General features: G+C 45.5%; 1 protein-coding gene across 1 annotated transcript; it reads left to right on the top strand.

The window, feature by feature from the left end:
- Positions 1-85,971: 85,971 nt before the first annotated feature.
- On the top strand, positions 85,972-87,104 carry LOC147989943 (uncharacterized). Its single transcript, XM_087536632.1, has 2 exons — positions 85,972-86,384; positions 86,684-87,104. The coding sequence occupies exons 1-2, from the start codon at positions 85,972-85,974 to the stop codon at positions 87,102-87,104; spliced, it is 834 nt and encodes a 277-aa protein (XP_087392758.1).
- The last annotated feature ends 57,075 nt before the right edge of the window (positions 87,105-144,179 follow it).

Genomic DNA, 144,179 nt, shown 5'->3' on the forward strand with positions numbered 1-144,179 from the left:
AGGAGCCGGCCGAGTGCCCTGATCATCACTCGCCGGAGGACGAGGCGGTGGAGGAGGCGGAGTGCCCTGACTCGCCGGAGGAGGAGGCGGTGGAGGAGGCGGAGTGCCTGACTCGCCGGAGGAGGAGGAGGAGGCTTCTAGTTTGGAAGGTTGATGAGCTCCTTCCGCCATAGGCATGGAGTCTTCAGAGCAGAACCCAGCCAAGTCTCCCCTTCACCGGTAGGGTGGTCAAGCTGGAGGGCCTCAAATCCCTCCATTATTTCATCCACCATCACCCTAGCATATCCTTCTGGAATCGTTCGGCAGTGAAAAGTTGTGCCGGGTTCAGTAGGAAAAACAGAGCCAATAGCCGCCTTGACCTTCATATTAATCCATTGTGTCATAAGGTGGCAATTTTGAGACTCCGTGATAGCATCCACGGGATAGCTGGCATGAGCCATCAAGACATGGTCCGGCTGAAGAAGCTCGGTGGAAGCCACGCTGCTTCTCCGCTGAGATGGAGGGGTAGCTTTGGGGGAAGCTTCGGCAATTCGTTTGCTGCGATTTGCTTCTCGTTCCTCTATCGCTTGTACCCTAGCGTGCAGCGCCTGCAGTTGGGTCTGCTCCACTTTCTTCCTCCTCTTGTGGCATTTGTAACTGCCTGCGTCCGGAAACCCAGCCTTCCACAGAATGGAGCCTGGCGTGCCTCGTGTCCGTCCAGGGTGCTCAGGATTCCCGAGGGCCATTGTGAGCTCGTCGTTCTCTCTGTCTGGGAGGAAGGTCCCTTGATGCGCTACTTCGATATAGTGCTTAAGCCTCTTGACTGGTATTTCCATTTTCTCACCGTCCAAATGCACTTCCCTGATACAGGGTCCAAGGTTCCGCCAGCCCCGAAGAACCAAGTCCGGCAATGGTCTGGCCAGTTAATTGTCTCTTGTTCGATCCCTTTATCAACCAGATCATTCTCAATCTTGGCCCACTTAGGCCGGGCTGCGAGGTAGCCACCTGACCCCATGCGATGGAGATGCTTCTTCTTCGCAGCATTTTTCTTGTTTGTCACCGACATCTTCTTACTCTTTTCCGATGTCTTCTGGGCCACAAATGTGGGCCAGTGATCTCAGATCTTCTCATATTTGCCCTTGAATTCTAGTGTCTCTTTATTTTCGACAAACTTATTCAGCTCTTTCTTCCACCTCCTGAATAGTTTTGCCATCCTCTTAAGAGCAAAAGACTTGATTAATTGCTCTTTAACTGGCTTCTCTGGATCATCCTCTGGCGGTAGGGTGAAGTTTGACTTCAGCTCAGTCCAAAGATCATTTTTCTGCATATCATTGACATAAGATACCTCAGGGTCTTCTGTAGCCGTCTTTAACCATTGCTGGATGCTGATCGGGATCTTGTCCCTAACCAAAATCCCGCACTGAGCAACAAATGCGCTCTTTGTCCGGAGGGGTTCAATCGGTTGGCCGTCGGGCGCGATTGCTATGATCTCAAACTTTTCATCCGAGCTCAACTTTCTCTTCGGGCCTCGTTTCTTTACCAAAGTTGTGCTCGATCCGGAGGGCTAGAAAAAAGAACAAAGACTTAATTAATATGTGTACATACCAAAACAATGAATGCATCAATTAGCTAGTCAGGAGAAGCTTAACTAATATATATACCTGGCCGGACTCGGTTCGGTCACCGGAAACGTTATCACGGTCTCCTTCTTGCACCGGCATTGTGTCACCGGAGCCGTCCTCGCGGTCTCCTTCTTGCACCGGCATTAGGTCACCGGAGCCATCATAATCATAGCCAACTGCTTCCAGACCATCGGTGTCGTTGAGAAACAACGAGCAGATGGCATCACTTCCTCGTGTGATTATGTCCCCCAACAACTCTTCTTGTACATCGTCTCGGGCGGTGTCCATAGTTTGTTCAAATATTTACAACATGGCAATTATTATTCAAACATGACAGATGGATATATTAGTAGCAAACGTAGAACTAATATTAATTAGTGGCCTCGATGCTACTTCTCTAGGGTTTGGGGTGGCCTCGATGCTGCTTCTCTAGGGTTTGGGGTGGCCTCGACAACGCTTCAAGGATAAAAAAAGAAGAGGAAGAAGAAAAAAAGAGGAGAAGAAAGAATAGAGGAGTAAGAACTCCTCTATTCTTTCTTCTCCTCTTTTTTTTCTTCTTCTTCCTCTTTTTTTATCGGGAACAAGGGTTGTCGAGGGTCACCGAGCAGTAGAGGAAACCCTAAATAGCAAGTATCGTGGGTGTGAGATACACGTGGCCGTCGATGTCGGACACTACATCCACGTCCCACAAGTGACGTGGGCGTCGAAGCCCGTGTCACTTGTGGGATGTGGATGTAGTGTCCGACACCGACGGCCACCTGTATCTCACATCGACGATACTTGCTATTTAGGGTTTCCTCTAGCGCTCGGCGACCCTAACCCTCGACGACCCTCGTTCCCGATAAAAAAAAGAGGAAGAAGAAGAAAAAAAAGAGAAGAAGAAATTTTTATTTTTTTTCCAGATTTTTTGTTTTGTTTTTTGCATTATTTATTTTCTTTTGTTTTTTGCTTTATTTTTTTATTTCTTTTTGCTTTTAGGTCAGCAAAATTATAAACTTTCTGTTAGTGCCATTAGTTTTAGAAAAATTATAAACTTTCTGTTAGTGCCATTAGTTTTCAAATTTGAATAGTTAAAATTTGAATTCTTTGAAATTTGTGAGAATCACAAGTTTTCGATTAACTTTACTAAAAAAATGAACATAGATGCACCTATAGAGAAAATTCGACCTAAATTCATAGTTTTCAAATGAACTCTGAAAAAGTTGGCATAGCATACTCGTGTGTTACAAAGTTGGCATGGTATCATCATAATAGTTGCGGGAGCAAGTCTTCACTTTTTCTTCGCTTGTTTCACTTGCTTATTGCGCTGTAACCATGGATAATCTTCATTGTTTATCAGGATGCTTGGGTCAACCTTGACATTGAAGGGAGGAATTTCATGAAACTTTTCATAATCTTCAGACATGTCTGTCTTGCCCTCCACTCCCAGGATATCCCTTTTTCCTGAAAGAAATATGTGGCGCTTTGGCTCATCGTATGATGTATTCGCTTCCTTATCTTTTCTTTTTCTCGGTTTGGTAGACATGTCCTTCACATAGATAACCTGTGCCACATCATTGGCTAGGACGAACGGTTCGTCAGTGTACCCAAGATTTTTCAGATCCACTGTTGTCATTCCATACTGTGGGTCTACCTGTACCCCGCCGCCTGACAGATTGACCCATTTGCACTTAAACAAAGGGACCTTAAAATCATGTCCGTAGTCAAGTTCCCATATGTCCACTATGTAACCATAATATGTGTCCTTTCCACTCTCGGTTGCTGCATCAAAGCGGACACAGCTGTTTTGGTTGGTGCTCTATTGATCTTGGGCGATCGTGTAAAATGTATTCCCATTTATCTCGTATCCTTTGTAAGTCAATACAGTCAAAGATGGTCCCCTGGACAATAAGTACAGCTCATCACAAACAGTGTTGTCACCTCTAAGACGTGTTTCCAACCAACTGCTGAAAGTCCTGATGTGGTCACATGTAATCCAGTCGTCGCACTGCTCCAGATGTTTGGAGCGCAGACTGTTCTTGTGTTCATCGACATACGGGGTCACCAAGGTAGAGTTCTGTAGAACTGTGTAGTGTGCTTGAGACAAAGAATATCCGTCCCTACATATTATTGAGTCACTTCCAAGAGTGCCTTTTCCTGTCAGTCTCCCCTCATACCGCGATTTAGGGAGACCTATCTTCTTAAGGCCGGGAATGAAGTCAACACAAAACCCGATAACATCCTATGTTTGATGGCCCATGGAGATGCTTCCTTCTGGCCTAGCGCGGTTACAAACATATTTCTTTAGGACTCCCATGAACCTCTCAAAGGGGAACATATTGTGTAGAAATACGGGCCGCAGGATGAAAATCTCGTCGACTTGATGAACTAGGACGTGCGTCATGATATTGAAGAAGGATGGTGGGAACACCAGCTCGAAACTGACAAGACATTGCGCCACATCACTCCTTAGCCTTGGTATGATTTCTGGATCGATCACCTTCTGAGAGATTGCATTGAGGAATGCACATAGCTTCACAATGGCTAATCGGACGTTTTCCAGTAGAAGCCCCCTCAATGCAACCGGAAGTAGTTGCGTCATAATCACGCAGCAGTCATGAGACTTTAGGTTCTGAAACTTTTTCTCTGGCATATTTTTTATTCCCTTTATATTCGACGAGAAGCCAGTCGTGACGTTCATATTGAGCAGGCATTCAAAGAAGATTTCTTTCTCTTCTTTCGTAAGAGCGTAGCTGGTAGGACCTTTATACTGCTTCGAAGGCATGCCGTCTTTTTCGTGCAAATGTTGCAGGTCCTCCCGTGCCTCAGGTGTATCTTTTGTCTTCCCATACACGCCCAAGAAGCCTAGCAGGTTCACGCAAAGGTTCTTCGTCACGTGCATCACGTCGATTGAAGAGCGGACCTCTAGGTCTTTCTAGTAGGGTAGGTCCCAAAAAATAGATTTCTTCTTCCACATGGGTGCGTGTCCCTCAGCGTCATTCGGAACAGCTAGTCCGCCAGGACCCTTTCCAAAGATTACGTGTAAATCATTGACCATAGAAAGTACGTAATCACCGGTACGCATGGCGGGCTTCTTCCGGTGATCTGCCTCGCCTTTGAAATGCTTGCCTTTCTTTCGACATTGATGGTTGGTTGGAAGAAATCGACGATGGACCAGGTACACATTCTTCCTGCAGTTGTCCAGGTATATACTTTCAGTGTCATCTAAACAGTGCGTGCATGCATGGTATCCTTTGTTTGTCTGTCATGAAAGGTTACTGATAGCGGACCAATCGTTGATGGTCACGAACAGCAACGCCTTTAGGTTAAATTCCTCCTGTCTGTGCTCATCCCACGTACGTACACCGTTTCCATTCCACAGCTATAAAAGTTCTTCAACTAATGGCCTTAGGTACACATCAATGTCATTGCCGGGTTGCTTAGGGCCTTGGATGAGAACTGGCATCATAATGAACTTCCGCTTCATGCACATCCAAGGAGGAAGGTTATACATACATAGAGTCACGGGCCAGGTGCTGTGATTGCTGCTCTGCTCCCCGAAAGGATTAATGCCATCCGTGCTTAAAGCAAACCATACATTCCTTGGGTCCTTTGCAAACTCATCCCAGTACTTTCTCTCATTTTTTCTCCACTGCGACCCGTCAGCGGGTGCTCTCAACTTCCCGTCTTTCTTCCGGTCCTCACTGTGCCATCGCATCAACTTGGCATGCTCTTCGTTTCTGAACAGACATTTCAACCATGGTATTATAGGAGCATACCACATCACCTTCGCAGGAACCCTCTTCCTGGGGGGCTCGCCGTCAACATCACCAGGGTCATCTCGTCTGAGCTTATACCGCAATGCACCGCATATCGGGCATGCGTTCAGATCCTTGTATGCACCGCGGTAGAGGATGCAGTCATTAGGGCATGCATGTATCTTCTCCACCTCCAATACTAGAGGGCATACGACCTTCTTTGCTGCGTATGTACTGTCGGGCAATTCGTTATCCTTTGGAAGCTTCTTCAATATTTTCAGTAGCTTCTCAAATCATTTGTCAGCCACAGCATTCTCTGCCTTCCACTGCAGCAATTCCACTACGGTACCGAGCTTTGTGTTGCCATCTTTGCAATTGGGGTACAACCCTTTTTTGTGATCCTCTAACATGCGATCGAACTTCAGCTTCTCCTTTTGACTTTCGCATTGCGTCCTTGCATCGACAATGACCCGGCGGAGATCATCATCATCGGGCACATTGTCTGGTTCCTCTTGATCTTCAGCAGCTTCACCCGTTGCAGCATCATTGGGCACATCGTATGGTTCCTCTTGATCTTCACCAGCTCTCCCCGTTGCAGCATCACCATATTCAGGGGGGACATAGTTGTCATCGTACTCTTCTTCTTCGCCGTCTTCCATCATAACCCCTATTTCTCCGTGCCTCGTCCAAACATTATAGTGTGGCATGAAACCCTTGTAAAGCAGGTGGGAGTGAAGGATTTTCCGGTTAGAGTAAGACCTCGTATTCCCACATTCAGTGCATGGAAAACACATAAAACCATTCTGCTTGTTTGCCTTAGCCACATCGAGAAACTCATGCACGCCCTTAATGTACTCAGAGGTGTGTCTGTCACCGTACGTCCATTGCCGGTTCATCTGCGCGCATTATATATAATTAAGTGTCCAAATTAATAGAAGTTCATCATGACATTAAAACCAAAGTACATACATAGTTCTCATCTAACAACATATAGCTCTCCAGACCATCTAATTAATTAAACTATACATTGAAACTATGTAAAACATTTCAATGCGAAAACAAATGCGATCATAATCGCAGCCAAGGTAACAATTGATCCAATGACATAATGTTACCAAGCCTCGGTATGAATGGCATATTTTCTAATCTTTCTAATCTTCAAGCGCATTGCATCCATCTTGATCTTGTGATCATCGACGACATCCGCAACATGCAACTCCAATATCATCTTCTCCTCTTCAATTTTTTTATTTTTTCCTTCAAGAAATTATTTTCTTCTTCAACTAAATTTAACCTCTCGACAATAGGGTCGGTTGGAATTTCCGATTCACATACATCCTACATAAATAAAATCTATGTCACGTTGGTCGGCATAATTTTCATAAACAATAAATGAACCAATAGTTATAAAGATAATATATATACCACATCCGAATCATAGATAGGACGAGGGCCGACGGGGGCGGATACCAAAACCATCGCACTATATAAGATGCAATAATAAAAGTAATAAAATAATACAAGTATCTATGTAAACATACAAGTAAGAATATTTTTCCTTTCAGAAAGAAGATAAGAACAAGAGGCTCACCACGATGGTGCCGGCGATGAGCTCGGCGCGGGTGATCGACGGCGGTGAGACGGGTACGGGGCGTGACGGACCGCTAAACCTAGACAAATATTGAGGAAAATGGAGCTTGGAGGTCGAGCTTGGACAGGAGAAAGCTTAAGTAGTGTGGCTCGGGCATTCCATCGAACACCTTGTGTGCATAGGAGGTGAGCTAGAGCACCACCAAGCCCTCTCCCCCTCGGCCAGAAAATAACAGAGCAGTGTGCTCTGCTCTTACGCGAGGGGGTATATATAGGCACCTCATTGGTCCCGGTTGGTGTCATGAACCAGGACTAAAGGGGAGCCTTTGGTCCCGGTTCAAGCCACCAAACGGGACCAATGGTGGTGGGCCCGGCGCAAGGCCCACTGATCCCGGTTCGTCCCACCAACTGGGACCAAAAGGTCCAGATGAACCGGGACCAATGGCCAACGTGGCCCGGCCGGCCCCCTGGGCTCACAAACCGGGTCCAATGCCCCCATTGGTCCCAGTTCTGGACTGAACCGGGACTAATGGGCTGACCCGGCCTGGACCGTTGCCCCCCTTTTCTACTAGTGCACACACTATCTCCTCACCTTGCCTCGTTGTCGAAGATGCATGTGTGATATGTTTGCATAAGACACACACTTTTTCTCTACTTTTATCGTGTGTTGTCCATGTCTCTTTCACACACGCACACACACTTTTTTCACTCTCTCTCTCTCTCTTGTTAGGGACTCTGTCACGTCCATAAGCATATGGATGTTTTGAAAAGTCAAACCTCATAAACTTTTGACCAGGTATATGTGGAGAAAAACATTTACATCTGGAACGATCATTAGATTCATCACAACATGTACTTACTTCATACTATCATTTATCTTTTGTATTGTAGATATAAGTAATTCCTTTGTAAACTTGGTCAAAGTTTCAAAAGTTTGACTTAAAAAAATGTTGGAACTACATTATCGGACGGAGGGAGTAGCTCTTTCTCTCTCTCTCTCTCTCTGCTATCTCTCACGGGCCTCCCCTCTCACTCGAACTCTCTATACCGACGGATTATACGCTCACTGTGTCAGCGTATAGCTCCATATATTGTTTAGTTGACCGTTCAACCAATCCACATGCTGCCTTGTCAGCTCGTGTTCTGTATCTTCGTGTGCTGGCCCATGTGGCAGTGGGTGAAAATAAGTAAACTAGAGGCCCATCTGACACTCGGTGAAGTAAACAAAGTTGAAACCACTCGGGGTAGCACCCCGCACGCTAGTAAATTGAGGGCGCATTGAGGACAAACTTCTTGCGCGCGAAGGACGCACTAGCGCACAATTCACCACTGCACGGCGGCATGCACAGAAGGACGCACTCGCGCACACCCAGCACACAACATACACCAGCACACGTGTACACATCTAGGAGTAGAAGGCCGTGGAAAAATCTGGTGTGATGGCCGCTACCGGAGACGTCCACCTGAAAGCACAAGTGCTCCCTAGGTGGTTTTGATAATTGATGACAACATATCTCTTGTTGGACTAACATTCCGATCTAGCATGTTTCAGATAAGTTCAACAATGGAGTGGCATGGACTAAAGGTTGTGGGAACTCCTTCAAGATGCTAAGGACAAGGGATTGGCTAAAGCTTCAAGCTCAAGACTCTTCATTTTATATTTTAGTGATCCAAGATAACATCGAGTCTTTAGGAAAAGCCAATACTATCAAGGAGGGATGAGGTGTTGCTTAATGAGCCTCTTGCTTCATGTGCTTAATGATATGCTCCAAAACCCTCAACTACTTTCCCATATCCACACATGACCTAAACCCTAAGCCAAACTCGGTCCTACCGATTCTTCCTATCCGGCGCCACCGAGTTTCACTTGTCATAATCCACTGCCAAACCCTAATCAGTTCAGTCTCACCAATAGGATCTCAGTCTCACCGAGATGGGCTTGCAAACTCTCTGTTACCCATTGCAATATTCTTGGTCCCACCGAGATATGCAATCGGTCCCACCGAGTTTGCTTGACCAAATCTCAGTTTCACCTATTACCCAAATCGGTCTCACCGAGTTTGAGTAATCGGTCAAACCGAGTTTTGGATTTACCCTAACCCTAGCACATCGGTCCCACCGAATTGGTCCAGTCGGTCCCACCGAAATCACTAACGGTCACTAGGTTTACATTTTCGGTCCGACCGAGTTTATTGATTCGGTCCCACCGAGATTGGAAAACTGTGTAACGGTTGGATTTTGTGTGGAGGCTATATATACCCCTCCACCTTCTTCTCATTCGAAGAGAGAGCCATCAGAACACACACATCATTCCAACTCATAAGTTCTGAGAGAGAACCACCTACTCATGTGTTGAGACCAAGACATTCCATTCCTACCATATGAATCTTGATCTCTAGCCTTCCCAAGTTGCTTTCCACTCAAATCTTCTTTCCACCAAATCCAAATCCTATGAGAGAGAGTTGAGTGTTGGGGAGACTATCATTTGAAGCACAAGAGCAAGGAGTTCATTACCTACACACCATTTGTTACTTCTTGGAGAGTGGTGTCTCCTAGATTGGCTAGGTGTCACTTGGGAGCCTCCGACAAGATTGTGGAGTTGAACCAAGGAGTTTGTAAGGGCAAGGAGATCTCCTACTTCGTGAAGATCTACCGCTAGTGAGGCAAGTCCTGTGTGGGCGTTGGCCATGGTGGGATAGACAAGGTTGCTTCTTCGTGGACCCTTTGTGGGTGGTTGCTTCTTCGTGGACCCTTCATGGGTGGAGCCCTTTGTGGACTCGCGCAACCGTTACCCTTGGGTGGAGCCCTGTGTGGACTCACGCAACCGTTACCCTTCGTGGGTTGAAGTCTCCATCAACGTGGATGTAGGATAGCACCACCTATCCGAACCACGGGAAAAACATCAGTGTCTCCAATTGCGTTTGAATTCTCCAAACCCTTCCCTTTACATTCTTGCAAGTTGCATGCTTTACTTTCCGCTGCCTATATACTCTTTGCATGCTTGCTTGATATGTATTGTGTGTGTTGAAATTGTGCCTAAACTCCACTTAAACCTAAAAAGCTTAAAAATTGCAACTTTAGCACTAAGTGTCTAATCACCCCCCTCTAGACACATCTACTTCTAGATCCTACACCACCCCCAATCTTGGTGTTTCGTGCAATGCACGGGCATCTATGCACGGGAAATTATGTCGAATAGGGCTAGTTGTAAGTAGGCTAGCTCTACAACCATGATGATAGTGACTGCAGACGGTGAGGCTGACTATGGTATGCCGAACACGGCACCTATACTCAGGTGTCATCTCCGGCGTAGGGTCTTGTCACTTCACTATGAGGAGCAGCACGTAATAATTTGACCAACGGGTAGTACAGTGCTAGTACTCCTACTACTACATTGGTAGTACTACTACTAGTACTAGTAGCACCACTGTCTGGATTTAGGAGTACTATCACGTCCACCGGCACCGAGGAACGTCTCCAGGTAGTATTGCTTGAGGCCGCTAGGGTGAGGGGCTGCTTGGACGACAGCTTCGTCTCCTTGTTCGACGAGGTTCTTGTCGGTTTCCTCGACAAGTTCACCATCGTCAAGAAGCTTGCGGACGACTTTGACATAAGCCTCCAGCCGACGCGCCCAGGCTCTGCGATGCCCGCCACCCTCAACAGCCACTATGGTAACAACCTCTTCGACGCACTGGTGGCCCTGCGACTACCCGCCGTCACGCCGGAGAATGTCCACCTCGAGGTCGCGCTCGCCGCGTAGCGCCTGGCGGAGCAAGACACCATCGACATAATCACCCGCGTCTACGCGCAAATCATCCACAAGGACTACTACATGCAAGAGGAGGATGATAGGACACTAGCCTTCTTGGAGCACAGGGCAACCTTGGACGGCACTGTTCAGAAGCACGTTGAGCTTGCCGCCAACGCCGCTGCTCCTCACACGTCGGTTGGTGACCCGGCGCACTAGGGCGTGAGCATGTCGTTGAACGTTGATGGATTCGTATGTATTTTTATCTTTCTGTCAAATCCATGTAGTAGTATATGATACTACAGTAATTATCTTACCTTTCGCATCAACTTCATAATTTTCATACGTACTCCATGCATGAACGGCGCCAGAACCAAACTTCTCATTACTCTAGGCAAAATCGTTATTTTCTATCTATCGGTCGCTCCATGGAGCAGAACCAAATTTTACAAGTTACGAGTTCAAAAGGAAAAGCCTGCCATGTTCGTGTCGCACCCCCACACGATTGGTCCGGCACGCCGCTCAAGCGGGAATGCGTGCGGTGTTGCATTTTCACTTACAAGTGGGACCGCAGTTGAGCAAACCGACTATCGGCAAACCCTCACCCCGCCCACCCCGCGATGGCTGAGAAAACATGAGGGAGAAGAGATGGCTGTAGCATGGACTCCAAGATAATTGGTGTCAGATGGGACTCGTGTGGGTGGCGTGTGCCGTACTGCTAGATATGAATGCTACTGAGTTATGGCCCATGCCACCCCACAATATCGAGGTACGTAGAACAAATTTCCTGCAGTCCGTGCTCAGCCCTCCTCTAACTCTCTTCTCAGCCAGCCAGCGGACGCGCGGAGCCCATCATCTGTTTGCTCACATGCGGCCCCACATGTTAGTGAAAATGCAAGAGGACCCACTAAACCTGCACATCTTTCACCTCGACGTGCTGGTGATGAAAAACAAATCCAATAAAGATCTTCGGTGGCCACTTGTGGAGTTACTCAAGAGTAGTAAGATTCTATTTACAGTTTAACCCAAGATGCACATCTCGTGGCTTCAACTACCACTCTATTTTCTTTCATGACACGACCTGGATGCTGGATGTCCCATGTGTCGTCAAAAGGAGGAAGAACCCGACCAAATCTTCGGTTCTGCTCTCGGATTAGACTAGTTGTGCTCACTTAAAAATTTTATTGTGTACTCCCTCCGTTCCAAAATACCTGACTTCCATTTGTCCAAAAATGGATGTACCTATATACTAAGACATGTCTAGATACATATATATTTTGACAAATAGAAGGCATGTATTGTGCAATGGAGGGAGTAGAATGGATACAAGTTTTTGTATTGGGAAGAAGAGTACATCCATATATTGATAGAGTGCAATTTAGTAGATGTTCTATCACTTTTAGCTAGCACAGACGCAAGATCGAGCCTCCGCTGATCAACAATTAATGCATCAAGAAGGCACTAATCCAACTTATAGGAGTAGTAAAATGTATTCTTGTGGTTCTTGTTTTCTTTGGTCTTGCTTTTCTAGTCAAAATTATCATTGGAGTTCGTGCAAAACAGAGGTGCGTTGCGTTTGGGGTCGTGCATTGGAGTTGGCCTTACAAGTGGGACCGCAGTTAAGGAAACCGACTATCGGCAAACCCCCACCTCGCCCGCCACGCGATGGCTGAAGTTAGAGAAACGACGAGGTTGAAGAGATTGCTCTAGCATGGACTCCAAGAAATAATATGGTGTCAGATGGATGTCGTGGTGGTGGCGTGTGCTGTACTCCTGTACCTGAATGCTTGTTCTGGCCCATGCCACCCTACTACTCCCTACTACGTACTCCTAATATATAGTACTAGTATCGAGGATTCGAGGTGCTGGTTACGTGCAGCGAACACATTAACATATGGCTACAGTAAAAACACCCGCCCGACGCGCGAAGCATGTGAAGCTAGTACAAATAGTGTACTACTATTGTTGATTGGCCTCGTCCGATAACCTATTGCAATGCACGTACAATTATGTATTCGTAAAATATTTTTTTGCCTCGTCACACCACTCACTCAGAGAAGCGACTCGAAAGCCATTCATAAATTTAGTAAGTTTATCACACGCATATCATTTTATTACATACAACAGGTCATCAACCCACATCGACAACGAGGATACATTATAAATACTAAAGTTTTCACCACACAACAAATAACAAGCAATGAAATGAAGTTCAACTCAACCATTCCTCGGCGTTGGAAATGCATGCTTTGAACTACAAGTGATTCAGGGATGGGCTATCGATTGTCAATCTGGAAACCAATGCAGGACTGATCATCCAGGCTGAAGCGGCCTACTATATCCCTACCAGGGTAGGGAACCACACAAATGTCCGAGGTATAGACACAGTTGCTTCTCATAAATGTGTCAACAGCAGTTGGATCGCCTTTCACCATCATCGAATAGTTTTGTCCAAGGAAGAGCGAGTTTTCTCCAAGACTATCAATTCTGTACCATGGAGAAGGAGTTGGCGCTAGCACACTAGTATCCATCCCGAATACCATGCAACGGGTTTTGGAATAGGTCCGGAGAGTGCGACCATGGGAGACACGTGCTTCCTTAGCAGTAACATCATCAGTGGGTTGTATACACACAAGAAGAGGTGATCCATCGGAATTAGTTGCCAGGAGCCACAAAGTATATGGGCGCTGCTCGTCCTCATGCTCGTCATCTCCCCCTTGGTTATAAAATTTTACAACTATAGGTGGTGGGATGTTCACGGGACCTTGGAAACACAAGAAGAAGGTTAATTAGTAAAGGGAAGCTTGCTAACCCACATGCATGTGGATGAAACAATTATAATTACGGTGGAAGACAAACGTACCAAAACTATGAGGATGTCATGCAAAAGCACTGCCACGAGTGGTGGCAGCAAACACAAGGCGCTCGTATTGAATTGCATCACAGTACTCATCCGTGTACAGAAACTGACTTTTGAGCAATATCCATCGAGTGAAACCATCAAGGAAGGCAACAAGCTTGTCGAAGATAGCAACAACATCATAATGTTGTAATTCCAAGAGCGGTTGGGAACTCGACAAATTGCTATCTTCCGTAGAATACAGTCACCATGATCGTATTTGAACGTGCGTACATTACCGGTGTGCTCAACCTCTGGGCAGTGTGCTGAGATTTTTGGAAGTGGAACCCGGTGACGAGTGTACACATTCAAGAGTTCCCACTCGCAGTTGGACCCAATGTAAACAACCCAATCTCCATTTGCGCCCGCCCAAGCCTTGCCCTCAAGCGATGGCATCTTAACATCATACGTATCATTATCAAGTGGCATCAACTTGCACAGGGCGAGGCCTCCGTCATGCCGGCGCCAGTCATCATCAGGGTCACGGCGAAGAAGATAGGGGAGATCAAACCGCTCCTTGAATCTTGGGTTCTTTGTAATGATGTTATTAGTTGAGTCGAGAAAGGGCTTGAACGAACCTGCCATGCTAGCCGAGGTGATGACGTCGCACGGATCAATGAGTTCCTCCACCACGTCATATTTCAGATCGGGGCAAGAATAACGGGGTCGTTTCCGGCCTGTTCCCTCCATGGAGAAGACGATCGAACAATGGAAGAAGAAAGGGTGAAGGGCTGAAGGAAAATGGAGGACGGAGAGGAAGAGCGTGCGACAGCAGTTCCAAATCGAGAGGGAAAGGCGAAGAGTCGGTGGACGGTTGCGATTTTTCCACGGTTCACGAAGAGCCGCCCGTCCTACACGTCCGTTCGGAAATACTCCTACTACTCGTCGTCGTCTCACTGATATGTTGGAACAGGACCACATGTCAACGAAACATGGTGTGTAATTTCTCGTGCAAAATGCGATCTGGCCGCGTTGGCCCGAGGTGCCGCATTAGTTATCGACCTTTATTTTTTTAATGGCATGCCGATCAGTTTTGAAGCACGACTAACTGGTACTGTACGCAGAGAAAATATAAACTACTCTACCACTACTCCACCTCCAGTACTAGTAGTATAAAAAAGATATATAGGCTGGAGCTTGAGCGCTTTCTTGCTAAGGGCTGCCCACTTGCTTCTCACACTACCACCCTCTCTCCAGATCTAAAAAGGACGGCCCCTCTCTCCCTCCTCACCAGTGGTCATAGATCCGTTGGGGAAGAAAAGGACGTGCAGCGTTGACGCACTCGTCGTCGGCGAGCAAGGTCATGCACTGACGACAAGGCCGTCCTCTCAGACCAAGCGCCCGCGCGGGATGGCCTCCGTCCCCAAGCTCACTGCCGTAGTGTGTGCGGAGGACAACGACCACGAGCGAAGCCACTTCCCGCCGACCCTCAGGTATGCTACCTCTTTTCGAACCATAACATTGTTCTATTGCCCCATCTGCCACGTCGTTGCATGTGGATCTTTTTCCACTCCACCATCTTCCCAATTTGCTATCCTCTGCTCTGCTGGCCACGCAGACGAAAACCATAATTTGCACTACTAAAGGAAACCCTACTTCATGTAGACAAATCCATGTCTGGGTTGAATAAGGAAAGGAAGGGAGACTGTACTGTCCAAGAGAGTAGGCATCGAACCCGCATCTAGGTTGAAAAGGGGAAAATCAGTAGCTAAGGAACGAGTATCATGTCTCTTGGTTGAAGAAGGGTAGAAAGGCATGACAACGCAATAGAGAATGACTAGGTCGATCGGTTTGTTGTCCTCGCATAGGAAAAAGGTGGCTAAAGAGAGAAAAAATGGGACGTAATCCACATACGCTGCCTGGATATTTGTTGCTCTGGGCAACCATACCTCCCTCACCACTCTGTGTCCGTGGAGGTACATCGTACTAGTGCGCCCACTGTCTGAATGGGCCTCCCATGCTCTTATAGCCACTTTTTTTTGTTGTTAGTATAACGCTAGCAGTCAGGTCAAGCAATGCTACTACTAAAGTGATGCCACATTTAACTAATGCCGCTCTCAGTCTAATGCCACCGATAAATTTTAGCAACGCCAGAAGTCTAAGGCATTCTAATGCTGTTGCATAGCCAGTATACCAACGATGAAACTTGTTACTACCTTCAGATTTTTGCACTGTTAATGCTTATAGATTACATACCTCACTTTCATGAGATAAGTTAATGTTTTTGTACAGTGTCACCAAAATGCCAAGGTGCTGATGTCATTTTATTTTGGTTAAACTGCACAGACAATTATGAAGACAAGAGGAAAGGTCAAGAGTGGGCACCTCCTTTTCCGGCTGTTTTCTTGATTCGTTCGATCAAGTTTTTATGTTTGATCGATTATCAAGATTGGGAGAGCAATTTTTAAGGTCCCCCCCAAGTTCGAAATGATATTTACCTTGGAGGTACATGGTTTGCAATTTTTTTATACTGTCACTAGTTAATAATGCTAGTTACCTTCAGACTTTTGTATTTGGTTTAATGCTCATGCAGAGCTAGTATACCAATGCTGAAACTTGTTACCTTTACATTTTTTATTGTTAATTCTTATAGAAACCTTCCAGTGCTAGAGTTTATTGAAATCTATTCAGTAAAACCATTGTACTGTACCCTGTAATAAACTAACTATTCTACTGTTGCACTAGCCACTGGATTAGTGTATATTTGTAGTATTCGAATGGTGTTGCATTAGCGTATGGACATAAATAAAGTGTGGCAAGCTTTCGCAGATATGTGCTCAAGAAAACTACTACCTGTTTTTCTAAATACTAGACGTTTGGGTACTTTAAATTGAACCGCGAAAACGTCTTATATTAAGGAACAAAGGGTGTAGAGTTCACTAAAATTATCCCGGTAAAGCTAGTCACACCTTTGTTAAAATTAATGTTCATTATGTTATCGGAGGAGGTCTGTATGTTTGTCTCTAATGCCTGTCGACTACATACCTGACATCAGATGTAATGTTAAGTCATTTCCTTTTGTACAGTGTCACCGAATTGTCAAGGCGGTCATGGCATTTTGTTTTAGTAGAACTGCACAAAATTTGTTTAAAAGAAGAGGAAAGGTTAGGGATGGCTCAGTTTTTCAGAAAAAACTATGTATGCCTTCCTGACATCAGCCGATGTTGCTTTATTTATTCCTTCAAACAGGTGGTTAGAAACAGTCTTGCTACCTTTTCCCATTATGAAATTGGAATGCTTATATTTGTGAGTCTATGCTTCAACTAGTGCCACTTTTAGAGTAATCACACTTTCAATATCTATGCAAACAGGGATGCTCGATTTTAGTGGAACTGCACAAAAATTCCAACTGTTCAACATCAGGAGCATGTCTTTTTCCAAACCTTTATATCCAATTGGTGGCACTATGAGCTGTTCATTACGAAGGTACATGGTTTGCTACTATCTTGCTACTCTTTTTGTACTGTCATTAGATAGTAATACTAGTGGTTTGCATGTGAATTTATTGGCAGGGTGGACCTACATTGGAGGTGCAGGACAGGATTCAATGATTGGATGCTCAATTTCGGTTGTATTGATTTCACCTCTTCCATCACTGCGAACATGGATATCCTTCGTCTGATGAAGAATAGGCGCTATATTTCTGTTCTGAACCAGCAAATCAATTCAGTATGAAATTGTCCAGGGAAAAACATAATTGTATCAGATTGTCCAGTGCAGAACATGACAGATGCTAAGCGGAAGAGACATGTTTAAACCGAAAATACAAGGTGTGGTATATGTTTACTAGCTGCTTGATATTTGTGCAGACAGAGATGTCTGCCCATTGCTATTTGGTAAACAAACAAAGTGTCCGCAATTTTGGTTGAACTACACAAGAGAATAGTATAGTCACTGCATGCAGTGCCATTTGAAAATAGACACAGAAAGATTGGATAGTCACTTCATGGAATGCAGAAAAGTAGTACTGTATTATTTATTGGCCAACACTAGGTGCTTCATTGCTTTGGTCTGATTATACAATGGGCATCATTTTGCCTAAGTTAAAGTTTGTATTCCGAAAATAGTCTCGTGGTGTGATCGAGAGAAGACCAAATCATATTGCAATGGATGTTCCTCCATCATGTGTGGTTCATTCTCATGGTTCCAGCTGTTGGTGAAACCACTTACGTTTGCAAGAGGAATTGTAGACTTCACAAACAAATTTGTCTTTCAGTCTATACTGACTGTTGGCCAAGAGAAGCATCCATGTTAGTAGGAAGAACAGATGTTTTTTCTAGATCTCTGCTTTTGGAGCTACATATTTGTATATGATCTGTTATTGTATATCTTACTATTTTTGTATATAAACTTGGTCAAAGTTTGTAAATCTTGACTTTGACCAAAGCTAATATGCGAACTAAATAAAAACGGAGGAGTACCTCCTTTCCAGTTTGCAGGGCTTAATTCAAACCTCTCACCAACCAAGGTACTCCCTCCGTCTGAGATTTATTAGTCCCGTGAGCAAAGCAGCAAGACCAAGGCATGGCAATAATTAACGGCATGCAGAAGTTTAAGCCTAATTAATTCCAGCGATTTAAGTGGATGCATGTGTGCCCTTGGCTGCGACTCGTTGCCTGCTGCTTCGCGTACTGCCTGCGAGCGATTCTGAGTGCCTGCATGCAGTCAGCCATAATTAAGGCAGCTAACTGATGCGAGAAAAGATACGCTTTAAATCCATGGAATCATTATTGACAAGGAGGGAGATGATTCGAGTGCACTCGTTTGACCGCCATGTCGGCATGCGACCCAGACGGGACGGGACGGCACAGTCATAATTTCAGTTTCTCTAGTTTTCCATGGCAAGCTGGCACGCTAAGCCATTATGCATTGAATTCCGATGACCGTCGTGCTACCTTCCGCCTATAAGTACTGTTTCCCGGCCTTCTCAGGTGCCACCGTGACCCAACTCGCCATATCCTCATAAGCCCCCACCGGCCCGACGTTGCTCTCCACGTCCTCCATGCCCCCGCCCGTCTGCGATAGGCGACGCCGGAGGCGGTCACCGCCGGAACTAGTGTTCGGGTTTTCAGCGGAAGGCAGACGGAGGGAGGAGGCATTCTATCTGTCTTTAGATGGCAATGCGGAGATCGAGGAGTTGTTGGAGCGCGACCGCATGACGGAGGAGCAGAACTTGTTGGAGCGCGACCGCCTGGCAGAGGAGCGGCGTATCGCCGATTTGCGCCGCCAGCGGTACATGGAGCAGCAGCGCACCGACGCTCTCAGTCGCGAGCAGAGTGCCCGCAGCTGGGCCTACTACGTGGAGGCCGGCTCCCGGCAAATAGCCCTGGAGGCTGTCGGGCACGCACGCGTTTGCCACGCTGATTTTTACTACCAGCTCGTCAAGTGGGTTTCCCACTTGGAAGCCGAAGATTCGGTGGACCACGCCGGCATGGAAAGGGACAACGCGCGTGAGCAACGCGCCCTATTGCACCACTGGCAAGTCCGAAGCGAGGCGGAGGACGCCAGTGCCGGCGTTTAGCATGGACAGCAGATCGCGGCCGGCATCGTCTAGTTAGCTAAGAGTAAGTTAGTACTTTTACGCTACTAGAGTGTTAGTGGGAGTAGATAGTTAACTTGGCTATGATGGTTGTCAACGTGGAAGTTAAGTACTCTATATGTGGATCAGACCTGTTACTTTTGTCTGAATGTTGAACTTTCCGTTTGAACCTATGGAATGGGCTGTTATTTTTTTAAATGGGTTGTGTGGGAGTCCTGGATTAGGGGGTCTCTGGACAGCCGGACTATATCCATTGGCCGGACTGTTAGACTATGAAGATACAAGATTGAAGACTTCGTCTCGTGTCCGGATGGGACTCTACTTGGCGTGGAAGGCAAGCTAGGCAATACGGATATGTACATCTCCTCCTTTGTAATCGACCTTGTGTAACTGTAGCGACCCGACCCGAATGGGTCAAGTCTCTGTGCTTAAGTGTCATCCCTGGATCGGTATGCTGACACACACAGTACTCGAGGATTTATAACAGAGGTAAATCACATGTATAAAGTAACGTAAATACTATTACCTCAATCCATATAGCGGAAGCAACAAGGTTGTGGATTCCCATCAACACCAACGGCAAAGTTGAGTGTAGAAATCGTAACCCTAACGTCTCACTTACTCGTCGTAAGATAATCCTTTAACATGAGACGTTGCAGCACGAAACGGGTCAGTACATTGAATGTACTGGCAAATTCACACCATAGAGAATGATGAATAAAGACTATCACTACATGCATATTTGGCTGGTGGAAAAGCTCTATGGTTATAAGGTTTTTGCGTAAAGCCAATTTTTCCCTACTGCAAAGGAATAAATTTTATTTAACTATCATGGTGGTTGTTGAACATTGAGAATGGTTGACAGCATTCTCAATCCCAATTAAGTAACATCATTAAAACCCAACAATATTCATTTAAAGTAACATGATGAGATCAACAGGATAATCCAAGAACTAGATACTCAAGATGTCCATAACCGGGGACACGGCTAATCATGATTAGTTTATACACTCTGCAGAGGTTTGCGCACTTTTCCCCACAAGACTCGATCACCTCCATTTGGTTTCTCGCACTACATGGTGTTTGAGAAGACAGATGACCGAGACATAGTCTTTCAGAAGCGCTAGCACCTTACGATCGGGTAGACCGTACCACCTACATCCCCTACATCTGCTAGTCTACCAATGTAAGAGTTCGCACAAGTTAGTCAACTATGCCAGAGCCCATAATGGCATGTGGCTGCACACGGAAGTTTCTAGTATGAATAATCTCATGATCCCTTTGAGCCTGGGTGGCGGTCCAAAGAAAACAGGCAAGTCCTGGAAACCCCAGGTGCCTCAATGCACCCAGATGTGTGTTAGGTTGCCACCTTAGATAAACCATTAATTAACAATCTCACATCTGTCATGGATATCACTCACCCAATCCACGTCTACTAGCATAGCATGGCATAATACGCAAACGTAGAAGTAACTCCCAAAGGTTTGATAATAAACAGGTAATAGGTACTACCTCATCTACTTCCCATCCCACAATTTAATTATATCCTAATCATGCAATGTGTGAGGATTTGATCTAATGCAATAAAACTGGGTTGTAGAATAAGGTATGATCAAAGTGTGAACTTGCCTGCAATGTTGATGAAGATGATTCGCACTCAAAACTCTTGATAGTTCTACTCGTCACACTCCGGTCAATCTATCGTAAGCAAGCAATAGTAACCACACATAAGCAATCACTCAAAAGATCAGAAAGAACGAAGAAGACGATTCGGAAAACGTCAAAACCAAGCAAATAGCTATTGCAACATAAAACAATTTCTAACAGTACCAAAATTATGTGAATTTGGCCTTATTAGAATGTTTAGGTCAAGAGCTTCGATTTGCAAAAAGAATCAACTCAAACGGAGTTACGGATAAAAAGATATGATCAAAAGAAGTTTGAATTCAAATCTGATATAATTCAAATTTTAAAATTTTCAAAAACATGTTTGGGTTGGATTACTGGATAGAGGACATCATAACGAAGAAGTGGGCGTTGGTTTCGTTGGATTTGGACTAACGAGTAAAAAGTTATGGCTATTTGAAAAATCAAGGCCAAGTTGTTTTACGGAAGAAAAAAAATAGATACAAGCTAGGGTCTAATGTATAAATACGTAGACTAATTGATAATCTAATTATTTTATCGTATTAGTCTGAAAAAAATAAACTACGAAAGTATAAGAAAAAAAACAAAGAGATATACCTTTATAAGGCAGACAAAAGATGACTTTGGAAAGAAGAGAAAATTTCTAGAAGTCGCGCCGGAGAGTAGAAATATATATTTCTTAAATGAATCTAGTCAAACCAAAATATTGATTTAACCCGAATCGGATGATTTTTGGAGGCTCTATGGGTCTATATTTATTGGTGGAAAAGAGGTTTAGAGGTCAAAGGCTAGGCAATGTGGGACTAAACGTAGACGAAAATATACGAAGAAGAGAAGAAAAGAGACGGATGGGCCTAAAGGCCTTCGGCCGGCCGCAGCATGCGCGGTGCAGTTTTTTTTTGGAAAATTCGGCCTAAGAAAAAAAAACTGAAAAGACTAGCTGGGCCTGGCCCATATAGGATAAAGAAAAAAATTAGGGCGCCCGCTGGTACTTTGATGTGCACGTGGGCGATAGTTAGCTTCAGGCGCGCGTGCAGTTTTTAAAAAAAAAACAGAATGAGATAGACTAAAAAACGAAAATAAAAATAAAACTTTATATAGGCATATTATATATCAAAATTTTCAGAAAAATATTTTCTACAAGTTGAGCATTTTTATAATGCGAAATAAAATCCACACTAATTTAGATAATTCAAAGAGTGCTACTGGTCTAAAAAATCCAATAAAAATCATTTTAAAAATACCAAAATGATTTCAAATTAATTTTTCTCCAATTTTCTGTTGTAGAGAATCATGTTACCCTAATTTCCATATGTTTTATTTTTGGAGAAAAATAATTTGAATAAAACTCAAATAAATCCAAATTGAAAACATTAATTCCAAAAGGACTTGAAATTGATCCTTTGAAACTCCCAACTCATATTTCATAATTTGAAGAAGTCATTTTATCTTCTCTCGTGAAAATCATTGAGTTGCATGAAGTTTATGAATTGAAATATTTCCAAATGAAATTCAATTATTTTCAAATACCCTTTCATTTAATTTTTTAAATGGAAGAAGTCATATCATCTTCGCTCAAGGGTTTTGTATTTGAAAATAATTTGAATTCATGGAGATCAGAAAGCAAATATGAAACTTTGGGAAAGTCCTTTTATTCCCTCTCATTTAACTTTCAAAAAGTTTCGAATTCACTCACTTTCAGACAATCAATCAAACAATCAATCAAATCTATCTATTTATTATAACATTCCAAAATTTAGAATTTTGGGATGTTACAAACCTACCACCCTTAAAATGAATCTCGTCCTCGAGATTCGGAGAGGCTAGAAAGAAATAGGTTAGGGTTGGGGTCTCCTAAAAAATCCATCAATCGTCTCCGGGGTCTGGGGTGCTACCACCCTTAGAAGCATGGTTACAGCTCCATCGAAACTCATATACTTCATCCATATTGTTAATAGTGTCGGTCTTCTCAAATCCTCGGAAAATTCCTTCTCTGGCTCTTCCGGTAGTGGCATAACCTTTTCCTCAATTCTTCTGTCATTTCCTCTTGGTAAGGTTATTCCGAGATTGGGTCTTCTTAGCTGATGGGTCGGGCGCCAAAACTAAACAACTATCGATATCTCATGGTGGTCAACAATTTATGGTTTCTCCTGGAGGAAATGGGTCTGGGTTGATCCTCACCGTATAACCTACGGTTGGCAAAATGCTGCCATGTACAAGGGAAAAATTCTTATACCATTCTAAGGTTTAACAAGGTTTAATATCGTCGTCTCTCTACTATAGGCAAGTCACTCAGATTTACCATCCCATATAGCAAGGCGAATAATAAGAGTAAGTCGGTATGGTGATCAATCCATCCCGCACCCAAATCATTACCTTGTATACGGTTTAGCGAATCTCGCAATGTAACACTCGGTCATCCTCACAAGCATTGCAGAATTTCTCTCGTCGACGAACCAAGTTCGGAATAATCCATTGATTCTGCAAGCCAGACAAACATCTATCGTTCCTTCACAACTCTCAGGTTTTGCATAAACTCCTATAAAATCGTCTGTCGAGAAAGGTATATCCACTTCCAGGGTTTTTCCTTCAGGAAGAATGTGCTTGCTTCTTGGCAGGTCCTGGGGCCTGTGGGTTATGGCCCATCTCATCACTTGTAGTCCTTGAACTTATCATTGGGCAACTGGTCATTATTCCAACTTCCAACTTCCTAGTATTCTTAAATCCATCCAATTGTACTATCTTCCTTCCTTCTATTGGCACCAAACTAGGACATGATTACTTGGACTCATCATGGAGTTTCCATTGATCCATATTTCTGACATCATACCTCCTTTATATCCAATAGTAATTCATCTCTTCATCCTCGTGGGATATCCCTCATACCGAGATAAAAACTTATACTTATGAAGTCCATATTCCACTTCATGGAACATCATTATCCTTTCCGCGGTCAAGTATCCTTACAAGGGAATATTGGCCATCTCTGCATGGCACTTCTTCAACTGGGAAACGTGAAACACATCTTGAACTCCTGACAGTCCTTCGGGTAACTCAAACTTGTAGGCCACTTCTCTCATACGCTCCAAAACTCGGTATGGTCCTACAAATCTCGGGGCTAACTTTTACCTTAACTCCAATTCGTTTAACTCCTCGCAGAGGGAACACATGAAGACATGCTCTGTCTCCAATTTCATAGCCTACCTCCTTGAGTTTTTGAGTCTACATAACTCTTCTGCCTGGACTGAGCTACCTTCAGTCTATCTCGAATCAACTTAACATTCTCTTCTGACTCCTTTGATCACCTTTGGTCCAAACAACTGACGGTCTCCAACTTCATCCCACATACTCTTGGGGCATCACACATATCGAGACAAAACTCGTATTCATTTTTGTCCGAAATCCACTCAGTGGAGTATCCTTATCTTTTCCAGGGGTCAATGGTTCTTACAGGGTACTACCACCCTTAAAATGCACAAACCTTCCATAGACCATATTTTTCTTATCCTCAAAAATGGTCAAGATCCTTCTTCATAGAGTAACAACTCATAAAATCCATATCAGTACCAACGATGCTACTTTATTCATTCTCAAATGATTTCAATCTCTCGCTTCTCCATTACATGTCTCAACTCAACACCTCAATATAAAAGAAAATGTTCTCACTTCTACTACTCCATTTGTTTTGTTGCAAACTCAACTATCTAGCGCAAGTTTCCTTCTCCTTGGGGCATTCTCTGGCAAAGTGCCCTGCTCCATTACAACTAAAACATATTACTTCTGACAAGTATCGAGGTTTCCTTTTTGGGCAACTGTTGAGGTAGTGCCCTGACTCCTTGCACCTGTAACAGGTGATATGACTCAGGTCCTTCCTGGAATCCAATCGGTTTCTCTTCCTCGACTTTTCCATTCCAATCAGGGCTTCTATTTCCTGTGGGTCATACTCTATTTCCTCCATCGGGAATTCTACTAGATCCCCATTCATACAATTTTGGGATATGTGTCCTTCTTCTCCACATGAATAGCAAGACTTGGTGCAGGGTTTAATTGGTTCTTCTTTGGGTGTGTCCTCCACCTCTTCTTTCATCACAGTTTCTTCTAAAATTCCCATAAGGGCTCCTTTCATTGCTTCTTTCTTCTGTTGGATGGTTCTTTGTACCAAGGGGTAAATGTGACACTGAGCAGGGTAGTGGGTAGTCTCTTGACACAAGAAACAAGTAATTTGCCTAGTTGGGCATTCTTCAACTGGGTGACTTCCTTCACAATTAGGGCATTCATCCTTGTGTTCTTTATGGGTGCGTCCGATTTCTCCACAAATCTTGCATGCACCATGTTTCTTCATATCCTTTCCATAAGGTTTCAACTTCTGGGACACAAACCGAGACTTTGGCAAAGTCAACTTAAATTCTTTCCAAGTGGTTACTCCTTGCCATCCATTCATGGTTTGGTACATCCTCCACCAAGTAGCAGCACCTCTTTGAAAGCACAGAAGAGCATGCTGGGTCATATCATGTCCAACTATAGGGTTATTCTCCATGTGATCCTCCATGTTCTGAATCCATCGATCTGTCTCCAACTAACCCATCGGTCCCAAAAATACAAGCTCATCTCCATTCATCCGCTATTGGGTCCATGTGGGTTTGGGGTAAGATAAGAGAGAGGGAGAGGGATACACAATACAAACAAAAGTTTTTAAAAGACAGATTTTATTTGTGGCCGTCGGGAAAAACATCAAACAAATGATAGCTCACAAACGTCGCATCTAACGTAGGTATATAACAGGGGTTTGGTCTTCTAAAGGTCAATAAATCTTCAACGTCTCCAAATTCTTCAAACCTTGTTCATGCCTCCAATGGCTTCTTCTGATCATGCTTGTCTTCTCAAGTTCTTTTGCCAGATCATCTCTGTTGATGTGAAATCTCTCGTGACATCCTTTAATATTCTGGAGTTGTATTTCAAACTTCTAGGTTTCAACATCCTTCACATGAACCATGGTCATACTGTCCTTAAGTTATTGAGAATTCTCCGGTATCTCGAGGTTGTAGCTCCTCCAGCTTGGCTACTCTCATCTTCAGGATCCTGAGTTCCTCATGAAATACTTCCTTGTCTAATACGACTTCCTGGAGCTCCATTTTAAACTTCTTGATGTACTACTCCAGATCCTGGTGATACACCAGCTAAGGTTAAAACTGCATCCTTAACTCAGCATGGTGACAATAGCATCAGCGGGCGATGACATCACGGATAACCGTGTTTCTACTCTTGTCATTCCCATGAGCTATCATTCCCTAGTTGATATCTCCTGCCTTAGGGTTTTCCTTGTCCTTGAGTTCTTAACTCTACATGCTCCGGTCTTTCTCCAACACACCTTGATCTCGGGCATTAACAACTTCCATAGTCTGCCAAGTTCCATAAGGGTAGCCTTCCTAGGTCATACAAATCTGAGAATTCTTCAGAGCCTTCAAATTCTACTTGTCTTCGGTCTTCAACCGTTGTAGTTTCCATTATTCAGATGCACGGAAAATACTCCTCATTCCGAGGTGGTCTTAGTTGCCTGATATCTTGTACTTCTTGGAGTGGTCTCATCAGTGGAATCTTCGAGTGGTCAAAAGGGGAAAGGGGTATGGCCTCACTAAAAAGAATTTTTGAATAAGCTCAGAAGAGAAGAGAGGTAAAAGATCTTTTTGAAAGGGAAAGTTGTAGAGAAAAATCTTTGCTATGGGCTTGCCGGTTTCTAGGGTCATGTCCTACATTCAACATGTGCTCTGATACCATCTTGTAGCGACCCGACCCGAATGGGTCAAGTCTCTGTGCTTAAGTGTCATCCCTGGATCGGTATGCTGACACACACAGTACTCGAGGATTTATAACAGAGGTAAATCACATGTATAAAGTAACGTAAATACTATTACCTCAATCCATATAGCGGAAGCAACAAGGTTGTGGATTCCCATCAACACCAACGGCAAAGTTGAGTGTAGAAATCGTAACCCTAACGTCTCACTTACTCGTCGTAAGATAATCCTTTAACATGAGACGTTGCAGCACGAAACGGGTCAGTACATTGAATGTACTGGCAAATTCACACCATAGAGAATGATGAATAAAGACTATCACTACATGCATATTTGGCTGGTGGAAAAGCTCTATGGTTATAAGGTTTTTGCGTAAAGCCAATTTTTCCCTACTGCAAAGGAATAAATTTTATTTAACTATCATGGTGGTTGTTGAACATTGAGAATGGTTGACAGCATTCTCAATCCCAATTAAGTAACATCATTAAAACCCAACAATATTCATTTAAAGTAACATGATGAGATCAACAGGATAATCCAAGAACTAGATACTCAAGATGTCCATAACCGGGGACACGGCTAATCATGATTAGTTTATACACTCTGCAGAGGTTTGCGCACTTTTCCCCACAAGACTCGATCACCTCCGTTTGGTTTCTCGCACTACATGGTGTTTGAGAAGACGGATGACCGAGACATAGTCTTTCAGAAGCGCTAGCACCTTACGATCGGGTAGACCGTACCACCTACATCCCCTACATCTGCTAGTCTACCAATGTAAGAGTTCGCACAAGTTAGTCAACTATGCCAGAGCCCATAATGGCATGTGGCTGCACACGGAAGTTTCTAGTATGAATAATCTCATGATCCCTTTGAGCCTGGGTGGCGGTCCAAAGAAAACAGGCAAGTCCTGGAAACCCCAGGTGCCTCAATGCACCCAGATGTGTGTTAGGTTGCCACCTTAGATAAACCATTAATTAACAATCTCACATCTGTCATGGATATCACTCACCCAATCCACGTCTACTAGCATAGCATGGCATAATACGCAAACGTAGAAGTAACTCCCAAAGGTTTGATAATAAACAGGTAATAGGTACTACCTCATCTACTTCCCATCCCACAATTTAATTATATCCTAATCATGCAATGTGTGAGGATTTGATCTAATGCAATAAAACTGGGTTGTAGAATAAGGTATGATCAAAGTGTGAACTTGCCTGCAATGTTGATGAAGATGATTCGCACTCAAAACTCTTGATAGTTCTACTCGTCACACTCCGGTCAATCTATCGTAAGCAAGCAATAGTAACCACACATAAGCAATCACTCAAAAGATCAGAAAGAACGAAGAAGACGATTCGGAAAACGTCAAAACCAAGCAAATAGCTATTGCAACATAAAACAATTTCTAACAGTACCAAAATTATGTGAATTTGGCCTTATTAGAATGTTTAGGTCAAGAGCTTCGATTTGCAAAAAGAATCAACTCAAACGGAGTTACGGATAAAAAGATATGATCAAAAGAAGTTTGAATTCAAATCTGATATAATTCAAATTTTAAAATTTTCAAAAACATGTTTGGGTTGGATTACTGGATAGAGGACATCATAACGAAGAAGTGGGCGTTGGTTTCGTTGGATTTGGACTAACGAGTAAAAAGTTATGGCTATTTGAAAAATCAAGGCCAAGTTGTTTTACGGAAGAAAAAAAATAGATACAAGCTAGGGTCTAATGTATAAATACGTAGACTAATTGATAATCTAATTATTTTATCGTATTAGTCTGAAAAAAATAAACTACGAAAGTATAAGAAAAAAACAAAGAGATATACCTTTATAAGGCAGACAAAAGATGACTTTGGAAAGAAGAGAAAATTTCTAGAAGTCGCGCCGGAGAGTAGAAATATATATTTCTTAAATGAATCTAGTCAAACCAAAATATTGATTTAACCCGAATCGGATGATTTTTGGAGGCTCTATGGGTCTATATTTATTGGTGGAAAAGAGGTTTAGAGGTCAAAGGCTAGGCAATGTGGGACTAAACGTAGACGAAAATATACGAAGAAGAGAAGAAAAGAGACGGATGGGCCTAAAGGCCTTCGGCCGGCCGCAGCATGCGCGGTGCAGTTTTTTTTTGGAAAATTCGGCCTAAGAAAAAAAAACTGAAAAGACTAGCTGGGCCTGGCCCATATAGGATAAAGAAAAAAATTAGGGCGCCCGCTGGTACTTTGATGTGCACGTGGGCGATAGTTAGCTTCAGGCGCGCGTGCAGTTTTTTAAAAAAAAACAGAATGAGATAGACTAAAAAACGAAAATAAAAATAAAACTTTATATAGGCATATTATATATCAAAATTTTCAGAAAAATATTTTCTACAAGTTGAGCATTTTTATAATGCGAAATAAAATCCACACTAATTTAGATAATTCAAAGAGTGCTACTGGTCTAAAAAATCCAATAAAAATCATTTTAAAAATACCAAAATGATTTCAAATTAATTTTTGTCCAATTTTCTGTTGTAGAGAATCATGTTACCCTAATTTCCATATATTTTATTTTTGGAGAAAAATAATTTGAATAAAACTCAAATAAATCCAAATTGAAAAAATTAATTCCAACAGGACTTGAAATTGATCCTTTGAAACTCCCAACTCATATTTCATAATTTGAAGAAGTCATTTTATCTTCTCTCGTGAAAATCATTGAGTTGCATGAAGTTTATGAATTGAAATATTTCCAAATGAAATTCAATTATTTTCAAATACCCTTTCATTTAATTTTTTAAATGGAAGAAGTCATATCATCTTCGCTCAACGGTTTTGTATTTGAAAATAATTTGAATTCATGGAGATCAGAAAGCAAATATGAAAGTTTGGGAAAGTCCTTTCAAAAAGTTTCGAATTCACTCACTTTCAGACAATCAATCAAACAATCAATCAAATCTATCTATTTATTATAACATTCCAAAATTTAGAATTTTGGGATGTTATAGTAACCCTAACCTCTCCGGTGTCTATATAACCCGGAGGGTTTTAGTCCGTAGGACAACATATATACAATCATACCATAGGCTAGCTTCTTGTGTTTAGCCTCTCTGATCTTGTGGTAGATCTACTCTTGTACTACTCATATCATCAATATTAATCAAGCAGGACGTAGGGTTTTACCTCCATCAAGAGGGCCCGAACCTGGGTAAACATTGTGGCCCCTGCCTCCTGTTACCATCCGCCTTAGACACACAGTTCGGGACCCCCTACCCGAGAACCGCCGGTTTTGATACCGACATTGGTGCTTTCATTGAGAGTTCCTCTGTGCCATCGCCGTTAGGCTTGATGGCTCCTACTATCATCGGTAGCGATGCAGTCTAGGGTGAGACTTCTCTCCCCGGATCGATCTTCGTGTTCGGTGGCTTTGCACTACGGGCCAATTCGCTTGGCCATCTGGAAGGGTGGATGGACCCCGCCACAGAGGCCTTACCCTCAGCGGCGATCGAGCCGAACATCGACTTTACCTTGCACAAGAGCTGTGTTGTTAAACTGCCGGATACTTCTCCGGCCACGGACTCCGTACCGCCTGCGCCTGTTCCGATCGAATCCGATTGGGCGCCAATCATGGAGTTTACCTCTGCGGATATCTTTCAGCACTCGCCCTTCGGCGATATACTGAATTCATTAAAGTCTCTCTCCTTGTCAGGAGAATCCTGGTCGAACTATGCCTGGCAGGATTGGGATGTGGATGACGAAGAAATTTGCCACCCACCCACCACCCACTTAATAGCCACTGTCGATGACTCAACCGACATGCTCGACTATGACTCCGAAGACATCGATGGTATGGACGACGATGCATGAGACGAACAGGGACCACTACCCACAGGGCACTGGACGCCCACTTCACCACATGACGTATACATGGTGGACACACCAAAAGAAAACGACGACGAGGAACAGAAGGATGCAACGAAGGGTTGTTCCCTCGAGAAGCAGTCAAAACGGCGGCATAAGCGCCGCCCCATATCCCGCCTCGATAGAAAAATGATCATACAGATCCAGCATTAGAGTAGGGGGAACCATTGCCGGACCACGGCAACACGGAGAATCAAGCCGAACAACCCGACTCTCTCAAAGATCACAGTCCAGATGACGTCACACCGGACAGACACCCGGAGCAACAGAATGCCCATCAAAGGCTCGTTGCCACCGCAAGGAGTCTAAAAAAGCATAAGCAAAGGCTCAAGGCTGCACAAGACAGACTCCAAATCAGATGGAGCAAAGTACTCAACACAGCAGCGAAGTACGGCGGTAATCGCCCCACCAAGAGCTACCCAAAGCGGAAGTTGCTACCTGAATTCGATGAGGAGGCCTTAGATCCCCGACAACCAAAAATCAAAACAGCCATCTGGCCATATAGGAGACCTCACGGCCAACATAGAGCGGCAAATAACGTCGCACATAAGCCAGTACGTGATCCACACGAGGACTCGCATCAAAAGGACGGCGCAACCAGATCCATCTATGGACCACGTAAGCACGCTCCAGCATACAATGCAACACAACAAACATCCAAATAACGCGGTACACCCAGATACAGGGGTGCCGCACACCCCCTATGTTTCACCGATGAGGTGCTGGACCATGAATTTCCAGAGGGATTCAAACCCGTAAATATAGAGGCATACGACAGAACAACAGACCCTGGGGTTTGGATTGAGGACTATATCCTCCATATCCATATGGCTCGAGGAGATGATCTCCACGCCATTAAGTATTTACCCCTCAAACTCAAAGGGCCTGCTCGGCACTGGCTTAAGAGCCTCCCGAAAAGCTCAATTGGAAGCTGGGAAGAGCTCGAAGACGCTTTTCGGGCAAATTTTCAAGGGACTTATGTCCGACCTGCGGACACAGACGATTTGAGTCACATAACTCAACAGCCCGGAGAGTCAGCCCGAAAGCTTTGGAACAGGTTTCTTACTAAAAAGAACCAAATAGTCGACTGTCCGGACGCTGAAGCCTTGGCAGCTTTTAAGCATAGCGTCCGTGACGAATGGCTTGCCAGACACCTCGGCCAAGAAAAGATGAGAACAATGGCAGCATTAACAAGCCTCATGACCCGCTTTTGCGCTGGTGAGGATAGCTGGCTAGGCAGATGTAGCATCAGCGACCCTAGTACATCCGAAGTTAGAGATGGAAACGGGAAATCACGGTGCAACAACAATAGCAAACGCCGGAATAAAGAAGACATCACGAGGAGCCCGGCAGGAAACGCCGGATTCAGAAGCTCTCGGCCAAGTCAGCAAAAGCCGCCCTCTAAAGGCGCCAGAGACGAACTGTCCAGCCTAAACAAAATTCTGGACCAAGTATGTCAGATCCATAGCACCCCTGGTAAACCCGCTAATCATACCCACAGAGAATGTTGGGTCTTCAAGCAGTCCGGCAAGCTCAACGCCGTACACAAGGGGGAGGATACGCCAAGCATAGACGAGGATGAGCCTCTCAAGCAAGACACTGGGGAGCAAAAGGAATTTCCACCAGAAGTCAAAACAGTAAACGTGTTATACATGATCAAGGGGAGAAACAAAGCAGCACTCCCAGAAAAAATATGCCCAATGGCCTATCACCGCGGAGTCCTGCCACTGGTCATCTCAACCGATCACTTTCTACCATCGTGATTACTCAGCAAGTATCCGGCGTGCAGGATGGGCTGCCCTGGTATTAGACCCAATAATTGACGGATACCACTTCACACGAGTCCTGATGGACGGTGGCAGCAGTTTAAACCTTATATACCAGTATACAATCTGCGAAATGGGGATAGACCCAACGAAAATTTACCATAGCAATACTACCTTTAAAGGAGTAACGCCAGGCCCAGGGGCTCATTGCACGGGCTCCATGCTACTAAAGGTTATATTCGGCTTCCCCGATAACTTCCATAGCGAACATTTAACCTTCCACATTACTCCGTTCCAAAGTGGCTATCAAGCACTACTTGGACGTGAAGCTTTCGCTCGCTTTAATGCAATACCACATTACGCTTCCCTCACGCTCAAGATGCCTGGTCCACGTGGCATCATTACAGTGAATGGAAATGTTGAGCGATCCTTGCGCGCCAAAGAGAGCGCGACTGCCTTGGCAGCCGCACACTAAAAAAGGCCTCACCAACTAAAGCATTTGGTAGGTCGTCAAGACTACGGACACGGTTAGACGAGTCCGGCGCAGCTATATGTAATTCACACCAGATTGATGGCCTCACCCCTATTACAAATATACGGGGCTCAACGCGCGCAGACAAGTGGCAATTTTTACTCATCTTGAATTATACATGGTTTCTTTAAAACTACATTTTTGCACGACAACTTTTCACCTCAGTTCCTCTCTTTTACAGATGACCATCGTGCTACACCCGTCCAGGATACGGCACAACGGAGACATAGGCGCAGACGTGCAACAGGGACCCGTTCCGAGGATTCTTTTTAGATTAAGACCCTGCGTAAACCTTTTTTACTGTCTCTTGTTGATACACATCCCTCGGATTCTCAATACAATTTAGAAGGATGCTGACGTCTTGGCATGTGGCCACGTCAGAATAATGCACGTACCTAGACACAAGGGGTTTCTTACAAAGGGCACTATTTAGGCCCGGTTTATACCATAAAGACCGAATACCTTAGGTTGTGTTCGGCGTCGCAAGTTTGGCCTTATATGCATCAGCTCCGAATCATGTCTTTGGTCAAATGTTGGGTTTGCCTGGCTCCTGTGTTTTGTTGCCTTATGTTCCACTCTATCGGCTAAGGCAGCACCAGGAGAACTACTGCGATTGTGCACTGGTTCATCCGGACGAGCACCTCAGTAGAGGAAGCCGAAAACTGACTGTCATGATATAGCGCGAGACTGGTCAACCACTCGATGACCTATCGGAATGTTAGAATTCCTCCGCTTAAACGAAGGGTCGTTTCCCGGCCAGGCATATACGCACCCCGAGTTCAGGAGAGTGCGGAGCCACCAGGGGCTATATAGTAGCCCCACCGTCAAACTCCTATGGCTAAGTGGAAGTGTTAAAGCAACATAGTACGGTTGCCTCGTTCGCTGCGCTATCACCTCCTTAATAGGACCAAGACGTTGGGTTAAGTGTGAACACACGTTTTCTGCGAGCACCTCCGCATTATATGCATGGGGGTTGAAGCCGATGACTGCAGTCTTTCAGGTTATATACATATATACATAAACGGCCGCACAGGAGGCATCATATTACTTTCCGGCAAAAGTATAAATACAGCCTTACTGCATTTCATAAAAACATTGTGTTTACAATGGGAATACATGTCAATCAAACATAATATTCTTTGAGCACTGGGCCTCTATTAAACGAGCACCCTAAAGAACTTCTTCAAAATAGTGCTCGGCAGCCACTTGGCCTATGGCCGAACCCTGCGCCGCAACAGTGGTAGCATCCATCTCCGCTCAGTACGCTTTGACACGAGCAAAGGCCATCCGCGAGCCATCTATGCACGCCGACCTCTTCATCGCATTAATGCATGGCACCGCACCAAGGAACTGCTGCACTAAGCTGAAATAGTTGTTCGGCTTCGGCTTCTCCGGCCACAGATGATCTACAATGAACCTCATGGCAAGTCCGGACAATCTATTAAGTTCGGACCATTTGGCTAGCTGATCAGTCAAGGGAAGCGGACGCTCTGGAACGTTAAATTGTGACCAGAACAGCTTGTCCACTTCACGATCTGTCTGATCTCGGAAGGATTCGACCACATCGACAGCGCTCGCTGCCAAGTCCATATATGCGTGTGCCGAACTCCACAGCCGATCCAGAGGGGCATACCGTGGATCTCCGAACTTCCTCTGCAGCAGAAAGGGCTTCCCAGCCACAATATCCCCTGCTTCACGCAGCTCCTACTTCTTCGCCCTCATAGCAGAGCAGTTGTCTTTGGTCGCCATCATGGCCTTTTCAAGGTCCGCTGCCTTCACTCCGTTCTCTTCTTCAAGGAACTGGCAACGGTCGGCAGTGTCTTTTAATTTTACGGCCATCTTGGCCATCTTCTCTTTGCTTTCGCAATGCGCAGCCTTCTCGTCTCTTAATTCTTCGGCCGCCTTCAAAGCAGCCGTGTTACTAACTCTTGCTTGTTCCTTGGCTTGGGCAAGTTCTGCCCGAAGGGTCTCCACGGTGGCACCTCCGTCTGCAGTCACAACATATTAAAGATACTGGCATCATGCTGCTCTTATTATGTGACATTCACCAGTAAACATTACTTACCCTGTGACTCGTCAAGCCGCTTGTTAACAAGCTCGATGTCGGCGTCTGCCACATCTAGTTGCCCCTTTAGTTCGGCAAACTCATTAGTCCGGCTAGCCATCGGAGCTTCCACCACCTGCACATAAAGGCAGTCTGGTTATTCCCTGGGACTATGATCCTCTGTTCGTTGCCGTTCTCGACGACAACCAGAGTATCAGGGGCTTCTATCTACACAGGGCACATCTAACATGTGCGGTACTATTAAAGGCTTCATGTAATCCACTTTCGGCGGACAAAATTCTTTCCACCACCATACCCATCAATGTACAGTGTTCTTCTAAGATGGCCGCTCTCTCCAACAGCTCCCTCAGAACGTCCGACCGCATACCAAACGGTGCCGGACTCTTTTGTTTGCTCTCTTCGAGAGCCGGACGCTGGGGAGTTCGGGTGACTATGGGATTATCTTCTGGCCTCACCGGATCTGGAGAGGCCCTCCGTGACGACACTTCAAGGTCATCCGCTTCTTGAGCGGGGGAATCCGGGGGAGGCGTTTCGCTCTCCATCATCTCTGGAAGAAGATCCCCTGAAGACGAGCTCAGCTGAGAAGGACTAAGATCCGACCTTCAAGATAAATGCTTTGGTTATTTTCCTCAGAGGAAAGGTAGTATATCTTCACTATTAAAGTATTTTTGATCACTTACGGCTCGTTAGAGGGCTGATCCCCGCACGGACTTTGTGGGGCAAGAGCACCCCCCGAGGCAGGACCCTCTGTTGGAGATTTCTTCTCCCGTTTGGAAGCCTCGGTTTCCGGATCCTCAGAGGCAGTCCTCTTCCTCCCCCGTAGCGATAGAATGTTAGAGTCTTCTCCTTGGTTATCCTCCCTTATGGAGACGCTCATTCCCTCGGTTGGAACTGGCTGCGATGGGGGCCCACTTTCGCCCACATTATTCCCCCCTGTATCTTCCTTCGAGGGATCTAGGCAAGGTGCGAGCTTGAGCATCTTTTCCAGTACCGGATTTTCCAAACCCTTAGGGAGGGGGGTCGAACACCGAATCATCTTCGCCTTTGTTAGCCAGTCCTGGTCAAAGGGCGATTTCTCAGAAATGATGTCATGGTAAAAAAAGACGGTGTGTTCGGCTAGAGGATTACTTACTTGGTCGGCGGCGCGGTTGCTACTCAGGCCCACGTCCTCGGTAGTATCTGGACACTCTGCTTGAGGTCCGAAGAATGACCTATACATCTCCTCATGCGTCAGGACGAAGACACTTTGAATAGTGTGCAGTCCTTCTGGGTTGAATTCCCACAAGCGAAGGGGCCGGCATTTGCAAGGCTTGACTCGACGAACCAGCATGACTTGCATTACCATAACCAAATTAAAATCTCCCTCGAGGAGATCTTGAATACGTCTATGCAGTATAGGCACGTCCTTGGCTGGACCCCAGCTCAGCCCTCTGCTAATCCATGACATCAGTTGTGGTGGGGGGCCCGAGCGGAAAGCGGGGGCGGCCACCCACTTGGCACTTCTAGGGGCTGTGATGTAAAACCACTCCCATTGCCATAATCTGGACACCTCTAGAAAGGAACCTTTTGGCCACGGAGCTCCTGCAATCTTTCTTATTAATGCTCCTTCGGACGCTGCATGCTGTCCCTCGATTGTCTTCGGCTTCACATCAATGGTCTTGAGCCACAGGCCGAAGTGAGGGGTAATGCGGAGGAAGGCCTCACACACGACAATAAATGCCGAGATGTGGAGAAAGGAGTCTGGGGCTATATCGTGGAAGTCTAGCCCGTAATAGAACATCAAACCCCTTATGAAGGGATCCAGAGCGAGGCCTAGACCTCAGAGGAAGTGGGATATGAACACGACGTCTTCTTTGGGTTCAGGAGTAGGGACGACCTGCCCTCGGGCAGGCAGCCGATGCGAAACCTCGGCGGTCAGGTATCTGGCCTCCCTCAACTTCTTGATATCTTCTTCCGTAACAGAGGAGGGCATCCATCGGCCTTGAAGGCCGGATCCAGACATGATTAAAGGTCTGGAGCACCTGACCTGGGCTTTGGGCGTTAGAACTCGAGGCGGGGGAAGGATTCAATTGAGCACGGGAGAAAAAAGAGTAAAATCCTTGGCCCTTTATAAAGAGGGTGAATACCAAGCGTCCTCTCCATGGACGTTTGGGGCTTGCCTATAATCTAGGAGTCCTAGATGCGGTTGGGTTACCCACGACCCGTATTGATGAGAATCCCGTGATAAGGGGACACGATCTTTGCTTTGACGAGACGTGGCAAAAAACTGCCTTGCGTTATGTGCGAGGCTAGTTAAAAGAAACAGTTCGAATAATCACTGGGCCGCGACATAATGTCGTGTTGCCAAAACAAGTCAGCAAATTGGATTTGCGGAAATATTATTCTCTCTATGGTGGTATGTGGAACTTATTTTGCAGGGTCGGACACTATCCTTATATTCAAATTCTTCCGTGGTGTATTCGGAGGAGGAACCCGCCTTGTAATGCCGAAGACAATACTGCACGCCGGACTCATCATCATTGAAAGCCTGGTTCAGGGGCTACTGTGGCAGTCCTGGATTAGGGGGTCTCCGGACAGCCGGGCTATATCAATTGGCCGGACTGTTAGACTATGAAGATACAAGATTGAAGACTTCGTCTCATGTCCGGGTGGGACTCTACTTGGCGTGGAAGGCAAGCTAGGCAATACGGATATGTACATCTCCTCCTTTGTAACCGACCTTGTGTAACCCTAACCTCTGCGGTGTCTATATAAACCGGAGGGTTTTAGTCCGTAGGACAACATACAATCATACCATAGGCTAGCTTCTAGGGTTTAGCCTCTCTGATCTTGTGGTAGATCTACTCTTGTACTACCCATATCATCAATATTAATTAAGCAGGACGTAGGGTTTTACCTCCATCAAGAGGGCCTGAACCTGGGTAAAACATTGTGTCCCCTGCCTCCTGTTACCATCCGCCTTAGACGCACAGTTCGGGATACCCTACCCGAGATCCGTCGGTTTTGACACCGACAGGTTGTATTTGTCCTCCACGGTCTAGAGGCTCACAAGTTGATTGTACATGGAGAGGATGACAACAGGGACCCGCCAAGGTCATGGCAGTACGCAAGCAAGTGCCTCCTTATTTCAAGCCAATAAAAAAATGGCTCCTCCTAGTGGATTTCTAACATCTGGTTCCCATGCCATTGTCAACGTAGTTAATAAACGAGAGAATTGCACAACGAGCGGCTGACACCAGGGACCCAGCAGCTCGCCAAGTTATTTTAGTTTTGGGTTAATTTGATAAATGCCACTCCAAATCTGGTGTATCCGATAAATGCCACTACAATTTCCAAACTTTGAAATATGCCATTTCATGCCATTTCTAGTGGCATTTTTCGAAGTCTGGGTGGCGTTTTTCAAAGTTTGCAAACTGAAGTGGCGTTTCTTAAAGTTTGCCAAAATTGCAATGGCATTTTTCAAAGCTTGGAAATTGCAGTGGTATTTTTATGAATCGCCATAATTGGAGTGGCATTTATCTAATTTGTTTTTGAGACGGAAGCAGGGTGTCAACTGGGCTGTGCGGGACACTCTGGCCTGTCTAGACAGCCTTTTCTTTTATGTTTACCACAGACCAGCCCAGTAGTTTCTTTTCTTTCTGAAAATGGCTAGCCCAGTTCTTTTGTGATTTGTCAAGTAAGTCGCTTTATCAGGCCTGTTGGGCTACAAATCTTTCAAGACGAGGAGAGCTTCATTCGGCTGGCCAAGAAAATGGCCTATCAGTAACGAGAAATGTGCTGTACATTTTTAAAACACATCAAACCGGCAATTATTTTCAAATATATTTTTTTCATTTCGAGATTTTAAATTGCATTGATTTTTATGCGTGGACAATTTATTGGATTTTATATTGATATACATTTATTTTTAAAATCAGTCTGAATGTGACTCGAAATTTCGGGATTAAAAACAGTTCAGACTGCACCGACATATGCAAAATTTCATATAATTTTTTAACCATGGCCACAATATGGGCTGTAATGGTAACATAAAGAATATGGGCTCCAAAAAACCCGTAAGAATTAGAAAATGGGCTGTAAATTATTTGAAATAATGGCAGATGGGCTGTATGCTGTTTTCCAAAGATTTGAGGCTTTCCACAGATGGCCTGTATACTATTGGATGTCCATCCAATGGCCGTCGTGCTTCTTCAATCTCGGCTCTGCCTGCTCCCTCCTCCCCGCGGTCGGCTGTGCTGCCGCGCAGGCCTCACCGCCCCACCGTACTGCCATCGCTGGCCTAGCCATCCCTCTACTCACCCACACTTGCTGTTATTCTCCGGCGACGGCAGACGAACCAATAAACCCTCGTACAGTCGTACTCCCCTCTGTGTGGGAAACAAAAACAACGGCCGACTCTTCCCTGCCTCCGTGTCCTTCCCTTCCTAGGCCTCGCCATCGTCCACCGCCCTGGTGCTCTCAGCATGGTGTGGTCTGCGTGGTGAACGACCGACATGCATCTGAAGTGGACTATACGTGGAGAGGCTGACAGCTGGGTCCATGGCCGCATGCAAGGAAATGCCTCCTTATTACGCGCAAAATAATGATTTCCTCCACCAAACATCTGGGACCCACCGAAACGGCCTCTGTATTTCGCGAAAAAAACGTTACCGCCGCTGACAGCTCGGACCGACCAGCTATATCTTCGCACGCAAGGAAGTGCCTCCTTATTACGCACAAAAAAAATTAACACTCCCCCTGCTAGCTGGGACCCAGTATAGTGGGCCTACTAAGTTGACGGGGAAGAAGGGATTTGTCAACTTAGTCAATATGCACGATTCTAGCTCGATTGACTGTACGATGTCCATCCAACGGCCATAGTGCTTCTTCAACCTCTGGTCTTCTTTCTCTAGCCGCCCAAAGCGGCGCCGGTCGTGCCGCCTGCTCCTTCCTCCCGTGGCCGGCCGCGCTGCCGCGGAGGCCTCACCGCGACAGCAGCGCAGCCGAACTAGTGAACCCTCGTAATCCTCTCCGCGTGCGCATCCACTGCCGCGTCTTCCACGGCCCCGCGTCATACCCTTCCTAGGCCTCGCCGTCGTCCACCGCCATGGTGCTGTCGGCGCGGTGTGGTCAATGTGGTCAACAACCGAATTCCATCGGAAGAATACTGTATGTGGAGAGGCTGACAGCTGGGTCCACCGCAGCCGCAAGGAAGTGCCTCCTTATTACGCGGAAAATAATTATTCCTCCACCTGACAGTAGGGACCCACCGGACGCCCACCAGTATATTGCGAAAAAAAACGTTTCCCCTGACTGTTGGGACCCACCCGACGGGCCACCGTATTTCGAAAAAAACATTCCCCTTGCTGTCAGCTCGGACCCATCGGAAGTGCCTCCTTATTACGCACAAAAAATGAATACCCCCCTACTAGCTGGGACCCACCTTGGTGAGAGGCTGACTTGTGGGCCTACTAAGTTGACGGGGACGGAGGGCTTTGTCAACTTAGTCAATATGCATGATTCTAGCTCCAGTGACCGTACGATATCCATCCAACGGTCGTAGTGCTTCTTCAACCTTTGGTCTTCTTCCTCCAGCGGAGGCCTCACTGCCCCCTACTACTCCCACCGCTGGCCAGACCATCCCTCTACTCACCCACACCCCCTGTTATTCTGCGGCGATGGCAGCCTCACACCGCAGCGAACCAGTGAACCCTCGTACTCCTCTACGCGTGGGCATCCACTGCCGCGTCTTCCCCGGCTCCGCGTCGTCCCATTCCTAGGCCTCGCCGTCGTCCACCTCCTTGGTGCTCTCGGCGTGGCGTGGTCAACGTGGTCAAGGAACGGCTTCCATCGGACGTGGACTGTACGTGGAGAGGTCAAGCTAGGTCCACGGCCGCAGCAAGGAATTGCCTCCTTATTACGTGCAAAATAATTATTCCTCCACCTGACAGCGGGGACCCACCGGATGGGCCACCGTATTTGGCGAAAAAAATGATTCGCCCCCTGACTACTGGGACCCACGAGCTACATCTTCGCACGCAAGGAAGTGCGTCTGAAAAAAAAATGATTCGCCCCACTAACTGCTGGGACCCACCAGGCCCCCGACTGCTGGGACCCACTAGCTACATCTTCGCACGCAAGGAAGTGTGTACGGGCAAAAAAACAAAACAATTCGCCCCCTAACTGCTGGGACCGACCAGCTACATCTTCGCAGGCAAGGCAGTGCCTGATAGTCGGGACCCACCTGGTCGAAGCATACGTAGCGTTGTCATTCTGGTCGCGAACGTGTATGTACATACTGGTCGATGTAGAGGCGCGCACGTGTCGTAGTAGAGGCGGCCAGGGTGCAAGAAAGAAAATATGGGCATGGTTGTGTACATACGGGCGGGGTCTCGAACGCCTACTCACGCATATGTACGGCCAGGGCTCGTGTACATGGCTGGGTCGGAGCGGAGAAACAACGTCGTCGTCGTGTTCATGGGGAGGCAACAGAATGCATCGTGTTAATGGGGAGGCAACGGAATGCGTCGTGTTCATGGGGAGGCAATGGAATGCGTCGTGTTCATCGGGAGGGCTTGGACAGAACATGCGATGAAAACGAGGCATGGCATACCGCAGAACGGAGGAAACGGCCTTATGTTAGATCGGCCACGTTCGAAACGAGATCCTGTTCATCGGGAGGGGTCTGGCGTACCGCAAAATGGAGGAAACGGACCACCTACGGTCGAAACGGGGGTCCTGATCATCGGGAGGGGTGTGGCGTACCGCAAAATGGAGGAAACGGACTTGTGTTGGAGCGCTACGGTCGAAACAGGGGGTCCTATTCATCGGGAGGGGTGTGGCATACCACAAAACGGGACTCCACGAGATACTGTTCATCTCCACCGTCGACCCCCTCCAGCCTCCACGAGCTACTGTTCATCCATCGTCGACCTCCTCCAGCCTCCACGTGCGACTGTTCATCCACGGGCTCCTGTTCATCCAGCCTCCACCGCGCGCTACTCCACCGGCTACTGTTCAACCAGCCCTCTCCACGGGCTCCTGTTCATCCACCCCTCCACGGGCTACTGTTCATCCTGCCCTCCACCGTCTACTGTTCATCCTGCCCTCCACGGGGTGGTCCTGTTCATCCAGCCCTCCACGGGGTCCTGTTCATTCAACCCCAACCGGGTCGATCGATCGGGGTCCTGTTCATCTAGAGGCAACACCACGGGGTCCTGTTCATCCACCCCCAGCGGGAACTATTCATCCAAACCCCCCAACCCCCCACCCCCCCCCCCCCCCCCGCAATGCTCGCTGTTCATCCAGAGGCAGCATCGATCGGCTTCAATTAGAAGCAGTAGCGAAGGAATAGCTCGATTGGGTTCAGTTAACAGCCATCGATCGATCACTCGGGTTCAGTAACGCGTAGCCTGCAGTGCAATCACTCGGGTTCAGCTAGAGCCCAATGCCTCGCTCGGGTTCAGTTAGAGCCAACGCCTCTCACACACGCGCGTACGTGTACGAGAGAAACGCGCATCGGTCGGCCCCCGACCTCCCACCGTAATCGGGAACTCCTTGAAATTTTCCTCCCCCTTGCTTCTACCACGGTTTTTTCCGTCATGGACGACCGAAAGAATGTCATGTAGCTGCGTCTCCGGCCTGCCCAGGACGAAAAGCCCATTTTCTATCATGATTTTTTGTCATAGAAGTAGGAGCCCACCACATCTATGATGATACCGGGTTTTGTCACAATTATCTTCATAGAAGTGTCATATGTATGACAGAATTTTTTTTCGTTCGGCCCAAAATGTCACGGATGTGTCTTTTTTTTGTAGTGATTATCTCTATCAGATCTCACTCTCGTAAGTGACCGTGAAGGGATTGACAACCCCTTTATCGCGTTGGTTGCGAGGTTCTTATTTGTTTGTGTAGGTACGCGGGACTTGCGTGTAGTCTCCTACCGGATTGATACCTTGGTTCTCAAAAACTGAGGGAAATACTTACGTTACTTTGCTGCATCACCCTTTCCTCTTCAAGGGAAAACCAATGCAGTGCTCAAGAGGTAGCATGTACTACAACTGATGTGTGCCTTGCTATTAGTTTAGTAGGGAGGTACCAAAGTAATCCAGTATTGGACCACTGGACCGCGGTCAAGAACATCCTGAAATACCTGAAAAGGACTAAGTATGTTTCTCGTTTATGGAGGTGACAAAGAGCTCGTCGTAAATGGTTACGTCGATGCAAGCTTTGACACTGATCCGAATGACTCTAAGTCACAAAGGACACATGTTTACATTGGACGGTGGAGCTGTCAGTTGGTGCAGTTGTCGGTGTCAAAACTGGCGGATCTCGTGTAGGGGATCCTGAACTGTGCGTCTAGGATCGATGGTAACAGGAGACGAGGGACACAATGTTTATCCAGGTTCAGGCCCTCTCGATGGAGGTAATACCCTACTTCCTTCTTGATTGATCTTGATGATATGAGTATTACAAGAGTTGATCTACCACGAGATCGTAGAGGCTAAACCCTAGAAGCTAGCCTATGATTATGATTGTTGTATATCTCTATCGACTAGCCTGGCCTCGATTTATATAATGCACCAGAGGCCTAGGATAACAAGAGTCCTAGCCGAATACACCGGTTGGGAGAAGTCCTTGTCTTCATCGCCATGTCTTGTGGAATCTTCCTTGTATGTGGCAACTGTCCAAACTGGCCCATGAGTATACGTCCATCGGGGTCCTCGGCCCAATCGAACAGATCGGGAGATGACGTGGTGAGTACCCCCTAGTCCAGGACACCGTCAGTAGCCCCCCGATCCGGTCTTCAAGTTAGGGACGCTCCTCGATTCTTCCGAACTGTTCTTCATATTCGGTCATCGGTCTTGAAAACTGGTTCAACAAATCTTCTCATCTTCGATCTTGAGGATCGCCGAAGTGCATCCGAAGAGTTTACACGTCGGGTATCCGAGGAGCCCCATTAAGTTTCTAGCCTTTATCAATGCCTTGTTATTGTTATGCCACACCTCGGGTTTTGAAGTTGTTCCTGGGAAGCAGTGTCCTCCTGCGTCCAGGCTCCAACACCGGACTGCATTCGAGGTATCTTTTGCAGCCGAGCACCAATGCCGGACTGCTTTTGAGCTCGAACGCCGAAATGTATCCGAGCTCCAACGTCAGATTGTGTCCAAGCTCCAACGTCGGACAATATCCAAGAAGTCATAAATCATCTTGGTCCAAAAAAGTTGAAGGAGTTTAGCCGAGCTTAATGCCGGAAATGCCCTCTATGGAGCTAGCCGCTCGCGCCCGAGCTTTATGCCGGACTGCTACCAAGGTGGTGCACCACCCCGATCGTGGGCTGATTTTTTGTGAATATTTTTAACTGGTGTAGTTTATTCTCTGCCGATGTATATCCAGTAGCCCTCAAGGTGTATATCAGTCTAAAACTCGAGATGCACCTGATGGTAAGCATAAAACCGCTGTTCCCAGTAGCCCCTGAGACTCAGGTCGATGCGCGAAATCGGCCTGAGGATCAACTCCTAGCTCGGCAGCATATATAGGAAAAAATGCAGTGTAATATATTAGAGATAATAGTGATCGGTGAATGGGCTCCTGAGAGAGGGTCGTGAGAAGTTGCCGTGATATATTAGCTTGATGCCAGATAGGTCCAGATGGTACTTATTGTTGTCCGAAGACGCGCTTTCCCATAGTTCGGTCAAGCCAAACACTGAGTCCTTCGAATTTTCTGCATTGAATAGGCAATGCAGTAGTCCCCGAGACACTGGTCAGGTGGCAACACCAGATCAGGGGATCTATGTGCCCCTTTAATATTTGTAAATAATGAGAACGAAGCCCAGTAGCCCCCGAGCCTTAATGTGGGCACGGGTGGCCGAATTAAGGATCGATATTGTGATGCCCGGGTATTTAAGCTACAGTAAACCTCTGCTAATGATGCCACATCACCTCGATTACTGTTGCTAATCTCGCGTTAGTTCGAAACCGGTTCGAATTCAAATTCAAAACCAAGCAAACAATAAAAGTTTTCAATAAATGTTCGGAGTGAGCCAAATAATTCATAAGTATGGTGGAGAAACCACACTTTTATAAAAGTTTAAAATACTCTAAAATGTTTTAAACAGTAGCAAAAACAATTAGTTGAATGCCTTTTTCAATAAATAAAATATTAAACTATTTTATTTTGTTGCCCAAAATTTTGTGGCTGTAGGTAATTACTAACACTAATTAGGGACTACTTTTATAGTTTATAAAACTAAAATGAAAGAGGAACTAAAGTAAAACAGAAAACAGAAAAGGAATAATAAACAAAAATAGAACAAAAGAAATAAAAACAGAAAAGTCCTTCCCCCCCCATTGGGCCTCGGCCCACCCACATGACGGGCCGGCCCATCCCCACTCCCTTAACCCCCCTGGAGCCATAACCCTAGCTACCGGTCGCCCCACTCCCCCTCCCACGACCCCCACTCCTCCCCCCCACGTCTCTCTCCCCCTCGTCCCGATCTAGATCGGGGTCGTGCCCGATCCCAACGCAGGCGACCGTCCCCGACTCCGCCCTTGCCCCGACGACACCGCCGCCTGGATCGACGCTGCCCCGGTCCGCCAGCGCCTGTCGATGACACAACCTCGCCGGACTGCTCCTCTCCGTCGACCTTGTCCCCGGCATCCTCCCCGGACCACCACAACTCCGTCGCTGCCCGTCGTCCCCATCCCCCACCCCAAGCTTCCCCGAGCACGTTGCCACGTCCCTACTCCCCGCCGTGAGCACGCTCTGCTTCCCCATCTGTTCCCTCGTCACCGAACACGCCTGCGCTCCGGGCTGCAATCGCCTAGCACGGCACGCCAACGCGCTCGCCCACGCCCGTCGTCGCGCCCCGGCGCCCCTGATGCTGCTCCTCGCGCCGTCCCGCGGTCGTTCACGTGCCGCCCGGTGCTCGTGCTCGCGGTGAACACGCGCGCACCCACACGCTAGCCTCGCCTGTCGTCCGAGCCGTCGTCCGTCCCGGCGCGCTCCACGCTCGGCTGCACGGCGCCTCACGCCCGTGGCCACCTCCGGCGCTTCGGCGCCCGCCTTGCTCCTCCGTTATGCCTCGCCGTGGCGTCGCCAGTGCCACGCCGGCGCCGCGCCGGCGTTTTCCCCCCTTGCCATGGCCCCGGCTGGCCGCGTCCAGTTCGGGTGCCCGCACCCGCCCTTGCCGTCCTCCGTCGTGCCCCGCGCCCACTCCGGTGACTGCCCGCGCCGCACCGTCGACCACGCACCCGGCGCCGGCGCCCCTCTGCGCCCGCTCGGCCCTCTCCTGGGTCGGGCGCCCGCAACGGCCAGCGCCCGCACCCCCGGCAACCGCAGCGCCCGCTAATCCACTAAGGCCCCAGGGGCCTATGACATGGGGGCCCCACGCCCCACGCCCCACAGAACGTTTACCAAAAATAATAATAAAACAAATAAATAAATAAAATAAAAAAATAAAATTAACTAATTAACTAATTAAAGAATTAATTAACTTAATTAATTTTGATTAATTAAACTAATTAAACTATTAATTAATTAATCAGTTAATGACAGTGGGGCCCACCCATAATTAATTCTAATTAGATTAATTAAATTTGGATAATTAACATGTGTCTCTGACCAGTGGGACCCACTGGTCAGGTTGACCAGTCAACCCCCGTTGACTGCTGATGTCAGCATGACATCATGCTGATGTCATAAATCCATTTTCGAATTAATTTAAATAATTAATTAAATTCCAGAAATTAATAAAATCTTTAGAAAATCATATCTTTTAATCGGTAAATCGGATTAAATTATTTTCAACATGAAAGTTGCTCAGAACGACGAGACAAACCCGGATACGCAGCTCGTTCGTCCGCCACGCATCCCTAGCATAGCAAACACGCAACATTCCCCCTCCGGTTCATCTGTCCGAAAACGCGAAACACCGGGGATAATTTCCCGGATGTTCCCTCCTTCACCGGTACCACCTCGTACCGCGTTAGGGCACACCTAGCATCACGCTTTGTCATGTCATGCATCGTCATGCATTTGTTTGCAATATATTTATTGTTTCTTCCCCCTCTTCTCTCGCTAGACACCGAGACCGACGTCGCTGCTACCCAGTATGACTACGGTGTTGACGAACCCTCTCTCTTGCCAGAGCAACCAGGCAAGCCCCCCCCCTTGATCACCAGATATCGCCTACTCTCCTCTATACTACTTGCATTAGAGTAGTGTAGCATGTTACTGCTTTCATTAACCCTATCCTGATGCATAGCATGTCATTGTTGCTACAACTATTGATACCTTACCTGCAAGCCTAAATGCTTAGTTTAGGATGCTAGTTTCTCATCAGTGGCCATACATTCTTGTCCGTCTGACATGCTATACTATCGGGCCGTGATCACTTGGGAGTTGATCACGGGTATATACTTATACATAATATATGATACTGATGATGACTAAAGACGGGTCGGCTCGTAGGAGTACCCGCGAGTGATTCACGGATTGGGTCCGAAAGGACGTTTGTCCCGACGGCCCTCTGAGTGGATCTTTGTGGCAAAGCGGCAGGGCAGGTTGAAACCACCTAGGAGAGAAGTGGGCCTGGCCCTGGTCGGCGTTCGCGGTTATTTCAAGATAACACGTTTAACAAGATCCTTGTATTTGATCTGAGTCTGGCTACTGGCCTATACGCACTAACCATCTACGCGGGGATAGTTATGGGCACTCGACGTCGTGGTATCAGTCAAAGCCTTCGTGACGTCAGCGACTGAGCGGCGCGCGCCGGATTGGACTGGAACGCCTTCTAGGCTAGGTCTGCTTCTGGCCGCGTTCGCAACGTGCAGGTGTGCAAAGGGCGATGGGCCCAGACCCCTGCGCCATAGGATTTACACCGGCATGCTGACCTCTCTGTTGTGCCTAGATAGGGCTGCGACGTGTTGATCTTCCAAGGCCGGGCATGACCCAGGAAAGTGTGTCCGGCCAAATGGGATCGAGCGTGTTGGGTTATGTGGTGCACCCCTGCAGGGAAGTTGATCTATTCGAATAGCCGTGTCCCTTGTTAAAAGGACGACCCGGAGTTGTACCTTGACCTTATGACAACTAGAACCGGATACTTAATAAAACACACCCTTCCAAGTGCCAGATACAACCGGTGATCGCTCTCTCACAGGGCGACGAGGGGAGGATCATCGGTTAGGATTATGCTATGCGATGATGCTTGGAGGACTTCAGTCTACTCTCTTCTACATGCTGCAAGACGGAGGCTGCCAGAAGCGTAGTCTTCGAAAGGACTAGCTATCCCCCCTCTTATTCCGGCTTTCTGCAGTTCAGTCCACATATAATAGCCTTATTCCAGTTGATACCAATGCATACATATGTAGTGTAGCTCCTTGCTTGCGAGTACTTTGGATGAGTACTCACGGTTGCTTTTCTCCCCCTTTTCCCCTTTCCTATACCCAATTGCTGCAACCAGACGTTGGAGCCCAGGAGCTAGACGCCACCGTCGACGATGACTACTACTACACTGGGGGTGCCTACTACTACGCATAGCCCGCTGACGGCGACCATGAGTTGTTTAGGAGGATCCCAGGCAGGAGGCCTGCGCCTCTTTCGATCCGTATCCCAGTTTATGCTAGCCTTCTTAAGGCATACTTGTCTATCTTATGTCTGTACTCAGATATTGTTGCTTCCGCTGACTCGTCTATGATCGAGCACTTTTATTCGAGCCCTCGAGGCCCCTGGCTTGTAATATGCTGCTTGTATGACTTATTTTATTTGTAGAGTTGTGTTGTGATATCTTCCCGTGAGTCCCTGATCTTGATCATACACGTTTGCGTGTATGATTAGTTTACGGTCAAATCAGGGGCGTCACAACTTGGTATCAGAGCCGACTGCCTGTAGGAAATCCCCCTTCCACACTCCTTGGCCGAAGTTGAGTCTAGACATTACAAAATTTTACTAACATGGCTGTGTGACTTACGGGCCCATGTCACCATTGGGCGGTATTAGGATCTTTTATTCCTCAACCTATACTCTGGGACTCTGACCTCTCTTCTATTCGGGTGAAATGATATTACTAACTCTGACTCTAGGTTCTCGTAACTACTTCCTCCCGAAGAGCCCCTCACTCCAGATGATTGCTTGGTGCACCGAAGGATTTCAAAGATACTCTCTGATGTTCTCAAGACTTTGTGCTCGTTGCTTTTGCAATTCCCTACCATTGATTTATCCTTGTGGATAATTACTTACACCTGTCGTTCTTAATTTTATCCGAGTTGATCTTGTTAATACAAGATGCCCTGAGCCGCTCTCCGTTGTTCCAAGAATCCTTGAGCTTACTGCTTTACAGTTCTTGCCTCATGAATCCCTTACGGATAATTCCTTGCCCTTATCGAGTATCCGCTCTTTCGCAGTTGTTCATGTGTTTCACAAAAGTTTTTGAAATACCATTCAATCTTCCAAAAATCTTGAGCATCCTCTTGCCCTTGAAATTCTTGCTTGCTTGCATTATGGTTAATCCCATAAGTCTCGTAATCTTATTGGCATCTCTTGTAATTATCATTTTGAGTCTGTTGATTCAATTTGTTGCGAATGCTTGCAATCCTCAATCAGATCCTAGAATTCAACCTTCCGGCTCAGACGTCATTTTGAATAGGAGCTAGTTCTCGACCAATCAAATTGCCGTCGATTGTGCCCCTAAGTCTATTCAACTTATCCCTCCTTGATCAGAGCATCTGCTTTTGATCCTTCGATTTGGAATCATAATACCTTTGCATTTCAGCTTCGAATTATTCAGATGATTCCATAACCTATTGCATTTGCATTCTTTCCTCTTCTAGTTGAGTACCGATGCTCACATCAGATCCTTTGAGCACCACCGGATCCTTTGTTGGATTTTATCTGATAGCATCCTTCATATTCAATCCCTTTGGAAGTTCTTTCTCCATTGGTAAATCCTATCCTCTGATTGACCAACCATGCTCTGCTTTCGAGCTTGTGGTATTTACTATTGAAGCTTGTGGTATATGTTTCCACGATACCCTGACGGGTTGAACCTATGCCTTCATTAATATGTGTGAAGTTGAAAGTTTTCACGAGTCACACACTTCTGGTATTTTGCCAGATAAAATTTCAACACTACAAATTCCTCGAATGGGAGAAGTGAATGAAATGTTATGCATTGGAGAAGTGGGAGTCGACCTTGAACTTTGTGTTCATGCCCATGGACATGATGTAGATCTTATCATTAAAGCTTCTCTTAAATTAATTATTCCCTTACTATAAGTTCATATTATATCTGGGATCTGGCCTTCGCAAGCGTGGTTCCGACCATGTTCTCCTTTAAATACCATTTCTCAGACAAGTTAAAGCACTTGTATTTTGTTGATCGATACATCTCCGCAACCTCTACTTTGATCTGTCGTCGAGTATTACCCCCCTGGCATTTCGAGATTATCACGGAACTGCATAACTTCTTATGAGTTCTTCATCAAGTACTACATTCTCACTGATTCCATTTTTCCACAGGCTCTGAGTTATTAGACACTCAAAGACACCGATAACTGAATCGAGATCGCACCGCGATTAAACAACTCTTGGTAACCTTCATTACTTACGAATTTGAACTCGATCACGTAAGTCCTGGCCTGCTCGGTTATATCACTATCATGCTAAACTTTAACTGTGCTACCTGGTCCTTAATCCCGGAGCACAACTTTTGATGATGAGCTAATCTTACGTCGATCTTCCTTGTCATATCAGTTCGCCTTGAACAACAAGCTTGATTTCAAGTTTGTGTCCTACCCATGGTTCCAATAACCTTCCGCTTCATCATTCCTTTGACCTGATGTCGTCGCTGATTGATTACATCTTCATGAAATCTCTCGACAAATGTGTCATGGTCATCATCGACCATATGAGCTCTTCGAGGATATCAATTGAGTTCATGATGAGAAATATTATCCTTGCCCCCGATGATTTGTGTTATCTTTGACCACTTTATTGCCTTCCATTCAACACAAACCTGTTCGTGTTTGGTGTTATACCTTGAGTTCCCTGCTATCCAGCATTTGTTCTTCTTTACCTTGGAGTATTACCATCTTTTAATATCAAGGATGTTGTGAGGATTGCTCCACCTCTTAAGAATTCTTGGTATAGTGATACTTCTCATCATCACCATTCCTTCTTGGTCCTCGCGTTGATTCCAACCGGGGTACCAACAAGTGAACGGTGCTGTTTGGATTCTGCCATTCTAGCAACCCTGTTGCTTTGAAGTTAATGGTCGGACATTCATTCTTAGACTATTGATTATTGAATCACCATTCTGACATTGGTCGTGTAGCCCAACCCATATTTCGGGCGCACCTTTCTACCAATGTTTAATTGTGTATGTTTTTCTCAAACATGCTTCATTATATCATTTGATCTGACAAATGCTATCTCCTAATCCACATAATTGAGGAGATGCATCTTCTTGGATACCTCGTTGAATTATCGCTGAGTCCGTCTGCCACTTCCTCATCCTCTCCTTGGTTTAATGATGAACTTTGGTTTCGGAACTTCCTTCCATGGTTCATTTCCCGAGAATCTTAGGATGTCCTTGCGTTAATTTGTGTTGCATATTTTCTTCTCGGGCATCCTGAGTCTGAGTTATCCTGACACCAATCAGATGTGAATCTCGGTCAGATATGATGGTTAGAACATATTTCTAGGAGTTATAACATTGATCCTTATATGACCCGTTAAGGTGATGTCATGCCTAGCACACCTAGCCGGAGGACCTATTGTTATAGTTTCCTTTTTTGGCAAGGTTAGTAATTCTTCCGTGTGGAAATTATAAGACTTATCCTATAAGTTGTTCCTGATGGATCCGTTTTGTTTCCAAAGTCTGATCTTCACCGGATGACCATGTCAATACTATCTCAAAGCAAGTCCATGGTACTCCGAATTTGAACAGGAACAATTGAAGCCCAATCTTAAATGTTTCCTGCTCAATTATCCAAACACCGTTGTATGGATAATGTCATGAAAATTCTCTCCCATACCTAAAGAGTTTTCTACATTGTATCCTGTCATAGATATCATGCTCTGCTTGCCCTTGGGAAGGATATACCACTGAATGTGTTTAAACACATTTTTCCTTTCCATTGTTCTATTTAACCTAATGATCACATTTTCCTTTACATTGGTTTTTTTGACCTTTCTGGTGATCATTATGATCTAAGCAGTATTAATTCCCTGCTTATGTTAACACCTCCGTGTACAATGTTGTCAGTAAGACCCTGTTGCTTTTGTTGATGACATTCTGGTAACCACCAATGGACGAGAACCTTGCCCATTGGTCCGCATCGTTCAACGAGCAGGAAAATGGTTCTCTTCGTCCCCTGCCCTTGGTACCGACGCTGTTGCCGACATAACCGACAGGTTATGGTCTGACCTGCATGGTTATCATAACCATGCAAGATGACACCACTCTTTCTGTCTTTAACCCACATTGCGGGCCCATAACCCACATGTCCCAGGATCAAAACCTGACTCTCCTGCACACCCTGTTGCCAAAGATATTCCTCGCGCGAGCCACCTTCCGAGTGATCTACTCTGGTATCAGGCGCAATACTTATTCTCGTGCCCTGAAACCCTTTCACCTTCTAATTAGGCATCGAACGATTGCCTATCCACTTGATACTTCTTACTATACCTTCTTGCTTGGCTCTCGGTGTGTTTCATTTGACCAACTCGAGAGATACCCCTGTGTTCATTCATGGGAAAACCCCCGATGGTTAACCCTTATAGCATCCTATCGTTGTAGAGCCGCCCCTTACCTTTTCGTTAGTACGATGGAGTTCCCCGAAGAAAGGACGACAACTTCATCATGATGACATGAAGCAGAGGAATGAAGACATCAATGTCATGGATCGACCTCTTCGAGAAGAGCAACTATGACCGAGAAGAATCGTTAGAATTTCGTAACTAGATCCCTTCCCCCTTGTAACCGCTCCTAAATCTCGGGACGAGATTTCTTGTAGTGGAGGAGAATTGTGACGCCCGGGTATTTAAGCTACAGTAAACCTCTGCTAATGATGCCACGTCACCTCGATTACTGTTGCTAATCTCGTGTTAGTTTGAAACCGGTTCGAATTCAAATTCAAAACCAAGCAAACAATAAAAGTTTTCAAATATTAAAACTAAAATGTTCGGAGTGAGCCAAATAATTCATAAGTAAGTATGGTGGAGAAACCACACTTTTATTGAAGTGTAAAATACTCTAAAATGTTTTAAACAGTAGCAAAAACAATTAGTTGAATGCCTTTTTCAATAAATAAAATATTAAACTATTTTTTTTTGTTGCCCAAAATTATGTGGCAGTAGCTAATTACTAACACTAAATTAGGGACTACTTTTATAGTTTATAAAACTAAAATAAAAGAGGAACTAAAGTAAAACAGAATACAGAAAAGGAATAATAAACAAAAATAGAACAAAAGAAATAACAACAGAAAAGGCCTTCCCCCCACATTGGGCCTCGACCCACCCACATGCCGGGCCGGCCCATCCCAACTCCCTTAACCCTCCTGGAGCCGTAACCCTAGCTACTGGTCGCCCCACTCCCCCTCCCATGACCCCCACTCCTCCCCCCCTCGTCCCGATCTAGATCGGGGTCGCGGCCGATCCCGACACAGGCGACCGTCCCCGAATCCGCCCTTGCCCCCGACGACCCCCCCCCCCCCCCCCCGCCTGGATCGACGCCGCCCCGGTCCGCCAGCGCCCGTCGACGACACAGACTGCTCCTCTCCGTCGACCTCGTCTCCGGCATCCTCCCTGCACCGCCACAACTCCGTTGCCGCCCGTCGTCCCCATCCCCCACCCCGAGCCTCCCCGAGCACGCTGCCCTGTCCCTACTCCCCGCCATGAGCACGCTCCCCTTCCCCCTCTGTTCCCTCGTCACCGAACACGCCTGTGCTCCGGGCTGCACTCGCCCAGCACGGCCTGCCAACGCGCTTGCCCACGCCCGTCGTCGCGCCCCGGCGCCCCTGATGCTGCTCCTCGCACCGTCCCGCGGTCGTTCACGCGCCGCCCGGTGCTCATGCTCGCTCTGAGCACACGCGCACCCACACGCTAGCCTCACCTGTCGTCCGTCCCGGCGCGCTCCGCGCTCGGCTGCGCGGCGCCTCACGGAAGCGGCCACCTCCGGCGCTTCGGCGCCCGCCTTGCTCCTTCGTTATGCCTCGTCGTGGCGTTGCCGCTGCCACGCCGGCGTCACGCCGGTGTTTTCCCCCTTGCCGTCGCCCCGGCTGGCCGCGTCCAGTTCGGGTGCCCGCACCAGGCCTCGCCGTCCTCCATCGTGCCCCGCGCCCACTCCGGCAACCGCCCGCGCCGCGCCGTCGACCAGGCGCCCGGCGCCGGCAACCCTCTGGGCTCGCTCGGCCCTCTCCTGGGTCGGGCGCCCGAAACGGCCAGCGCCCGAACCCGCGGCAACCACAGCGCCCGCTAACCCACTAAGGCCCCAGGGGCCTATGACATGGGGGCCCCACGCCCCATAGAACGTTTACAAAAAAATTAAATAAATAAATAAATAAATAAATAAATAATAAAATTAATTAATTAATTAATTAACTTAACTAATTTTGATTAATTAAACTAATCGACTAATTAAACTAATTAAACTGTTAATTAATTAATTAATCAGTCAATGACAGTGGGGCCCGCCCAGAATTAATTCTAATTAGATTAATTAAATTTGGATAATTAACATGTGTCTCTGAACAGTGGGACCCACTGGTCAGGTTGACCAGTCAACCCCCCGTTGACTGCTGACGTCAGCATGACATCATGCTGATGCCATAAATCCATTTTTGAATTAATTTAAATAATTAATTAAATTCCAGAAATTAATAAAATCTTTAGAAAATCATATCTTTTAATCCCTAACTCGGATTAAATTATTTTCAACATGAAAGTTGCTCAGAACGACGAGACGAATCCGGATACGCGGCCTGTTCGTCCGCCACGCATCCCTAGCATAGCAAACACATAACTTTCCCCCTCCGGTTCATCTGTCCGAAAACACGAAACACCGGGGATAATTTCCTGGATGTTCCCCCCTTCACCGGTACCACCTCGTCCTGCGTTAGGGCACACCTAGCATCACGCTTTGTCATGTCATGCATCGTCATGCATTTGTTTGCAATATATTTATTGTTTCTTCCCCCTCTTCTCTCGCTAGACACCGAGACCGACGTCACTGCTACCCAGTACGACTACGCTGTTGACGACCCCTCTCTCTTGACAGAGCAACCAGGCAAGCCCCCCCCCCCTTGATCACCAGATATCGCCTACTCTCCTCTATACTGGTTGCATTAGAGTAGTGTAGCATGTTACTACTTTCCGTTAATCCTATCCTGATGCATAGCCTGTCATTGTTGCTACAACTATTGATACCTTACCTGCAATCCTAAATGCTTAGTTTAGGATGCTAGTTTCTCATCAGTGGCCATACATTGTTGTCCGTCTGCCATGCTATACTATCGGGCCGTGATCACTCGGGAGTTGATCACGGGTATATACTTATACATAATATATGATACTGATGATGACTAAAGCCGGGTCGGCTCGTAGGAGTACCAGCGAGTGATTCACGGATTGGGTCCGAAAGGACGTTTGTCCCGACGGCCCTCTGAGTGGATTTTTGTGGCGAAGCGATAGGGCAGGTTGAGACCACCTAGGAGAGAAGTGGGCCTGGCCCTGGTCGGCGTTCGCGGTTATTTCAAGATAACACGTTTAACGGGATCTTGGTATTTGATCTGAGTCTGGCTACTGGCCTATACGCACTAACCATCTACGCGGGGACAGTTATGGGCACTCGATGTCGTGGTATCGGTCGAAGCCTTCGTGACGTCATCGACTGAGCGGCGCGCGCCAGATTGGACTGGAACGCCTGCAAGGCTAGGTCTGCTTCCGGCCGCGTTCGCAACGTGCAGGTGTGCAAAGGGTGATGGGCCCAGACCCCCGCGCCATAGGATTTAGACCGGCGCTATGACCTCTCTGTTGTGCCTAGATAGGGCTGCGATGTGTTGATCTTCCGAGGCCGGGCATGACCCAGGAAAGTGTGTCCGGCCAAATGGGATCGAGCGTGTTGGGTTATGTGGTGCACCCCTGCAGGGAAGTTGATCTATTTGAATAGACGTGTCCCTCGGTAAAAGGACGACCTGGAGTTGTACCTTGACCTTATTACAACTAGAACCGGATACTTAATAAAACACACCCTTCCAAGTGCCAGATACAACCGGTGAACGCTCTCTCACAGGGCGACGAGGGGAGGATCATCGGTTAGGATTATGCTATGCGATGATGCTTGGAGGACTTCAGTCTACTCTCTTCTACATGCTGCAAGACGAAGGCTGCCAAAAGCGTAGTCTTCGAAAGGACTAGCTATCCCCCCTCTTATTCCGGCTATCTGCAGTTCAGTCCACATATAATAGCCTTATTCCAGTTGATACCAATGCATACATATGTAGTGTAGCTCCTTGCTTGCGAGTACTTTGGATGAGTACTCACGGTTGCTTTTGCCCCCTTTCCCCTTACCTATACCCGATTGCTGCTACCAGACGTTGGAGCCCAGGAGCCAGACGCCACCGTCGACGACGACTACTACTACACTGGGGGTGCCTACTACTACGTGCAGCCCGCTGACGGCGACCAGGAGTAGTTTAGGAGGATCCCAGGCAGGAGGCCTGCGCCTCTTTCGATCTGTAACCTAGTTTATGCTAGCCTACTTAAGGCATACTTGTTTATCTTATGTCTGTACTCAGATATTGTTGCTTCCACTGACTCGTCTATGATCGACCTCTTCTATTCGAGCCCTCGAGGCCCCTGGCTTGTAATATGATGCTTGTATGACTTATTTTATTTGTAGAGTTGTGTTGTGATATCTTCCCGTGAGTCCCTGATCTTGATCGTACACGTTTGCCTGTATGATTAGTGTACGGTCAAATCGGGGGCGTCACAGATATCCAGAGTAAAATCACTGATTATGTGTAATGATTCTATGTATCCAAGTACTTTACATCATCATTTTGACTCCATTGCGACCGTTTATCAGTTGAAACTGGCCCATCGTCGGCCTCTACCGCTTAGATACTACGCAGGGTGTTTCCGCAATAACAAAACAAACCTTAGCCGACATCTCGGTGCCCGAAGGCGGTTGTGTTAGTGGAAATGAGGCAATCAGATATGCGGGGTTTATAACTTTCATTTAGTCATAGGATCTTTAAACTTGGGAAGCTAGCTATAAGCCCCTGGTCAATGTTCGGCGACATCCGAGGTCAAGCCATAAACACTTCAACGAATGTTATGAACGGCCCGTCATTTAACATAGTCATCGGATAGCTGACCAGTTTACACCTATTGTGACAGTCAGATAACGGCTTTCTCCACTGATGTGCTTAACCATGCGAGCTGGAAGCACAGTCGAAGTGGTTCTCCCTTTGCACACCTAGCCGAACAAAGCGGAACGTAGGAGACAAGCACATGAGCTGGGCAACCCAACTATTGACCGAAGACACAATTCGAAACCGATGCATATAAGGCAATATCCAAGGGTGTTTTTGCCGAATCTCTAAAGGTATTCGGCGTTGCACTACGAGACTAATGCTGGAAACACACAAATAGTTTAAAAGTGCCATAGGCTTGGAAAACCAAAAAACGTCAGTGAAAACCTGACGGCCGAATAAGATCAAGTGTTCGGTGCCAATCTGAAAATTGGACTTCCGAAAAAATGCTTCTGTCATGCTTTAACACGACACATCCTATCTCAAGACTTCAAGCGGGGCAGCCTACGGCTTCAACCTCCTATCCCGAAGGCAGAGTACTTCTCATTAGGCCTGTTTAGCAAACTAAACTCTAGCGGCTTTGAGAGAGAAATTAGGCTCCCCGGCTAGTGACCACACACTCGTGTCGAAAAAGGGAGTGGTAAAAAATAATAATAATAATAATAAACTTTACAACGACTAAGAAGAATAACACTTATTATAAAACGACTCACAAATTTAAGAGCGCCCAAGTGACTTGGGTAAAAGAATTTTATGTATAATGATTCTATGTACCGAAGTACTTATATCATATCTGTGTTCACCCAAACTTTAAACGCGTATTAACCGACCATCGGCTTCTCCCTCTTCGGTCAAGGGCCGAAGAGTGTTATGTACTTCACCTGTCGAGAATATCGACGGTGTTTCCGATAACCAGGCAATTAGGCCATAAGGCTGTAATAGACAAAGCGCGCTCAGGGAACTTATGCTATATTACTGACGAAGTGTAAGAAGCATCTACGAAGAAAATAGTACCCCCACCGATAACTTTCTTCGGTTGCTCATTGCTACTATGAGACTTGTGCAATAGATTTTTTGTACTCATGAGTTCCGTTGTGTGCCGACCATAATTGAAAACAATAAGAGCGCTAGCTTTCGGCTTCACCTAGTCTGAGGTCCGGCTCGGATGACCCGATCGTGACAATCGCAGAGGTGCTCCCTTTACTCCGTAGCCGAACAATCGGGAACGTAGGGGTAAACACAGGAGCGAGGCAACCTAGCTTGCAAATCGCTTAAGTCAACATGGTGCATATTGTAGCATAATACACGAACAAGGAACGAAGCGGTACAAGTGTAATCATTTGCAAGAGGAAAGGCTTCATAATGGAAGCCCCCAAGTAAACGGGGTATTTGAATTTGTGTGTTCTAAGAAAAGCATCATGGCGGGATCTACATGCGAAGCGGAGTAAATAGCTACTTCGGAAGCAGCAAATGAAGGAGTCTGGATGAAGGAGTTCATATCCGATCTAGGTGTCATACCTAGCGCATCGGGTCCAATGAAAATATTTTGTGACAATACTGGTGCAATTGCCCTGGCAAAGGAATCCAGATTTCACAAGGGAACCAAGCGCATCAAGAGACGCTTCAATTCCATCTGCGATCAAGTCAAGGAGGGAGACATAGAGATTTGCAAGATACATACGGATCTGAGTGTTGCAGACCTGTTGACTAAGCCTCTCTCACGAGCAAAACATGATCAACACTAAGACTCCATTGGTGTTAGAATCATTACTATGTAATCTAGATTATTGACTCTAGTGCAAGTGGGAGACTGAAGGAAATATGCCCTAGAGGCAATAATAAAGTTGTTATTTACATTTCCTTATATCATGATAAATGTTTATTATTCATTCTAGAATTGTATTAACCAGAAGCTTCCTACATGTGTGAATACATGTACAAACAAAGTGTCACTAGTATGCCTCTACTTGACTAGCTCGTTGAATCAAAGATGGTTAAATTTCATAACCATAGACATGAGTTGTCATTTGATTAATGGGATCACATCATGAGAGAATGGTGTGATTGACTTGACCCATTCTGTTAGCTTAGCATTTGATCGTTTAGTATATTGCTATTTCTTTCTTCATGACTTATACATGTTCCTATGACTATGAGATTATGCATCTCCCGATTACCGGAGGAACACTTTTTGTGCTACCAAATGTCACAACGTAACCGGGTGATTATAAAGTTGCTCTATAGGTGTCTCCCATGGTATTTGTTGAGTTGGCATAGATCGAGGTTAGTATTTGTCACTCCGATTGTCGGAGAGGTATCTCTAGGCCCTCTCGGTAATGAACATCACTATAAGCCTTGCAAGCAATGAAACTAATGAGTTAGTTGCGGGATGATGTATTACGGAACAAGTAAAGAGACTTGCCAGTAACGGGATTGAACTAGGTATTGACATACTGACAATCGAATCTCGGGCAAGTAACATACCGATGATAAAAGGAACCACGTATGTTGTTATGCGGTTTTGAATGATAAAGATCTTCGTAGAATATGTAGGAACCAATATGAGCATCCAGGTTCCGCTATTGGTTATTGACCGGAGATGAGTCTCGATCATGTCTACATAGTTCTTGAACCCGTAGGGTCCGCACGCTCAACATTCCGTGACGATCGGTATTATGAGTTTATCTGTTTTGATGTACTAAAGGTAGTTCGGAGTCCCGGATGTGATCTCGGACACAAGGAGTGTCGAAATAATCGAGACATAAAGATTGATATATTGGACGGCTATATTCGAGCACCGGAAGCGATTCGGGTGATCTCGGAGAAAACCGGAGTGCCAGAGGGGTTACCAGAACCCCCCGAGGACAAATGGGCCTTGATGGGCCCTAGTGGAGATAGAGAGAGGGGCCGGCTAGGGCAGGCCGCGCGCCCCTCCCCTTGAGTCCGAATAGTACAAGGAAATGGGGGGGGGCCTTGCCTTTCCCCTCTCCCACTCCTTCCTTCCCCCTCCTAGTGGGACTAGGAAAGGGGACTCCTACTCCCACTAGGAGGAGGACTCCTCTTGGCGCGCCCTCCTAGGGCTGGGTGGCCTCCCCCTTGCTCCTTTATATACGGGGGCAGGGAGTACCCCATGGGCACATAAGTTGATCATTGATCTTTTCGCCGTGTGTGGTGCCCCCCTCCACCATAATCCACCTCGGTCATATCATAGCGGTTCTTAGGCGAAGCCCCGCGTCGGTAGCTTAATCAGCACCATCATCATGCTGTCGTGCTGATGGAACTCTCCCTCGAAGCTCTACTAGATCCTGAGTTCGAGGGACGTCACCGAGCTAAACATATGCAGATCGCGGAGGTGTCGTACATTCGGTACTAGGATCGGTCGATCGTGAAGACGTACGACTACATCAACTGCGTTGTCATAACGCTTCCGCTTACGGTCTACGAGGGTACGTGGACGACACTCTCCCCTCTCATTGCTATGCATCACCATGATCTTCACTACAAAAAAGAGATACATCCATGACATTTTCGGGCCGAACGAAAAAAAATTCTGTCATACTTATGACACTTCTATGATGATAATTGTGACAAACCCGGTATCATCATAGATGTGGTGGGGTCCTACTTCTATGACAAAAAATCATGACAGAAAATGGGCTTTTCGTCCTAGGCGGGCCGGAGACGCAGCTGCATGACATTCTTTGGGCCGTCCATGACGGAAAAAACCATGGTAGAAGCGAGGGCGAGGAAAATATCGAGGTGTTCCCGGTTACGGTGGGTGGTCGGGGCCGAGCGGTGTGCGTTTCTCTCGTACACGCACGTGCGTGGGTGCGAGGTGTTGGGCTCTAACTGAACCCGAGCTATTGCACTGCAGGCTACGAGTTACTGAACCCGAGCGATCGATCGACGACTGTTAACTGAACCCGATCGAGCGATTCCTTCGCTACTGCTGCTAACTGAAGCCGAATGTTGTTGCCTCTAGATGAACAGTGAGCATTGCTGGGGGGGGGGGGGTTGGATGAACAATTCCCGGTGGGGGTGGATGAACAGGACCCCGTGGTGTTTGGTACCTCTTGAGCACTGCGTTGGATTTCCCCGAAGAGGAGAGGATGATGCAGCAAAGTAGCGTAAGTATTTCCCTCAGTTTTTGAGAACCAAGGTATCAATCTAGTAGGAGGCTACGCGCGAGTCCCTCATACCTACACCAAAACAATAGCTCAACGCAACCAACGCGCTTAGGGGTTGTCAATCCCGTCACTGTCACTTATGAAAGTGAGATCTGATGGAGATGATAAATAATATTTTTGTATTTTTGGTATAGAGATGCAAAGTGAAAAGTAAAAGGCAAAGTAAAAAAGCAAAGCAATAATAAAGTGATGGAGATTGATATGATGAGAAAGAGACCCGGGGGCCATAGGTTTCACTAGTGGCTTCTCTCAAGAGCATAAGTATTCTACGGTGGGTGAACAAATTACTGTTGAGCAATTGACAGAATTGAGCATAGTTATGAGAATATCTAGGTATGATCATGTATATAGGCATCACGTCCGAGACAAGTAGACCAACTCCTACCTGCATCAACTACTATTACTCCACTCATCGACCGCTATCCCGCATGCATCTAGAGTATTTAGTTAAAAACAGAGTAACGTCTTAAGCAAGATGACATGATGTAGAGGGATAATTGCATGCAATATGATAAAAAACCCATCTTGTTATCCTCTATGGCAACAATACAATACGTGCCTTGTTGCCCCTTCTGTCACTGGGAAAGGACACCGCAATATCGAACCCAGAGCTAAGCACTTCTACCATGGCAAGAAAAACCAATCTAGTAGGCCAAACCAAACTGATAATTCGAAGAGACTTGCAAAGATAACCAATCATACATAAAAGAATTCAAAGAAGATTCAAATATTATTCATAGATAGACTGGATCATAAACCCACAGTTCATCGGTCTCAACAAACACACCACAAAAAGAAGATTACATCGAATAGATCTCCACGAGAGAGGGGGAGAACATTGTATTGAGATCCAAAAAGAGAGAAGAAGCCATCTAGCTACTAACTATGGACCCGTAGGTATGAAATAAACTACTCACACTTCATCAGAGGGGCTTGGATGATGATGTAGAAGCCCTCCGTGATCGATGCCCCCTCCGGCGGAGCTCCGGAACAGGCCCCAAGATGGGATCTCGTGGATACAGAAAGTTGCAGTGGTGTAATTAGGTTTTTGGCTCCGTATCTGATAGTTTGGGGGTACGTGGGTATATATATAGGAGGAAGAAGTACGTCGATGGAGCAACAGGGGGCCCACGAGGGTGGAGGGCGCGCCTGGGGGGGCAGGCGCTCCCCCTACCTCGTGGCCTCCTGTTAATTGGCTTGACGTAGGGTCCAAGTCTCCTGAGTAGTATTCAGTGAGAAAATCACGTTCGTGAAGGTTTCATTCTGTTTGGACACCGTTTGATATTCCTTTTCTTCGAAACCCTAAAACAGGCAAAAAACAAGAATTCCGGGTTGGGCCTCCAGTTAATAGGTTAGTCCCAAAAATACTATTAAAGTGGATAATAAAGCCCAATAATGTCCAAAACAGTAGATAATATAGCATGCAGCAATCAAAAATTATAGATACGTTGGAGACGTATCAAGCATCCCCAAGCTTAATTCCTGCTCGTCCTCGAGTAGGTAAATGATAAAAACAAAATTTTTGATGCGGAGTGCTACTTGGCATAATTTTAATGTAATTCTTCTTAATTGTGGTATGAATATTCAGATCCGAAAGATTCAAGACAAAATTTCATATTGACATAAAAATGATAATACTTCAAGCATACTAACTAAGCAGTTATGTCTTCTCAAAATAACATGGCCAAAGAAAGTTCATCCCTACAAAATCATATGGTTTAGTCATGTTTCATTTTTGTCACACAAGAATGCTATCATCATGCACAACCCCGATGAAAAGCCAAGCAATTGTTTCATACTTTAGTTATCTCAAACCTATAAACTTTCACACAATATATGAGTGCGAGCCATGGATATAGCACTATGGGTGGAATAGAATATAATGAGGGGGTTATGTGGAGAAGACAAAAAAGGAGGAAGTCTCACATCAACGAGGCTAATCAATGGGCTATGGAGATGCCCACCGATTGATGTTAATGCAAGGAGTAGGGATTGCCATGCAACGGATGCACTAGAGCTATAAATGTATGAAAGCTCAACAAAAGAAACTAGTGGGTGTGCATGCAACTTGCTTGTTCACGAAGACCTAGGGCACTTGAGGAGGCCCATTGTTGGAATATACAAGACAAGTTCTATAATGAAAAATTCTCACTAGTATATGAAAGTGACAAAACAAGAGACTCTATATCATGAAGATTATGGTGCTACTTTGAAGCACAAGTGTGGCAAATGATAGTATCATTGTCCCTTCTCTCTTTTTCTCTCATTTTTTGGGCCTTTTCTTTTTTTATGGCCTTTCTCTTTTTTTATTCCTCACTTGGGACAATGCTCTAAAAAATGATGATCATCACACTTCTATTTATTTACAACTCAATGATTACAACTCGATACTAGAACAAAGATGACTCTATATGAATGCCTCTGGCGGTGTACCGAGATATGCAATGAACCAAGAGTGACATGTATGAAAGAATTATGAACGGCGGCTTTGCCACAAATACTATGTCAACAACATGACCATGGTAAGCAATATGACAATGATGAATGTGTCATGATGAACGGAATGATGGAAAGTTGCATGGCAATATATCTCGGAATGGCTATGGAAATGCCATAATAGGTAGGTATGGTGGCTGTTTTGAGGAAGATATAACGAGGTTTATGTGTCAAAGAGCGTATCATATCACGGGGTTTGGATGCACCGGTGAAGTTTGCGCCAACACTGAATGTGAGAAAGGGCAATGCACGGTTCCAAAGAGGCTAGCATGGATGGAAGGGTGAGAGTGCGTATAATCCATGGACCCAACATTAGTCATAAAGAACTCACATACTTATTGCAAAAATCTACAAGTCATCAAAAACCTCGGTACTACGCGCATGCTCCTAGGAGGATAGATTGGTAGGAAAAGGCCATCGCTCGTCCCCGACCGCCACTCATAAGGAAGACAATCAAATAACACCTCATGTTTCAAATTTGTTGCATTAACGTTTGCCATGCGTGCATGCTACGGGACTTGCAAACCTCAACACAAGTATTTATAAATTTCACAACTACTCAACTAGCACGACTTTGATATTATTACCTCCATGCCTCAAAAAAATCATCAAGCATCAAACTTCTCTTAGTATTCAACACACTCATAAGAAAGCTTTATTATTAATCTTGCATACCAAGCATATTAGGATTTTAAGCAAATTACCATGCTATTAAGACTCACAAAATAATCTAAGTGAAGCATGAGAGATCAATAGTTTCTATAAAACAAGTCCACCACCGTGCTCTAAAAGATATAAGCAAAGCACTAGAGCAAAATTATAAAACTCAAAAGATATAAGTGAAGCACTAGTGTAAAACTATAGAGCTCAAAAGATATAAGTGAAGCACATAGATTATTCTATCAAATTCCAAATTATGTATGGCTCTCTCAAAAGGTGTGTACAGCAAGGATGATTGTGGGAGACTAATAATAAAAGACTCAGATAATACAAGACGCTCCAAGCAAAACACATATCATATGGTGAATAAAAATATAGCTCCAAGTAAAGTTACCGATAGAATTAGACGAAAGAGGGGATGCCTTCCGGGGCATCCCCAAGCTATGGCTTTTAGCTGTCCTTAGATTATCTTGGGGGTGCCATGGGCATCACCAATCTTAGGCTCTTTCCACTCCTTGTTCCATAATCCATCAAAATCTTTACCCAAAACTTGAAAACTTCACAACACAAAACTTAAAGTAGAAAATCTCCGTTACCGAAAGAAAACAAAAGACCACTTCAAGGTACTGTAATTAACTCATTCTTTATTTATATGGGTGTTATACCTACTGTATTCCATCTTCTCTATGGTTCATAAACTATTTTACTAGCCATAGATTCATCAAAATAAGCAAACAACAGACGAAAAACAGAATCTGTCAAAAACAGAACAGTCTGTAGTAATCTGTAGCTAGCACAAGATCTGGAACCACAAAAATTCTAAAATAAATTTCTGGACGTGAGGAATTTATCTATTAATTATCTGAAAAAAGAATTAACTAAATAGCACTCTCCAAATAAAAATTACAGCAGTTCTCGTGAGCGCTAAAGTTTCTGTTTTTTACAGCAAGTTCAACAAGACTTTCCCCAAGTCTTCCCAACGGTTCTACTTGGCACAAACACTAATTAAACACCAAAAACACAACCAAAACAGAGGCTAAATAATTTATTTAGTACTAAACAGGATCAAAAAGCAAGTAATAAAAATAAAATTGGGTTGCCTCCCAACAAGCGCTATCGTTTAACGCCCCTAGCTAGGCATAAAAAGCAAGAATAGATCTAGGCATTGCCATCTTTCGTAGGCAATTCTTCAATGAGGCATATACCTCCCTTAGGAATTTATTTCTTTCTAGTGATTATCAAACTCTTAGGCACAAGATCGAAAAATTCATTTGTAGCAACTGGTTCCTTAATGATAACAAAAAGATTGGGATGAATACTTATAGATTTAAGATCCGTAGTTTCCTTACTAGATGATTCACCCTTATTTTTAGGAACATACATAAGCTTGGCAATTTTAGTAGGAGGACTTGAAGTATTCTTTACGGAAGAAAAGGCGGTTCCCAAGTTAGTAATGATACCCTCAAGTTTATCGATTCAAGTGGAATCTAGATTTATTTTCTCATTAAATATGGGTTCCTTTTCCTTAATATTTTTCAAAGTCAATCCTACCTTAGATCCATAACGGGTAATTTGATTGTGGATCTTTTTATCTAGATTTTCAATTAATTCAATGGTAGCGCCTTTATTTTCAATAATTTCAAGTCTTTGCATAACATGCTCCAAAGATAACATAGTTCCATTAACCAAAAGTGATGGTGAGCCAAACAAATCTAACATAGCATTATAAGAATCAAAAGTATGGCTAGCCAAGAAATTCCCTCCGGTAATGGTATCAAGGATATATCTATACCAAGGACTAGCACCTACATAAAAATTGCGGAGAAGAACTGAAGTAGATTGCTTCCTGCTAGATATATTTTGAGCATTGCAAATTCTATACCAAGCATGTTTTAGATTTTCTCCCTCCCTTTGTTTAAAATTTAGAACTTCACTCTCGGGAGACAACGGAGAAGATATGAGACTAGCCATGATGACAAGCGAGCAAACAAAAGGCAAATGGGAAAAAAGAGGCAAATAGAGAAAGAGAGGGAGGATGAGAGGGCGAATAAAACGGCAAGGGTGAAGTGGGGGAGAGGAATACAAGAGGCAAATGGCAAATAATGTAATGCGGGAGATAGGGATTGTGATGGGTACTTGGTATGTTGACTTTTGCGCAGACTCCTCGGCAACGGCGCCAGAAATTCTTCTTGCTACCTCTTGAGCACTGCGTTGGATTTCCCCGAAGAGGGGAGGATGATGCAGCAAAGTAGCATAAGTATTTCCCTCAGTTTTTGAGAACCAAGGTATCAATCCAGTAGGAGGCTACGCGCGAGTCCCTCGTACCTACACAAAAACAATAGCTCAACGCAACCAACGCGCTTAGGGGTTGTCAATCCCTTCACGGCCACTGACGAAAGTGAGTTCTGATAGAGATGATAAATAATATTTTTGGTATTTTTGGTATAGAGATGCAAAGTGAAAAGTAAAAGGAAAAGTAAAAAGCAAAGCAATAATAAAGTGATGGAGATTGATATGATGAGAAAGAGACCCGGAGGCCATAGGTTTCACTAGTTGCTTCTCTCAAGAGCATAAGTATTCTATGGTGGGTGAAAAAATTACTATTGAGCAATTGACAGAATTGAGCATAGTTACGAGAATATCTAGGTATGATCATGTATATAGGCATCACGTCCGAGACAAGTAGACCGACTCCTGCCTACATCTACTCCTATTACTCCACTCATCGACCGCTATCCAGCATGCATCTAGAGTATTAAGTTAAAAACAGAGTAATGCCTTAAGCAAGATGACATGATGTAGAGGGATAATTTCATGCAATATGATAAAAAACCCATCTTGTTATCCTCGATGGCAACAATAAAATACCTGCCTTGCTGCCCCTTCTGTCACTGGGAAAGGACACCGCAAGATGGAACCCAAAGCTAAGAACTTCTCCCATGGCAAGAAAAACCAATCTAGTAGGCCGAACCAAAATGATAATTCGAAGAGACTTGCAAAGATAACCAATCACACATAAAAGAATTCAGAGAAGATTCAAATATTATTCATAGATAGACTGGATCATAAACCCACAATTCATCGGTCTCAACAAACACAATGCAAAAAGAATATTACATCGAATAGAGGGGGAGAACATTGTATTGAAATCCAAAAAGAGAGAAGAAGCAATCTAGCTACTAACTATGGACCCGTAGGTCTGAAATAAACTACTCACACATCATCGGAGGGGCTTGGATGATGATATAGAAGCCCTCCGTGATCGATGCCCCCTCCGGCAGAGCTCCGAAACAGGCCCCAAGATGGGATCTCGTGGATACAGAAAGTTGCGGTGGTGGAATTAGGTTTTGGGCTCCGAATCTGATCGTCTGGGGGTACGTGGGTATATATAGGAGGAAGAAGTACGTCGGTGGGGCAACAGGGGGCCCACGAGGGTGGAGGGCGCGCTTGGGGGGGCAGGCGCGCCCCCTACCTCGTGGCCTCCCGTTAATTGGCTTGACATAGGGTCCAAGCCTCCTGAGTTGTATTCGGTGGGAAAATCACGTTCCCAAAGGTTTCATTCCGTTTGGACTCCGTTTGATATTCCTTTTCTTCGAAACCCTAAAACAGGCAAAAAATTGCAATTCCAGGCTGGGCCTCCGTTTAATAGGTTAGTCCCAAAAATAATATAAAAGTGGATAATAAAGCCCAATAATGTCCAAAATAGTAGATAATATAGCATGGAGCAATCAAACATTATAGATACGTTGGAGACGTACCAGTGTTTCCTCTGGATGAACCGAACCCTAATCAATCGAGCCGGTTGGGGCTGGGTGAACAGGACCCCGTGGAAGGTAGGATGAACAGGACCACCCCATGGAGGGCTAGATGAACAGTAGACGGTGGAGGGCTGGATGAACAGTAGCCTGTGGAGGAGTGGTTGAACAGGAGCCCGTGGAGAGGATGGTTGAACAGTAGCCGGTGGAGTAGCGCGCGGTGGAGGCTGGATGAACATGAGCCTGTGGATGAACAGTCGCAGGTGGAGGCTGGAGGAGGTCGACGGTGGATGAACAGTAGCCCGTGGAGGCTAGAGGGGGTCGACGGTGGAGATGAACAGTATCCCATGGAGTCCCGTTTTGCGGTACGCCACACCCGTCCTGATGAACAGGACACCCATTTTGACGGTAGCGCTCCAACACAACTCTGTTTCCTCCGTTTTAAGGGTACGCCACAACCCTCCTGATCAACAGGACCCCCGTTTCGACCGTAAGAGGTCCGTTTCCTCCGTTTTGCGGTACGCCAGACCCCTCTCGATGAACAGGATCCTGTTTCGACCGTGGCCGGTCGAACACAAGGCCGTTTCCTCCGTTCTACGGGTACGCCAGGCCTTGTTTCCATCGGCTGTTCCGTCGAAGCCCTCCTGATGAACACGACAATGCATTCCGTTCGGACCCAGCTGGTTGGCTCCCCATGAACACGACGACGACGCAGTTTCTCGTTCTGACCCAGGCTTGTACACGAGCCCTGGCCGTACATATGCGCGAGTAGGCGTTCGAGACCCTACCCATATGTACGTACGTGGTTGTATTTTCTTTCTTGCACACTGGTCGCTGTACGTAGGTGTACATGCTACGTGCGTGCCTCTACTACGACACGTGTGCGCCTCTACATCGGCCAGTATGTACGTACACATTCGCAACCAGAATGACAACGCTACGTACGCTTCGAACAGGTGGGTCCCGACTGTCAGGCACTTCCTTGCGTGCGAAGATGTAGCTGGTGGGTCCCAGCAGTCAGGGGGCGAATCGTTTTTTTCGGATGCACTTCCTTGCGTGGGAATATGTAGCTGGTAGGTCCCAACAGTCACGGGGAAACGTTTTTCCCGCGAAATACAGTTGCCCGTCCGGTGGGCCCCTGCTGTCAGGTGGAGGAATGATTATTTTGCGCATAAGAAGGAGGCTCTTCCTTGCGGCCGCCGTAGACCCAGCTGTCAGCCTCTCCACGTACAGTACTCTTCAGATGGAAGTCATTCCTTGACCACGTTGACCACGCCACGCCAAGAGCACCAGGGCGATGGATGAAGGCAAGGCCTAGGAAGGGGATGACGCGGAGCCAGGGAAGACGCGGTAGTGGAAGCCCGCGCGGAGAGGAGTATGAGGGTTCACTGGTTCGGTTGCGGTGTGAGGCTGCCGTTGCCGCAGGGCCTGGCCAGCGGTGGGAATAGTAGGTGGGTGAGGCCTCTGTGGTAGCACAGCCGGCCATGGGACGTAGGAGCATGTGGCACGACCGGCGCTGCTTTGGGCGGCTGGAGCAAGAAGACCAGAGGTTGAAGAAGCACTACGGCCGTTGGATGGACATCGTACGGTCAGTCGAGGTAGAACCATTCATATTGACTAAGTTGACAAAGCACTCCGTCCCCGTCAACTTAGTAGGCCCACAAGTCAGCCTCCCACCAAGGTGGGTCCCAACTAGCAGGGGGAGTGTTAATTTTTTTGTGCGTAATAAGGAGGCACCTCCGGTGGGTCCGAGCTGACAGCGAGGGGAAGGTTTTTTCGTGAAATACATTGGCCCGTCCAGTGGGTCCCAGCAGTCAGGGGGAAATGTTTTTTTCTCCAAATACGGTGGCTCTCCGGTGGGTCCCTGTTGTCAGGTGGAGGAATAATTATTTTCCGCCTAATAAGGAGGCACTTCCTTGCGTCTCCCATGGACCCACCTGTCAGCCTCTCCACGTACAGTACTCTTCCGATGGAAGTCGTTCCTTGACCCTGTTTACCACGCCGCGCCGAGAGCACTAGGGCGGTGGACGACGGCGAGGCCTCGGAAGGGGACGATGCGGAGCCGGGGAAAATGCGGCAGTGGATGCCCACACGGAGAGGAGTACGAGGGTTCACTGGTTCGGCTGCAGTGTGAGGCTGCCGTCGCTGCAGAATAACAGGGGGTGTGGGTGAGTGGAGGGATGCCCTAGCCAGCATTGGGAGTAGTAGGGGGCAGTGAGGCCTGCGTGGCAGCACAGCCGGCCACGGGTGGCAGGAGCAGGTCGCACGACCGGCGCTGCTTTGGGCGGCTGGAGCAAGAAGACCAGAGGTTGAATAAGCATGGCAGTCGTTGGATGGACATCATACGGTCACTGCAGCTAGAATCGTTTATATTGGCTAAGTTGACAAAGCCCTTGGTACGCGTCAACCTAGTAGGCCCGCAGGTCAGCTTCCGAAACGGTGTGCCCAGATGTCAGGGGGAGGAATCATTTTTTGGGCGGGTGAAGCTAGAATATCCGAGATTGAAGAAGAAGCACGACATCCGTTGGATGGACATCCAATGGCCACTACTGCTAGAACCATGTGTTGACTATAAGTTGACAAAGCCTTGCATATGCGTCAACTCTTTTTTTAGGGGACGTGTCAACTTAGTAAGGACGCAAGTGTGTGGCAGAGAACTTATAGCCCATTTGAGATTTGTAAGAATGTGCAGCCAATTTTTCAATTCTAATGGAATTTACTACAACCCATTTACAGTTTGTTAAAAGTACAACCCATTTCAACCAACCGTTCAAAACAGAATTCAATAAAATTTCCCACATTTTGATGGGATCCGAAGTATTTTTACCCCCAACCCATTTTGATGGTATACAATTTCAATATATATTTATATTATGTGAAAATCCAACGAAACATTGCGACGCAACAATTAATGAAATTAAAATTTTCAATATCCAAAAACAATATTTTATAAAGTAATTACATGTTTGGTGCATTTTTTATAGTTATTGCCCTGTTTTTATAATTACATCCCATTTATTATTCCTTAAAGCCCATTTTCTTGTTAAGCCTAATGCATCCCTCCTAGGAAAGATTTGCAGCCCAGCGGGGCGGAGAATAATAACTTGACCTTGCCTAGGTATTCCTAAAAAAAGTATAGCTGGGCTAGCCATTTTCAGCTTGAAAAAAATTAAGATCTGGGCTGGATATTTGGACTGGTCTAGACGGGCCACAACCCGCCCAGTTAATAGCTGCAGCTATGTTTTCGTTGTTGTTCAGAGGAGAAAAATTAATATCTGGGCCAAACATCGCTCAAGAAAAACACTGCAGTGCTCACACCTCAAAAACACAAATACTGCTCGAGCTGCTTGGTCCTAGCTGTTGGCTGCTTCTTGTGCAACTCTCTCGTTTATTGACTACATAGGTTGACAATGGTGTGGGACCGTGATGTCAGGAAACCAGGGGGAAGCAAAAAAATTATAGTTTTATCTATACCTACTATTAAAGGGAATATGTATTTTTTGGTTTGGTTTAGTTCTTTACGTTTGGTTTACACACATTAAGCGATCTGGGCCAGTTACTTGTATGTTGATGGGCCTTTTATGGGCTCTCATAGAGAGACCACGTGGGTAAGAATAAATCAACATTGTGGGAATTGAACACAAGACCTCCTGTCTATCTCTTAGATGTAACAACCAAAGACTTATGCACGTTTCATATTTACTAATCCCAACTCACTCTAAATATATGAGTGGCAGTCATCTTGTTTATTTTTCATTTTTTGCAAGAAAAGGAGTTGATATTAAAAGGGCCAAATTACTGAAAGGTCCACACAGAAAAGGAAATTACAACGAAGCCCCTCTGCAACCCGACTACGCCGGCGCCGTGGACGAGCCGGTAACGCGCAGTTCACCGCTACTCGCTGACGCCTTGGATCAAAGCAGCCGCCGGGCCTAACGGGAAGTCTCCGATCAACAGTCCCTGAGGACCTACACCCATGGCCGTCGTCATCGTCGCACCGCTCAACATCGCCTTCCTTCTCCAGATCTTCAACCGCCGGAATCGCCATCCTTTGATCTCCGGCACGGGGGAACCGTGCACGGCCTCTCCACCGAGTAGCGAGCATGAAGAAAGGAGCTGGTACACCGCGGAGCTCCACCGGAACTTCACCGTCGAAGGGGAAACCAACACCTGCAAAAAGCCAATCTAGTTGCACCGCCGCCTCCATGACGCCATCGGCTAGCTCCCTAGGCACTCCTACACTATGTACATGCTGCAAATCGGGCCTCCCCCGTCCTTCCGCCACCGGAACATCCGGCGGAGGGCGAGGGAGCCACCTATTAGGCAATGACGAGGTGGAGAGCCCGGGGTTCGCACAACTCGCCCTTCGTTCCTATAGATGGGGAAGGGTGAGGTCCAACGCTCATGTTTAGGGAGAGCTAATTAAGCGAATGAGCTAATAAAGGAAGGATTGTGGGCTTAAATATAATATTTGAACGATTGTGGCTAATTAAAGAAAGGATTATGGGTAAATCGGTGGAATAACTATTAGAAAGATTGTGGTCTTAATAAATTCTACATGAAGGATTTGAAGTAAAAAGGTAGGATAATTAAAAGAAAGGATCTATAGGCCTTAATGTGTTGGGGCTACTAAATTAGAAAAGGAAGGGTTTGATTCCCGACTAAAACGAGTGAGGACTTCATGGTAATTAATGACAGGATCATACTTAAATGCCATTAAAAAGGATTGTATTTAAATGAAATCAGTGGGACATTACGCCCCGCAAAGAAAATATGAACACAACTAAATTGCGACGTATTTTTTATGTTCATTTTGTAGAAGGACGATGCTGCATTGCAACATGTTCTATATAATGAATCCGATGCTGTGGGACATTATGCTTGTGCAAAACATCAATTTTCCCCATTGCAACGCACGGGCATATGTGCTAGTATACTAATAAGGAGGCACTTGCGTACGTGCGGCTATGGCCCTGGTTGGTCCCCATTGTCATCCTCTCCATGTAAAGTCATCTCCTCATCCTCATGTCTGTTAACCGTGTCGACAATGCGAGACGCCTGTGCCACGGCGAGTGCAACAACTAGAAGGACGACGGAGAGGGCCTCGCGGGCCCTACGTATGGTCTGATACAGCGTCCGCTGCTCATTCAGGAAGCCAGGATCATAGGGCCACATGTCCATGACGGCATTGTCATTCGCTTTTTCACCGGTGCTCGTTGAGGAGATGGAGGTTGCAGCACGGCTCCGCCTGTGCTGGTAGCTCTTCCGCCATTAGGGTGTCGAAGTGCGGCCGCACCTGCTCTATGGTGAACATGGCATGAACCGGCTTGGACAGTGGCGCCGGCTCCTGGTCGGAAGCTACGTCCATCGTCTGATTGTCGTCGCTTAACTCGGCGAGGTAGCTGGCGAGCCAGCATGTCCAGCTGCTGGACCGACCCGCTACCAAGCACGAGTCTGACTGCCCTGGCCCACCCAGACCGCCTCCCTCGACCGCGCGCGCTTTCCGCCCGAAATGGTCAGCGCCGCCCGCCCCGCTTCCCGGTGCATGCGATTGCTCCACCTTCAAACGACACAAGTGCCGTCTGTCCGTCCTTCTGTCGCCCACATTAATGATACGCGGTTGCCGAGGCTGCTACTCCGGCGCCACACGTCCGTCCCTCCGCCGCCCACCATTGCTATATAAACTCCTGCGCTGTCCATAGCCACAGTCATCCGCATCCGTTCCTATTCTCTTGTCCATACCACTACTCCCCACCATGGCTTCCTCGCGCTACAGAGCTCTTCGGGACGAGCGGACGACGGACCGCAAGGAGATGGCAGCAATTGCTGCCGACTGGCTGGACGGCAGGCAGCCGGAGGATGATGACGTCCCAATGAAGAACATGGTAGTCGACGATATGGCATTAACCCCCTCCTCCGCACCATCCTCGCGGGTGCATTGCACCATGACCATCGGCGAATCCCGTGCCCAATATATGGACACGGTGAGGCAGAATTGTGAGGAGCAGTTCCGGGAGGCGCAGGCCGACGCCGCCTACAACCACCATCTCCTCCAGGAGCACTTGTAGGCAGAGGAGCAGATCGCCGCAGAGTGGGCAGAGCAGGAGGCGCTGCTCGACTCGTACCGCTCCGCCCGCAAGGGGCGCCTCGAGCGCTGGTGGTACCGCATGCGGGTGGCGGAGGCTGCGGCCGCCTACAAAGAGGGCGATGAAGCGGGCGAGGCACTGTTTGGTGAGACCAAGGATGAAGCAGAGAACAATGCCGGCTCTGACGAGTCTCCGCCCCACTGGCGTTGACGAGGCCCTGCTCCACCGAGAACCTGTGGCGCCAACAACGAGGCAGAGGACACCGCCGGGTCCACCGAGGCTCCAACCTGCCGGCAACGAGGGGGAGGATTTCCCCCGCTCCGCCGGGGCGTCGCCCGCCGGCAACGAGATAGAGGACATCGCTGGCTCCGCTGAGGCCCCGCCCCGCTTCCAACGAGGCCGCGCCACACAGAAAACGAGCAAGAGTTGAACACGGTAGGCCGCCGCCCCTCGGGTCCAAGTAAGGCCACCGCTGCTACCCTCCGGTTGCTGGCACTGAGTTGTACATCATGGAGCAATTATATGATTATAGGTTGATTCAAGAGCGCTCCATGGTTGAGCAAGCTCATGAGATACAGTCATTTGCTAGAGAACTTGAGCACTAGTTGTATGCTACCGGACAAGTATGTTGCCGGAGGTATCATCACTAAGCTTCCTCCTTCGTGGATCTCACTGTCACTCTTGATGTGGAAGAAAAGCCGAGAGCAAAGGACACACGTGCTTGAGGAAATGAGGGAGGATCTAGTGCCAATCTAGTACAGAAGAAGAACTTACAGCCCCACAAGTTCAAGAACAAGGGCAAGTTTGATGGTAAAGCAAAGTTTGATGGGAAGAACAAGGCTGTGCAACACATGAACTTAAAGAAGAAGAATGACAAGAAGAAATGTGTTTGTCATGTGGGGATCCTAATCATTGGGCCCCTAGTTGCCCTAATCTCTATGACAAGCTAGGAAGGTTGACCACTGACGGCCGGTTAGCTTCTTAGCGGCGACGTCGAGTCGGAGAGCTATGTTGGAGAAGGACGCTGCTTCTACTTAACTGTTGGTGCAGTTGGTTGACTGACACGTGGGCCCAACAGGCATCTGGGCCACATGTCAGTTACGCAACTGCACCTGCAGTTAAGTCACTGAAGCTTCTGTTCGGCTCAGCCGGACACAGGTGGGTAGCTTCGGTTAATTAATAATACCTCCAGTGCACCCCATTTTAGATGAAGAATGTATGAAATGTAATGAAATCCGGCATGTTTATATGAAATCCGACCATGTATGAATGAATTTATTTCGATTAGTTCGAATTCTTGTATCACTGGCATTGGATGAACATGCAAAACAATACATACTAGCATTATTCCCAGGGTGATCACCTCATTGGCAGCAGTTTCACATGTGCATACAAGTTTTGTCTGTAGTCTAAGTTCTCTACTTTGAGCAATCTTATAGAAAAAGTATGCACTATCACAATGTGCAAAGTAAAAAGGAAGAAAAGGAGTACAAAGAGTTTAAGCAGCTTTTTAGCGTTCCTGTGCATTGCAATCTATCAAACAAACAGGCCTGGAAATTCATAGAGAACATTCAAAACAATCGATGATTATGCATCTCAGCGATTCACATGTCAGAGCCAATATTTAGTTCACAACTAAAGAATAAAGAAAAAATGGATCAACGCTGCTTAAAGAAAAGGGCGTCCCATTCAAAAATATCAAACGCATGTCTTCTTGCTGAAATCAATGAGCAAAATTTGACAAGGATTTCCCATTCCAAAATATCAAATGCCTGCGATTGTGGAATGGGCAGGGTTTGCTATCAGTTCGGACATTAACATGGCACCTCGTGCTAAATAAACCAGTTGTTCTTTTTATGCAGTTCCACCAAAATCAACCAAATTCGCGCGTAGCTTGTATGATTTCGCCCTTATATGTTGCAACTCCTTGAACTTATTGCCACCTCCTTTCTTGTGGTGGAAATGAATGATTCGATGTATTCATGAACATTTTGTGCAGTTCCAATTGAAATCAAGCTGAGCACCCTTGTTTGCACAAATACAAAAAAATGATTAGTATAAAGCAAACTGTACTATGAATTGACAGTTTAAACAGGCACCTACATGGTCCATGTAGAGCACACTTTTAGAAAAATGGAACTCACCAGAAAGAATCCTAGAACAACATTGTACTCGTGCATCACAGCAAGGAAATGGAGATTTGTCAGACTTGTGGGGGTAATGTAACCATCCTTCAACTGCTCCTTCTGATGAGAATATAGACAGGGCTTCTTCATCCTCGCATAATCGAAACTAGTCACTTCACGTACTCCATATTCTTCTTGAGAGGAGGATGATCCTATAGTGGAAAGACAAGAGGATAACTAAATGCTAGCATCCCTGTTTGCTCAAAAAAAGGAAAGGAAATATTTAAAACATCACAGATGAAGCATTTCTCAAGGACAATACCAGTTTTTGATGACAATATATAAACAGTAGCACAACACCAATAGAGATGACAAAGCTCAATCATATGGATGAAATCAGTGGGTGAGTACCGACCTTTGTCAGGAGGCTTATTGTGTAGAGCATACAAATGAAGCACTTCTCCAGAACCATCTGTTGCTATCTACTGTGGTGGCCATGCTTACTGTATACTGCTCGATTAGATTAATGTTTCCAAGATCTTCTTGTGCAGTTCCACTAAAATATATGGTATCTTCAAAGAAGATCCCTGTTTGCACAAGTAGAGATAATTACGTATTACATTAAGAGTCGCATCAAATCAGTGGCAAAACAATTGCTCGTTGCAGCCACAGCAATAAATTAAGATGCAAAACTATATTATTACTTGTGTCATCACGGTTCCAGTGCTTCATTACAGCACCAGGAGTTGATTTTTATTTTTCTTCCGCTTGTTCTTCCCCTTCATCACTTGGTTCAATAACAGAGAAGCTTCGCCTTCAATGTAAGATTTGGCATGCCAATTAGGTTGCACAAGTATAGCACTAAACAATGACATTAATTTTTGATGAAATTGGCAAAATACAGGCCAACAGTTGTGAAATATCCTTATCTTACCTCAATGGGATATTGCGGTGCACATACATATTGGAAGTGTTGTCTCCATTTGTGCAGTTCACTAAAATCAAGCAACATTACCGTAAAATTAGCACAACATATGAGAGCACACCGCAGAATCATGTGAAAGAAGGGTAGTACTGACCTCTCATGACGCGGAATTCAAACAACTCACAAGAAGAAGATCTGAACCAAATTTGCCAACACGGATAGGAAGTAAGATCCCCTCTTGTGCAGTTCCACTAAGATCAAGCAATCAAGCAACGTTGTCGGTGTGACACTTTGGTTGAACTACACAAAACACTCTTAAAACAAAAGTGTTTTGTGCAGTGCAACAAAAGGTCACAATGGCAATGAGGTGAAGTAGATAACCCTGTTTACATAGAGGTGGAAAGGAAACAACTAGTGGTCAATAACGGTGGATGACATAGAAGCCAACAAAAATAAGAATCTACCTTATCTAAATGGGAAAGAAAGCAAGACAGTAGCATTTCTCAAACGGTGGCATTGATTAATATTAACAGAGATTATATTAACAATAAAATTCGTTAAACATGTAATTTGCTTTTAGCTGTGGCATTGCATCAATTTTCTAGTGGCATTATTATAGGGTGCTTGTTTACAGGGACATTTTGGTGGAGGGACTAAAAAAACTCTGTGTCAGTCCCATCTAAACCAAACAGGAGGGACTTTTAGGGACTAAAAGTGGGCATTTAGGACTAAATAAAGAAGACCCCGAGGGAGAGTCTTTTTGGGACTTTCTCCAACAGTTGCCCCTGCCACGCATTGCACCTTGTCTCTATTAGTTCATTACTAGGGGTAACATGGTCTTTTCGCATGTCATTTAATAACCTCTAGTCCATGTTTAGTCCCTGGAACCAAGCAGGTAGGGACTAGGGAGTTCTTAACCAAACAGGGCCTTAGATTAACAATAGCTAAAGAGTTGCATGGGACCGTGGACGCACCAGCACCATGTGCATCTACCGATGTACTGGGGTGATGCACAGTATGTTGCAACAAACAACAAACAACCAAGGAGCATATTTGTGTTGGTCCTAGTTTTTTATCTTTAGACACGTTTCCCTATGTGAGCGCAACACTTCTAGTCCTGCTCAAACTCTACAGCCTTGTCGCCCAAAAAAAAGATCAGTTTATTACATATGTGCGTACTGCGTTTGCCATTGGTTTCCCTTTTCGACCAACATAGGTGCTGGAAAGCCAGTCTGTACTAATACTTTCCCCACTTCCTTTCCTCTGTGAACCACGTCCTAGATTTATGCTATACAACTTTCCCCACTACTTTCCCCCATTCCTGTCCTCTTTGAACCACGTCTTAGATTCATGCGATACAACTTTCCACACTACTTTCCCCCTTCCTTTCCTTTCCGAACCACATCCTAGATTCATGCTATACAACTTTTCCCACTACTTTCCCCCATTGCTTTCCTCTTTGAACCACCTCCTAGATTCATGGTATACAACTTTCCCCACAACTTGCATGTTTGATCCAACACCTAGATTCGAGTGCAGAAGCGGAAAAAGCCCACATGCAGCTAGAGCAATGCATGTGGAATAAGTAAATTATACCTTAAGGTTCTTGGGGTGTGGTTCGGTGGGCGAACAGAGACCGTTCGACCGACACTATGTACGGCGGCGAAGAAGAAGGGGTCGGAGGCCCTCCCGCGTCGCCACTAGGTGAAAGTGAACAGCTGTGCCGGTAGTGGATTCCCTTCCTCGCCGACGGCAACAGCGTTAAGCCTCCTTCCCTTCCTGGCGGACGGATCCTGCCGGCTCTTTGACCAGCAGTGAGGGGAGAGTGAGAGGCCAACGAAGTCTTGTTTAGATCTGGAGAGGGTTAGAGAGTGTGAAGAGAGCAACTACAAGCAGACCAGCAGTGAGGGGAGAGAGAGAGGCCAACAAAGTCTTGTTTAGATCTGGAGAGGGTGAGAGAGTGTGAAGAGAGCAACTACAAGCGATGATGCTCCAGCGTGTATATATATACTTGAGAGAGTGTGAAGAGTGTAAACCCTAGAAAACAAGCGCCGAGGCTGCAGCTTATACGTGATGAGGTGATTATACGGTCACTACAAGATCGTATAGCTCCGTATCCATCCATTTTGACTAGTCAAAGAATCCTCCTGGCATGAATTATTCTCAAGTGTAGTTATCGAACACTACAAGAAATATGTCAACTAGTGACCTTCTGTCAGGGACCCGGGAAGAATTGGTCATAAATTTATGACCATTTTAGACCAATAGGTCACAAGCTGTTGGGGGGGGCTCCAAACCCTAACCTATAACAACCATTCTGGTCAGAAAGGTCATAATGCCATTAGAGGAAATGGTCATAAAGCGGGAAGCACAATCCACTGCCTGACACCTAGCTGATAACGACCAATATAACATGGTCACTACACTTGAGTTTGAATGAATTAGGATGATTAGGCAGCCACCTCAGCAACCTCGCTTATGTGTCACTGTCTAGGTGTCATTTTTGCTTAAATGTTAATATTCAACAACAGACGGGGCACACACTGACATGCAGGACCCATTTGACAGGTGGGGCAGAGTGCTTAATTCGCCCAAAAAAGAGGCGCGAGGCGGGACTCGAACCCACAACCTCGCGCTTGCTTCGCTCGCTTGCTACCGCTGGGCTAGAGAGGGACAGTTTCTCAAGTATGGGAATTTATCTATACATTATATAAAACTACGGCTCTCTCGTATCATTGACAAGTGGGACCTTCCGACCAGGTGGAATCGAACAGAGCAACACTGACAGGCGGGAACCATTTGACAGGTGGGTGAGCGAGTGTTTAATTCCCTAAAAAATGTGCGCTTTAATTCCTAAAAAATGTGCGCTAGCGGGGACTCGAACCCACGACCTGGCGCTTGTTCGCTCGTTCGGTACCGCTGGGCTAGAGAGGGATTGTTGCTAATGTGTGGGTAATTTTCTATATACTATACAAAACCAGGGTTCTCTCGTATTAGTGACAAGGTGTGCAGCGAGTGGCATCGAACAGAGCAACACTTAGCGTTTTTGTAGGTCTTCCGACCAGGTGGCAGCGGGCGGCGGCTGAAGCAACCAGCAGGGGTCGCTCGGACGAGGGCGGGGCCGGCGGGCGGGGCCGGTGGCCGAAGCAACCAGTAGGGGCCGCTCGCCTTGCCCACGACCTCACTGCAGGTGACCTCGCCCACGGCCTCGCGGCTGTAGCAACCAGCAGGGGCGGAGGTGGGGCGGGGGAAGGGCCCACGACAGGAACGGCGACCTCGCCGCTCGCCTCGCCCACTCATGGGGGACTCGCCGCCGCTGAGCATGGGGGAGTCGCCACCGCCGCAAGCAGACCTCGCCAACGTATGCACCTCTCTCCTTCCCCCCTCCTCTTCCCCCTCTCCTCTCTGTTGATGTCAATGATATGATGTAGATTTGTTAGGAGAATCTCCACATAGACATAGAAGGATTTGATGTAGGTTTGTTGTAAGCTTGGAAAAATCTCTTGGAAATGTCATTGATGAATTTGGTAGAAATTGTGAAGAGAATTTCTGTTGATGAAATTATTAGGAGAACCGTTGTTGATGAAATTGTTAAGAATTCTTTTGGAATTCAGTTAATTCTCTTGGAAATTATGTTGTCAGCAATCAATAGAACACCGCTCGAGTTGGTCTTTCCCTGAAACAGGATCCTGGGGTTGATGTAGATTTGATGTTACACCTCTGAAATTTCAGCCTCAAATCTGTGAAAGGACCTAAATATTGATGTAGATTAGATGTAAACTAGGAAAACTCTCATTGATGTAGATTTGATGCAATCTTGGAAATGGCATTCATGTAAATTGATAGTGGTGTTATTGTTGGTGGTTTAACCAAAATAGTTCTTAGTGGCAGCATATATTGTTATTGTTGGTTGTTTAACCACCTCTGTTTTTTGTGAACCATCATGTTTTAGTTAGCTTTTCTTTTCTCCCATGTGAAATTTGTATTTCCATTCGAACTACTTTTTATTGCTCCCATGTGAAATCAGTAAACCATGTGAACTGGACTAAAGTAGTGAGAAATTGGAAATAGCTGAATGTTGTGCTTAGGCAGTTAGCATATAAAGTTGGGTGCCTATCTTATTTTCTGGAATTTTAGCTTCCATTACTTTCATTAATTAATGTTGATGCACTTAAATTGATTTGCTAAGTTGCAACAATTTGTTGTCTTTGGCAGATGGACAGAAACTAGATTAGAAAAGGAGTTAGAAAGTTTTCAAAAGAACATATGAAAGGAGTTGATGATTTCATGGCATTTGTTCGGGCAAATTTTGCCAACGATGCTCACATTCTTTGCCCATGCAGCGAATGCCTCAATCGTCCAAGAATGGCTCAAGGAAGAGTGGAAGATCATCTGCTTCTTAATGGGATGTCCAGCACATATGATAGATGGATATATCATGGAGAACCTTTAGACGGTCAACCTCAACATTTTGAAGCAGATACAGAGGCCCCTCATATGATGGGCGGTGGTGATGCTGGCATTGATTTCATGGAAAAGATTTTGCTAGATAATGCTGTTTTGGAGGAAGAGGATGGGCATGAAGATGATAGGATTCCTGACCTATTGAAAGATTTGTACGATGCTGAAGATCGTGCTGATGGACAGAAGTCATTGTTTGCTGAGGTGTTAGAGGAGGCGAAGCACGCAGCTCATGAAGGGGGTAAATTTTCAAGATTTACCTTCACCGTGAAGTTACTCCACATCAAGTATTTCTACCGGATTAGCAATGCCACATTCAATGCAATACTCCGTCTTTTGAGCTTGCAATTCCCTCATAGTTGTGTTCCCAGATCTTATGATGAAGCATTGAGCATAATCCGCAGGCTGGGGTTAGGTTATGTGTCAATACATGTGTGCCCAAATAACTGTGTCTTGTTTCGGAAGGATTTAGCAAAGCATGACAACTGTCCAAAATGCAATGCATCTATGTGGAAAGATGCTGATGGGAAGAAGTCAATACCGGAGAAGGTACTGAGGCACTTTCCGTTGATACCAAGGCTGCAGCGGATGTTCATCTCGAAGAAATCATTGCGTGAGGTACAGTGGCACAAGCTGAAGCGGCAACCTGGGGACAATAAGCTGAGCCATCCAGCGGACGGAAAGGCATGGAAAGAGTTTGACCATATACATTTAGATTTTGCTACAGATCCAAGGAACATAAAACTTGGCATTGCCACAGATGGGTTTAATCTGTTTGGGAACATGAGCACGTCTTAAAGCATGTGGCCAGTTTTTGTGGTGCCGTACAACCTGCCACCATGGGCATGCATGGATCAGTCCAACTTCATGATGTCATTGCTTATCCCGGGTCCAGAGTCTCCAGGAAAGGATTTTGATGTCTTTATGGAGCCCCTCGAAGAAGAACTGCTCCAGCTCTGGACTGGTGTACCTACATACGATGCCTTGAGTCCGGAAGAAAAGTTCAATCTACGTGTTGCAATCATATGGTTCATCCATGATTTCCTGGCTCTGCACACTCTGTCTGGGAGGATCACAGTGAGTTATAAGGCTTGTGTCCATTGTGACAAAGACCCTTTCTCAAAGAGAATAAGGAGCAAGATCTGCTATATTGGGCACCGCCACTTTCTTCCCCGAAACCATCGCTGGCGAAGAAGCAAAGATTTTAATGGTGAGAATGAAACCCGTGACAAGCCAGCTGAATTCACTAAAGAAGAGCAGGAGCAGCAACTTGAGAAGGTGAAAGATGTGAGACCGGGAAAGCTAGCGAAGAAAAGAAAGCGTGAGGAAGGTCAATGTTGGGACCGGAGGTCTTGTTTGTGGGACCTGCCATACTGGGCTGATCTAAAATTAAGGCATAATCTCGATGTAATGCACATTGAGAAAAACATATGCGAGAATCTGCTAGGATGTTTCTGAACATTGAAGGGAAGACAAAGGACATGGTTAGTTCTAGGCTTGATTTGGAGGACATGGGCATAAGAGAAGATTTGCATCTACAGCACAATGAAGATTAAGATTCATTTGAAATGCCACGAGCATGGTATACAATGAGTAAAGAACAAAAGCTTGCATTCTGTGAATTCCTAAGAGCGGTCAAATTTCCAGATGGTTATGCTGCTAACCTAGCAAAGTGTGTTACTTCTGATGGATTCAAGCTTTCAGTATTGAAAACCCATGATTGTCACATCCTCCTCCAAAGGATTTTACCGGCGGGCCTCCGAGGAATCATGGACAAGGATATATATGAAGCGGTTGCTGAGCTGGTAAATTTCCTTAGAGAACTGTGCTGCAAAACACTCAAGTTAACTGTCCTGGAAAGACTTGAAAAAGAAATCCCAATTATTCTTTGCAAGCTCTAGAAGATTTTCCCTCCAGCTTTCTTCACCGTGATGGTCCATTTGGCGGTGCACTTACCAAAAGAGGCAATGCTTAGAGGCCCTGTGCAATACGGTTGGATGTACCCAATCGAAACAAGGCTGCTTACTTGTAAGCGTTATGTGCGAAACACGGCAAGACCTGAAGGTTCTATTGCTGAAGCATATGTTGTTGACGAGTGCTGGACTTTTTGCTTTAGATACTTTGGTGATGTGGAAACAAGATGGAACCGGCCGAGCAGAAATAGAGAGCGGTCTGATTCGCAAAGTGGTGGTGTCTCTGTTTTCAACCATGGTGTGAACTTTCTTGGAGCCTCACAATACTTGGAGGCTGGTGATGAGTATGACAAGATGGTTTGGTTTGTGCTCAGCAATTGCGCCGAGGATCTACCATATATCGAGTACGTTATATCTTGTGCACTCATTATATATATTTTTTGCTTGGGTTGGTACCAGCCTAATGTTTTAATTCACATGTTTTGTTGCCATTGCAGGAAATGCAAGGAAGAGTTAAATCAGGAAGAAAGCAATATCCATGTTGATAAAAGGGTTGCCAAGGGTTTTGCTAAGTGGTTTAAGAATCATGTGAGATCTTTAGCCACATGTTTTATGTTCTATGTTTTATTCACCAATTGTTAAATACCATTGTTTGCTAAATGGTTTATTTGTGCAGATTGGAAAGTTGCATGAGGAGAAGAAGGTCAGTGATGATCTATTTGCTTTGGCATGTTTACCAGATAAGCGAGTGAGAGTGTATTCAGCATGCATTGCTGACGGTGTACGGTACCACACCGTTGACCACGAGGAAAAAAGGAAGACACAGAATAGTGGAATCGTCACTGAGGGGTCACATGATGGTGAGATCATTGACTTCTATGGTCAGTTGAGAAGCATCGTAGAGTTGCAGTACAACTCTAGTGGAGGCATCCATCGCTCGGTAGTCTTATTTCGCTGTGACTGGTTTGAGCTTGGTAGCAAGAAGAAGAGAGACTCTTTTGTCAAATATGATGGCCACTTCAAAAGCATCAACACTAAAAGGTGCTGGTATAAGAGTGATCCCTTTATTCTAACAACACAAGCAACAATGGTGTTTTATCTGCCAGACACTCTTTTGCACGGAAAATGGTGAGTTGTGCAAAACTTTCAGCACAGACACTTGTGGAGTGTGACTGAAACTGAAGTGGAAAAGGGCCCCGGTGATGGTGGACTAACATACCAAGATGATGACTCTACGGAAGTTCCGTTGCAAGCTGATGATGACTCTATGGAAGTTTCGGTGCAAAGCAGAGTGCGAAGGGACCGGGAAGGTGTGATCGTTGGTGCTGCAACAGTTGAAGGCATCAAGAAAAGAATAAAGGTGGTAGCAGATGGACATGAGAGCGAGGATGAGGAAGACCGGACTGATCATACTATGCTGCAATATTGTAGTGATGATGAAGAAAACAGGAGTGGGCATAGAGTTCCTTGTTTCCGTATCGACGACGATGAGTAGCGAATGGACATGAAGGTTATACTATTACTGCATGTTCCTTGTTTTGGTTGGTGATCAACCTTCTCTGTAGTTTTTGTTGATGTGATCCTGATGTAGTTTTTCTACTACAATTCTCTCCAGGTAGCAAAATGCATGAAACTTTGGTGATGAAGAGGCAGATGGTGAAGATGCAATGCAAAATCATGTAGTTTTGGTGCCATTTTGGCTGATGGTGAAGATACAATGCATTAAAACTCTGGTGCCATTTTGGCTGATACTTTGGTGCCATTTTGGTGGCATTTTTTGCTGTTTTGGCTGATGTTGTTTTGGTGCTGTTTTGGTGCCATTTTGGATGGCTGCAGTGACTGCTTTAGTGCTGTTTTAATGCTTGAAGATTGATCTCTTAATATGGTTGCAATGATCATTAATTTTAGAGCAAAATATGGCTGTTATTTTTTTGTTTTGTTTCAGAAACAGGAGAAACCAAAGGGCCCACGTCTCCTCTCCAGAGTTTTCGAGGGCCAAAGGGCAGGACGTTTGAGTTTTCGAGGCAACTCCCCACGTCTCCCCTCCACTGGCAACTCCCCATGACGCAGAGGGGGTTTTCTTCCAGTCCAGGTAACTCCCCTCCTATTCCATTGCCGCTCCATCTTCCTCCCTCTGCCTCCCTCCTCATTCCATTGCCGCTCCATCTTCCTCCCTCTATCTCCCTCTGCCTCCACCATCAAGCAACTCCCCTCTGCCTCCACCATCGCTGGCCAGGAGGGCAATGGCGGAGGAATCGTGGAGCAACTCCCCTCCGTCTGCCAAGAGAATGGCGGAGGCATCATGGAGAAACTCCCCTCCGTCTGCCAAGCATCACCGTGGTGAGGCGTCTGGCAAGGAGCCGCTGGTGGTCGATGATGACGTTCCGGTCCCCGGGCAGAAGCAGGACTACACCGTGGCGCTTAAGGTTGATATCCACCTGAAGGAGAAGCTGGATGTCGTATGCACCAGCAATCCTGACGAAGCCGACAAGAGGATCCGTGAGATCAGGAGGAGGCTCGGCGGCATGCTTTCTCGGTCGATCGGCGTTGATGTAGAGTATACCAGGGAAGACGAACCTCCACAAATGGCTGTAGTTCTGCAGTTATGCATGGAGGATCTCGTCCTGGTATACCACATCACCGCTGTAACCAAATGGTAAAAGCATCCAGTTCTGAAGTTTCTGAAGTTCTGAAGTTTCTGTCTAATTAGTTGTTTCTGAAGTTTCTGAGTAGATGCAATAGTTCTGAAGTTCTGAAGTAGATGCAATACTAGTTCTGAAGTTCTGAAGTTTTTGTCTAATTAGTAGTTTCTGAAGTTTCTGAAGTAGATGCAATAGTTCTAAAGTTCTGAAGTACATGCAATACTAGTTCTGAAGTTCTGAAGTTTCTGAACTGGCTGTACAAGTGTAGTTTTTGAAGTAGATGAATTTGATGCACCAGATTAATTTGTTGCAGGCCCAAGGAACTCCGCCCGCTCCTGGAGGAGAAGAAGCTGTACACCTTTGTTGGCTTCTCCATTGGAGGTGACAAGGAGAAGCTGAAGTTGTCTGGTTTGGAGATCAACTCCGACAAGTTTGTCGACTTGCAGCGCAAATGGATAGTTCCAAACAAAGGAAAGAATTGGCAGTCTTTGGCTGAGTTTGCAGCCAGCCACATCCACCCATCCTACAAGGACATGAAGCAGAAGATCAACAAGAAATTGGACCACAAACTATGGGGGATCAGCCCACCACCAAACAACCTCATCGAGTACGCAGCAAAAGATGCGTACGTCACCTACGAGGCATGGAAGAAAATCGAAACCATCAAAGAAGGTTTGAAGCAATGGCAAGAGGCGGAGGATCATTGGGATGACCCCTACTACTGGGGATATTGAGTTGTTTTTGGTATTATGTGTCTCAGTTTGTAGTTATGTGGTTGAACAAGTTTGCTTTTGTTATGTTGAACAAGTTTGCTTTTGTTATGTTGAACAAGTTTGCTTTTGTAATGATGAACAAGTTTGCTTTTTTTATGTAGTTATGTGATTGTTATGATGCTGGTGCAGAACACTTGTTGTGATTGTTATGATCCTGGTGCAGAAATGAAAAAACACTTATGGTTGTGATGTGATGCAAAATCCTTCAAGCTTTGGTGATCATTTAGTTCAAGTTTTGGTCAGATCATATAGAATGTTGTTTAGTAGTTTTTGTGATCATTTAGTAGTTTTTTGAACTGAATATGCTATTTTATCTGAATTTTGCTTCAACTAAACCCATTTCATTGTGAGCAAAAAAATATGCGCCAGCGGGGACTTGAACCCACGACCATGCACTTATTTCACTATGTTTCTACCACTGGGCTAGGATGAGACTATTAGTCTTCCATTCTATGCCAACCCTTTTGAATATATAAAACTAGTCAGTATCAAGCACAGACCTCACTGGCAAGTGGGCCACTCGACCCATTTTGCTATTGTACCGAAGCTACCAAAAATATGCGCGCGCGGGGGCTCAAACCCACAACCGTGCGCTTAGTTAACTTGGTTTCTACCACTGGGCTAGGAAGAGATTGTTGGTTTTGTACTCTATGCCCACCCTTAACAATGAATATTCAGTTTGGTAATTGATGGGAATTGAAATTTTTTATGCATGCTCATGGATGAAAGATAAAATTATGGGTTTTTGTGCATGCTCATGTATGAAACAATATAAGTTTCATTTTTTGAATGCTAAAAACATGACTCTAACCCTAGCCACGGATGACCGCCGTGACGAAATCCGCCGGTTTTTGAAAACAACGTAAAAAATTCAAAAAAATCAAAAAAATGGGAGACTTCCGCGTCACATCATCAAATGTGGCCAACCAACTAGCAAAAATACTAAACTTGCAATACCGGCGTTTTCTTGAAAAAGTGTTATAAAAAACGACCTACCACGAACGAAGATTCATGGCTTTCAAGCCAAACTAGTAATGATATGGCCGCATATGTTGAATAGTTTCTGATAATATGCCCAAATTTGGCGCATTCCTCCGTCTTGTGATGGCAAACAATGTTGCCAAAGCGAGGTTCCAACTTGTTTAACAAAAAAACCGTTTTTCATTTTTTTGAATGCTAAAGACATGCGTTTTTTGTGAAGTGTCTACAAGGAGGGTCACCCCAAACGGCGCCATTCCATGTATATCTCAAAGTAGACCCTATTTTATGGACGGTCGCCAAAAAGCATGCATTTCCAACCCTCGTAGCTACTCCCGGCAATTCAGACCACCTTCGGCCGATTCAGCTAGAACCGGCTGGAATTTGAACTGCGGGTCCTCCATAGCTTTCCCGTTATTTTCACTAAAAATGCTTTTTACCTTCACAGATAGGCATTTCATCACAGAATCGACAACAGACTTGCACGGCTCAAACCCTAGCCACAGACGGCCGCCGCGACGAAATCGGACGGTTTTTGAAAACACCGTAAAAAATTCAAAAAAAATCAAAAAAATGGGAGACCTCCACGTCACATCATCAAATGTGGCCTACCAACTAGCAAAAATACTAAACTTGCAATACCGGCGTTTTCTTGAAAAAGCGTTCTCAAAAACGACCTACCATGAACGAAGATTCTTGGCTTTCAAGCCAAACTAGTAATGATATGGCCGCATATGTTGAATAGTTTCTGATAATATGCCCAAATTTGGCGCATTCCTCCATCTTGTGATGGCAAACAATGTTGCCAAAGCGAGGTTCCAACTTGTTTAACAAAAAAACCGTTTTTCATTTTTTGAATGCTAAAGACATGCGTTTTTTGTGAACTGGCTACAAGGAGGGTCACCCCAAATGGCGCCATTCCATGTATATCTCAAAGTAGACCCTATTTTACGGACGGTCGCCAAAAAGCATGCATTTCGAACCCTCGTAGCTACTCCCGGCAATTCAGACCACCTTCGGCCGATTCAGCTGGAACCGACTGGAATTTGAACTGCGGGTCCTCCATAGCTTTCCCGTTATTTTCACTAAAAATGCTTTTTACCTTCACAGGTAGGCATTTCATCATAGAATCGACAACAGATTTGCACAGCTCAAACCCTAGCCACAGACGGCCGCCGCGACGAAATCGGCCGGTTTTTGAAAACACCGAAAAAAATTCAAAAAAATCAAAAAAATGGGAGACCTCCGCGTCACATCATCAAATGTGGCCTACCAACTAGAAAAAATACTAATCTTGAAATACGGCGTTTTCTTGTAAAAGTGTTCTCAAAAACGACCCACCATGAACGAAGATTCATGGCTTTCAAGCCAAACTAGTAATGATATGGCCGCATATGTTGAATAGTTTCTGATAATATGCCCAAATTTGGCGCATGCCTCCATCTTGTGATGGCAAACAATGTTGCCAAAGCGAGGTTCCAACTTGTTTAACAAAAAAAACCGTTTTTCATTTTTTGAATGCTAAAGACATGCGTTTTTCATGAAGCGGCTACGAGGAGGGTCACCCCAAACGGAGCCATTCAATGTCTATCTCAAAGTAGGCCCTATTTTACAGAATTTAGGTTCATTTGAGTTCAAATTTAGTTCATATTGTCCAGAATTTTCAACCCGCGCCTTGTTAGCCCGAAATATTTAAAATATATCTTTGTCTCGTTGTGCTCCGACAACTCCCTCCATCTCAACCCGCGCCTTTCTTTTCCAAAATTACAAAGCACGCGAAAACTCCCACCTCCTGTGAAATCCCGACACGCGAAATTCCCATGATACCCCTGAACCGAAAGAACCGCCTCAAATCGGTGGGGGTACTTTCATAACTTACCCCACATTTCGGACAAGCGCGTCCATAAGCCATGGTTCCCCCATACCATCCCATCCGCCCACCCATTCGTACACCGAGGCCAGAAAAACCGACGAAGCCCCACACCTTCCTCCGTCCGCCACCCAGCCGGAGCCTCTTCCCCGACGATGTCGTCCATAGCAACACCTCAACGTCCCTCATCCATCGTACTGGATAAGGATCCGTCATCGATCTAGTCGTCCCGCCGGTTCAGCCACCCCGTCCTCCACCTCCAAGGAGCTGCCTCGATGTTCCCCTCATCTTTCATGCCACCTCTATTCCAACACCGCCGTCTTCACCTGCACCACCGAAAGAGCATCATCATCACCGTTTCCTCGGATGAAGCTGCGGCCTAATCGCCGCCACCAAATAGGTTGTATACTAATCGCCGCATTTTCTTCTTGATTCAATATCACGGTGATGTCGGCCTCGGTCCCGAGCCGACACAGCGCGGCTCCATCCATGGCGGCGTCGCCGGCCACTTCCTCCACGGCGTCGCTCTCTCGGCAGCGACGTCCACATCAGTAGGAGCTGCTTCTGCTTTAGCTCTCGCTCGCGCTGCTGCTCTGCTCTTGCTCTCGGTCCCCTGCCTGGTCTGCTCTTGCTCTTGCTCTTGCTCTTGCTCTTGCTTGCGATGCTACTCCGATTTAGCTACACTTCAGTCGACTGAATCGACTTTTGGGTCAGTCGATTTTCAGGGGGTGGGGGGCTTGCCGGAGTTAAGGAAGAACAGGCCGCAGCGGGGAGGGGCCGGGGCTCGCCGGAGAGGTACCCCACTATGTATCTTAGGGTTCAGGGTGGGGGCGGTGGCGTGGGGATCGCCGGAGAAAAATCTCGGCATGGGGGGGGGGCTACAGGCATGACCGGGGCGGCGGTGGGGAGTGTTTTCGGGGCGGGCGGGGCGGTGGGGGGCGGCTGTTTGGCCGGTGGTGGCTGGCGGCTCACGGGGGGTGGAGGATGAAGATGAACTGCGGGCCCTTGATTTTGTATCCAACGGGTGCAAAATCTCCTGACCAGAGATGAAAAAGTCAGTCGACTGACTTGTAGCCTCACCTCTAGTGCGTTCAGTATCGATAGTAAAATTCAGTTTCGATAACAAAATTCTGTTTCGATAGTTAAGTTCAATTTCAACAGTTAAATTCAGTTTCGATAGTTAAGTTCAGAGATGAGCGGCTGATGTATACATCTAGCACTTTGTGGTTATGTATTTTATGTCATCTATTGGAGATGCTATTAGAATTCCACTCAGGTTAACGTTGTCTTTCTTGTCCTGCTTTAGCCTTGGCGTCGTACAACTCACTGGAGCTGCTCCAATGACGAAACCCTCCATCAAAGAGGAGAAGTACCTCGGGCTCCATCTCCAGACGCCTAAGATCTTCTTCCCCTCCTCCGACAGCCAAGCCAGCCGGAGCATCCTCACCGGCCAACCCAATCACGCTGAGATCAACATGGCTTCGCCAAAGAGGTTGTACACTTCTTGTGGTTTGACTTAATCTCACCATGCTTCCTTGCATCCTGTGATCTTCCAATTCCTGTGAACCAAACACCTAGATTGGCAGAAATCTTGTGTTTTTAAATTCTCTGTTTTGCACGTGCATTCCTATCCTATTCCAGTCTATTTCCTATCCCTGCATTGTTAGAATCCTCAAATTCAAACAAGCCCTTACACAATTACTTCTGTTACAGATATGTGTCAAAGAAAACCTTGTGTGGTTTGTCCTGCTCCTGCGGTGCTGTGTTCCACCCCAGCTCAGCTGCTCCAACGACGGAAGGGTTCACCACAGCAGCGATCCCCTCTCCAAACTGTTTTTCGCCGCCTCAGATCTTCTTCCCCGCCGTCGGCTGCCACGACAACTGCATTACCATCATCAACTGAGCAGATGACCTTGAGGACTACACAGGTCCGCAAGAGAGGTCACACACTTTCGTGTCTGCTTACGTTATGCATCGCTTAATATGATGACATGCTACTTTATGGTCGTGTTCACCTATCGAAATCTGACTCAGGTCCAAACTTATGCCGAAACTTGAGTTTTTAAATGGTTGTGGGGTACATATTGGGGCAGAAATCAGTACTATATGTCTACTATATGGTTAATCTCGGATGTCTACTATGAGTTTCATGTTGGGTGCAAACAAACAATAAAGGAGCCATTATTTGTATTTTTTAACTAAAGCTATTATCTGCCTACTATCATTGGTTTTGGGTCTATCCACAATTTGCTACCTTCACTTTGGATTTGTGCATGCACTCCTTACAAAATCTCACTATGTTTTATTCTGATGCATGTCAGTTATTGCACACAATGGAACTGAACATGTAGAGCAAAAGAGACGAGCCTTGCGTGGCAATAAAATTTCATGCATACGTCGCTCCATGGTGGGCGCAAAGGCAGCCCCCCTCCACCCATTTCGGATCATAATCAAGAGGAAGATAACTGTTTTGAGGGGGATTCAGAAGCAGAAGACCACTCCTATTTACCCCATGAGGTCTTCGCTCTAACTTGGCATGCTGATGTTGGTAATATCGTGCATATGGTGCCTTGCATTGCTTACTATATACATCAAAGATGTCATCTGCTTAGTTTAGATATGCTTTGTGTCAATGGCATTTGTTTAGTTTCTTTATCGTATATGTGAATCATGCAATGCCATCTTGTTTAGCAAGGCATCATATATGTTAATTTTGCAATGCCACCCTGGTTAGCCAGTCATCTTATATGTGAATTATATCATGACATCATTTTTTATTACGCGTTAAATTTGTCAACAATTTTTGTACATTCAATTACTCTTCCTGTGCATCAGCCATTCGGCACGGTCATGGTAAAATCTGGAGTGGAAACAAGGTCTTTAGAGCAGATGTTGCTATCTGATGAAGCGCACGTCTTTCTAGTTATAGATAGCTCCTCGGAGGAGGATTCAGAGACAGATGACTAGTCCTATTCCCCCCCGAGGTGCATGCTCTAACTTGGCAGGGTTATGTTGCTCATATCGTGCATATGGTATCTTGCATTGCTATGTCATTTGCTTAGTTTAGACATGATTTGTGTGAATGCCACATGTTTAGTGTGTAATTACCATATATGTGAATTATGCAATGCCATCTTTTTGCAATACATTATATATGTGAATTATGCAATGCTATCTTGTTGCAAGGAATTATATATGTGAATTATGCAATGCCATGCTATTTAGCCAAGCGTCATATATGTGAATTATATCATGCCATCCTTTTTTTTCTATTTCTCACTACTTTTGTTCACAATGTTTGTATATTCAACCGCTCTTCCTGTGCATCAGCCATTTTGAATTGGCGATGGAGAAATCTGGAGTAAAAACAAGGTCTTTAGAGCAGACAATTCTACCTGGTGAAGCAGATATGTTGCTGGTTACAGATAGCTCTTCAGAGGAGGATTCAAAGGCATATGACCAGTCCTATTGTCCACCCTGAGGTGTATGCTCAAACTTGGCAGGGTTATATTACTCATATCATTCATATGTTGTATTGCAATTCTTAGTTTTTACATCATATACACGATATTGAATGCCATCTCCTTAGTTGACACATCATATATGTGATTGCCCTCTGCTCACTCCCTTAGTATATAAATCATATATTTGAATTATATGATGCCATGATGTTTACATAGACATCATGTATCTGAATTATGGCATGCCAACCCATTATCTAAAGACATAATATAGTTATATCATCTCATCCTGTTCACATAGTCATCATACTTTGAATTATGTCATTCTATCTGTGAATTATATCATGTCATCATGTTTCAATCGATGGCATGTTTGTGATTTATGGCATGCCAACCACTTTAATACACACATCGTATGGTTATATCATGTCATCTTGTTTACATAGTCATCATATTTCGAAGTATGTCATTCTATCCTGTTTAGTTAGCCATCATACATGCGAAATTGTGTCATGCTATCCTTTTTAATTAGCCATCATATATTTGAAATTATGTCCTGCTATTCTGTTTGGTTAGACAACATAAATGTGAATTATTTCATGACCTGTTTTCTTCCCTACTATCCATTGCACCTGTCTATCTTACAATGTCTGTACATTCAATTACTTTTCTTGTTTATCAGCCACTTCAATTTGAGGGGGTGATTGCAGTATCTATGGGAGTAAAAACACGGTCTTCAGAAAAGATCATGCTACCTGTCGATGGAGATAGAACACCAGTTGTACTTGGCCAAGAACCAGCACCACCACACATAACCCAGACTCACGCAGATTGTACCCCTACCCAGTTGGACAGAGAACCAGCTACACCCCTTCTAACCACAACCACAGCAGATAGTAACCCAGTTCCCGTTGACACAACACCATCTCCACCACAGAGCACCCAAACACGAGCATTTAGTAAGGCAACTGCAGTGCCCAAAGCACGAGGACCACCACTCGGAACCCCAAGTTAATGCTTAAAGCATAATAAGAATTGTTCTCAGGTCAGGTTCCATAGCTATGGTTCATACTACTTTGCTCTTGCATCACTCTATGTACTCATACCAACTAATTTCAAATTTGAAGGATGCAATTGAAACTCCAATGGCGCAACAGGTGTGTTTTAAGCCTGTTTCTTTAACACGTTTGCTATTGTAACTTGATCTCTGTTGATTTCAATTTCAATTGAATAAACAGTTATGTTCTCATGCCATGCACATTACAAGTGTTGTTATTGCTATGTATTCCCACACTTATATTCTGTCTATGCTGCTTTGTCTTAAATAGGTATGATTCGAACTGTATCTATCTTGATTTGGCAACATAAACTAGAATTATATAGACCATACAGTGACCATACTACATAGATATATGTTTATTTCATGTTGTTATCCTGTCCACCTTACTACTGAACTGGTTTACCAAAATGAGTTTCATATACTACATTGTAAACCTGTGATGTGTTTGTTTGTTTCTCCTTTAGAACGCAGATAAAATATTGGAGAAGAGTACCCCATAATGCAATGGTAAAGGAAGTAATACAGATCAGGTTCAAGATAGTGAGACATCCCTGTTATTCTCCAAGAAAGCTGATAAAAACTATAATGAAGACACTGATACAAGCCCAAAGTCTTGTCTTGATGTAGTGTTCGAGTTATTGGCTACTACTGCTGGCACCAGCTCTTCGAACTCGCTGCCTGAATTAGTTCGGCTTCTTGAGTCTCAACTTCAAGTTGAAAGACATCTATCAGATGTTATGCGATAGGAAGCCGAAGGACTGAGGAAGTCCCTGTAGAATTCAGATGCATACTTTCTGGTGCAACAGCAAGTGCTGGAGGATTTAAGCGCCAAACAAGAGAAAGTTAATAAGCTTGCTAAGCATCTTGCCAGCATTATGGGTACCCGGGATATTGTTTCTTGAGCTTTTCTAAAGTGGTTTCAGTTCTAGACTTGTTTTGCTGCGGCATTTATATGCTGCTTTGTTCCCTATATTTGCACTTGTGGCGAACTTTGATGCCCAGTGGATGTAATATGTGTAATAGCCATGGTAGCCTAGCGTAAGTTGCTTGCTTATTTATTTCCATTGTCTTGTTTATTTGTTTTCTTGTAGTCAGTGCAGTTCTTTTTCCGCGGTTTGCTAGTGGCCGCAATAACCTATTTTTTAAAACTAGGCCACATTAACAATGGGCTACATATTTACTGTAGTTAACATGGGCCTCCTACGGGCCGTAGAAACAATGGGCCTTCTAAGGGCCGTAGAAACAATGGCCTGGCCTTCTACAGGGCGTAGACACAATGGGCCTTCTATGGGCCGTATCATCAATGGGCCTTCTACAAGCCGTATGATCGGTTGGCCAAACATGGGCCAATAATAGACCACATTATGGTCGTAAATGAGCTAGAGTTGAAATCGTCCGTTCATGGGCCGACCGTAACGGGCAACGTTAATAGGCCATATTCGATGACGCTATGAAAACGGCCGAACGTATTAACGGGCCACAAACGGGTCGACTGTAACCACGGGCTCTATTTGGCCCACAAGCAGAAAATGACAGTAACGGGCCGAAAGTAAACGAATGCTAGAAATGAGCCCAAGAATTAATGGGTCTTGAGAAGGCCGAAAGATAACATGGGCTGGAAACGGCCCAACGGAATAATGGGCCGCTAATGGGTATAAAGTGATACACTGTTCATTACGGGCCAGTTTTACCACGAGCGTTGATGGGCCGAGGGTTAATAAGGGCCTCATATGGGCCAAAAGACGTCATGGGCCATACATGGGCCGGAAGTTAAAATGGGCTGGAATTATATTGGACGGCCCAAATGACGCTACTGGACCTAATTCGGATAGGCCGTAAACGGGCCCTGGTTAGCGGGCTGTAAATGGGCTATATGCGAACAGGCCATTAACAGGCTTGTCGTGGGCCGGCCCGCCACCTTTTGACCAAGTTAAAAGGGCCAGCCTTTTCACAGGAATGGGCCTCTGTTGGGCCATGCCACGTGTCGACGTATCATAGGTGCTTTGGGTCCAATGAGTGGATGACATCTGTCCCAATAGTGAGCCGACACGTGTTTCCTCTAGCTAATGAGGATTTTACACGTGGAAAATCCCCATTGGTCGGGACTATTAACGGGTTATCGGATCCAAAACTGGACCCGGTAGCTTAACGGCGTTCCGTTACGGTGGATGCCATGTGTCCTTCACCCTTGACGAAAGCACTTCTGTGACGCGCGATTTATCGTCATGGAAGTGGACACTTCTGTGATGATAATTTTGGTAATGTCATGGAACACTTCTAGGATAGCACAGGTATGACTATGTTGATTCTATCATAAATTTGTCATGGATGTACATGCATGACAGAAAACGTGACCTACTATGACAAACACGTATCATCACGTAAGTGTATATTTTTGTAGTGCTTGCGTGTGCATGGGAATTTTTTGAAATTACTACGTTCCCCAACACTGTCTTCTACGGAAGATAGCAATTTGTCAAGTTCCCAACCTCTCTTGGCATTACAGGAACTATGAGTTGTTTCTATCTTTCACAAGCTTGTTGCTGTCCTTCGTAGTTCGACTAGATGGATATTGCTCAAAAATAAGTGTCTACACATGGATGTGTACTGTAATGCAATTCAATGCGAGGGTCTTGTGTTTGCTGCCACCACTCGTGGCACTGTTTTTTGCATGGGATCCTTATAGTTTCAGTACGTTTGTCTTCCACTGTAATTATAATTGTTTCATTCACATGCATGCGGATTAGCAAGTTTCCCTTTACTAATTAACCCTCTTCTTGTGTTTCCAAGGTCCTATGAACATTCCACCACCTATACTTGAAAATTTTTATATCCAAGGGGGAGACGACGATGGTGATGATCACGAGCATGAGGACCCATATACTCAGTGGTGCCTGGTAACTTATTCTGATGGATCACCTCTTCTTGTCTGTATACAGGGCACCGCTGATGTGACTAAGGAAGCAGGTGTTGTCTCCCATGGTCGCACTCTCCGGACCTATTCCAACATCTGTTGCAGGGTATTCGGGATGGATACTATTGTGCTAGCGCCAACACCTTCTCCCAGGTATAGTATTGATAGTCTTGGAGAAAACTCGCTCTTCCTTGGACAAAACTATCCAATGATGGTGAAAGGTGATCCAACTGTTGTTGACACATCGTTACTACCATTTATGAGAAGCAACTGTATCTATACCTCGAACATTGTGGTGGTTCCCTACCCTGGTCATTATATAGTAGGCCGCTTCAGCCCGGATGATCAGTCCTGCGTTGGTCTCGAGATTGACAGTAGTTTGCCCTTCCCAGAGAATCACTTGTGACTCAAAGCAAGAGTTTCCAACGCTGAGGATTGGTTGAGTTGCTTCATTTCATTGCTTGTTATTTGTTGTGTGATGAAAAATTTAGTATTTATAATGTATCCTCGTTGTCGTTTTGGGTTGATGACCTGTTGTATGTAAGAAAATGATATGCCTGTGATAAACTTACTAAATTTATGAATGGCTTTCGAGTCGCTTCTCTGAGTTGGTGCTGCGACGAGGCAAAAAAATATTTTCCAAATACATAATTGTATGTGCATTGCAACAAGTTATCTGATCAGGCCAATCAACTATAGTAAACTATTTGTACTAGCTTCACATGTTGCACTATCTCTACGTCTACATACATAATACACCAAGTTTTAAACTTGAGACCAGCCACCCACCCTCAAAAGAACACTTTTTAACCTAGCACACACTCCAGGATATTTGGCCACAGTGTGAGGTGGGCCATATGTTAATGTGTTCGTTGTACGTAACCAGCACCTCGAATCCTCGATGCTACTAGTACTATATAGTAGGGTGGCATGGGCCAGAACAAGCATTCACGTCCAGGAGTACGGCACACGCCACCAGCATGACTTCCGTCTGACACCATATTTCTTGGAGTCCATGCTACAACTATCTCTTCAACCTTGTCGTTTCTCTAACTCAGCCATCGCGCGACGAGCGAGGTGGGGGTTTGCCAATAGTCAGTTTCCTCAACTGTGGTCCCACTTGTAAGGCCAACTCCAACGCACGACCCCAAACGGACCTCTGTTTTGCCCGGATTCTATCCGTTTGGGTAGGGCAATGGGGTCATGTCCAGGCCATTTCTCGGATGTGGTGGCCGTGCGCCCAATGCGCGAACGCATCCCGGCCGCGTACATTTTTCTTTGCAAACACATATCGTTTTTTCATCATTTATTTTTGGTACATGGAAGTACATCACCAAAATTTGACTAGAAAAGTAAGACCAAAGAAAACAAGAACCACAAGAATACATTTTAGAAGACATCCAACTTCTATAACTGCTCCTGTAAGTTGGATTAGTGCCTTCTCGATGCATTCATTGTTGATCTGCGGAGGCTCGATCTTGCATGCTTATTTCTTCTTCGAGTGTAAAGAAGTAGATGTTGCTTCCTCGCATCTAGTCTCATGTCTAGCCTCTATTCTACCAACAAGTGCACTAGTCTCATCTCTAGCCACTATGCTAGCTAAAAGTGCTACAACATCTACTAAATTGCGCTCTATAAATATATCGATGTACTCTGCTTCCCAATACCAAAACTTGCATTCATTCTACACAATAAAATTTTAAGTTAGCACAACAAGTCTAATCCGAGAGCATAACCGAAGCTAAAGTAGCACATACCCCATCGGTTGAGAACTTGATGAACACCCATCCGGGATGTTTTGGCATTGTAGACACGCGGTGCAAGACCTTATTTGGGCAGTCGTCGCACGTAATGAGTGGCAACGGTGCGCCGACGAGCTTTTGGGCCAGCACTGAACCTGGCCGACCGCCATTCATGTATCTGCTGGCGGACCACCGACGGTGTAGATCCGAGCGGCTAGAGGAGGAGTCAGTACCTGCATGTGGCCTTGCGGCCTTGCCAGGGCCATTCGGCCCGGTGCCCAGCCAGTCCATGGTGCGGCGCGGCCTCCCACAACTGGGCGAGCTCAAGCCCGACCGGATCCGCTCCAAATCCGGCCGTCGGGTGCGCAGAACACATAGCCATGGTTTGGTAGCTCCGGAGCATCGAGGGAAAGGGGGCTGAGCGAGCGCGCGTCTGAGCTGCACACGCTTGAGTTGGCCTAGCGACCTGGCGGACCAACAGTGTGGGGGTGCCAAGTGGATTCACTCGTGTGGGGGAGGGAAGCCATCCCGCGTGGGCGCTAGGTCTGACAGGACGGCCTTGTCATCAGTGTGTGACCTTTGTGGCAACCGTCCGCTCCCCACTAGCCTCTTCGTTGACATGTGGTCCCCTTCCCACATGTCAGTGAGACGGCAACTAGTCCTCTTATACAATTTCCGAACGGATGTCTATGTAGGCCGGGGCGCCTCTTCGTGTACCGTGTCAACTGTCCATCGACTCTTCGTCTTTCCCTCTCGATTTGGAACTACTGTTGCATGCTCTTCCTCCCTCCTCCCCTTGCCTTCACCCTTCCTTACGCCATTGTTCGATCGTCTTCTCCATGGAGGTAACAGACCAGAAATGACCATATTATTCTTGCCCCGATCTGAATGATGACGTGGTGGAGGAACTCATTGATCGGTGCGACGTCATCACCTCGGCTAGCATGGCAGGTTTGTTCAAGACCATTCTCGACTCAATTAATAACATCATTACAACGAACCCAAGGGTCTAGGAGCGGTTTGATCTCCCTTATCTTCTTCATCGTGACCCTGCTCACTGGCGCGCGGACGACAGAGGCCTTGCCTTGTGCAAGTTGGTGCCGCTTGATAATGATACGTGTGATGTTAAGATGCCATCGCTTGAGGGTAAGGCTTGGGCAGGCGCAAATGGAGATTGGGTTGTTTATATTGGGTCCAACTGCAAGTGGGAACTTGTGAATTTGTAAACTCGTCCCTGGTTCCACTTCCAAAAATCTCAGACTTCCCAGAGGTTGAGCACACTGGTTATGAACATACTTTCAACTACGGTCATGGTGACTGTCGTCTACAGAAGATAGCAATTTGTCAAGTTCCTGACCGCTCTGGGATTTAATGGAATATGTATTTGTTGCTATCATCAACAATCTTGTTGCCTTCCTTCATAGTTCGACTGGATGGATATTTCTCAAAAATCAGTTGCTATACAAGGACGAGTACTGTGATGCAATTTAATACGAGGGTCTTGTTTTTGCTGCCACCACTCGTGGCACTGTTTTTGCATGGAATCCTTATGCTTTCGGTATGTTTGTCTTCCACCGTAATTATAATTGTATCATCAACATGCATGCAGGTTAGCTAGTTTCCCTTTACTAATTAATCTTCTTGTGTTTCCATGGTCCTGTGAACATTCCACCACCTATACTTGAAAAATTTTATAACCAAGAGGGAGATGACGATGATGATGATCATGAGCATGAGGACCCATATACTCAGTGGTGCCTGGCAACTTATTCCGATGGATCACCTCTTCTTGTCTGTATACATGGCACCGCTGATGTGACTAAGGAAGCAGGTGTTGTCTCCCATGGTCGCACTCTCCGGACCTATTCCAACATCCGTTGCAGGGTATTCGGGATGGATACTACTATGCTAGCGCCAACACCTTCTCCCTGGTTTAGTATTGATACTCTTGGAGGAAACTCGCTCTTCCTTGGACAAAACTATCCAATCATGGTGAAAGGCAATCCAGCTACTGTTGACACAACATTACTACAATTTATGAGAAGCAATTTTATCTATACCTCGGACATTTCTATGCTTCCCTACCCTGGCTATCACAATACGGGTCATGAAATAGGCCGCTTCAGCCTGGATGATCAGTCCTGCATTGGTCTCGAGATTGATTGCAGCGACCCAACCTCAGATGGTCAAGTCTCCGTGCTTCAGTGTCATCCCTGGATTAGTAATGGTAACACACACAGTACTCGAAGGATTTATAACAGAGTAGTAATCACACACTTATTACATCGAATGTCTCTAAAGAGAACTTATTACAGTAAATATGGCTTAAGGCCATCTAAATAAGATAACATCGGAAGGCTTGGAAGATAAAGTGACTCCATCAACTCCAACGGCATAGCTGAGTGCATGACAAATGACCAAGCGCACCTTACTCCTCGTCTGAAAAGTCTGCAACATGATACGTTGCAGCCTGAAAACGGGCCAGCACATGGAATATGCTGGCAAGATAACACACTAGAGCAATGAATAGATAAATGCTATCAATACATGCATATATGGCTGGTGGAGGTTCTATGGTTATATGGTTTTGAGAAAAGCCAGTTTTTCCCTACAACAAAGGCATAAATTTTACTTAACTATCATGGTGGTTGAAACATCATTGAGAAGGTTCCTCCAACTCAATCCCCATTAAATTAATCATTAACAACCCAACAAATCAATTTAGAGTGATGAGATCAAATTAATAATTCAAGTACCAGATACTCAAGATGTCCATAACCGGGGACACGGCTAACCATGATTAGTTTATGCACTCTATAGAGGTTTGTGCACTTTTCCCCACAAGACTCGATCTCCTCCGTTGGATTTCTCGCACCGCATGATGTTTGAGAAACAGATGACCGAGACACAGTCTTTCAGAAGCATTATCTCTAACCCCGGGTAGACAGTACCAACCTACATCCCCTACATCTGCTAGCCTACCACTGGAAGAGGTCATGCAACATACTCAACTATGCCAGAGCCCATAATGGCCTGTGGCTGCACACGTAAGTTTCTAGCATGAATAAATCTTATGATACCTTTGAGCCTGGGTGGCGGACCGTAGGATGATCACACGGTTACTCCGGGATATCCTAGGACAACACTGGATTCTGCAGGTGCCCACAAACAATCCACCCAGATGTGTATTAAAGTTGCCACCTTAAGTTGAACCATTAATTAACAATCTCACATCTGTCATGGATACACTCAAACCCAACCCACGTCTACGAGCATAGCATGGCAATATAAGCATAACGTAGAAGTAACTCCCAAGGGCTTGATAATAAAACAGGTAATAGGTTCTACCTCATCATCTACTTCCCAAACCCACATGTTAAGAGATCCTACTCATGCAAAGTGTGAGGGTTGTAACTAATGCATAAAGACTGGGTAATAAAGGGGTATGATCAATGTGTTACTTGCCTTGCTGATGATCTGTAAGACCTAGTGACTCGTAGTAGCACGCTTCGCACTCCGGGTATTCTATCGCAAGCAAACAATAGCATACATAAGCAATCAAGCAAATATGCACAGGTAAAACTCAAATAAGAAGATCTAACCAGAAAGTTCAACTGAAGAACTCTGGTTTGCAAAAAGAATCAAATCAAACGGAGCAACGAAACACAAACTGTGAAAGAAACAAGATCCAATTACTATTCTGGACTAAAGTCAAATTTTACAGTACCAAAATCGTGTTCAAGTTGGTTAAACAGAAAGAGGGCTTCGAGACAAAGACCTAGGCGCTTGAATCGCCTGATTCCGATAAACGAGTGAAAAGTTATACTAAAACGAAAATCAGGGCAGAAATCGTGATCGAAAATAATCACAGAAAACCCTAAAATAGAAAAACTGACGAACAGGCTAACGAATGAACATTCGCTGTCTGCGGCTAACGGATGAACGGCGTTCATTAAAATGAGCGTACATACGAACGTCCGCAAAATAAATAAACCGATGGAAAAACCGAACCGATGTAATAAAAACACGAATCTAGGGTTTCTAAAAAAATGAACGAACCGAAGAAAAAAACAAACGGTTTTCTCGCGAATCTGGTGAGGTTGGCAACGGCGGTGGCAGGGTCATGGGTTGGCGGCGACGGCGGTGGCAGGGTCATGGGTTGGCGGCGACGGCTCCGGCGGCAGCGCGGGCGGAGGGACGGCGGCTTCGGCGGCGGGACGGCGGCGCGGCGGCTAGGGTTAGGGTTGGCGCGGTGCGGGCTTCGCTGGGCTGGGGCGGCTTGGGCGGTGTGGCTTATAAAGGCCGGCTGGGCGGTGTCCTAGTCGGGCACGCCCGGTTAGGTTGGTTACCCTTTTTTTAATATTCCGACGCGCAGAAAAACAAAGAAAAGAAATACTAAACGGACTCTAAAAATCCCGAAATAAATATTACCCATCCTCTAAAAATATGCCGGACAAAGTGAACATTTATTTGGGCTTCTAATGCAATTTTGGAAAACGCGTATTTTTCCTAACTCGAATGAAATTGCTATAAAAACCAAATAAAAATCATTTATTTGATTTTAATATTTTTACTCCAATATTTTATTTATTTTGGAGAAGTTATATTATCTCCTCTCATATATTTTTTGATATGAAATATTTTCGGAGAGAAAAATCACTAAAACCAAAATGATCCTTGTTTCAATATTTGATGAAATTCAAATATGAGAAACATGAAATCCCCAACTCTCTCCGTGGGTCCTTGAGTTGCTTAGAATTTCGAGGATCGAGAAAAGAAATGCAGTAAAATATGATATGCATGAATGACCTGTGTATAACATTCCAAATTGAAATTTTGGGATGTTACAAACCTACCCCCTTAAGATAAATCTCGCCCTCGAGATTCGGGTTGGCTAGAAAATAGGTGTGTGTGGTCTTTGTGTAGATCATTCTCTCGTTCCCAGATGGCTTTATCCACGGTATGGTGGCTCCACTGAACTTTGCAAAACTTGATAACCTTGCTGCGAGTAACTCGGCTGGCAAACTCGAGAATCCTGACAGGTTTCTCCTCATACGTCAAATCATTATCCAACTGTATTGCTTCCAAGGGCACTGTATCTCTCAGAGGAATATCGGCCATCTCGGCATGGCACTTCTTCAACTGGGAAACGTGAAACACATCATGAACTCCTGACAGTCCTTCGGGTAACTCCAACTTGTAGGCAACCTCTCCCATGCGTTCCAAAACACGGTACGGTCCTACAAATCTCAGGGCTAATTTTCCCCTAACTCCAAAACGCTTAACTCCTCGAAGAGGTGACACTCGTAGATATGCTCTGTCTTCGATTTCATAGACTACCTCCTTGCGTTTCGAGTGTGCATAACTCTTCTGTCTGGATTGAGCTACCTTCGGTCTATCTTGAATCAACTTAACCTTCTCTTCGGGCTCCTTAATCAAATCCGGTCCAAACAACTGGCCTGGTAGCTGTTGTTGTAAGAGAACTCCGCATAGGGCAACTTGTCATCCAAACTAGATCTATAATCTAGCGCACAAGCTCTCAACATGTCCTCCAGAATCTGATTGACTCTCTCGGTCTGTCCATCTTTCTGTGGGTGAAAAGATGTACTGAACTCCAGCCTGGTTCTTAAAGTCTGGTGCAGTTGGTGCCAAAACTTTGATGTAAATTGTGTTCCTCTATCTGATACGATGGTCCTCGGAACTCCATGCAGACATACAATCCTGCTCATGTATATCTTGGCCAACTTCACACTTGTATAGGTGGTTTTCACTGGGATAAAGTGAGCTACTTTGGTCAGGCGATCCACTACTACCCAGATAGAATCATATCCCGATCGGGTCCTGGGTAATCCAGTGATAAAATACATGCCAAGCTTGTCCCACTTCCATTCGGGAATCGGCATAGGCTGTAGAAATCCTGCTAGTTTCTGATGTTCTGCCCTCACTCTCTGACATACATCACATACCGCTACATACTCTGCAATATCCTTCTTCATTCCGGTCCACCACAAATGCTCCTTCAAATCCAAATACATTTTAGTATTTTCGGGGTGTATCGAGTTTGGCGAATCATGAGCTTCCTGTAGTATCAACTTCCTGATCTCTGCATTATTGGGCACATATACACGGTCCTCAAACCACAAGGTGTCGTGCTCATCCTCACGAAAACCTTTGGCTTTTCCTTCACTCATCTTCTCCTTTATTTCGACAATTTCTTTGTCATCCTTCTGAGCTTCTCGAATCTTTTCCAATAATGTTGACCGAACCTATAATGCTGCAACAAAACCTTTAGGAACAATCTCCAAACGTAGCTCCCTGAGATCTTCTACCAACTCCTTTGCCTTACCTCCGCTTACGAGGGTATTGACATAACTCTTCCAGCTCAAAGCGTCTGCTATGACATTGGCCTTGCCTGGATGATAGTGCAACTTCATATCATAATCCTTTATGAGCTCCAACCATCTCCTCTGCCCGAGGTTCAACTCCTTCTGAGTAAAAATGTACTTCAAACTCTTGTGATCCGTGTACACATCGCAACGGTTACCGATAAGAAAATGTCTCTAGGTCTTGAGCGCATGTACTACTGCTGCTAACTCCAAATCATGCATGGAATAATTTAACTCATGCGGCCGAAGTTGCCGTGAGGCATATGAAACAACTCTTCCGTCTTGCATAAGTACTCCTCCAAGTCCTAAGCCAGAGGCGTCGCAATACACTTGGAAATCCTTTCGTATATCCGGAGAATCAGCAGTAGGGCTATAGTCAAACGTTTCTTCAACTCCTGGAAACTTGCTTCACACTCTTCAGTCCAATGGAAGTTACTGTCCTTCTTCAGTAATGCCATCATTGGCTTCGCAATCTTTGAGAAATTCTCAATAAATCTCCGGTAGTATCCTGCGAGTCCAAGAAAACTACGGATCTCTCCAACTAAGGTGGGTGCCAACCACTCCGTGACTAACTAGACCTTGGTAGAATCCACTGCTATACCTTCTCCTGATATAACATGCCCAACAAATCCAACTTCCTTCAACCAGGACTCACATTTGCTGAACTTGGCATATAACTGATGTTCCCTGAGCTTCTCGAGAACTAATCGCAAATGTTCCTTGTGTTCCTCTTCATTCTTCGAGTATACCAAGATATTGTCAATGAACACCACGACAAACTTATCCAAAAACTCCGTTAACACCTTGTTCATCATAATCATGAAATAGGAAGGGGCGTTAGTAAATCCGAATAACATAACCATATACTCATACAACCCGTACCTGGTGGTGAAATCTGTTTTAGGTATATCTTTTTCTCGAATCTTCAGCTGGTGATATCCTGATCGCAAATTGATCTTCGAAAACACTTTAGCTCCTTGCAGCTGGTCGAACAAATCATTGATCATCGACAGTGGGTACTTGTTCTTGATTTTTACTTCATTCAACACACGATAATCAACAACCATTCTTAACGATCCATCCTTCTTCTCAACCAAGAGCATTGGGGTTCCCCATGGTAATGAACTTCGTTGAATGTAACCTTTCTCCAACAACTCCTTAATCTGCTTCTTAATATCCTCTATATCATTTGCGGGCATCCGGTATGGTCTCTTCGATATCGGTCTGGTGCCTTGCTACCTCTTGAGCACTGTGTTGGTTTTCCCTTGAAGAGGAAAGGGTGATGCAGTAAAGTAGCGTAAGTATTTCCCTCAGTTTTGAGAACCAAGGTATCAATCCAGTAGGAGGCTACGCGCGAGTCCCTCGCACCTGCACAAAACAAATAAATCCTCGCAACCAACGCGATAAGGCGTTGTCAATCCCTACACGGTCACTTACGAGAGTGAGATCTGATAGATATGATAAGATAATATTTTTGGTACTTTTATGATAAAGATGCAAAGTAAAATAAAAGGCAATGAAAATAAGTAAGTATTGGAAGATTAATATGATGAAGATAGACTCGGGGGCCATAGGTTTCACTAGTGGCTTCTCTCAAGAGCATAGGTATTTTACGGTGGGTGAACAAATTACTGTTGAGAAATTGACAGAATTGAGCATAGTTATGAGAATATCTAGGTATGATTATGTATATGGGCATCATGTCCGAGACAAGTAGACAGACTCCTTCCTGCATCTACTACTATTACTACACACATCAACCGATATCCAACATGCATCAAGAGTATTAAGTTCATAAGAATAGAGTAACGACTTAAGCAAGATGACATGATGTAGAGGGATAAATTCATGCAATATGATAAAAAAACCTCTTGTTACCCTTGATGGCAACAATACAATACGTGCCTTGCTACCCCTACTGTCACTGGGAAAGGACACCGCAAGATTGAACCCAAAGCTAAGCACTTCTCCCATTGCAAGAAAGATCAATCTAGTAGGCCAAACCAAACTGATAATTCGAAGAGACTTGCAAAGATAACCAATCATACATAAAAGAATTCAGAGAAGATTCAAATATTGTTCATAGATAAACTTGATCATAAACCCACAATTCATCGGTCTCAACAGACACACCGCAAAAGAATATTACTTCGAATAGATCTCCACAAGAGAGGGGGAGAACTTTGTATTGAGATCCAAAAAGAGAGAAGAAGCCATCTAGCTAATAATTATGGACCCGTAGGTCTGAGGTAAGCTACTCACACTTCATCGGAGTGGCTATGGTGTTGATGTAGAAGCCCTCCGTGATCGATGCCCCCTCCGGCGGAGCTCCGGAACAGGCCCCAAGATGGGATCTCATGGATACAGAAAGTTACGGTGGTGGAATTAGGGTTTTGGCTCCGTATATGATCGTTTGGGGTACGTAGGTATATATAGGAGGAAGAAGTACGTCGATGGTGCAACAGGGGGCCCACGAGGGTGGAGGGCACGCCTAGGCGGGGGGGGAGGGGTAGGCGTGCCCCCCTACCTCGTGGCCTCCCTGTTGGTTACTTGACATAGGGTCCAAGTCTCCTGGATCTTGTTTGTTCCAAAAATCACGTTCCCGAAGGTTTCATTCCGATTGGACTCCGTTTGATATTCCTTTTCTTCGAAACCCTAAAATAGGCAAAAAAACAGCAATTCTGGGTTGGGCCCCCGGTCAATAGGTTAGTCCCAAAAATAATATAAAAGTGGAAAATAAAGCCCAATAATGTCCAAGACAGTAGATAACATAGGATGGAGCAATCAAAAATTATATATACGTTGGAGACGTATCATGCCTGGCAATAGTACTTTCCTCCCAAGTTCGGGGTTAAACGAGGCTTCTGCTGAGCTCCAGAATTGTACATTCCTTGTCCATACTTCCTTTTGCGGCTCTCAATCTGCTGCTGCTTCTCTTCCATCATAAGAGCCTTGTCTACCAACTCCTAGTAGTTGTTAAATGTTGCCACCATCAACTGCATGCTCATCTCATCATTCAGCCCTTCCATAAACTTCTCCTGCTTCGCGGCATCTGTGGCCACGTCATCAGGGGCATAACGGGATATCTTACTGAACTCATCTACGTACTGAGCCACAGTATGATTCCCCTGGCGCAAGTTGCGAAACTCATGCTTCTTCATGATCATAGCTCCAGTTGAGACATGGGCTGTGCAGAATGCTTGCTGAAAATGATCCGAAGTGATATTTGCTATCGGGAAGGTGGCTATGTAATTCTCCCATCATGATGCTGCTAGTCCATCTAATTGGTGTGCAGAAAAACACACCTTCTCAGCATCGGTGCAACCTGCGGTGGTCAACTCCCTTCCAATCTTGCGTAATCAGTCATCCACAACTATGGGCTCGGTGCTACTAGGAAACACCGACGGCTGCAACCTTAGAAAGCGGGCTAAGTTGTCAACTGGTGGTGGTGGCGGAGGGTTGTTGTTGTTGTTTCCTTGGTTCTGAACTAAGAGGGGAGAGATTAGAATAGAAAGGAGGTATAGTGAGAAAGCACTACCCATATGCACATGAGACAAACACAATCATATCATATCACTCAATCAATCAAGCAAGGACATACAATCGGTCTAGAACTAGCTTTAAAAACTTCTTAGACTACTACTATATAAAGGGGGAATACTACTAATCATATGGTGGTCATCTAGAAATTTTGATCGATGGAAGACTCCATGATATCCGCTCCAGCTTCGTCTTCATAATCATCACCACTATCGTCAGGGTCCGGTGTCGTCGATGATGATGTAGTCTTCAGAACAAATCTCCTTGGGCTCGTTGTCTTCTCCTCCTGGTGCGGGGTCTCCCATGAAAACTCCTAGCTTCCTTGTCAGGTCGTCATTCATCTCCACAAGTATCATCATTTCCTCCTCATATCCATCATGTTTAGACTTGAGCTCTTCTTCTATCTCAGTGATCCTTGTCATTTCCTTCTTCAAATCTATCATGCTTGGGCACATCTGGTTCTCCTGGCGTCGAATGTGCTGATTTAGCTCTTGGATGAGCGATGTAATGGATATGTCCCTCCTGGTGCTGACTATCTCCCATTGCTCATCTCGGCGCCCACATATCTGGTAGATAGTATCCTTGAGATCCTTGTGGTAAACCTCGCCAATGCGCCCCATGGCGATGTGGGCTGCCATGCTCTTTCCTAGACTCCAGGTTGGTGCATCAAAGTAAAATTCTATGGGCAGCGTAACTGGCGTTAATGTCCTTCCTGGGACTTGAACTCAGATCATCCATCGCTCCTCTTCGGGGAAAGTGGCGGTGTAGGTCCCAGTGAAGCTTCGTATTCCGATGTTCAGGTATCTAGTGACTTCCTTCAAGTGTCGCCCAAAGGGTGTGTCTTCATCCGGTTGTGCAAACTTGTTCCTTGAGTCTGCCATCCTAAAGAGTAGAAAATGGAGAGGAGTCAAAAATGAGTAGAGAAGAGTGACCTATGGCTTTTCTTATTGGTCGTGTCCTACATTCAGTGTGTGCTATGATACTATCTTGTAGGGACCCGACCTTAGACGTTTAAGTCTCTGTGCTTCAGTGTCATCCCAGGATCGGTAATGCTGACACACAAAGTACTCGAAGGATTTATAACAGAGTAGCAATCACACACTTATTACATCGAATGTCTCCAAAGAAAACTTATTACAGTAAATATGCCTTAAGGCCATCTAAATAAGATAACAACAGAAGGCTTGGAAGATAAAGTGAGTCCATCAACTCCAATGGCATAGTTGAGTGCACGACAAACGACCTAGCGCACCTTACTCCTCGTCTGAAAAGTCTGCAACATGATACGTTGCAGCCTAAAAATGGGTCAGCACATGGAATATGCTAGAAATATAACACAGTATAGCAATGAACAGATAAATGCTATCACTACATGCATATATGGATGGTGGAGGCTCTATGGTTATATGGTTTTGTGAAATGCCAGTTTTTCCCTACAATAAAGGCATAAATTTAATTTAACTATCATGGTGGTTGAAACATCATTGAGAAGGTTCGTCCAACTCAATCCCCATTAAAGTAATCATTAACAACCCAACAAATTAATTTAGAGTGATGAGATCAAATCAATAATTCAAGTACCAGATACTCAAGATGTCCATAACCGGGGACATGGCTAACCATGATTAGTTTATACACTCTGCAGAGGTTTGCGCACTTTTCCCCACAAGACTCGATCTCCTCCGTTGGATTTCTCGCACTGCATGGTGTTTGAGAAACGGATGACTGAGCGACAGTCTCTCAGAAGCATTAACTCTAACCCCGGGTAGACAATACCAACCTACATCCCTTACATCTACTAGGTTACCACTGGAAGAGGTCATGCAATATAATCAACTATGCCAGAGCCCATAATGGCTTGTGGCTGCACACGTAAGTTTCTAGCATGAATAAATCTTATGATCCCTTTGAGCCTGGGTGGTGGACCGTAGGATGATCACACGGGTACTCCAGGATATCCTAGGACAACACTGGATTCTGCAGGTGCCCACAAGCAATCCACCCAGATGTGTGTTAAAGTTGCCACCTTAAGTTGAACCATTAATTAACAATCTCACATATGTCATGGATACACTCAAACCCAACCCACGTCTACGAGCATAGCATGGCAATATAAGCATAACGTAGAAGTAACTCCCAAGGGTTTGATAATAAAACAGGTAATAGGTTCTACCTCATCATCACTTCCCAAACCCACATGTTAAGAGATCCCACTCATGCAATGTGTGAGGGTTGTAACTAATGCATAAAAACTGGGTAATAAAGGGGTATGATTAATGTGTTACTTGCCTTGTTGACGATCTGCAAAACCTAGTGACTCGTAGTAGCACGCTTCGCAATCCGGGTATTCTATCACAAGCAAACAATAGCATACAAAAGCAATCAAGAAAAATATGCACGGGTAAAACTCAAATAAAAAGATCTAACCGGAAAGTTCAACTGAAGAACTCCGGTTTTCAAAAAGAATCAAATCAAACGGAGCAACGAAACACAAACTGCGATAGAAACAAGATCCGATTACTATTCTGGACTAAAGTCAAATTTTGCAGTACCTAAATCTTGTTCAAGTTGGTTAAACAAAAAGAGGGCTTCGAGATGAAGACCTAGGCACTTGAATTTCCTGATTCCGACGAACGAGCGAAAAGTTATACTAAAACGAAAATCAGGGAGAAATCACGATCGGATATAATCGCGGAAAACCCTTGAAAAAGAAAAACTAACGAACAGGCTAACGAACGAATGTTCACTGTCTGTGGGTAACAGATAAACTGCGTTTCTTAAAACGAACATACGGACGAACGTCAGCAAAATAAATAAACCGACGGAAAAACCGAACCGATCTAATAAAAAAACAAATCTAGGGTTTCTAAAAAACCGAACGAACCGAAGAAAAAAACAAACGGTTTTCTCGCGAAAACCAGCGGAGGTGGCGGCGCTACCTCCGGCGAGGTCGTGGGTCGGCGATGGCGGCTCCGGTGGCAGGATGGCGGCGCGACGCGACGCAACGGGATGGCGGCACGGTGTGGGCTTCTGTGGGCTGGGGCGGCTCGGGCGGCGCGGCTTATAAAGGCCAGCTGGGTGGTGTCCTAGTCGGGCACGGCCCGGTTAGGTTGGTTACCCCTTTCTTTTAATATTCTGACGCGCAGAAAAAAATGAAGAAAAGAAATACTAAATGTCTCCAAAAAACCCGAAACAAATTTTCCCCATCCTCTAAAAATATGCCGCACAAAGTGAACATTTATTTGGGCTTCTAATGCAATTTTAGAAAACGCGTATTTTTTCTAACTCGAATAAACTTGCAATAAAAACCAAATAAAAATTATTTATTTGATTTTAATATTTTTACTCCAATATTTCATTTATTTTGGAGAAGTCATATTATCTCCTCTCATATTTTTTTTTTGATTTGAAATATTTTTGGAGAGAAAAATGATTAAAACCAAAATGATCCTTGTTTCAATATTTGATAAAATTCGAATATGAGAAACGTGAAATCCCCAGCTCTCTCCGTGGGTCCTTGAGTTGCTTAGAATTTCGGGGATCGAGAAACGAAATGCAGTAAAATATGATATGCATGAATGACCTATGTATAACATTCCAAATTGAAAATTTGGGATCTTACATTGACAGTAGTTGGCCCTTCCGAGACAAACTCTTCTGGTTCAAAGCAAGCATTTCCAATGCTGAGGAGTGGTTGAGCTGAAGTTCATTTCATTGCTTGTTATATGTTGTGTGATGAAAACTTTAGTTTTTGGTACAATGTTTTGTTGGAACTAATCTATAATCCAACATGTATCCTCATTCTTGTTGTGTGTCGATGACTTGTTGTATGTAATGAATGGTACATTTGCATATGCATGTCATAAACTCAATTTATAAATGGTTTTTGACTCACTTCTTGGAGTGTTAGTGCCGTAGTAGTATAGCCAGCATCCATAGTAGTATGAAGTTTCCATATCATATAGAGCCAACCAATAGTTAGGTGTCGCACAGAGGTCGAGAAATATGGTGATAGTGTGACCGCGTGAGGTGGGTTTTATACGTCTCCAATGTATCTATAATTTTTGTTTGTTCCATGCTATTATATTATCCATCTAGGATGTTTGATATGCATTTATATGCTATTTTATAAGATTTTTGGGACTAACCTATTAACCTAGAGCCCAGTGCTAGTTTTAGTTTTTTCTTTGTTTTTGAGTATCATAGAGAAGGAAAACTAAACGGAGTCCAATTGACCTGAAACTTGACAAAGCTTATTTTTGGACCAGAAGAAGGCCATGGAGTAAAAGAGTTGGGCCAGAAGAGTCTCGGGCTGCCCACGAGGGTGGGGGGCGTGCCTCCCAGCCTCGTGGATAGCTCGGAGACCCCCCTGACTTGTTCTCGATGCCAAAACCTCTTATATATACAGAACCTTCCAGAAACCTGCTATGTGTTTGATCTCTCTCTCTCTCGTGTTCTTGAGTCGGCACGATTTTGATGTATCGGCAGCTTTGCTATTATATTTGTATCTTATGATGTTTCTCCCCCTCTACTCTCTTGTGATGAATTGAGTTTTCCCTTTGAAGTTATCTTATCGGATTGAGTCTTTAAGGATTTGAGAACACTTGATGTATGTCTTGCATGTGCTTATCTGTGGTGACAATGGGATATCACATGATCCACTTGATGTATGTCTTGGTGATCAACTTGCGAGTTCCGTGACCTCGTGAACTTATGCATAGGGGTTGGCACACATTTTCGTCTTGACTCTCCGGTAGAATCTTCGGGGCACTCTTTGAAGTTCTTTGTGTTGGTTGAATAGATGAATCTGAGATTGTGTGATGCATATCGTATAATCATACCCACGGATACTTGAGGTGACATTGGAGTATCTAGGTGACATTTGGGTTTAGGTTGATTTGCGTCTTAAAGTGTTATTTTACTATGAACTCTAGGGCTGTTTGTGACACTTATAGGAATAGCCCAACGGATTGATCGGAAACAATAACTTTGAGGTGGTTTCGTACCCTACAATAATCTCTTCGTTTGTTCTCCACTATTAGTGAATTTGGAGTGACTCTTTGTTTCATGATGAGGGATAATTATATGATCCAATTATGTTATTTTTGTTGAGAGAACTTGCACTAGTGAAAGTATGAACCCTAGGCCTTGTTTCCTAGAATTGCAATACCATTTGTGCTCATTTTTACCACTTGCTACCTTTCTGTTTTTATATTTTCAGATTACAAAAACCATTATCTACTATACATATTGCACTTGTATCACCATCTCTTCGCTGAACTAGTGCACAAGTATTGGGTGTGTTGGGGACACAAGAGACTCTTTGCTATTTGGTTGCGGGGTTGTTTGAGAGAGACCATCTTCATCCTACGCCTCCCACGGATTGATAAACCTTAGGTCATCCACTTGAGGGAAATTTGCTACTGTCCTACAAACCTCTGCACTTGGAGGCCCAACAATGTCTACAAGAAGAATGTCGTGTAGTAGACATCAGGCTTGTACTTAGTATGATGTATGCACAAGGCTTGTCGTGTTTCCTACTGCTCCGGTCTGCCTCCTTTTGCTGACACCTGGGACATCCAGCATCCAAGTCGTGTCATGCAAGAAAATGGAGTGCTAGTTGAAGCCACATGATGTGCATCTTGGGTTAAACTTTAAATAGAATCCTACTACTCTTGAGTAACTCCAAAAGCGGCCACCGAAGATCTTTATTGGATTGGTTTTTCATCATCAGCACGTCGAGGTGAAAGATGTGTAGGTTCAGTGGGTCCTCTTGCGTTTTCACTGACATGTGGGACCGCATGTGAGTAAACAGACGATGGGCTCCGCGTGTCTACTGGCTGGCTGAGAAGAGAGATAGAGGAGGGCTGAGCACAGACTCCAGGAAATTTGTTGTACATAACTAGCACCTCGATATAGGCTCGATATAGTGGCGTGTGGCATGGGTGATAACTAGCATTCATGTCTAGCAGTACAGCATACGCCACGCACACTAGTTCCATATCCGACACCAATTTTCTTAGAGTCCGTGCTACAACCATCTCTTCTCCCTCCTATTTTCTCAGCCATCGCGCGCTGGGCGGGGTGGGGGTTTGCCGATAGTCGGTTTGCTCAACTGTGATCCCACTTGTAAGTGAAAATGCAACACAGCACGCATTCCCCCTTGAGCGGCGTGCCGGACCAACCGTGTGGGCAGCGGGGTGCGACGCGAACACGGAAAGCTTCATGGCGCGACCGATAGATAGAAATAACAATTTTCCCTAGAGTAATAAGAAGTTAGGTTCTGGGGCGGTTCATGCATGGAGTACGTACAAAAATTATGAAGTTGATGTGGAAGGAAAGATAATTACTAGTATTACCATATACTACTACATGGATTTGACAGAAAGATAAAGATACATACAGACCATCAACGACATCCTCATGCCCTAGTGCGCCGGGTCACCAACCGACGTGTGAGGAGCAGCGACATTGGTGGCGAGCTCAACTTGCTTCTAAACAATGCCGTCCAAGGTTGCCCTGCGGGTCAAGAAGGCCAGCGACCTATCATTCTCCTCTGGCACGTAGTAGTCCTTGTGGATGATTTGCGCATAGACATGGGTGATTATGTCGATGGTTTCTTGCTGCGCCAGGCGCTGTGCAGCGAGCGCGACCTCGAGGTGGACATTCTTCAGCGCGACGGCGGGTAGTCGCAGGGCCACCAGTGCGTCGAAGAGGTTGTCACCAAAGAGGCCATTGAGGGTGGCGAGCATCGCAGAGCCTGGGTGCGTGGGCTGGAGGCGTACGTCAAGGTCGTCCGTGAGCTTTTTAATGATGGTGAACTTGTCGAGGAAGCCGACGAGGACCTTGTCGAACAAGGAGGCGAAGCTGTTGTCCAAGCGGTCTCTCACCCTCGCGGCCTCAAGCATGACCTAGAGACGTTCCTCGGTGCCAGGCCGCATGCCAGCATCGTGGACCATCTGGCACAGCCAACTGATGCTCGCGCTCATCGCCTCCATGGGTCTAGCTTCTACTCAACTGATCTTGCGGTTGGAGTGATCACTCTTGCCTTTGGTTAGGGTGCGTAGGTGTGTAGGATTTCGTAGATTGGACTGGCAGGGAGCCTTTATATGAGAAGTGTAGACCGCATCGAATTCACGTGCGTGTTGGCCATCTACTCCTCGGCCCTCTACTGCACCTGCCTTTGGCTGTATGACAGGCGGGCCAGCCACCTGTTGGGCCCACGTGTCATACAACCAAAGGCACGTGTAGTAAGTCAATGAAGCTGCATCCCCCTCCGTGCTGGTGCAGTATAGTCATCTCACCAGACCTCTATTTGGGGCCAAACGAGAGAACTTTGATGTTTACTGGTTTATTGGTCCCCTTTGCATTTTGCGCCAAGTTTTGACCTTTGATTTAACTAATAAAATGTTAATGCATGTAACCAAAAAATTTGTGTAATCCCAAAACACTTAGGCACGGTACATTAACTCCCTCCTCATTTCTTATTTCGTGACATATCAACCAATGAGAGATGTGGGCCGTGCATGCTTTCAATGACTTGAGACTACCAAACATGACATGCAGTGGTTAGTTCATTGCATGTAATCCTGTTAATTAGCAAAAAGACATTAAGTTCTCTCGCCGACAGGAATAAAACAGTACACCATGTATTTACTTACAAATGGAGTAGTACATTTTTTGTGACATGCATTACTAGATATTGCTAGTCAAATACTAACTCCAGATGGACGTGGTAGTACTACTAAATCCAGACGGTGGTGCTAGTACTAGTAGTAGTACTACCAATGTACTAGTAGCACTGTACTACTCGTTGGACAAATTATTACATGCTGCTCCTCACAGTGAAGTGACAAGACCCTACGCCGGAGATGACACCTGAGTATAGGTGCCGTGTTCGGCATACCATAGTCAGCCTCACCGCCCGAAGTCACTATCATCATGGCTATAGAGCTAGCCTGCTTACAATTAGCCATGTTTGACATAATTTCCCATGCGTTGATGCCCATGCATTGCACGGAACACCAAGATTGGGGGTGGACGGCGCCGGCAGCGGCCATCGTGCAAGATTTTTCCATGGCCTTCTAGATGTGGTGGGGAGGAGATAAGGCTGATTGTGAGAGACACGGAGTTGTTTGTAAATAGGGAACAAGTGCAGGCATCTTTTTGCAAAACTGGAGAAGTTTGGTTTGTATGCGTCAGATCTAGATCCGACGGCTATTGGTGAAAGATGGCAGGCACAACATCAACACCAACTCAGGACCTCTTTGATTCGCAGGATTCTGAAAACGTAGGAATAGGACATGACAATATTACAAGTTTCAAACTGATATTACAAATGTTAGGAGTAATGCTGCACCTACGAAGAGGGAATTACTAGGAAGTTTATGTAAAAACTTTCCTTACTTTAGGTGGATGCAACATCATCGTACAGACTAAAATCCACTGCCCTGACAAGTCACTAATGGGCAAATAAATTTTCGAGTCTCTAGCCACTTGATGTTTCAAAAACAAATCTAGCTTCTGCGGAGACTTTGTCGTTTAGGATTGGATGGTTGCGGTGATCATCACGCCATTCATTGTTGCGCCAGAGAACGCCAAACCTCATTACCTTGAGCACACTTGCCTCCAGAACAAAGAACATGGCCAATTTAGTCTCAGATGTGCTGCCTCGGTAGTCGATCAAAAGAATTTCTGTAAGATGGAGATCAAGGCATTCGATGATATTGTTATAGTGCAGCACATTTTTCACTTTAGGGTCTTTTTTTATCAGCAAAAGAAGAGAACATATTAGAGCAGCTGGTTGTATAAGATTGTCGTGTCATCAAGAGGAACCAATATCATTCGCTCATACGATAGGGTTGGCTGGCTAGTGATATTTTTCACTCTCTCTCTCTCTCTGTCTCTCTCTCTCCCTTTATATTTCCTCTCATTTACCTAGGAGCACGTGAAGAGCTTGGTCATCTGTTGCCTTCCACTATGTGGCCGATGCCATATTTCACAAAATTATGCCACATAATACATATCGATGTCAAATCAAAAGATTTTGGCACCGCTCTCGCGATGTAAGAGAGTTGGCACCGCTGTGCATACAGACCCACATGTATAAAAAATCAATCAAACTAACCACACTAGCCTCTCACTCTCCCAAACAAGTGTTTTTTATTGCCTTAGTCCTCTCTCTCTCCCAGGCAAGTGTTTTTTCAGTGCGTGAGTTAATTTGGCACCGGAGCAAAGTTGGTGATCTAGATTGGGGCATCGGGTGAGCAATGGAGGGGTATCGATGCCAAATACATCACAAGTGAATTTGGCACGTGTTTTGGCCTACATAGTGGAGGGACGTTATAGCCCACTTTTGTACTACCTCGTATTTAGTGTAAAATTTTGATCATATATTTACCTAAGAAAATGCCTATGCATGTCACCAAAAATTATACCATTTGAAATTATGTTCAAATACGAATCCAACGATATAATTTTTAGTGACATGCATTAACAATTTGTCAGTTAAATCTATGGTCAAATTTTGATACTACAAAATAGGAAGAGTAAACCAGGACGGAGCTAGTACTTGCTCTTAGAGTAACCATAGAGTTACTAGTCTAAGTTACTTTCCACTATGACTAGCCTAGGCTACTATAGTAGTACAAAAAAATGATGCAGGTGGTCACGTGAGAAAAAAATACTAAAAACATTTCTTTTGGTGTAGTGCGTATATGCAATTTTGAACACTACACTTTTCATCGTAATTTCGGAAAATTACGAAAAAATTGATCTACGTTGTGATTACCATTTACTAATAGAAAAGAAGTTTCACCTCGATGAGTAGCTTCTCCGTGCATGGAAAGCATGTAAGGAATCCAACAACTTGATCCAGATTGGGGCCGATAGATTTTATTGCCAATATCTTCACTATGCACATGGACTGGGTCAATCTTGTGGGAATCATTTTCTGGAAGACGGTCGTAAATACATCAAGAAGAAATTAAAAAATGTGAATTTCAAGAAGATGGAGAAGAAGATGAGTGTTGTACCTGAACGATTATGGATCCAATAAAGAGTTCGGAGAATTTGGCAGACGAGTACACCAAAGCTATCAATTTCAGCATGTCAATGACCCTAATTTTTGTTGGACCTTCTAGATTAGATACAAGCAATCTCTCAAGGAAACGCGCATTCTCAATGACCATAACATGGAACAGCTGGAGTGATCTCTTCCCAATTGATGTCTTGTTGCCAAGCCAGCAAGACACAAAAATCCATCGGAGATTTGTCGAGGTGATGTGGAGGCTAATGAAACAGTGGATCTGCTCAAGACGAAGGTAATCGAGCGCAGTACAGCTACGGAGCAGGTGCTCCATAGCCTGCTTCGAGATGCCAACATCGAAGAGGTCGACCTGCTTGAGTTGAGGGAGAAGAAGGGTGGGCGCGACATTAATATGGGGAAGATAGCAGGAGCTAAAGCTGGCGTGGCGTAGCTTTGGCGTGAGGCGGGGTGCGGACGGTGGCAAAGAGCGACATCGTCCAGCTTCAAAGCTGCGCTCCTCAAGATGATCTAGGGAGGGGGATAAGAACCACTCGTCAAACTTGGTTTGGACCTTGCAGTTAGTACTGAGTATGCGGATGTCAAGGCATCAGGGTGGCCCAGGGTGCGATGAAAGGATCTTGGAGACTGCGGCCATGCCTTTGCAATCCCCGTCGCAGAGGGAGCTGTCGACGATGAGGTTGAGGGGGACGCGGCACTAGAGGAGGCGCCACCGCCGGGAGAGGAGGGCGGTCCACTCGACAGATTTGGTGGGGAGGAGGCTGATGATGACGAGCAACATGTCGTTGGGGAGGTTGCAGACGAAGTTCAGGCTCGCCGAATGCGGTTTTGGCTCGAGCCACCTCCGCTTGTTGGCTGCTTCGCCATCCATCTCAACCGGCGGCGACGCCAGTGTACACGTGTGCTGGTCTGTGTTGTGTGCTGGCCTGTTGGGTGTGCGCGAGTGCATCCTTCTGTGCATGCCGCCGCACAGTGGTGAATTTGTGCGCGAGTGCGTCCTTCATGCGGAAGAAGTGTGTCCTCAATGTGCCCACAATTTACTAGCGTGCGGGGTGCTACCCCGAGTGGTTTCAACTTTGTTTACTTCACCGCGTGTCAGATGGACCTCTAGTTTACTTATTTTCACCCACTGCCACATGGGCCAGCACACGAAGATAGAGAACACAAGCTGACAAGGCAGCATGTGGATTGGTTGACCGGTTAACTAAACAACATACGGAGCTATACGCTGACACCGTGAGCGTATAATCCGTCGGTATAGAGAGTTCGAGTGAGAGGGGAGGCCCGTGAGAGATAGCAGAGAGAGAGAGTGAGAGAAAGAGCTACTCCCTCCGTTCAATAATGTGGTGCCAACATTTTTTTAAAGTGAAACTTTTGAAACTTTGACCAAGTTTATAAAGAAATTACTTATATCTACAATACCAAAGATAAATGATAGTATGAAGCAAGTACATGTTGTGATGAATCTAATGATCGTTCCAGATGTAAATGTTTTTCTCCATATATACCTGGTCAAAATTTTCTGAGGTTTGACTTTTCAAAACATCCATATGCTTATGGATGTGAGAGAGTCCCTAACTAGAGAGAGTGAGTGAGAGAGTGTGCATGTGAAATAGAAAGAGTGAGTGAAAAAAGTGTGCGTGCGTGTGTGAAAGAGACATGGACAACACACGGTAAAAGTAGAGAAAAGGCGTGTGTATCTTATGCAAACATATCACAGATGCATCTTCGACAACGCCAGCAAGGTGAGGAGATAGTGTGTGGTTGTTTGCAACCGAGAGAGAAAGACCCCTAGCACATGGCCAACGGGGGTCTGACAAGTAAGGGAGAGAGGTCGAGAGAGACGTACAGAGAAAATGCAGACATGGGGAGGATAGCGTGTATGTTTGTGATAGAGAGACCCCTGGAGATCATGATGGGACTACATGGGTGGGAAATCGAGTGACAAGGTGTGTGCACGATAGAAGATACCCCGAGAGATATCGAGATAGATGTATGGATGGAAGGAGACAATATGTGTGTTCTTGATGGCTAGTGAGAGATAATCATACTTAGGGGTGAGTGCATGCACCTATGATGGAGTGAGGTATTATGGTACTTAGGGGGTGCGTGTCACATAGAGAGAGAACAAGGGCGAAGAGTGTTGGATGGGTCTATATGTAGCGCGAGCGAGACATGTGTATGTGTGAACCAGGAAGATATAAAGTTTGAGAGAGATAGAGGAACCCCAATAAGGCTGAGTGGTGCGTCAGATAGCTGAGAGGGGGAAAGAGATATTCCATCCGCTCGATAATGCAGTAAATCTTTTTAGAAGTCAAACTTTGGAAACATTGATCAGGTTTATGCAAATGTTATTTATATCCACAATACCAAAGATACATCAGATGAAACAACATCTCATGATGAATCTAATGGTATATGTTTGTAGTTCTAGATGTAAATGTTTTTCTCCACGTACATGGTCAAACTTTGTGATGTTTGACTTTTCAATAAATCTATATGATATGGACCGAAGAGAGTGCCTAAGTCAAGAGAGATCAAGTGCGTGTGAAGGAGAATGAGTGAGTGTGCAAAAAGAGTATGTGTGTGAAAGAGAAAGGGACAACAAACAATAAATTGGAGAGAGTGTGTTTTTTCATTTCTTATGCAAACATATCAGGCATGCATCTCAGAGATAGAAAAGCAAGGTGAGGAGATACACGAAGATAGCTAGTGCGTGGTTGTTTGCAACGGAGAGAGACACCCCTATAGCATATGTCCAATAGAGGTCTGGCCAACAAGGAACAATGGTCGAGAGGGACGCATGGAGAACATGGAAGCATGGGGAGGGAGAGAGGGTGTGTTTGTGATAGAGAGATCCCCTCGAGATCGCGAGGGGACTTATATGGGTGGGAGATCGAGGGAGGAGCGTGCAAGATAGAAAGATGCCCCAAGAGAAATAGAGATAGACCATGCACATGTTTTTGATGGAGACTAAGATTAGCTAGTCATATACATATAGGGGGATTGTGTGTGCCTACATTTGAGTGAGAGACCATCACACTTGGCTAGGCATGAGATTGTGTGTGTGTGTGCGTGTGTGAGATGGAGAGAGAACGAGGGAGAGAGATAAAGTTTTAGATGGGTCTATCAAGTGCGAGTGAGATATGCATGTGTATGTGTGACCCATGTAGATGGAGAGTTTGAGAGAGAGAGGGAAGAGCTCCGAGACGACAGAGTGGTGTGTGAGAGAGTTACGGGCAACGAGCCAAGGAATTTGTGTGCGTACGATGAGTGCACCCAAGATATTTAGCTTGGACTAGAGAATCATACATAGTGTGCGAGAGAGACCTATAGATGGAGTATATATGCATGCGAACTAGAAAGCCCCTCCCCCCCCCACACACACACACACAAAAGAGAGAGAGACGGAGAGAGAGGAAGAGGGACCAACAAGGTTTGTGTGTTGGATGCATGCGACAAAATTGAAGATTGTCGGTGAGAGAGAGAGAGAGAGAGAGCAGGAGTCCGGGAGACGGGGTCGTGTTTTATGAATCAAAGACTGATATAAACCATGTTTCGATATAAACTTGCATTCAAATATTTAAATTGGAGAACATGTTGTCTACCACCCACGCATGAATGGATATATGCGTATATCAAACAAGTTCATTAATTTGACTCTCAACATGTTCATGGAGTACGATAATACTGTACAACATGCTACTCGATTGAGGTGTTTAATTCTGGATTTAGTTCACTATTTTGACCTGGTGAACGAGCTATTTCATTGAATCGAGATATTTCAGTTTTGGTTTGGTTCCCGTTTTTGAGTGGGTCAACTATTTGTCATATAGTAAATCGCTAGCAACGAGCATGTAAAAACACATTACTACCGAGCATCATCTCTCCATCTATAAAAGAAGTGGTAAGCTAATGTTTCACAATTTGATTCGGATCGACTTGGTAAGGTAGACATGGATGCTTGTTCTCCCAAAATTCGAACGAACCATTAAACACCCTCTACTCGGTGGAATTCACCCGAGCAAATAAATGTGAGATACGAAATTACCGGCCTATGTGGGACACGCATCAATTGGCCCGTTGTACATCGAGGGTAGGTTTGTAACTTCATCCAAGCGCGCCTTCTCCTCGGCCGAAATGACATGTGCCGAATAATTTATAAAACCATGGTCGGCAAAACACCCTCTCCTCACCCGAAATAGCTCGCGCCCACTATTTCAAAACATGCTCTCCTCGCCGAAATTGCTCGCGCCCACTATATTTGAAAACACGCCCTCGTCGCCCAAAATAGCACGCGCCCACTATATTTCAAAACACGCACTCCTCGCCCGAAATCGCTCGCGCCCACTATTTGGGAGAAGCAAAGTTACTCTACTATCCCCGACCCTCAGTACACAGACCCAAGCCAAGAATCCTAAAGGCAGGGGTAGAATTGTAACTCCCCCCACATTTCAGACAAATGCGTTCGTAAGATATGGTTCCCCCTCCCAATTCCCCATTCATACCTCGTGGGCGCCAAATCACCTTCTCCCCGGAAGCTCCCTTCTCCCGAGCCACGAAACCTCAGCCCCTCCTCCATGGCGCCCCCACCGCACCAAATTCACAGCTGCACTCCTCTCTAATCCCGGAGATGCTGTCCATTTGCCGTCATGCACTGGGCCATGTGCCTCTTACTCCATGCTACCGGAGCTGCCTCGACGACGGCCGCGTGAACCACACCGGAAACGATTCGCCCCCTCCGTTATTCACGATGCCGGAGCGGCTCCAACTTTGGACCCGTCCAGAGCCCCGGCGCTACTTCCCCGTAGCCGTCGACCATCGCGACATCTCTACTTCCCTGCTGCCGGTAGCCACCGCAACCATGCCGGCCTGACCGACTATGCAGCTGGAGCTGCCTACTTCACCGAGCCGCCAGATAGGTCGCACCCTCATCTCAAATCACTTTATTTAGGCATCAGTTCTGTGAATGTTTTTCTGGGCCAATCGATTCCCAATGGGAAGCAGCACCCCTCGAGCCGGCGGAGCTCCTTTGATGCCGGTTGGCCGGTGTCTAATGTAAGGGTGCGGGGGCGCAAGTTCGCCGCGGAAGCAGCGCTTAGATGGCTATCTTAGAGTTCGGTGGGTTCAAGGTACTGCCACCGCCGAATCTGGATGATGGCGAGTCTTTGTGGATTGGACCGGTGGCGGCGCAACCACGGCAGTGTGGTGGGGAAGGGAGTGGGGTTTTGGTCGGGGCCACGGACGGCGGAGGTAGGCTGCTCTGCCGGTGGTCGCTAGCCTTTCGGGGAAGATTCCAAATAGTGTCAGCCGGGAGGCAGAAGACAGCCATCATGCCAACTGGCGTAGATCGGATAGTACCAAAATAAAATAAAATCATGTGACCCCAATTTAGTCTTCTGTCAACAGACGTGTGACCACACTCGTAGCTTGCTATTGATCTCTTAGGGTATTTCTTCAGATCAGAGAGATGTGTCGTTCTTAACATTATGTGCTTTCTGCATCTTCAGCCACATCGTCTTCCGACTCACCGCAGCTGCTCCAACAAGGGAAGCATGCACCATAAGGGAGCTATAGTCCCCACTCAACAGTTCCCTGCATCGAATGCGCGTGCCCAACATGGACAGCCACAACAACTACAGGGCCATCGACAAGTCAGCACATGATGCTCACTCCTATGGATGGCGGCCAGATAGATTGTACCCTCATCTTACTTGTGTGCAACATTTATGGCTTTGTTATTCATCTAAGCATTGAAAATAGGTTATCATATTTCACTGTATATTCGTGCTGATCTCTTACGGGTCTTATTCAGGAGTTAACATTGTTCCGCGGTTCAGCTAAGAGACTTGTTCTTTAGGTAACGATGTTCCATATTTATCATCCATCAGCCAATGCTATCCCGCAGGCTGGTGATTATAGTATTATACCACTTCTAGTATATCCTATGTTGTTCCTTAATACTTTTGTGTGCCATCTAGTTAATCTCGAGTAAAAATGATACATATTCTGTAGCTTTCATCTGTATTCTCCCTTTAGTTTTTGAGACCTTATGCTACTAGTTAACCCCAGTCCTACTATTTATGTCGTCTCCTATAGGCACTCATTACATAAATCTAACTACTAGTTGTCTTCCATGCATGGAAGATATAATTGCACACACTGATTTATCCATAAGAACCTCACGGAGCAATATAACGGCCAACAAAGTTGACGTCAATGATACCCAATATGATTGAACATGTAAAGGCAGTTCTTCACAAGACTTGCATAAAGATGATTGAGGGAGTCCTGGATTAGGGGGTCTCCGGACAGCCGGACTATATCCTTTGGCCGGACTATTGGACTATGAAGAGACAAGATTGAAGACTTCGTCTCGTGTCTGGATGGGACTCTAATTGGCGTGGAAGGCAAGCTAGGCAATACGAATATGTACATCTCCTCCTTTTTAACCGACCTTGTGTAACCCTAGCCCCCTTCGGTGTCTATATAAACCGGAGGGTTTTAGTCTGTAGGACAACATACAATCATACCATAGGCTAGCTTCTAGGGTTTAGCCTCTCTAATCTCGTGGTAGATCTACTCTTGTACTACCCATATCATCAATATTAATCAAGCAGCACGTAGGGTTTTACATCCATCAAGAGGGCCCGAACCTGGGTAAAACATCGTGTCCCCTACCTCCTGTTACCATCCGCCTAGACGAAAAGTTCGGGACCCCCTACCCAAGATCTGCCGGTTTTGACACGGACATTGGTGCTTTCATTGAGAGTTCCACTGCGTCGTCGCCAGAAGGAAGGGTGACTCGTCTCATCTTTAAAGACGGTACTACTATTGGGGGAGCTTTGGCTGTCGGCCAAACTCTCCGGCTAGGCGGTTTCATTATGACCGCCGGTTCGGCCGCCGCGCCGACGATGACTTCTTGGGTCATCGAAAACAGCCTCCACATCAAATCGGCACTCGCCGAACAGATGGATCCAATGGAGCTATCCTCCCTAAACGAGCTCTTGGATCGCATCGCCGCCCTAGGAGTCGCTACGGACTATGATCGGATTGGGCTTAAACCCGATCAAAGGGAGATTAACTCTCCGCCAGTCACCCATCATGTTGCAGTGGTGGAGGAAAAATGCGGCGACCTCTCCTCCATATTGAGGACCAGCTATGTCCGGATTCCTGAGCTCTCCGAGCCGGATACCCGTTCGCGGGAGGACAGCATCCAATCGCTGAACTTAGAGTCAGGCAGCGGGCCAGGATTATCGGGCAACACCCCGGAACCAGAATTTTCAAGATTGGAAATCCCTCGGTCCCTGGATCCTAGATCGGGTAAGGGTTCAGATTCACTTCCACCCACCCACCCAAACATAAGCGATCTCTCCCACATCAGGCAAGAGCCCCAGGAAATAGTACATCACTATTGGGCCAGATTCCTCCTTGCGATGAACAAGGTTAAGGACTATCGCGAGGAGGACGCAATCTTATTTTTCTGCAATAATTGCACGGACAAGGGAATCCTTAACGCCATAAATCGCCGTGAGATATCATGCTTCGCTGACTTGGCATCCATAGTACGAAAGTACTGTGTGATGGAAAGTGCATGGAAAACCGAAACAAACTTTTGGGATAATCCGGTCCTAAATACGAACCCAATCCGAAATAAAAGGGTGCACTATCAAAAGACACCCGGGTCAACTACCAAAAAGCAAAAACCCTCTACAGGGTATGGAAATGTACTAGAGGGATGGCTCAATGGACCCTGTAAAATTCACAGTACAGAGGGCGCCATACCAACACATAGCCTTAGAGCATGTTGGATACTCCGGCAGGTGGCTAAAAGCAGTGAGGATCTTCTCATCCCAGATGCCGCAGAGCACCATCCCACGGATAGCAATATGGTATTAACAGTCTTCGAGACGTTCGCATCAAACAATAGGCGCAAGCGAACACTCCGCAGCATCGCCGAAATCTGTCATGTGGCAGCGATAAATCCATGGAGTGACACGGCTATCACCTTCAATGCCAGTGATGAACCTAAATTCCGAACAGCCCGAGCACCAGCTGCACTGGTCCTCAGCCCCATCGTGGACGGCTTTCGACTCACCAAAGTCCTCCTGGACGGCGACAGTAGATTAAACCTTATCTATGAGGAAACTCTTCAAAAGATGGAAATAGACTGGAACCGCATTGAGCAAAGTAGCACAACCTTTAGTGGAATCATCCCCAGTAGGGAAGCACGTTGTGATGGAAAAATCACACTAGATGTGGTATTCGGCATGCTGGATAATTACAGGTCCGAAGAAATTACATTCCAAGTGGCCCCGTTCAGCAGTGGTTATCACGCACTTTTAGGACGGGAGGCGTTCACAATCTTCCAAGCCGTACCCCATTACGGGTACATGAAGCTCAAAATGCCCGGGCAAAACGGAATCATCACTCTCGCCAGTGATCCGGACACAGCACTCCGCGCCGAAAACAAAATAGCCGCATTGGCCCTCGAGGCATTATCTGAAGCCCTCTCGCCCGAGGAATTAACCACGCTACGCTCCACGGTGGACAGGGACAATGTGATACTCGACAAGAGATCCAAGTCCACCTCTTTTAAACCAGCGGATGAAATAGTCAAATTCCACGTCCACCCAACAGACCCTGTAAAAACAGCCTCCATCGGGGCACAGTTAAACCCCGCTGTGGACACCGCACTACGAGAGTTCCTGCGCGAAAATTGGGACATATTCGCCTGGCATCCCTCAGACATGCCAGGAATCCCACGCAGGCTAGCCGAGCATAGCCTCAATATCCTAAAAGGATTAAAGCCGGTCAAGCAAGCTCTTCAGCGTTTCTCCGAACCTAAGAGACATGCCAAGGGAGAGGAACTAGCCAAGTTACTGGAGGTCGGATTCATCAGAGAAATAAAACATCCCGGACTGGCTAGCAAACCTGGTGATGGTACCAAAGAAGGATAAATCCTGGCAACTTTGTGTCAATTTTAAGGACCTCAATAAAGCTTGCCCAGAGGACCCCCTCCCCCGCATCGATCAAATTATTGATGCTACCGCAGGACACGAGTCACTGTGTTTCCTTGACGCATACTCCGGTTACCAACAAATCAAGATGACAGAGTCCGACCAAGCCGCAACGGCATTCATCACACCATACGGTCCCTTCTGTTTTAACAGAATGCCTTTTGGGCTCAAAAATGCCGGCGCAACATATCATCGCATGATTCAGGCATTTCTGGAGAAACAAATCGGCAAAACAGTAGAGGCATACGTAGACGATGTGGTCATCAAAACCAAACACGTCGACTCTTTGATAGACAACTTGAGGCTCACATTCGACAACCTCCGAACATACGACATCAAGCTCAATCCGGAAAAATGCGTTTTCGGCGTACCAGCCGGAAAGCTCCCAGGGTTCATTGTCTCCAGTAGAGGTATCGAAGCTAATCCGGCCAAAATCCGAGCTTTTTCACAGTTGGCTACCCCAACAGACCTCAACAAATCCAGAAGTTAACTGGATGCATGGCGGCTCTAAGCCGCTTTATCTCCCGCTTAGGAGAAAAGTCTTTACCCCTTTGTCGCCTCCTTCGGCGCACCGAACACTTCGAGTGGACAGACGCAGCCACAGCCGGACTGGAAGAAATAAAATCCATTCTGGCAACCAACCCAATCCTGGCCGCGCCAAACATCGGCGAACCAATGTTGTTGTACATTGCGGCAACTCAACAAGTTGTCAGCGCAATGCTCGTTGTCGAACGAGAAGCAGACGGACATAAATTCCCTCTTCAAAAGCTGGTATACTATGTATCCACTGTCCTCAATCCATGCAAATCACGGTACCCACATTATCAAAATATAGCATATGCGGTATTCATGGCATCCCGAAAGCTGCAACACTACTTTCAAGAGTGTTCGATTACAGTAGCCTCGGAAGTGCCACTTAATGATATTATAAACAACTGCGACGCTACGGGCCGGATTGCCAAATGGGCCATCGAGCTCCTCCCGTTCGACATAACATACAAACCTTGACGAGCCATTAAGTCGCAAGTATTGGCTGACTTCGTCGCCGAATGGACGGAGGGCGAACTCCCTAAAGAGTACGGCGCATACTCCAATTGGATCATGCACTTAGACGGTTCTAAAATGCTGGCTGGTCTAGGGGCTGGCGTCGTCTTGACGTCCCCAACCGGAGATACCGTTCAGTATGTACTACAAATACTGTACATAGACTCCAACAACGCATTCGAATATGAAGCTTTGTTGCATGGTCTTCGGATGGCAGTCTCCATGGGCACTCAACGCCTGGAGGTGCACGGGGATTCAAACCTCACAATATCCCAAATAAATGGGGACTTTGATGCCAAGGATCCGAAAATAGCGGCCTATCGAAACGTCATCCTTAAAATGTCAGCTTGGTTTGAGGGGCTTGAATTTCACCATGTGGCTCAGGAAAACAATCAGGCGGCGGATATCCTCGCCCGCATCGGTGCCAAACGCGATGCGGTCCCCCCCCAACATATTTTTGGAGAGGCTGTTCAAGCCATCCATAGTATGGGAAGGTGACACTGGTAACAACAGCCCGGACCTGACCAGAATACCCGATACCGAACACTCTAACACAAATCGGAGGCTCCGCCACCGAAATAACACATTCAGCCCATGAAATAATGGCCATTATTGCCCCGTGGACAGAACCATTTCTGGTCTACCTAACTAGACAGGAACTTCCGGAGGACCAAAATGAGGCACGCTGCATAGTGCGGCGATCCAAGGCCTACAGGGTCCATGAGGGAGAATTGTACAAAAAAAGCACTACCGGAGTCCTTTAAAGGTGCATATCCGAAGAGGAAGGGCGGAATCTTTTAGCAGAAATTCATGCCGGACTTGGCGGTCATCACGCCACAGCCCGAGCTCTTGTAAGCAAGGCCTTCCATACAGGATTCTATTGGCCAACGGCCCGGGCAGATGCACAGGACTTCGTCCAACGCTGCGCCGGTTGCGAGCTCTTTGCAAATCAAAGCCACATGCCACTCACCGCCCTCCAAACAATCCCCATTATATGGCCCTTTGCGGTCTGGGGGCTTGACACGGTTGGACCCCTTAAAGGGGGAACCCACAAGAAAAAAATACTTATTGGTCATGGTGGATAAATTCACCAAATGGATAGAGGCCAAACCTGTTAAAATAGCCGAATCCGGACCGGTGATAGACTTCATATCCGGGGTTGTACACCGTTATGGCGTCCCCCACAGCATCATCACTGATAATGGCACGAACTTCACGGCTGACGAGGTAAAACTCTGGTGCAACAAAATGGGCATCAAGCTCGATTATGCTTCAGTCTATCAGCCACAAACCAACAGTCATGTCAAGCGAGCAAATGGTCTTATAATGAGCGGCATTAAACCTAGATTAGTGCGTTCCTTAGTGGAGTCTAACACGCACTGGGTAGAGGAGCTCGACTCCGTACTCTGGGGGCTGCGGACCACGCCGAATCGTAGTACCGGATATACACCCTTCTTTATGGTGTACGGCGTAGAGGCAGTCTTGCCCTGTGACATAATTCATGACTCACCTCGAGTGCGCATGTATGAAGAAAGAGAAGCCAAGCTCGATCGGCAGGATAGTCTGGACACCCTGGAGGAGGAGCGCGACGTAGCCAAGGCCCGTTCCGCATTTTATCAGCAACAGGCTCGCAGATACCAAAGCAGAGAAGTACGGGCCAAAACTTATAACGTTGGCGAACTAGTTCTACGCCTACCGGATAAGAAAAAGAACAAGCTCGAGCCCAAATGGGAAGGTCCCTTCATTATTGACCAAGTTCTGACCGGTGGAGCGTACCGACTACGGGATGCATCCACTGGTCAACTCGAGACGAACCCATGGAATGCGGCCAGGCTCCGAAGATTCTACGCCTAGCGCCGGACTCTATGTTAGTCCCCTCCCTTTGTCCATTTTTTGCATATATATTATTTGTCTTGTTTTCCTTTCTTTCTTTCTTTTATTATTTCTCTAGGCCTTCAAGGGTCACCTTGTGCCTCGCTTGCATATTACAGATGCCCTAGCCGCACTCTTCATACCTGGGGCCTTCTTTCACAGAAGCTTAAATTATTTATCTGGGCCTCATGCCCAACACATGTGTTATACTTCCGCATGTACCTTTTTTCACCATTATATGCATCGATATGACTTAAGTTTTGGCCAAGCTAGGTTGCCTGGCTCTTGTATTTATGCCCTACGTTCCCGTTAATTCGGCAAGGGCATAAGGGGAGTACCTCTGCAATTGTTACTGTCGGGTCAGCCGGATGTGTACATTAGACTGGGCGAAGCTGAAAGCTAGCGTTCTTAAGGGAATATTCGGTCAGGCGAACAAAAGATGATTTTTATTTATTTTCCATATCTTCCCTAGATGTTTTTTTCCTGCGTTTCCTGTCGCAGTCCGGACATGCACTTTAGGGCATGCCTACCCAGGAAAAGGAACCCTTAACGGAAGTAATCTCCCTGGAAGATGTTTCTTACTACCCATGTAATATAACATAACTAGTTGGGCACTTGTCTGATAAAGCACTAATGACCCCTACGCCTGGTCTCCACGCGTACCCCGGTTCTTATATAACTGAGCGGGTATTCGGATACACTCCGGACTATTGGGCCCAGAGGTTGAAGCGAAAAGGTCCGCAACGACAAATGATCTACAATCCGGCTAGAAGGCATTATACATGTCACTTTAATTAGATACTCACGCACTCTGACTAACTTCCTCTTCTATACCATCCAACAGGGGGTCTAGCTTACAATCCTGTTGAGAATACTTTGCGGCTAATTCTACTTGCCCATAAACTAAGCTAACAGGGATCTCTTTTCCATCGGGCCCCACAGGTCCGACCTCGCCCATGTGATTTGGGTCTGCCTTGGTATACCGCGTCTTCACCATGGCCCAGGCTTCCCTGGCATCCTGTCGGCAGGCTGATATCTTCCATAATCGGAAGTGCTCCCATGCTCCCTTGAGCTTCTCCGCAAGCTCTGCAACACCCTCTGGCAGGGAGACGGACGGCCACAAGGCCTGGGCAACACCCTGCATCACCTGCCGAACTTGTTCGTGTAGATGTGACAGCTCGGACAGAAGATCACCCGCAGACCCAGGCATTTCCTCCGTGGGATGACCCGTCAGCATACCTACAGACATAACGCTGTTAGTCGGCTTCTTCCTCGAACTCCTTTAAAAGGATTCGTTCAAGCACTTACTGAAAATGCCGCGCCGAAGCAGCTTATTCTCCTTCTCAGAGTCTGCAAGCTGGCCCCGAACGTCTTTTAGTTCCACGTTCAGCTTACCATTGGCGTCTTGGAGATTGTTTTTGTCCCGCCTAACCTCAGTCAGCACGTTTTTGCCAGCCTCTAGCTGTTGCATAACATGCTGGTCCCCCGGATTTTCTCCGGATTCATCTACAAAATCTATTGTTAGATCTGCAGCCACGCCGCACACTATATGGTAACCATCATTCTTTAAGGTAAATGTTACTAGCGGGAGGCTTTTTCTATTCCTGCAATGCGGCAACAGCGGCCCGTAGTTGAGTCTTGCATTCCTCCAGCTCCTGGGACAGCCTCGTATTCTTCTCTGTAAGAACCTGCACAATAATGATGATCCTTAAATCAGTTCTGCTAACTGTTTCAAGTCTCAGGGGCTACTGATACATATAAATCCCCAGATTTACTCACCCGTACATCCTTTACATATTGATCTGTGGCTCTGGCTAGACCATCTTGAGCGGCACGGAGGTACGCCTCTCTAGAATTGAAGGCGTCAAACGCCTCTGGTGAGAAACAAGCGTCACAGAGTACGGCCCGGCGGCGCCTATGATTCATGGCGCTTTCAACTTCTGAGTTTGTAGCGGATATTCTATCTGCATCCTCTATACGGGGATTATCCGGCGCCTGCCCCATATGGGCTTCTGCCTCCATCTCCGGTCCTGGTGCCCGACTGGTGGAAGCATGATTGGCAACATCACCGGACATATTCCGGCGAGCGTTTTTTCTGTTAAAGAAACACGGGCGTCATTACATTTCAAGAAAGACGACAACCACGGAGCGGGGTTTGTCATACCTTTGCGCCGGCGTCTCTGTCCCGACCGCCTTCCTTTTTGGCCTACTTGGCCTCGGCGCCTCCTGTTAGCGCATTGTTGCGGGTTCGGCAGGGTGTCCCGAATGCCTTCCCTATAAAAATGCCATGTGTGTATGGTGGGTGAAGTGCCTAAAAGGGGATCCTAGTTTTGGAGTTGGGATTTTTTGGTTTTTCTTACTTGCGATGCAGGGAGCAGTCCGGGATAGTCGGTCGTAATGGCCACCATGGCATCGTCGCAACTTAACTGATAGAACTGCCGGTCTATCAGCTCCACAGAGATAATCGGATCTTCTTCAAGTACGGAGTCGAGGGCTTGGTCAGGGTCCTCTAGTTGTGGAGAAGGGTTGCTGACCTCCTTTATGGCTTTTTGCAGTTCCTGCCGCAAAGTGGCAAGGTGAATACTTACGACAAAGAATGCGGGAAAAATGGAGCAGGGAGATATAACTTACCCAGCTTGGAGGATTGTACATGGAGAATCCATCCCATGGCTTGATACGGATGAACTCCTCTTCCTCGCCCTTGAACAGTTCGGACAGAATCTTCACAAGAGCGGCAGCATCGCCCGGACCCTTACGCCCGCAACGGGTGGCGTCATCCACCTGGTTATAACACCACAAGGGGTGCCCACGATATTGAAGTGGCTGCACTCCCCGCATTATGCAAATTGACATAACTTCGATTATTGTCAATACTGATTGATCCAGTGCTTTGATCCGGTTCATCAGATAGAGGACTTCTCCATTGTCTTCCGCCTGGGGGCTCCGTGGGCGCCAACTTCGGCGCTTCTTCAGAGGATCATTGCTGAACTCAGGGAGACCCCGCCGAACAGGGTCTGAAAGGGGAATGTCCTCCATATAAAACTATTCTGAAGGACAGTCTTCGGACGGCTTCTTCGGGGTACCGGACAGGTATCCCGTATCGGTGATGTGCCATACTTCGGCTCCGCCCACTTGATAAAGTGATTCCCTCTGTGTGCGAGGGACGAGGCAAAATAGCCTTTTCCACAGCTAGAAGTGAGCCTCGCAGCCCAGGAACAACTCGCAGAGGGCAACATAGCCGGCGATATGTAGAATGGAAGCAGGGGTAAAATTGTGCAATTGGAGGCCGTAGAACTCTAGGAGCCCTCGGAGGAACGGATGAATTGGAAATCCGAGTCCCCTTAGTAAGTAAGGAACAAGACAGACCCGTTCCCCCATGGAGGGACAGGGAAAGCTCTCCGCTTGCTCCCCGCCATTATAGGTGGCAAGACCGGCTCGAACGGGCACCATATACGCCAGAGGGAGAAATCCCTTGGTCTGCAGTTCGACCAATCGACTATGTGGTACTGAACACCTCTCCCAATCACCGAGCTTAGGGCTACGGGGGCGGGAGGAGGAGCTGCGGAGGTCGGCCATGCTGGAATGGATTTTTCCGAAACGCGCTCTGATGAATTCTTGCTGAGGGGAAGATGGTGTGGATCGGATCTAAGAATCCCTATCCCTTTAATAGACAATTTATTTATCTGGCTAGGGAGGCAAATGTAAAAATGCCCTGGCGCCTCGTATTCGTTCGACGCATGACAGATAGCCCTTATTGGGCACAGAAGCCAAGAGGATCAACATTTATGGGGCCGGACACTACTTACAAACACTTGGAAATTGGAGAAGAACTCGCCTTGCAATGCCGAAGACAATACTGCGCGCCGGACTCATCGTCATTGAAGCCTGATTCGGGGGCTACTGAGGGAGTCCTGGATTAGGGGGTCTCCGGACAACCGGACTATATCCTTTGGCCGGACTGTTGCACTATGAAGATACAAGATTGAAGACTTCGTCTCATGTCCGGATGGGACTCTACTTGGCGTGGAAGGCAAGCTAGGCAATACGAATATGTACATCTCGTCCTTTGTAACCGACCTTGTGTAACCCTAGCCCCCTCCGGTGTCTATATAAACCGGAGGGTTTTAGTCCGTAGGACAACATACAATCATACCCTAGGCTAGCTTCTAGGGTTTCGCCTCTCTGATCTCGTACTAGATCTACTCTTGTACTACCCATATCATCAATATTAATCAAGCAGGACGTAGGGTTTTACCTCTATCAAGAAGGCCCGAACCTGTCTAAAACACCGTGTCCCTTGCCTCATGTTACCATCCGCCTAGACGCACAGTTCGGGACCCCCTACCCGAGATCCGCCGGTTTTGACACCGACAATGATGAATCATATTCACCCCATAAGGTCCTTGCTCTAACTTGGCCCTTGATATGGGTACATCATGCATATAATGTCCTAGAGCGCAGCTACTCTGTTGCAATGTCTTGTGCTTCGCCTGCTGGTCATGCATGTAAATATGGCATGCTTTCCTGTTCTTCAGTACCTATTCCAATGATAACATGTTTTAAAATTCAAGTACTGTCATTCTACTCTATTGCAATGCCATCTGCTTAGTTTGGATATCATGCCTCTCAATATGTTATGCATTGTTATTCATCAGTATGTACTTCATCTGTCTACCATAGTATGTTGTTTTTTAACATCGAAGTGTTGTTCTAGTGGTCTCTTGCAATGGCATCTTAGTTTCCCAATCATACATGCATATGTTGCCTTAGTGTTTTTCTATAATATATTCTGCTAGCATACTGTTTTACATTCAAGTACTGTTTTTTACACTATTGTCCTGTCGTATCCCTAGATCTTACATCATACTCCCTCAGTCCGGATTACCTGTCGCAGAAATGGATAAAAATGGATGTATCTAGAACTGAAATATGCCTAGACCCGTCCATTTATTTCCATATGGAGGGAATACATGTCAATATGTCATGCCTTTCTATTCTTCAGTACCTATTCCATCTCTGCTAATTGAAGCACCATTTTCCTATATAAGGCATGCAAGGGGAAGACGGCCATGTTAGAATCTGAAGTGTTACAAACCAGGTCTTTGCAAAAGATCCAAACGCCAGGAGATAATAAACCAACTACAGTTTTCATAGATACTGCCCTAACACAGAGAAACCTAATTCCCATTGATAATAAGCAGATTCTAGTGGCCAAAGAACTAGTCCGCTCCAGTCCAGCAAAAATATGTCAACTCCATTCTAAGAAGTGTGTGTGTATCCTCGCATCATGAAATTTTATAGCATTCTGATCATATTTTCTACATGTTTCTTACCCATCTCTCTTTTATAAAATAATCTTAAATGATAGAAGATTTTTTGTACTGGGATCATATTCGAGGAAAGTATCTTGCGGGAATTCTCTGTGCTCCAATGCTGATTTAAGTACCTGTTGTAGATCAATATATTTTTACATCATCATGTATTTTGTTAATTGGTGTGAATCCAACCTTTATCTGATCTAAATTTAGTTGTAGAAAAATGTCAAAAGCGACAATGTTGATTTTTGTAAGGAAAACTTCCTGGTAGTTTTGCATACTGAGCTGCATGAGTGTACTATCTCATATCATGCACATTACTGAATTTTAGTGCTGCTCTGGTTGCCCATTCATTCATTATGTCAATATTGCTTTCATATTACCTTACCTGGCTGATGATAGATGTGCCATATTGTGTTAATTTGGTGTAGGCTGTTGTGGTCTGGTTGCCCAAACGTTCATTGTGTCAATGTTGCTTTCCTATTATCTGATCTGACCAATGATAGCAATGCTAGTGTGTTAATTTGGTGCGGGCTGCTGAAGATAAATCTAGACAAACTCTGAAAATAGCAAGGCAACCCCATTGGTTCTTTCCAATAAATCTAGGCCAGCTAATATGGCAATAACTCATGATTAATCTCTTCGGTTCCCCTCCTAATTTAAGTTATGATGCAGTGGTCGAGACACTCTCCACTATTAATAATACAAGCCTGCCAAAATTGCCATCTGAATCTGTTAAATTTCCTCTGTCTCGAATGCAATGGAAAAATTGTATGTTTGTGAACCAATTAATGGCAGAATCAATGAAGGAAATGGTGGAGGAATCAGAGCTGCACATTCGTGCGCAACAACAACTAATCAATGTTTTCAGAGATAGTGTAGCAAAGAAGCAAGAACTTGCCCACATGCTTATGGGCGTCATCCGCACTGAGGTTGCAGATTGTGATATTGTAGATCGTTAGGTTCTGTTCATTTATTTGCACTAGCATCAATTATTGATTGCCCAGTGGATGTAATTTCTTGTAATATATGCTGGATATGCAACGTTTTTCCCTGTATGCTGTACCTTTGCTTGATCGGTTTTGGTCATGTGCATAATTGCTCGTCGTAATGGGCTCAAATTATCTAATTTGTCCTAAAGACATGTACGAACTTTAGTGGGCCCATTAAGTTAATGTGCCGTTACCAGGCAGAAAGTTAATGGTCGGCCCTCTTACCTCCTGGGCCGTTAACAGGCCGATATCAAAGCAGGGAACATGTGGGCCCATTTGATTTCACGGGCCGTTAACAGGCCATTACTAAGGTCGGGCTACATATGGCCCAACTATACTGTGGGCCTTTAGCAGGCCGAAAGAGACAGCGGGCTCGTACAGGACCATGAATAGCATGGGCCGCTAAGAGGCCGAAAGTCAGGTCGTACTGTAAATGGCCCAACTGTGTTGTGGGCCTTTAGGAGGCCGAAAGAGAAACTGGGCTGGTATTGGACCATGAAGAGCATGGGCCGTTAAAAGGCCAAAACTCAGGTCCAACTACAAACGACCCAAATCATTTATGGGCCGTCAATAGGGTGAAACACACACCGGGCTGGGAATTGGCCGAACACTTAAATGGGTCGCTAAAAGCTCAAAACTAAGGTCCGGATACAAATGGCCCAACTCATTTATGGGCTGTCAACAGGCTGAAAGACACACCAGGCCGGATATTGGCCCAACACTTTAATGGGTCGCTAAAAGGCTGAAAGATGTACATCCTGAAAATTGGCCCATCCCTTGAATGTGCCGGTAACAAGCCGAAATCATAGCGGGCCGATATTGAGCCCAAATATATAGCGGGCTGTTAACGGGCTCGAACTGATGATTGGCTGGAATGGTATCAAATCTTTAATGGGCCATTGACGGGCCAAATTGGCACAACTCGTATGGGTCGTGGGCTTAAATGGACCTGACAAAAGTAGACCTTATATGGGCCGGCTTGCTAATTTTTAATGGGCCGGCCTTTTTCACTGGAATGTGTCAACCTATCATAGGCGTCTCCTGTCCAATGAATGGATGACATCTGTCCCAACGGTGAGCCAACACGTGTTTCCTCCGGCCAATGAGAATTTTACACGTGGAAAATCCTCATTGGTCCGGGCTGTTAGCGGGTTATCGGATCCAAAACCGGACCCGATAGCTTAACAGTGTTCTGTTACGGTGGATGCCATGTGTCAGTCATCCTTGACGAAAGCACTTCCATGGTACGCGATTTATCTTCATGGAAGTGGAAACTTCCGTGATGATAATTTTGGTAATGTCATGGACACCCCTGGAATTGGGGCGACCGGGTACACATAATTTCGGTTGATGTAGGTTTATCTTAGTAATGTATTTGCTCAAAAGCTTCGTAGGAGCCCAACATGCCAACATTTGTCGGGCCCATTCCAATTGGGCTAAAAACGATTCTGGGCCGAAATTTGCATGTAGCCCACTAAAAATATCTGGGCCTAAATCTGCATAAGCTTTCATATTTTTCTGGTAGGCCCGTGCCCATAGTGGGCCTTTAACATGCCTAAATATAATTGGGCCCTAAGTAATAATAGGCCGTTTACATGTGTAAATATCTCGAGCCCATAAAGACATGGGACTTTAGTAGGCCGAAAGTAAGATTGGGCCCTGATTGTGCCAAATAACCCACTGGTCTTAGCATGCCAAAATGGTGGCCCATTTACTATTCGGATCGTCCACAGGCCGAAATTCGGACGGGCCGTAAATGCGCCGACCTACTACATGGGCCTTTAACAGGACGAAAGTTCGGTCGGGCTTGATTAGTGTCATTTTTATATGGGCCGTTAGTAGGCCCGATGTGGCATTGGGCCACATATGGCCCATGGATTTCATCCGACATTAACAGGCGAAATTCACAACAGGCTAAAAGTGGCCCAAATCTGTAGTGGGCCTCTAATAGGCCAAATGTCAGACATGGACGAATATGAGCCATATCCTTCATGGTCGTTTATGGGCCGAAAGTTTCAATGCCCTATAAATGGGCCCAAATGAAGCAAGACCTTTAACAGGCCGGAAACACACCGGGCTGTAATTCGACCCAAATTCTTAGCGGACTGTTAACGGGCCAGAAGTGACCAAGGGCCGCAATGATGACAAGTTTGGGACGGGCCGTTGACGTGCCGATTTAACACTAGCCATACGAGCCTTAACTGAGAATGTTGGGCCTTTAGCTGCGCCAGTCCATTATGGTCTGCAAAGTCTTGTGGGACTATAGTTGGGCCGACCCATTATGGCCCGCTAAATCTTGTTGGCCTTTAGTTGGGCCGGCCCATTTAATCTTTATGGGCCACTTTTGGGCCGGTCCATGTGTCAACGTATCTTAGGCACATCTTGCCCATTGGATGAGTGACACCTGTGCCAACGCGGAGCTGACACGTGGTTTCATCGGCCAATGAGAATTTTACATGTGGAAAATCAGCATTGGTCATTGCTGTTAGCGGGTTATTGGATCCAAAATTGGACCCAATAGCTTAACGGCGTCCCGTTACGGTGGAAGCCACGTTTCGGTCACCCTTGATGAAAGCACTTCTATGACGCACGATTTATCGTCATGGAAGTGGACACTTCCGTGATGATAATTTTGGTAATGTCATGGAACACTTCTACGACAGCACAGGTATGATTATCTTTATTCTGTCATAAATTTGTCATGGATGTACATGCATGATATAAAACGTGACCTACTGTGACAAACACGTATCATCATGGAAGTGTCTTTTTTTGTAGTGAAATGACATGCTTTTTCGTAAACCATTTTGTAGGGAGAGATACCCATAGGATTTTTATAAGCAGTTCTATAGGCCCATAAAGCATCATCAAGTTTCTTAGACCAATTCTTTCTAGATCTATTAACAGTCTTTTCCAAAATTAATTTAATCTCTCTATTGCTCAATTCTACTTGACCACTAGACTAAAGATGGTAAGGAGATGCAATTCTATGGTTAACATCATACTTAGCAAGCATTTTACGGAAAGCACCATGAATAAAATGTGAACCACCATCGGTCATTAAATATCTAGGGACTCCAAACCTCAGAAAAATAACTTCTTTAAGCATCTTAACAGAAGTGTTATGATCAGCACTACTAGTAATCAATAGCAACTAGAATATGTGTATACCCATTATAGGAAGCAAAAGGTCCCATATAATCAAAGCCCCAAACATCAAATGGTCCAATAACAAGTGAATTGTTCATGGGCATTTCATGTCATCTACTAATATTGCCAATTCTTTAACATTCATCACAAGACAAGACAAACTTACGAGCATCCTTGAAGAGAGTGGGCCAATAGAAACCGGATTACAATACCTTGTGTGCAGTTCTATCTCCACCATGGTGTCCTCCGTAAGCTTCGGAGTGGCACATGCGTAGGATCTATTCATGTTCATACTTAGGTACACAATGTCTAGTAACACCATATACTCCTTATTTAAAAAGGTGTGGATCATCCCAAAAGTAATGTGTTAAATCATAGACAAACTTTTTTTGCCGGTATGTGAAGCTAGGTGGTATAAATTTAGCAAAAATATAATTAGCATAATCAGCATACCATGGAGTATTACGATAAGCATTTATAACATTTAATTGTTCATCAGGAAAGCTATCATCAATAGGTAGTGGGTCATCAAGGAACATTTTCTAACCTAGACAAGTTGTCTTCCACGGGTTCTCAGCTCCCTTTCTCTCAATAATATGCAAATCAAATTTTTGTAGAAAGAGAACCGACCTAATAAGTCTAGGTTTAGCATCTTTCTTTTCCATAAGATATTTAATAGCAGCATGATCAATGTGAATACTTACTTTTGAATCAACAATATAAGGTCTGAACTTATTACATGCAAATACAACTGCTAAAAATTCTTTTTCAGTGGCAACATAGTTTCTCTAGGCACCGTCTAGAGTTTTACTAGCGTATTGAATAACATTTAATTTCTTATCAACTCTTTGTCCTAGAACAGCACCAACAGCATAATCAATAGCATCACACATAATTTCAAAGGGTGAATTCCAATTAGGTGGCTGAACAATAGGTGCAGAAATCAAGGCTTTCTTGAGTATTTCAAATGCGTCTACACAATCATCATCAAAAACAAACGGAACATCTTTTTGCAAGAGACTAGTGAGAGGCCTAGAAATTTTAGAGAAGTCTTTAATAAACCTCCTATAGAAACCATCTTGGCCAAGGAAACTTCTTATACCTTTGATATCTTTAGGACATGACATCTTTTCAATAGCACCTACTTTAGCTTTATCAACTTCAATACCTCTTTTAGAAATTTTATGCCCCAAGACAATACCTTCATTAACCATAAAGTGGCACTTTTCCCAATTCAGTACAAGATTAGTTTCGTCACATCTCTGCAAAACTTGATCAAGGTTGCTTATGCAATCATCAAAAGAAGTTCCGTAAACGGAGAAATCATCCATGAAAACCTTAAGATCATCGAGCGTATATCTAATAGCGGCACGGTGCTTCTTCAAAGTTTTCAATAATTTCTTTTCTTCATGCTCTGAAAGATTAGCACTAATAATAACATGATATATCTTCTTTTCATCAAGATAAGCATATTTTAGAGTACGAGGTAATTGTTTAAGCTCAAACACGGGATCACCCTTGGGTGGAGAGGAGGATCCCCAAGGATTTCAACAGGCAAATTGTGTTTCAAAAGAGGTCCTTGATTAAAGAATACTTCATCTATTTCCCTATTTCATTCATAAACATATCATTTCCATGGTCTAGCAAATATTGTTCTAAAGGATCATTAGGAGGCGCGACAATAGAAGCAAGACTAATAATTTCATCCTTACTAAATTCCTTATCATGGGGTTGTCTATGAAATTTAGAGAAATTAAAATCATGAGACATATCCCCCAAATGAATAGTAGTAATATCATTCTCATAGTCTATCTTAGCATTCACGGTATTCAAGAAAGGTCTTCCAAATATAATGGGACAAAAATTATCTTGTGGGGAAGCAAGAACAAGAAAAATCAGTAGGATATTTTATCTTCCCACACAAAACTTGAACATCTCTAAGAATCCCAATTGGTGATATAGTATCTCTATTGGCAAGCTTAATAGTAACATCAATATCTTCTATCTCATCAGGTGCAATTTCATTCATAATTTCTTTATATAAGGTATAAGGAATTGCACTCACACTAGCACCCACATCACATAAGTCATGATAGCAATGATCTCCTATTTTAACAGAAACAACAAGCATGCCAACAACAGGTCTATGTTTATCTTTCATATCGGGTTTAGCAATTCTAGTAGCTTCATCACAAAAATAAATAATATGCCCATCAATATTATCAACCAAGAGATATTTAACCATAGCAATACTAGGTTCAACTTTAATTTGCTCAGGGGGGTGTAGGTGTTCTAGTATAACTCTTACAAACCATAGTTGAAGCTTTAGCATGATCCTTTATTCTAACAGGAAAAGGTGGTTTCTCAATATAAGCAATAGGAATAATAGGATCAATATTGTAGGTAATAATTTATTCTTCAACTTTAATAGGTTCTACTACTTTAACTTCAATGGGAGGATGATATTTAAACCACTTCTCCTTAGGGAGATCCACATGAGTAGCAAAAGATTCAAAGAAAGAAGTTAACATCTAAGAGTCAAGTCCATATTTAGTGCTTAAATCACGAAAAGCATTGGTATCCATAAAAGATTTAACACAACAAACTTAAGGTTTATACCTGACTATTTACCTTCATCGAGTTCCCAATCTTCAGAGTTGCGCTTAATTCTTTCCAATAAATCCCATTTGAATTCAATATCACTCTTCATATAGGAACTAGTTGAAAGTGCAATCATGCCCTTAATCTTATTTTTATGTTGATGACAACATGCATATAGGGGACTAATCATTTTTATCAAGTATATCTCAGGATTAACTCTCAAATGTTGTGTGTGTGGATCATGACTACGGACAAATATATATCACTCAAGAGCAGAGATATAAGACAAATAGCTTTGGCTCTTTTTTGGTTTGTTCTTGAGTATAAGGATCCCGCACTATTAAGAGGGGATCATCGGATTTTGTGAAAGACTTGCTCAAAACCCACAAAGTATCATATCACAACATTTCTGTTTCACCCCTAGCTCTTCCTCTAACTTGTGCACAAAGTTCTTTGTGCTCTTGAGCTAGTGTGCTCTTCTTTCAGCGAACAACCGGAATTCTACAGACGTCTGGTCCTTCACAGCTGACCGGGCATTTGGCTCTCCATGAATGTCTGGTGCATCCTCACAGAAAGAACATAACGGAAAACCGGTCCACTCCGGACGTCCGGTCGTCGGACGTCCGCTTCTCACCGGAAATCCGGTATAGCCTCAACAGATCACTAATTAACGGATTTCCGATCCTTGCAAGATGTCCGATCACCGGACGACGAACACCTTCCGGACGTCCGATGGTTGTGTGTCTCATGATGCTTTATGGCCTGGTTGGATTGTTAGTGACCGGATGGCCGGCGGCCTGGCTGGACATCCGGTCCAATTTGTGCCACCGGTCTTCCGGTACTCACCGGACGTCGGACAGCTCCAGTGCACTAAGTGGCTCAAAAGTCAATTTTTACACTACCACTATATATAGCCTTCTCCCTCCCACGGGATAAGGTTGACCATTCACTTTGAGCCTCTCCTGATCCCCTACACCAAATCCTAGATCCCCAGGGGATTTGGGAACATTTGATATTAGTTCTCCAATCAAGTGACAGATCCACTC

Source organism: Triticum urartu, chromosome 1A (assembly GCF_056163025.1).
Source record: "Triticum urartu cultivar PI428250 chromosome 1A, HENAU_Tu73, whole genome shotgun sequence".
NCBI classification, from domain to species: Eukaryota; Viridiplantae; Streptophyta; class Magnoliopsida; order Poales; family Poaceae; genus Triticum; species Triticum urartu.

Coding starts and splice junctions, on each gene's coding strand:
- LOC147989943 (XM_087536632.1), top strand. CDS start 85,972: ATGGCGGAGGAATCGTGGAGCAACTCCCCTCCGTCTGCCAAGAGAATG. Junction 86,385..86,683: donor ATCACCGCTGTAACCAAATG/GTAAAAGCATCC, acceptor AATTTGTTGCAG/GCCCAAGGAACTCCGCCCGC.